This window comes from Hemiscyllium ocellatum (genome assembly GCF_020745735.1).
Source record: "Hemiscyllium ocellatum isolate sHemOce1 chromosome 27 unlocalized genomic scaffold, sHemOce1.pat.X.cur. SUPER_27_unloc_2, whole genome shotgun sequence".
Classification (NCBI taxonomy): domain Eukaryota; kingdom Metazoa; phylum Chordata; class Chondrichthyes; order Orectolobiformes; family Hemiscylliidae; genus Hemiscyllium; species Hemiscyllium ocellatum.
The window spans coordinates 2,354,994-2,494,250 of NW_026867487.1; the positions used below are offsets into that span (position 1 = coordinate 2,354,994).

At 57.2% G+C, this 139,257-nt stretch overlaps 1 protein-coding gene across 2 annotated transcripts; it reads left to right on the top strand.

Annotated features, from left to right (window-relative positions):
* Positions 1-11,237: 11,237 nt before the first annotated feature.
* On the top strand, positions 11,238-80,026 carry LOC132807641 (zinc finger protein 664-like). Of its 2 annotated transcripts, none has more exons than XM_060821688.1 (4): positions 11,238-11,584; positions 17,975-18,061; positions 24,177-25,451; positions 76,231-80,026. In XM_060821688.1, the coding sequence occupies exon 3, from the start codon at positions 24,178-24,180 to the stop codon at positions 25,405-25,407; it is 1,230 nt and encodes a 409-aa protein (XP_060677671.1). In that variant the 5' UTR covers positions 11,238-11,584; positions 17,975-18,061; position 24,177; the 3' UTR covers positions 25,408-25,451; positions 76,231-80,026. The 2 variants fall into 2 exon arrangements, with proteins under 2 accessions (XP_060677671.1, XP_060677672.1); XM_060821689.1 differs by having other exon boundaries at positions 17,975-18,046.
* The last annotated feature ends 59,231 nt before the right edge of the window (positions 80,027-139,257 follow it).

Genomic DNA, 139,257 nt, shown 5'->3' on the forward strand with positions numbered 1-139,257 from the left:
AGGGCTCTGTTGCTGTTCAGAATCCACGTATCAACAATTACAACGTATTTCCAGGCAGGGTCCTGAAGAACGTTGTAACTGGCTGAGACTGTGGGCCAGCCTGGAATCTCTCTGATCAGGATACTTGCTTGTACTCAAGTGGTGTTCCCTAAGCTCAGGCAGATTGGTGAGGAGGTGTCCATTTCCATCAGAATACCTTGCAACTCACATGCTCCATTTTCCCATCATAAAGCCAGTTGAAGCACTTATTTGAAGTCCAGCCGAGCTGCAGTAAGCTGGTATTTTTGCCTAGTCACATCATTGATCCCACACACTAGACAGTCTGGAAGCACCTCATTAAGGGTTAAACCAAATTCACAACTTAACCTCATCACAAATCCCGATACGGACTCGTCTGGTTCTCAAACTGCTGAGTAAAAATGATAGTGTCTCAGAACTGAGGGAGGCTTGGGGTCATAATATTCCTCAACTCTGTCAATCAATGTTTGAAATGTTTTAGTATCTGGTGCCTCAGGAAAAGGGAGGCTCCTCATAACAGAAAAGGCTGTCAGGAGAATTACTTGTTGTTTTTCATTTGCCCAGTAAAAATAATGCATTTTTTCCACATAATGGGCACAGTCCCTGATGGCAGCGTGGAATGAGTCAAGTTTCCCAAACAGAGGCATGATGTAGGAAAAAAACCCCCAACTTCAAACCGACTGCTGCGAGAAAGTCTCCTCAGGATCGTGCTTTACTCTTGTCGCCACTGTGATAACTCCACAGAGACTGGCATCCCATCACCAATCAACCGTCATTTACAAATGCATTACCTTTGACAATAGCATCGCCTCTCACTGAGTCAATATTCTCGCTTTTTATCCTTTTATGTCAGCCAGATTTCCCTGACTGGGATGTTCATCTGGTCCATCAGGGAACTCGTAGTCTATGAGGTCCAGCTGGCTGACTCCTTGTTACAATTATTCCTGATGACGAGCTTATGCCCGAAACACCAACTCTCCTGCTCCACGGACGGTGCCTGACCTGCTGTGCTTTTCCAGCACCACCCTTTTTGACTCTCCCCCTCCCCTTGTGACAATCACTCAATCAGTGAGGGTGAAGGAATGTCGGGATGGTGTGGGGCTCAGAGGGGAACTTGCAGGGGGGTGGCGGTCCCATGTATTGGCTGCCCTCATCCTACATGATGGAAGCTGCCTAACTCCATAATACCAGGCATTTGGCCCATTTCCCTTAATACCTTCGCTCAACCAAAATAAAGTCTATTCAGATTAAAATGAACATCTAATCCAGCACCCAGTGCCTTTTGTAGAAGCTAGTCCCAAACATCCATTATCCTTGTGTGTCGAAGTGCTTCCTAACGTCTCTCCTGAATAGAAACAGAAATTGTTGGTGAAACTTAGCAGGTCTGACTGTATCTGCGGGGAGAAAGCAAAGATGATGTTTCAAGCCCAGTGATTCTTCATCTGAACTGCTTCTCAGACTATGCTGTGCTGGAGAGGCTAACCACGTGCTGTGTAAGAAGATTTCTACAATGTTACTCCTTCAAATTCCTCCAAATTAGGGCCCTCTCGTTCTTCATCTTTTTATGATGGGGAATGGTTTCTCCCGGCCTGCTCTGTCCCCTCGTGACTTTGAGAATATGAATATGCCATCCCCTTCTTTACCTTCTCCAGTCTCTCCCTATAACAGTCATTGGCCTTTCACACCTCAAATAAAGATGTCTTTTGGTCCATCACGTCTGTAATGGTCATCAAATGCCTCTCCATTCTCCGGCCTCGCATGCTCTGGAACTTCACACGACCTGTTAAATGACGTAAGGTTCCCTTCCAGATACCCACCACCCCGAGTGAGATATTTCTTCCTGTACCTTACCCTAAAACCGTGCCCCTCTCTTTACTAACCCCTCAACTAATGGGAATCATTCCTTCCTCACTGTGCTCATTTTGTGCAGCTCAAACAGATATTCCACCCCCCCACATACTCTGCTTGAAGGAGAACAACTCCCGGCCTATCCAGACTCCCTACACAGCTCAAACATTCCTGCCCAGGAAACTTCCTGGTGAATCTCTGCACCCTCTCCACTGCAATCCCATCCATCCCATAGTGTGGTCATCAAAACAATACAGAGCTCTCCAAATCACGGCTGATGCGATCATAGTCAACTCCACTTTCCTCCCTTTCCCCTTGGTTACCCTCCTCTCTCTCTCTCTCTCCCTCTGTCTGTCTCAGCCTTGAATAAACTTGATGACCCAGCCTCAACAGCCCTCTGTGGCAAAGAATCCCACAGGTTCGCTTCCCTAGGACAGTGAAGAAATTCCTTCCTGTCTCTGGGTGACCCCTTATTCTCAGATGATGCCACTCTGGTTCCTAGACCACCACATCCTATCTCTCTGTTTTTTATGAGTTAGCCAATTCTCTCTCCAGGCTAACGTGCTCCCTCTGACACCAGAGGCTCTTATGTTATTACCTCGCCTAACATGTGGTACCTTATAGAGTGCCTTCTAGAAATCAACATTTATAAATATCCTCTTCATTCATCCTGCATCTGATCTCCTCAAAAGAATTCCAGGAAATTTGTCAGGAATGACTTCCCCTTCATGAAACTACGCTGACTCTATGTATTTTTAAATACTCTGCTATTCCACCCTTTGTAATAGACTCCAACATTTTCCCTTCATCTCCCTCCCTTTTGAAGTAAGACCATTACAGTCACACTTTTCAAATCGTCTGGGATCATCTCCGCTGTGGATGATCCATCCCAGCCTCCTCCAGCGGTCCCCTCCATCACAGATGCCAGTCTTCAGCTGATTCCATTCACCCCACCTGATGTCAAGAAATGGTTGGTGGCATTGGAGACTGCAAAGGCTATGGTCCCTGACAACATTCCAGCAAGAGTACCGAAGGCTTGTGCTCCAGAACGTGCCGCTGCCCATAGCCAAGGTGTTCCAGTACAGTTACAACGTTGGCATCTATCTACCCCACATTGTGCCAAACTGCCCAGGTATCATCCTATACCCAAAACAAAAAAGCAGGACAAATCCAGCCCCATCAGTCTACCCTTGATCATCAGTAAAGCGATGGGAAGTATCATCGGCTGTGCTCAGCAATAACCTGCTCAGTGATGCCCAGTCTGGGTCCTGCCAGGGCCACTGAGCTCCTGACTTGCATTCCAACTTTGGAAGCAGTGGGTGTCGGGGCCAACTCTGCTGCTAGAAGTCTAACCTGGCACATTGGAAGATGGTAGTGGTTGTTGGAGATCAGTCATCTCCGCTCCAGGACATCACTGCAGGAGATGCTCAGGGTAGTGTCCTCGCCCCAACCGTCTTATGTTGCTCCAACATTGACCCTCCTCCATCAGATGGCCAGAAGTGGGGACGGTCGCTGATCACTGGACAACATTCAGCACCTTTTGCCACTTCTCAGATACTGAAGCAGTCCGTGTCCAAATGCAGCAAGATCTGGACAATACCCAGCCTTGGGCTGAGAAGGGGCAGGTAAACATTCACACCATGTAAATACCAGGCAAGGACCATTTCCAATAACATTGTCTCTTAACATCCTCCTAAGTCCCCAAAGCATGTCCCACCATCGACAAGGTACAAGTCAGGAGTGTGAGGGAATACTTGCACCTCTGACAACACTTGTGAAGCTCGGCACTGTCCAGGACAGAGGTAGCCCCTGCTGGATTGGCTCCACATTCATTCCCTCCACCACCAATGTTCAGTCACAGAAGTGTGTACCATCGATAAGATGGACTGCAGAAATTCACCAAAGGTCCTCAGACAGCACCTTCCAAACCCCCGGCCTCTTCCGTCTTGGAGGACAAGGGCAGCAGATACATGGGAAAACCAACCCCTGCAAGATAACCCCTCCAAACCACTCACCTTCCCGACTTGGAAATACATAGGACCGTTCTTTTTGTGTGGCTGCACCAGACTCTTGGAATTCCCTCCCTCACACAAAATGGCTTGCAGCGTCTCAGGGAGGCAGCTCACTTCCCCTTTTCTTGAGAATCAACTCAGGTCAGGCAATAAATATTCGCTGAGCCAATGATGCCCAGGCCCCGTGCAGGAACAGGAGCTGCGTGCTGTGAGAGCTCAGATCCTTTCCTTTTGAGACTGCAACCTGCAAATTGGACCGATAGAGCGGAGGGTGTTTTACACTTTGAAATCATGTCCTAATGTTGCCAAGCACACGTGACAGTGTTGCCTTTGGTCCCTTGTGGTGCAGTGGTTGTGTCCCTACCTGTGAGCTGGAAGGCCAGGTCTGAACTTCCACCTGTTCCAGAGGTGTCTCATAACACAGCATGCTGGAAAACTAGGTGGAGTGTTGCTTTCTGAAGCAGTAACAGGGAGGATGGAACCCGAGCATCACCAATGTCTTTTGAGTTCAGGAGATTTTGCCCGACAACAGCCCTCTGCTTGGGTTCAGTGCTCGATGTTAAAGCTCTGTGTTCAAGGGCAGCAGGTCAGAACAAACCTCCAGCACCTGCAAACAGAAAGCATCCATCGCTCTCTCCCTGCATGGGGAGGTGGGGGAACAAGATGCAAAACCTTAAAAGCCACACACGCAGATGACAAACAACATGAATTCGACTGGGGCAACACTACTATTATAGGACAAGCCAAACAGAGAACAGCCAGGGAATTCCTAGAGGCATGGCACTCATCCACAGATTCTATCAGCAAACACATTGACCTGGACCCAATATACCGACCACAGCAGCGGACAGCCGGAACTGACAACCGGAAGCGGCAGAGACAAACCACTATAAATGCCGGAGGAAACATCACAGAAGCGCTTCACAGGAGGTTCCCAAGCACTGAGGATGTCACCTAGACAGGGGACAAAACGTTTGCAACACAAATTCCCAGCTCGGCGAACAGAACCACAACAATGAGCACCCGAGCTACAAATCTTCTCCCAAACTTTGAACCTTAAAAGAATGAATTAAGAAACAAGGAAGACTCAAATTCATCTCGACGACCATCGAATCAAAAAATGACCGTCACCATTGCAAAAATAATCACAAGCATTATCAGAAATTAACTCTTCACTTGTGCTGTGGGTCTCTGATCCTCAAACCTGCTTATCCTCTCGATATTTTATCACCCATAATATACGTGTTAAACCAACTGTATTAAGCATGATTGAATCTACCCGTGTGTGTATTCGGGGTTTTGGAGTTTTATGGTGCAGAGTGGTTGATTGGGAATCCTTTCAGTGCGTGCTCTTGTTTAAGAGTAAACATGGGGTAATATTATTTATTATTTTGCTGTTGACAAAACCTGCTGTGAGTTGCTCCTGTCCCGAGTAGCAGGAGGCCAGGCAAACTGGTCATTTGGGGAGGGTCTGACTGGGGTTTTCGACATCTTGTGGTAGCCTGTGTGACTGTGGAGCACGATCGTCGGCTCACTCTACGTCGTGACCATGGACACACCCAGTAAACCAGGAAAGAATCGCAGAGGTTGGTAACCTCAAAATCAAAACAGGATTGATGCCAGAGAGATGCAGCGGGTGTGGAGAGAAAACACAGTCAACAATTGGGAAAGATGGGATAGAGGGTAAAAATGGAGCTGTGGGGGCAAGGGAGGGAAGGAGTAAGCAATAGCCCAGAGAGCAAACGAGAGAGAGTGAGAGAGAGAGAGAGAGAGAGAACATGAGAGAGCGAGAGTGAGGCAGACTAGCAGTCGAGCAGATGAAGGGATGTATAATGGTGAGCCTGGAAGGACGAAACACTGCTGATGTGAACCATCAGTGGGTGAAAACAGCCCAGGTGATGACAAGAGCTGAAAATGTGTGGCTGGAAAAGCGCAGCAGGTCCGGCAGCATCCAAGGGGCAGGAGAATCGACGTTTCGGGCATGAGCGCTTTGTCAGGAATGATTCCTGAAGAAGGGCTCATGCCCGAAACGTCGATTCTCCTGCCCCTTGGATGCTGCGCTTTTCCAGCAACACATTTTTCAGCTCTGATCTCCAGCATCTGCAGTCCTCACTTTCTCCATGTGATGACAAAGCCTAGTGAGTGGGAATGGGGGAAAAGAGGTACCAGAGAATACTGGGCAGTTTTCCTGTATTATTCATCCATAGGATGAGGGGGTCACTGGCTAGGCCAGCACTTAGTCTCCATCCCGAGGTGCCCAGAGGGCTGTTACTTCACATGTCGGCCACAGCAGGAAAGGTTGGCAGCTTCCTTCCCTAAAGAACATTGTGGCTTTTCCAACATTCGACAGTGGATTCACAGTCACCATGAGGCACTTACTTTCAGATCTTACCGAGTTCAAATTCCATTATCTGCCGTGATGGGACATGAACGCGGGTTCCCTGGAAATTACCTGGGTCTCTGGATTAACAGCCTGGTGCTCCCCTAAACACAGGAGGATACATTCAGGAAAGTGTTCACCCAATTGTCCCTGAATTACTATCATCAGCTGTATCTTTGTTCCATTTGGCTTCAGGAATTCCTGCCAGACCCCCTCCCCCCTGTTACGCTTTGGACCAATGAATCCTCTCGGTACAGGTTTGACCTGAAATGGTGTTATGACAATGATCATAAATGAAGAGTTGACCCTCTTACTCCTGGTAACAATCTCACAGATAGTCAAACCTCAGGGAGCAGTTACCCGGTGTCCACTTTGAATCTACCTGTTCGGTTTGCAATGCTGCACCGGGATTGCTTCGGTAAATTGCTGCATTCACTCAATATCATTATCGTTAACGTACATCTCTTCTCAAGAGCCTTAAACTGACTGACAGCACAGCTTTACATGACTGAGGTCGGGGACCCGGGGACCCTTAAATTCATCATCCATATCTTCCACCTTCGGGAGTTTCTTTTCAGCAATTTTGGACTGTTCTTTAGTTCAGAATGCTGCAATGTGGGGAGTGAGGGCACTGTGACCCTCCCCCAGACACTGCAATGTGGGGAGTGAGGGCACTGTGACCCTCCCCCAGACACTGCAATGTGGGGAGTGAGGGCACTGTGACCCTCCCCCAGACACTGCAATGTGGGGAGTGAGGGCACTGTGACCCTCCCCCAGACACTGCAATGTGGGGAGTGAGGGCACTGTGACCCTCCCCCAGACACTGCAATGTGGGGAGTGAGGGCACTGTGACCCTCCCCCAGACACTGCAATGTGGGGAGTGAGGGCACTGTGACCCTCCCCCAGACACTGCAATGTGGGGAGTGAGGGCACTGTGACCCTCCCCCAGACACTGCAATGTGGGGAGTGGGGAGTGAGGGCACTGTGACCCTCCCCCAGACACTGCAATGTGGGGAGTGAGGGCACTGTGACCCTCCCCCAGACACTGCAATGTGGGGAGTGAGGGCACTGTGACCCTCCCCCAGACACTGCAATGTGGGGAGTGAGGGCACTGTGACCCTCCCCCAGACACTGCAATGTGGGGAGTGAGGGCACTGTGACCCTCCCCCAGACACTGCAATGTGGGGAGTGAGGGCACTGTGACCCTCCCCCAGACACTGCAATGTGGGGAGTGAGGGCACTGTGACCCTCCCCCAGACACTGCAATGTTGAGAGTGAGGGGAGTGGGGAGTGAGGGCACTGTGACCCTCCCCCAGACACTGCAATGTTGAGAGTGAGGGGAGTGGGGAGAGAGGGCACTGTGACCCTCCCCCAGACACTGCAATGTGGGGAGTGAGGGCACTGTGACCCTCCCCCAGACACTGCAATGTGGGGAGTGAGGGGAGTGGGGAGAGAGGGCACTGTGACCCTCCCCCAGACACTGCAATGTGGGGAGTGAGGGCACTGTGACCCTCCCCCAGACACTGCAATGTGGGGAGTGGGGAGTGAGGGCACTGTGACCCTCCCCCAGACACTGCAATGTGGGGAGTGAGGGGAGTGGGGAGTGAGGGCACTGTGACCCTCCCCCAGACACTGCAATGTGGGGAGTGAGGGGAGTGGGGAGTGAGGGCACTGTGACCCTCCCCCAGACACTGCAATGTGGGGAGAGAGGGCACTGTGACCCTCCCCCAGACACTGCAATGTGGGGAGTGAGGGAACTGTGACCCTCCCCCAGACACTGCAATGTGGGGAGTGAGGGGAGTGGGGAGTGAGGGCACTGTGACCCTCCCCCAGACACTGCAATGTGGGGAGTGAGGGGAGTGGGGAGTGAGGGCACTGTGACTCTCCCCCAGACACTGCAATGTGGGGAGTGAGGGGAGTGGGGAGTGAGGGCACTGTGACCCTCCCCCAGACACTGCAGTGTGGGGAGTGAGGGGAGTGGGGAGTAAGGGCACTGTGACCCTCCCCCAGACACTGCAATGTGGGGAGTGAGGGGAGTGGTGAGTGAGGGCACTGTGACCCTCCCCCAGACACTGCAATGTGGGGAGTGAGGGGAGTGGGGAGTGAGGGCACTGTGACCCTCCCCCAGACACTGCAATGTGGGGAGTGAGGGGAGTGGGGAGTGAGGGAACTGTGACCCTCCCCCAGACACTGCAATGTGGGGAGTGGGGAGTGAGGGCACTGTGACCCTCCCCCAGACACTGCAATGTGGGGAGTGGGGAGTGAGGGCACTGTGACCCTCCCCCAGACACTGCAATGTGGGGAGTGAGGGGAGTGGGGAGTGAGGGAACTGTGACCCTCCCCCAGACACTGCAATGTGGGGAGTGAGGGGAGTGGGGAGTGAGGGAACTGTGACCCTCCCCCAGACACTGCAATGTGGGGAGTGGGGAGTGAGGGCACTGTGACCCTCCCCCAGACACTGCAATGTGGGGAGTGGGGAGTGAGGGCACTGTGACCCTCCCCCAGACACTGCAATGTGGGGAGTGAGGGGAGTGGGGAGTGAGGGCACTGTGACCCTCCCCCAGACACTGCAATGTGGGGAGTGAGGGCACTGTGACCCTCCCCCAGACACTGCAATGTGGGGAGTGAGGGGAGTGGGGAGTGAGGACACTGTGACCCTCCCCCAGACACTGCAATGTGGGGAGTGAGGGCACTGTGACCCTCCCCCAGACACTGCAATGTGGGGAGTGAGGGCACTGTGACTCTCCCCCAGACACTGCAATGTGGGGAGTGAGGGGAGTGGGGAGTGAGGACACTGTGACCCTCCCCCAGACACTGCAATGTGGGGAGTGAGGGGAGTGGGGAGTGAGGGCACTGTGACCCTCCCCCAGACACTGCAATGTGGGGAGTGAGGGGAGTGGGGAGTGAGGGAACTGTGACCCTCCCCCAGACACTGCAATGTGGGGAGTGAGGGGAGTGGGGAGTGAGGGCACTGTGACCCTCCCCCAGACACTGCAATGTGGGGAGTGGGGAGTGAGGGCACTGTGACCCTCCCCCAGACACTGCAATGTGGGGAGTGAGGGGAGTGAGGGCACTGTGACTCTCCCCCAGACACTGCAATGTGGGGAGTGGGGAGTGAGGGCACTGTGACTCTCCCCCAGACACTGCAATGTGGGGAGTGGGGAGTGAGGGCACTGTGACCCTCCCCCAGACACTGCAATGTGGGGAGTGAGGGGAGTGGGGAGTAAGGGCACTGTGACCCTCCCCCAGACACTGCAATGTGGGGAGTGAGGACACTGTGACCCTCCCCCAGACACTGCAATGTGGGGAGTGGGGAGTAAGGGCACTGTGACCCTCCCCCAGACACTGCAATGTGGGGAGTGGGGAGTAAGGGCACTGTGACCCTCCCCCAGACACTGCAATGTGGGGAGTGAGGGAACTGTGACCCTCCCCCAGACACTGCAATGTGGGGAGTGAGGGGAGTGGGGAGTGAGGGCACTGTGACCCTCCCCCAGACACTGCAATGTGGGGAGTGGGGAGTGAGGGCACTGTGACCCTCCCCCAGACACTGCAATGTGGGGAGTGAGGGGAGTGGGGAGTGAGGGCACTGTGACCCTCCCCCAGACACTGCAATGTGGGGAGTGAGGGGAGTGGGGAGTGAGGGCACTGTGACCCTCCCCCAGACACTGCAATGTGGGGAGTGGGGAGTGAGGGGAGTGGGGAGTGAGGGCACTGTGACCCTCCCCCAGACACTGCAATGTGGGGAGTGAGGGCACTGTGACCCTCCCCCAGACACTGCAATGTGGGGAGTGAGGGGAGTGGGGAGTGAGGGCACTGTGACCCTCCCCCAGACACTGCAATGTGGGGAGTGGGGAGTGAGGGGAGTGGGGAGTGAGGGAACTGTGACCCTCCCCCAGACACTGCAATGTGGGGAGTGGGGAGTGAGGACACTGTGACCCTCCCCCAGACACTGCAATGTGGGGAGTGGGGAGTAACCCTCTGACACTGACTGGAGAGACTGCGGCTGCGCACGTGATCTCCCACCCAGCCTGCTGTACGCATGCGCCCCTCGATTTTATTTTCCCACCTCCTCTTCCCTGTGCCGACGCTGTGTGCCCTCACTCTGAGAAGAAGTGGAGAGCGTGCTGACGTCATTGCGCGACTCGCTTGGCGTTGATTGGCGCGTTCCACCGACCAATAAGACAAGCCTCCTTGCCGGAGGGCCTGCCCCCATTATGATGGACATTTTATCGAACCAACTGGCTCGGCTCCAACCCATTGCGGTGGGGAGGATTCCTGCCTCCACCGTTGTTTCGCGTCCCTGCTGTAATAGGGCGATACGCGCGTGTGGGCCGGACCACTCATTGATTGACACCCCTTCCTACCAATCAACATGCAGATACCCCCCCATTGCCTCTGCATGCCGTTTGTTTCACCCACTCATGGTTGGATGCAGCCTGTGGCCCAACCTGTTGCGATTGGTCCGTTGTTGGAGTGACACCCGTCGCCGACGAATCGCTTGTCCGTCCTCCTTCCCCCATCGCATGGGCGCTCAGCCATTGGCTCGCTGCGTGACGGGGCGGGTGTCTTCCCTGAACCATTGTTGACCACTCACGTCCCCTTGATGGGCGCGCAGTCCGTCCAATGGAATCTCTCTCCCTGTCTTCATAGCCATTGGGGGACCGTGAAGGCCGTCGCCGCGGCTACCTTGACTGACGCCATTTCTAACCAATAGGGCCGCCGGCTCCACGTCGGTGGGCTGGCCCTCCCTTGACCGACGTGCGTCCCGTCCAATGGCCATCGTTTCCGTCTCTAGTGGGCGTTCCTCACTCGGCCGACGTGCGCCTCCACCAATGGACATCCCGGACGTCACTGGGAGGTCCACCGTCGGCCGTCGGTCCTCCAGCCAGTGAGCGAGCTGGGTGTGGGGAAGGGGGCGGGGATTGTGCTCCTGAGGGCTGGCTGCCTGCAGGCCCCTGGTTGCAGTCTCCCTCCTTTTGGGGAGGAGTTTAGGGCTTTGCATTGTCCCTGTTGCAAAAAAATAGAAAGGGGTAAAAAGGAGGATTGTGTAGGGGGTAGGATGCCCCTGAGGCCTGCTCTGTATTTACCTGCCTGCTCATCCCCTGGTGATGCATGTGCACCTCCTTTTTGTTGATCTTTATTTGGTTTGCATGAGCAGCCAGTAGCAGCAGGGGCACCAGGGCAGCCCCAGTGCATCAGGGAGGCCTCTTGTGGCAATATAGAAGTGGGTCCCTGCCTTCCCCTGCCCCAGCAACGAAGACCTTGGAGTGTGGGCAAAGCCAGGAGCAAGGGAAAGAGCCAGGAGCATTCCCCCCTCCTGCTCCATGTGAGTATCCCGGGCATGTGCGTGCACCTTGGACACATCTCCTCATTCCCCCCTCCTCTTTGAGCCCCCTGTCTGCTGACCCGGTGGGTGCCCAGGTGGTCAGGAGCCTGGACCGTGGACGGGGCTGGGGCTGGGGCTGGGGCTGGGGCTGTGGTGGGAGGTGTGCGGGGGTGGTTGGCGGAATTGCAGCCCTGACGTCCCCGCTGCGTGGCGGGACCAGGTACCAGTGGGTGGTGGGGTGGGTAGGCGATGATAGGCCAGACCGCTCTTGCCCCCCCGTGAAGCCTTTCCCTCGGGGACTGGTCTGCGGGGTTTCAGTTTGGGGCGGTCGGCGGTTGGAGGGGTGGTGCTCCAGTCGAACGGGAGGTCAAACTGTGCAGCAGACGAAGGGGCTGCACATCTTGGGCTTAGAAGGTCAGGGTTGTTCAAGCAGGGGTTTCCAGGGAGGAAGGGGGACCTGGTAGGGCAGGTGGAAAGGAAATGTTCCTGCTTGTCACGGGGATGGTGGTAAGGGTGCAGCAATGTGCACCTCGGATGTAATTTTCCAAATCTTCCCTAGACCCAAGGAGAGTCCCATTATGTTGCAAAATAGTGGATGTGAGTATTTATTCACGTAAAATAACTTGGGAGATAGAAAGCAGGCAATCACAGGCCAGTTGGTTTAACGTCTGTCCTGGAAACATAGAAAATAGGAGCTGGAGTAGATCATTCAGTCTTTCAAATCTGCTCCAGTATTCAGTCAGAGCATGCTCGATCATCAGATCAATCGCTGGTTTGTTCCTCCCCGCCACACACACACACACACACGGATAAATCAGGGAGAGAGGGATATAAACCCTGGGGAAACACACACACACACACACACACACACACACACGGATAAATCAGGGAGAGGGGGATATAAACCCTGGGGAAACACACACACGGACACACACACACCTTTGATTGCTGTCATTGGGAAAATGTCAAACTATTATCAAAGATACATGTGCTCCTTACTGCATGGGACTCAGAAAAGTGCATGATTATTGGGCAGGGGTGCTACAATTTTAAACCAGGAGGTCATATTGAACCAGTATTTTGGAGTTCCTTGAGGGAGTGGTGAATGGAACAGCTAACTGGATACTATCCTTTATCACAAAAGGAACTGGACATGAAAAGAAGGAATTTCTGCTTCAGTTATATGGGGCATTGGTGCGATCACATCTCCAATACGGTGCGCAGTCTTGACCTCCTTATTTAAGGAAAGATGTAAATGCATTGGAGGTGACTCACTGGTGTGAGTGAGTTGCCTTAAGAGCAAAAATTGAATGGACTGAAGCAGAACAAAGAACTTTGAATGCTGGAAATCTGAAACAAAACCAGAGATTGCCGGGGAGGCCTATCAAGTTTGATAGTATCTGTGGCGAGAGAAAAGCAAAAGTTAATGTTTTGAGCCCAGTGGCCATTGTAATGCAGTCATAGTCACATGAAACAGGCCCCTGACCCACCATGTCTATGCTGACCAACAAATACCAAACTGTATTAATCCCGTTTGCTTGCACTTGGTCAGTGGCTGACTATGCAGTGGTGTTTTAAGTGTTCATCCCGATGCTACTTAAATGTTGCCAGAGTACCTCCTTCATCACCTTCTTAGAACATAGAAAGGTACAGCACAGAACAGGCCGTTTCGCCACAGTCTTGTGCTGAGGATTAATCCTAATGTAAAATAAAATAACTTAACCTACACACCCCTCATTTCACTGCTATCCATGTGCATGTGTGGGAGTCGCTTAAATGTCTCTAATGACTCTGCTTCCAGCACCACTGGCAACGCATTCTTGGGCAGCACGTTCCATATTCCTACCACCCTCTGGGTGAAAACCTTTCTTTCTCCGATCTCCTCTGAACTGCTTACTCCGTTCCTTAAACCTGTGCATCCTGGGTCATGACCTACTCTACTGTCGCCTCTCAGACAGATTCCTGCTGCCTCTGCTCCAGGGGAAAACAAACCCAACCTTAGGCAACCTCTCCTCGCAGCAGCCTTTTCATTCCAGGCCCACCCTGGTAAGAATCTCCTCTGCACATTCGCCAGGGTAATCGCACCACGCAGTACTATTGGTGACCAGAACTGCACACAGCATTCCGTCTGTCGCCTCACCAATGGTTTATCAAGCCTTTACAAGACTTCTTTGCTCCTATATCGTATGTCTTGGCTAATGAAGGCAAACAGCCTATCTGCCACCTTCGCCACCCTGTCTATGCTGCCACCTTTATGGCCTTGTACACCAAGTTACCCTTGTTCCTCACTCCTCCCTAGGGACTACCATTCACTTTGTGTGTCTTTCCCTGATTAGACCTCCCAAAGTACATCACCTCCCACTGAGCAGGATGACATTCCGTCTGCCATCGCTCTGCCCAGTTTGCCAGCTGATCGATATCAGACTGGAGCCTGAGACCATCCTCCTGGGTATATATCACCTCTGAGCCAGGAAGCCTAGGCTTGAGCCCCCAACTGGTCCAGAGGCGGACAATGCCATCTCTGAACAGGTTGGATTAGAAAATATGCGGGGCAGGCCGGTGTTTGATCCTGAATGGTCTTCAGAAGGTGGGCAGGGAAAGGATGTTTCCTCTTGTCACTCATCCCAGAATGAGGTTTGGACAGGGTCTGGGGGGGGCGAGTATCTTTTTAAAAATTGTGGATCACCCTTACAGGGCAAACGCAGGGAGAATTCTCTTCACGGAGAGTTGTGAGACGTTGGAACACTCTCTGCCTTGGAAAGTGGTGAATGGGGATGGGGGGAATTGTTAAATATTTTAAGTCGGAGGTGGGTAGATTGTTGAGGCAAGGAATTGAACATGATTGGGAGTATTGGAATTTTGAACAGAAACAGATGATCTTATTGCCTGGCAGGGCAGGCTTAAGGAGGGCAATAGCCTTCTGCTCCTAATTTGTAAGTAACGTGCTGTAGATACAAGGGATACAGTGGAGGTACTGTATTTAGAGTTACAGATGGCCGTTTATGAGGTATTGCATCCAAGGTCAGTGTAAATTATAAACACTCATGGTGTAGGGCATAGGACGAGGAGAGGGAATAAAAGTAGGCTGTTTAATAGAAAGCAGAGAGCAGGAATAAATGGAACTTTTTTGGGTGACAGGGTGTCATGAATGTAGACGTCAGTGCTGGGACCTCAACTCTTTACTGGAAAATGGGAAACCTTCAGGAATGAGATAATAAGAATCCAGAGAAAGTGTATTCCCGTTAAGGTGAAAGGAAAGGGTGGTAGATACAGGGAATGCTGGATGACTAAAGAAATTGAGGAGAAAGTGAGGACTGCAGATGCTGGAGATCAGAGCTGAAAATGTGTTGCTTGAAAAGAGCAGCAGGTCAAGCAGCATCCAAGGAACAGGAGATTCAACATTTCGGGCATAAACCTGAAGAAGGGCTTATGCCCGAAACATCGAATCTCCTGCTCCTTGGATGCTGCCTGACCTGCTACGCTTTTCCAGCAACACATTTTCAGTAAAGAAATTGAGGGTTTGGTTAAGAAAAAGAAGGAAGCATAGACAGGATAGATCGAGTAAATCCTGAGAAGAGTATAAAGGCAGTAGGAGTATATTTAAGAGGGAAATCAGGAGGGCAAAACGAGGACATGAGATAGCTTTGGCAAATAGGGTTAAGGAGAATCCAAAAGGTTTTTGCAAATACATTAAGGACAAAAGGGTAGCTAGGGAGAGAAGAGGGCCCCCTCAAAGATCAGCAAGGCAGCCTTTGTGTGGAGCCACAGAAAATGGGGGAGATACTAAATGAATATTTTGCATCAGATGTTTACTGTGGAAAAGGATATGGAAGATATAGACTGTAGGAAAATAGATGGTGGCACCTTGCGAAATGTCCAGATTACAGAGGAGGAAGTGCTGGAGATCTTGAAACGGTTAAAGGTGGATAAATCCCCAGGACCTGATCAGGTGTACCCGAGAACTCTGTGGGAAGCTAGGGAAGTGATTGCTGGGCCTCTTGCTGAGATATTTGTATCATCGATAGTCACAGGTGAGGTGCCGGAAGACTGGAGGTTGGCGAACGTGGTGCCACTGTTTAAGAAGGGCGGTAAGGACAAGCCAGGGAACTATAGACCAGTGAGCCTGACCTCCATATTGGAGGGAATCCTGAGGGACAGGATACAATTATTTAGAAAGGCAAGGACTGATTAGGGATAGTCAACACGGCTTCGTGCGTGGGAAATCATGTCTCACAAACTTGATTGAGTTTTTTGAAGAAGTAACAAAGAAGATTGATGAGGGCAGAGCAGTAGATGTGATCTATATGGACTTCAGTAAGGCATTCGACAAGGTTCCCCATGGGAGACTGGTTAGCAAGGTTAGGTTTCATGGAATACAGGGAGAGCTATTTGGATATAGAACTGGCTCAAGGGTAAAAGACAGAGGTGGTGGAGGGTTGTTTTTCAGACTGGAGGCCTGTGACCAGTGGAGTGCCACAAGGATCGGTGCTGGGCCCTCTACTTTTTGTCATTTACATAAATGATTTGGATGCGAGCATAAGAGGTATAGTTAGTAAGTTTGCAGATGACACCAAAATTGGAGGAGTAGTGGACAGCAAAGATGGTTACCTCAGATTACAACAGGATCTGGACCAGATGGGCCAATGGGCTGAGAAGGGGCAGATGGAGTTTAATTCAGATAAATGCGAGGGGCTGTATTTTGGGAAAGCAAATCTTAGCAGGACTTATACACTTAATGGTAAGTCCTAGGAAGTGTTGCTGAAGGTTGGAGTGCAGGTTCATAGCTCCTTGAAAGTGGAGTCGCAGGTCGATAGGATAGTGAAGAAGGCATTTGATATGCTTTCCTTTATTGGTCAGTGTATTGAGTACAGGAGTCGGGAGGTCATGTTGCGGCTGTACAGAACATTGGTTAGGCCACTGTTGGAATATTGCGTGCAATTCTGATCTCCTTCCTATTGGAAAGATGTTGTGAAACTTGAAAGCGTTCAGAAAAGATTTACAAGGATGTTGCCAGGGTTGGAGGATCTGAGCTACAGGGAGAGGCTGAACAGGCTGGGGCTGTTTTCCCTGGAGCGTCGGAGGCTGAGGGGTGACCTTGTAGAAGTTTACAAAATTATGAGGGGCATGGATAGGGTAAATAGACAAAGTCTTTACCCCCTGGGGTTGGGGAGACCAGAACTAGAGGGGCATAGGTTTAGAGAGGGGAAAGATATTAAAGAGACCTAAGGGGCAACTTTTTCACGCAGAGGGTGGTATGTGTGGGGAATGAGCTGCCAGAGGAAGTGGTGGAGGTTAGTACAATTGCAACATTTAAGAGGCATTTGGATGGGCATATGAATAGGAAGAGTTTGGAGGAATATGGGCCAGGTGCTGGCAGGTGGGACTAGATTGGGTTGGGATATTTGGTCGGCATGGATGGGTTGGGTCGAAGGGTCTGTTTCCATGCTGTATATCTCTATGGCTCTGATTTATAGAAATGACGTGAATGTTTGGACTAAATGTGTGTTAGCTACATTTGCTGCTGATGACACAATGATAGGTAGGAAAATGAGGCTACAAAGACATAAAAATAGATTGTGTGGGTGGGACAGGACCTTGCAAATGGAATGTGATGAGGGGAAATGCAAAATCATCCTTTTTTTGGCAGACAGAATTTTGAAATAATTATAAATGGTGAGAGATTTAAAAGTTTTGAGATGCAGAGGGATTTAGGTGCCTGAATGCATGATTCACAGAAGGTTGGTATGGAGATACAGCAAGGAATTGGGAAAACGAGTAAGATTGTAGGATGTTACATTTCAATGTGAGGGGAATTGAATGCAAGAGTAGGGTGGTTATACTTTGGCGATACAGTGCATTGGTGAGACGAGATGGCACTGGTCACCATCCTTACGGAATGATACATAGAGGCATATAGCACGGAAACAGACGCTGCAGTCCAACCAGCCCATGTCGAACATAATCGCAAACTAGATAGGCCCACTTGCCTGCTCCTGGCCCACGTTCCTCCAAACCTTTCCAATTCACCTATCCCTATCTATCCAAATATCTTCTAAACAATGCAACTGTCTCCACATCCACCACTTTCTCTGGCCACCCTCTGTGTGAAGGGGTTAATCCTCAGGTCCCTTTTAGACTTTCCCTCCTTGCTTTCAACCTATGCCCCTCTAGTTGTGCACTTGCCCACCCCAGGGGAAAACTTTACATTATTGATATCCCTTGCGGTTTTGTAAACCTCTGTAAGGTCACCCCTCAGCCTCCGACGCTCCAGGGAAAACAGCCCCAGCCCGGTCAGCCTCTCCCTGTAGCTCAAACTCTCTATTCTCAGCAACATCCTGGGAAATCCTTTTGTGAACCTGCTCCAGTTTAATAATATCCTTCTCACAACAGGACATCCAGGACTGGACACAGTACCCCAGAAGAGGCCTCATCAACGTGACGATCCAACTCCGACACTTAAAGGTCTGAGCAATGAAGGCAAGCGTGCTAAACACCTTCTTAACCATCTTATGTGATGCAAATGTCAAAGATTTGAGTCCCTGAACCCCGAGATCGCTCTGCTACAACATTACCCAAGACCCTACTTTTAATATCTAAGCCTTGTTTTCGTCCTTCCAATATGTAATTCCTTGCAATTATCCAAATTGAACTCCCATTTGACACTCTTCAGCCCATTGACTCCATTGTTAAGGTCTCTTTGTAATCTGAGGTAACGTTCCTCACTGCTCACTTTACCACCAATCTTGGTGTGATCTGCAAACGTACTAACCATGCTTATTAAATTCCCATGTAAATAATTTACATAAATGACAGATAAAAGTGGACCAGCACCTATCCCTGTGGAACATTGCTGGTCACAGGTATCCAGTCTGAAAAACCGCCCTCCCCTGTCGCTCTCTGTTGCCTGGGCCGAGCGTGAACCCAGTAATCTACAGTTAATCTCATGGCTCATGGGGCCAAATCTCCCTATCTCCATAACTTAGTCCAGCCCCCACAACCCCTCCCTATCTCTGTAATCCCCTCTGGCCCCTAGACCCCCTCCCTCGCTCTGTCACCCACCTCCAGCCCCTACACCCCCTCCCTATCTCTGTCACCCACCTCCAGCCCCTACACCCCCTCCCTATCCCTGTAACCCCCTCCGGCCCCTACACCGCCTCCCGATCTCTGTAATCTCCTCCAGCCCTTACTTCCCCTCCCTATCTTTGTAACCCCCCTACACCCCCTCCCTATCTCTGTAACCCCCCTACACCCCCTCCCTATCTCTGTAACCCCCCTACACCCCTTCCCTATCTCTGTAACCCCCCTACACCCCCTCCCTATCTCTGTAACCCCCCCTACACCCCCTCCCTATCTCTGTAACCCCCTACACCCCCTCCCTATCTCTGTAACCCCCCTACACCCCCTCCCTATCTCTGTAACCCCCTACACCCCCTCCCTATCTCTGTAACCCCCTACACCCCCTCCCTATCTCTGTAACCCCCTACACCCCCTCCCTATCTCTGTAACCCCCCCTACACCCCCTCCCTGTCCCTGTAACCCCCTACACCCCCTCCCTATCTCTGTAACCCCCCCTACACCCCCTCCCTGTCCCTGTAACCCCCTACACCCCCTCCCTATCTCTGTAAGCCCCTACACCCCCTCCCTATCTCTGTAACCCCCCCTACACCCCTCCCTGTCCCTGTAACCCCCTATACCCCCTCCCTATCTCTGTAAGCCCCTACACCCCCTCCCTATCTCTGCAAGCCCCTCCAGCTATAATAAACCTCCCTATCTGCTTGCAGTTTTCCAAATATGGTCTGACCAGAACCTGGTACGGCCTCAGCAGTCCATCCCTGTTCTTGTATTTGAACCCTGTTGAAGTGAATGCTAATGTTGCATTTACTATCCTTAATGTTAACCTTGACAGAATCTTGAAATTAGATTTCTAAGTTCCTTTAAGCTTCAGAATATAGTCTGTGCCTTTATTCTGCCTGCCACCACATATCGCCGTACACCTTCCAGTATTATATTCCATTTGCTATTCCTTTACCCCATTCTTCCAGCCTGTCCGTCTGCCGCCTCTCAGCCTCCTCAACACTATCTTGGTGTCATCCACAGGTTTAGTAAAGATGCCCTCAGTTCCTTCATCCAGATTGTGAATGTATAATGTGAATAGTTGTGGTCCCAACACAGACCCCTCTGCAGATCTCCACATTCTGACAATGACCCCTCTCAGGTCCATGCCCCCCTACAACCCACCCTCCCATCCTGGCACTTTCCCCTGCCACCGCAGGAACTGTAAAACCTGTGCCCACACCTCCTCCCTCACCTCTATCCAAGGCCCTAAAGGAGCCTTCCACATCCATCAAAGTTTTACCTGCACAACCACTAATATCCGTTGCTCCCAATGCAGTCTCCTCTACATTGGGGAGACAGAGCGCTTTAGGGAACATCTCCGGGACACCCGCACCAATCAACCACACCGCTCTGTGGTCCAACATTTCAACTCCCCCTCCCACTCTGTCGAGGACATGGAGGTCCTGGGCCTCCTTCACCGCCGCTCCCTCACCACCAGACGCCTGGAGGAAGAACACCTCATCTTCCGTCTCGGAACACTTCAACCCCAGGGCATCAATGTGGACTTCACCAGTCTCCTCATTTCCCCTTCCCCCACCTCACCCTAGTTCCAAACGTCCAGCTCAGCACTGTCCCCATGACTTGTCCGGACTTGTCCTACCTGCCTAGCTCCTTTTCCACCTATCCACTCCACCCTCCTCCCTGACCTATCACCTCCAGGTCAGGCAGCATCCAAGGAATAGGAAATTCGACGTTTCGGGCATAAGCCCTTCATCAGGAATGAGGAGAGTGTGCCAGGCAGGTTAAGATAAAAGGTAGGGAGGAGGGACTTGGGGGAGGGGCGATGGAGATGTGATAAGTGGAAGGAGGTCAAGGTGAGGGTGATAGGCCGGAGTGGGGTGGGGGCGGAGAGGTTAGGAAGAAGATTGCAGGTTAGGAGGGCGGTGCTGAGTTCAAGGGATTTGACTGAGACAAGGTGGGGGGAGGGGGAATGAGGAAACTGGAGAAATCTGAGTTCATCCCTTGTGGCTGGAGGGTTCCCAGGCGGAAGATGAGGCGCTCCTCCTCCAACCGTCGTGTTGTTATGGTCTGACGATGGAGGAGTCCAAGGACCTGCATGTCCTCGGTGGAGTGGGAGGGAGAGTTAAAGTGTTGAGCCACGGGGTGGTTGGGTTGGTTGGTCCGGGCATCCCAGAGGTGTTCTCTGAAGCGTTCCGCAAGTAGGCGGCCCGTCTCCCCAATGTAGAGGAGGCCACATCGGGTGCAGCGGATGCAATAGATGATGTGTGTGGAGGTACAGGTGAACTTGTGGCGGATATGGAAGGATCCCTTGGGGCCTTGGAGGGAAGTGAGTGTGGAGGTGTGGGCGCAAGTTTTACATTTCCTGCGTTTGCAGGGGAAGGTGCCGGGAGTCCTTGCGGAACGCTGATGGGGGAGGGGAGGGGAGGGAAATATATCCCTGGTGATGGGGTCCGTTTGGAGGTGGCGGAAATGACGGCGGATGATACGTTGTATATGGAGGTTGGTGGGGTGGTAGATGAGAACCAGTGGGGTTCTGTCTTGGTGGCGGTTGGAGGAGCGCCCCACCCCACCAACCTCCGTATACAACGTATCATCCGATGTCATTTCCGCCACCTCCAAACGGACCCCACCACCAGGGATATATTTCCTTCCCCTTCCCTATCAGCGTTCCGCAAGGACCACTCCCTTCGTGACTCCCTCGTCAGGTCCACACCCCCCCACCAACCCAACCTCCACCCCCGGCACCTTCCCCTGCAACCGCAGGAAATGTAAAACTTGCGCCCACACCTCCACACTCACTTCCCTCCAAGGCCCCAAGGGATCCTTCCATATCCACCACAAGTTCACCTGTACCTCCACACACATCATCTATTGCATCTGCTGCACCCGATGTGGCCTCCTCTACATTGGGGAGACGGGCCGCCTACTTGCGGAACGCTTCAGAGAACACCTCTGGGATGCCCGGACCAACCAACTCAACCACCCCGTGGCTCAACACTTTAACTCTCCCTCCCACTCCACCGAGGACATGCAGGTCCTTGGACTCCTCCATCGGCAGAACATAACAACACGACGGCTGGAGGAAGAGCGCCTCATCTTCCGCCTGGGAACCCTCCAACCACAAGGGATGAACTCAGATTTCTCCAGTTTCCTCATTTCCCCTCCCCCCACCTTGTCTCAGTCAAATCCCTTGAACTCAGCACCGCCCTCCTAACCTGCAATCCTCTTCCTAACCTCTCCGCCCCCACCCCACTCCGGCCTATCACCCTCACCTTGACCTCCTTCCACCTATCACATCTCCATCGCCCCTCCCCCAAGTCCCTCCTCCCTACCTTTTATCTTAGCCTGCCTGGCACCCTCTCCTCAATTCTGATGAAGGGCTTATGCCCGAAACGTCGAATTTCCTGTTCCTTGGATGCTGCCTGACCTGCTGCGCTTTAACCAGCAACACATTTTCAGCTGTGATCTCCAGCATCTGCAGACCTCATTTTTTACCCTGTCACCTCCATCCCCTCCCCCACTCACCCATTGTACTCTATGCTCCCCTCTCCCCACCCCCACCCTCCCTCTAGCTTATCTCTCCACCCTTCAGGCTCTCTGCCTTTATTCCTGATGAAGGGCTTTTGCCCGAAACGTCGGTTTCGCTGCTCGTTGGATGCTGCCTGAACCGCTGTGCTCTTCCAGCACCACTGATCCAGAACCTAACACCATTGACTTGAATCTTACATGGCAGACTTCTGAAGAGCATTAGTGAACCAGACAGGGTTTTTGACAACTCTATGTGGCCTTTCCACCATCACTGAGATTGGATTTTCTCGGTTGAAGTTAAATTCCACCAGTTGTCGCTATTAACTGGGATAATCGCGAGCAGCCAGAGATGATTCACTCGGCTGGTCCTGGGGACGGAGGGGGCTGTCTGAGAGTCACTCAGTTGGGGACCTGGACCCCTTGGGAGTTTAGGAAAATGAGAGGTGACTGGATTGAAACGGACAAGATCCTTAGGGAAGGGGGAGAGAGTTGGACAGGGGGCGATGGGGAGAGGTTGGTCCCCCTCTTCCCCACCTCCTCGTGTGGGTGAGTCTGGCACCCAGAGGGGCATCATCTCAGAATAAGGGGGGGGTGACCCCCATTGAAGACCGAGATGGGGAGGAATTCCTTCACTCTCCGAGGGTGGGGTGGGGGGAGTGAATCTGTGGGATTCTTTACCTCAAAGAGGAGTCGGGGGGCTGGGGCATAGAGGGTATTCAAGGCTGAGACAGAGAGAGAGGGAGGGAGGGGTTTTTAATCAGGAAGGGGGGGAATGGAGGGGAAAAGGGACAGGCAGCAAAGTCAAGTGGGGGATGATCAGATCAGTCACAATCTTATTGAATGGTGGAGCAGGCTCGATGGGCTGAATGGCCTACTCCTGCCCCTCTGATGGTGTTAGTGTGGAGGGATTACCAGACTGGAAACGGAGCAAGCAGCAGTGTGCTTGGGCTGATGTGGGGGCAGTGGGGGGATGATCTGTGTCAGTAGGAAGCTCTTCAGTTGTCATTTGCTTTTCTCCCTCCAATGTTCCATCCCTCACTCTTTGCATTGTATTTTCTCTTTCTCTCTCTCTCTCTCTCTCTCTCTCTCTCTCTCTCTCTCTCTCCCCCCCCCTCTTTCTTTCTCTGTCTCCCTCCTTGTCTGTGTCTTCGTGTGTCCCTCTCTCACTCTCACTGTCTGTGTCTTTCTCTCTCTTGCTCTGTATCGTTGTCTCTCTCTCTCTCTCTCTCTGTCTCTCTGTCTGTCTTCATCTCACTCTCTCTGTCTGTGTCTTTGTCTCTCTCTCTGTCTGTGTCTTTGTGTCTCTCTGTGTCTCTCTGTCTATCTCTCTCTGTGCCTTCGTGTCTCTGTCTCTCTCTCTCTGTCTGTCTCTCTCTATCTCTATCTCTGTCTCTCTCTCTGTGTCTTCGTCTCTCTCTCTCTCTCTCTCTGTCTGTCTTCGTCTCACTCTCTCTGTGTGTCTTTATCTCTCTCCTGTCTGTGTCTTTGTGTATGTCTCTCTCTGTGTCTTTCTGTCTCTCTGTCTATCTCTCTCTGTGCCTTCGTGTCTCTGTCTCTCTCTCTCTGTCTGTCTCTCTCTATCTCTATCTCTGTCTCTCTCTCTGTGTCTTCGTCTCTCTCTCTCTCTCTCTCTGTCTGTCTTCGTCTCACTCTCTCTGTGTGTCTTTATCTCTCTCCTGTCTGTGTCTTTGTGTATGTCTCTCTCTGTGTCTTTCTGTCTCTCTGTCTATCTCTCTCTATGTGCCTTTGTGTCTTTCTCTCTCTCTCTTTCTCTTTCTCTGTCTCTATCTCTCTCTCTCTGTCTGATTGTGTGTCTGTCTGTGTCTCCCTCTCTCTCCATGTCTTTGCCTTTGTCTCTCTGTCCCCCTCTTGCTCTCGTACGCTCTCACTCTGTCTGTGTCTTCGTCTCTTTCTCTCATACTCTTTCCCCCCCACACCCCCACCGTTCCTGTCGTCCCCTCTCTGCCCCCTGTCTGTTCCTGTGAAGGATGCTGCGGACGGAGGACTTGCCGGTGGCCAGTTCTGGAGGGCCGGAGTGCGGTGACCGGAGGGAGCTGGAGAAGCTGTACATCTGCTCAGGCTGCGGCCTGGCCTTCACTCCATCGTCAGGGCAACCGGGCCACAAGTGCGCGCGGCCAGAAGCGTACCCGCAGCAGGAAGAGCAGCGCCATCGCCTCCTGTACCCGGGGCCGGAGGAGGATGAGGAGGAGGAGGAAGGTGGAGGAGGAGCTGGCTCGGTGCCTGGCCAGCCCTTTGTGTGCGGGGGCTGCGGCCTGGTGTTCTCCCGGCCCACCGAGCGGGAAGCCCACGGCTGCGGCCACCACCTGCAGCGCCCCTGTCACTTTGTCTACCCGTCTCCGCCTCCCCCGCCGCCTCTCCCCCAGCCGCTGCCCCTGCCCCGGAGGCACGGGGTGCCCGGGCCTGGCAAGCTGTACCCTTGCCTGGCCTGCGGCCGGGTCTTCGGCCGCTCGTCCAACCTGGCCCGGCACCGGCGCAGCCACACTGGGGCCCAGCCTTACCAGTGCGGCGACTGCGGCAAGCGGTTCAACTACCCGTCGGAGCTGGAGACCCACCAGCGGGTGCACACCGGCGAGCGGCCCTTCACCTGCGCCGTCTGCGGCAAGGGCTTCACCCAGTCGTCCAACCTGCTGACCCACCAGCGGGTGCACACCGGCGAGCGGCCCTTCACCTGCTCGCTGTGCGGCAAGGGCTTCACCTGCTCCTCCAAGCTGCTGACCCACCACCGGGTGCACACCGACGAGCGGCCCTTCTCCTGCCCGGTCTGCGGCAAGCGCTTCAAGAGCTCCAAGGAGCTGATGATGCACCAGCGCATCCACACCGGCGAGCGGCCCTTCCGCTGCCAGCACTGCGACAAACGCTTCACCCGCTCGTCCGACATGCTGACCCACCAGCGGGTGCACACCGACCGCCGGCCCTTCTGCTGCCCGGCCTGCGGCAAGCGCTTCAAGAGCTCCAAGGAGCTGATGCAGCACGAGCGGGTGCACACCGACGAGCGGCCCTTCCTGTGTGGCCTCTGCCCCAAGCGCTTCATGTACTCCTCCAACCTGCTGAGGCACCAGCGGATCCACCTGGAGAGGGCCGAGGCCAGGCCCCCACCTCCTCCTCCTCCTCCTCCTCCTCTCCCTGCCGCCCCGGTCCCTCTGCCAGCCCCCCGCTCGCCGCCACACCTCGATGTTCTGCTACGGCCTGACTGCTGAGGGCGGACACGCGGGACAGGCCGGCTGGAGGGAAGGCACTGACGGTAAGAGAGAGAGCCGCAGCAGGAGCCAGGGATGGGGGAGGAAGGTGGAAGAGTGGGCGTGGTGGGGGAGGGGGGGAAGATAGTGCCAGGATGTGGTCAGGGATGGTGTGAGGGAATGAGAGAGGGGAGGGGTGGCAGGAAGGAGTGAGGGAGAGAGAGATGGCGTGAGGGGAAGGCGAGAGAGAGAGATGGCGTGAGGAAAGGCAAGAGAGAGAGATGGCGTGAGGAAAGGCAAGAGAGAGAGAGAGATGGCATGAGGGAAAGAGAGAGAGAGATGGCGTGTGGGGGAAGGCGAGAGAGAGAGATGGCGTGAGGAAAGGCAAGAGAGAGAGAGATGGCGTGAGGAAAGGCAAGAGAGAGAGAGAGATGGCATGAGGGAAAGAGAGAGAGAGATGGCGTGTGGGGGAAGGCGAGAGAGAGAGATGGCGTGAGGAAAGGCAAGAGAGAGAGAGATGGCATGAGGGAAAGAGAGAGAGAGATGGCATGAGGGAAAGAGAGAGAGAGATGGCGTGAGGGGGAAGGCGAGAGAGAGAGATGGCGTGAGGAAAGGCAAGAGAGAGAGAGATGGCATGAGGGAAAGAGAGAGAGAGATGGCATGAGGGAAAGAGAGAGAGAGATGGCGTGTGGGGGAAGGCGAGAGAGAGAGAGAGAGATGGCGTGAGGGGGAAGGCGAGAGAGAGAGAGATGGCGTGAGGGGGAAGGCGAGAGAGAGAGAGATGGCGTGAGGGGGAAGGCGAGAGAGAGAGAGATGGCGTGAGGGGGAAGGCGAGAGAGAGAGAGAGAGATGGCGTGTGGGGGAAGGCGAGAGAGAGAGAGAGATGGCGTGTGGGGGAAGGCGAGAGAGAGAGAGAGAGATGGCGTGTGGGGGAAGGCGAGAGAGAGAGAGAGATGGCGTGAGGGGGAAGGCGAGAGAGAGAGAGATGGCGTGTGGGGGAAGGCGAGAGAGAGAGATGGCGTGTGGGGGAAGGCGAGAGAGAGAGAGATGGCGTGTGGGGGAAGGCGAGAGAGAGAGAGATGGCGTGTGGGGGAAGGCGAGAGAGAGAGAGATGGCGTGTGGGGGAAGGCGAGAGAGAGAGAGATGGCGTGTGGGGGAAGGCGAGAGAGAGAGAGATGGCGTGTGGGGGAAGGCGAGAGAGAGAGAGATGGCGTGTGGGGGAAGGCGAGAGAGAGAGAGATGGCGTGTGGGGGAAGGCGAGAGAGAGAGAGATGGCGTGTGGGGGAAGGCGAGAGAGAGAGAGAGAGATGGCGTGTGGGGGAAGGCGAGAGAGAGAGAGAGATGGCGTGAGGGGGAAGGCGAGAGAGAGAGAGATGGCGTGTGGGGGAAGGCGAGAGAGAGAGAGAGAGATGGCGTGTGGGGGAAGGCGAGAGAGAGAGAGAGATGGCGTGAGGGGGAAGGCGAGAGAGAGAGAGATGGCGTGTGGGGGAAGGCGAGAGAGAGAGAGATGGCGTGTGGGGGAAGGCGAGAGAGAGAGAGATGGCGTGTGGGGGAAGGCGAGAGAGAGAGAGATGGCGTGTGGGGGAAGGCGAGAGAGAGAGATGGCGTGTGGGGGAAGGCGAGAGAGAGAGAGATGGCGTGTGGGGGAAGGCGAGAGAGAGAGAGATGGCGTGTGGGGGAAGGCGAGAGAGAGAGAGATGGCGTGTGGGGGAAGGCGAGAGAGAGAGAGATGGCGTGTGGGGGAAGGCGAGAGAGAGAGAGAGATGGCGTGTGGGGGAAGGCGAGAGAGAGAGAGAGATGGCGTGTGGGGGAAGGCGAGAGAGAGAGAGATGGCGTGAGGGGGAGGGTGGAAGAGAGAGATGGCGTGTGGGGGAAGGCGAGAGAGAGATGGCGTGAGGGGGAGGGTGGAAGAGAGAGATGGCGTGTGGGGGAAGGCGAGAGAGAGATGGCGTGTGGGGGAAGGCGAAAGAGAGAGAGATGGCGTAAGGAAAGGCAAGAGAGAGAGAGAGATGGCATGAGGGAAACAGAGAGAGAGAGGTGGGTTGAGGGGGAAAGCGAGAGAGAGGGAGACCGCGTGAGGGAATGAGAGAGAGTCGGCGTGAGGGAACGAGAGAGAGAGAGAGAGAGAGACGACGTGAGGGAACGCGAGAGAGACAGAAACAGCGTGAGGGATAGGGAGAGAGAGACAGCATGAGAAAACGAGAGAGAGAGACGGCGTGAGGGATCAAGAGAGACGGCTTGACGGAACGAGAGAGAAAGAAAGATGGCGTGAGGGAACGAGAGAGAGAAAGACGGCGTGAGGGAACGAGAGAAAGAGAGAGACGGCGTGAGGGAACGAGAGAGAGAGTGAGAGAGACAACGTGAGAGAATGACAGAGATGGCATGAGAGAACGAGAGAGAGCAAGACAGCGTGAGGGAACGAGAGAGAGAGATGGCGTGAGGGAATTAAAGCGAGAGAGAGAGAGAGAGAGATGGTGTGAGGGATCGCGTGAGAGAGACGGCGTGAGGGAACAAAAGAGAGGGAGGCGGCGTGAGGGAATTAAAGCGAGAGAGAGAGAGCGAGATGGCGTGAGGGAACGAGAGAGAGAGAGCGAGACGGCGTGAGGGATAGAGAGAGAGAGAGAGTGAGAGAGAGACGGCGTGAGGGATTGCGAGAGAGAGAGAGAGACGGCGTGAGGCATCGCGTGAGGGAGAGAGAGAGACACACAGCGTGAGGGATAGAGAGAGAGAGAGAAAGAGATGGCGTGAAAGATCACGAGAGAGAGACAGTGTGAGGCATCGCGAGAGAGAGGAGACGGTGTGAGGGATCACGAGAGAGAGAGACGGCATGAGGGAACGAGAGAGAGAGAGAGAGAGAGAGTGAGAGACTGCGTGAGGGAGCGACAGAGAGACTGCGGGAGGGATCGCCCGAGAGAGAGAGAGACGGCGTGAGGCATTGTGTGAGGGAGAGAGAGAGACACGGCGTGAGGGATAGAGAGAGACGGCGTGAGGGATAGAGAGAGACGGCGTGAGGGAACGAGAGAGATCGAGAGAGCGAGACGGCGTGAGGGAGCAAGAGTGAGAGAGACGGCGTGAGGGATCGAGAGAGAGACAGCGTGAGGGAATGACAGATGGCATGAGGGAACGAGAGAGCAAGACGGCGTGAGGGAACGAGATAGAGAGAGCAAGACGGCATGAGGGAATGACAGATGGCATGAGGGATCGAGAGAGAGAGAGAGACGGCGTGAGGGAACGACGAGAGAGCGAGACGGCATGAGGGATAGAGAGAGAGAGATGGCGTGCGGGGTAGAGAGAGAGATGGAGTGAGGGATAGAGAGAGAGAGATGGCGTGCGGGGTAGAGAGCGAGAGAGACGGCGTGAGGGATCGAGAGAGAGAGAGAGAGAGAGATGGCGTGAGGGATTGCGAGAGAGAGAGAGATGGCGTGAGGGATCGTGTGAGGGATAGACCGAGACGGTATGAGGGAACGAGAGAGAGAGAAAGACGGCGTGAGGAGTATAGAGAGAGAGAGAGAGAGAGAGAGACGGTGTGAGGGAACGAGAGAAAGAGAGAGAGATGGCGTGAGGGGTAGAGAGAGAGAGAGAGATGGCGTGAGGGAGCAAGGGTGAGAGAGAGAGACGGCATGAGGGATTGCGAGGGGGAGAGAGAGATGGCGTGAGGGATAGAGAGAGAGAGATGGCGTGCGGGGTAGAGAGAGAGATGGCGTGAGGGATAGAGAGAGAGATGGCGTGCGGGGTAGAGAGAGAGATGGAGTGAGGGATAGAGTGAGAGAGACGGCGTGAGGGATCGAGAGAGAGAGAGAGAGAGATGGCGTGAGGGGTCACGTGAGGGATAGAGAGGGATCGCGTGAGGGATAGGAAGAGAGATGGCGTGAGGATTCGAGAAAGAGAGATGGCGTGAAGTAACGAGAGAGAGAGACGGCATGAGGGAATGACAGATGGCATGAGGGAACGAGAGAGAGAGAGACGGCGTGAGCGAGCAAGAGAGAGAGAGCGAGATGGCGTGATGGATCGAGAGAGCAAGAAGGCGTGAGGGATCGAGCGAGCGAGACGGCGTGAGGGAGCAAGAGTGAGACGGCGTGAGGGAGCGAGAGAGAGAGAGTGAGACGGCGTGAGGGAACGAGATAGAGAGAGCGAGACGGCGTGAGGGAACGATGAGAGAGAGTCGACATGAGGGGTCGCGAGAGAGAGAGAGAGAGATGATGTGAGGGGTAGAGAGAGAGAGAGAGACGGTGTGAGGGGTAGAGAGAGAGAGACGGCGTGAGCGAGCAAGAGAGAGAGAGCGAGACGGCGTGAGGGATCGAGCGAGCGAGACGGCGTGAGGGAACGAGAGAGCGAGATGGCGTGAGGGAGCGAGAGTGAGACGGCGTGAGGGAGCGAGAGAGAGAGAGCGAGACGGCGTGAGGGAGCGAGAGAGAGAGAGAGCGAGACGGCGTGAGGGAGCGAGAGAGAGAGAGCGAGACGGCGTGAGGGAACGAGATAGAGAGAGCGAGACGGCGTGAGGGAACGATGAGAGAGAGTCGACATGAGGGGTCGCGAGAGAGAGAGCGAGAGAGAGAGAGATGACGTGAGGGGTAGAGAGAGAGAGAGACGGCGTGAGCGAGCAAGAGAGAGAGAGCGAGACGGCGTGAGGGATCGAGAGAGCGAGACGGCGTGAGGGAGCAAGAGTGAGACGGCGTGAGGGATCGAGAGAGCGAGACAGCGTGAGGGAGCAAGAGTGAGACGGCGTGAGGGAACGAGATAGAGCGAGACGGCGTGAGGGAACGAGAGAGAGAGAGAGACGGCATGAGGGAACGAGAGAGAGAGAGAGAGACGGCGTGAGGGAACGAGAGAGAGAGAGAGACGGCGTGAGGGAACGAGAGAGAGAGAGAGAGAGACGGCGTGAGGGAACGAGAGAGAGAGAGAGAGAGAGAGATGGCGTGAGGGAACGAGAGAGAGAGAGAGAGATGGCGTGAGGGAACGAGAGAGAGAGAGAGAGAGAGACAGCGTGAGGGAACGAGAGAGAGAGAGAGACGGCGTGAGGGAACGAGAGAGAGAGAGAGACGGCGTGAGGGAACGAGAGAGAGAGAGACGGCGTGAGGGAACGAGAGAGAGAGAGACGGCTTGAGGGAACGAGAGAGAGAGAGAGAGAGAGAGACGGCGTGAGGGAACGAGAGAGAGAGAGAGAGACGGCTTGAGGGAACGAGAGAGAGAGAGAGGACGTGAGGGAACGAGAGAGAGAGAGACGGCGTGAGGGAACGAGAGAGAGAGAGAGATGGCGTGAGGGAACAAGGGAGAAAGAGAGAGAGACGGCGTGAGGGAACGAGAGAGAGAGAGAGAGAGACGGCTTGACGGAACGAGAGAGAAAGAAAGATGGCGTGAGGGAACGAGAGAGAGAAAGACGGCGTGAGGGAACGAGAGAAAGAGAGAGACGGCGTGAGGGAACGAGAGAGAGAGTGAGAGAGACAACGTGAGAGAATGACAGAGATGGCATGAGAGAACGAGAGAGAGCAAGACAGCGTGAGGGAACGAGAGAGAGAGATGGCGTGAGGGAATTAAAGCGAGAGAGAGAGAGAGAGAGATGGTGTGAGGGATCGCGTGAGAGAGACGGCGTGAGGGAACAAAAGAGAGGGAGGCGGCGTGAGGGAATTAAAGCGAGAGAGAGAGAGCGAGATGGCGTGAGGGAACGAGAGAGAGAGAGCGAGACGGCGTGAGGGATAGAGAGAGAGAGAGAGTGAGAGAGAGACGACGTGAGGGATTGCGAGAGAGAGAGAGAGACGGCGTGAGGCATCGCGTGAGGGAGAGAGAGAGACACACAGCGTGAGGGATAGAGAGAGAGAGAGAAAGAGATGGCGTGAAAGATCACGAGAGAGAGACAGTGTGAGGCATCGCGAGAGAGAGGAGACGGTGTGAGGGATCACGAGAGAGAGAGACGGCATGAGGGAACGAGAGAGAGAGAGAGAGAGAGAGTGAGAGACTGCGTGAGGGAGCGACAGAGAGACTGCGGGAGGGATCGCCCGAGAGAGAGAGAGACGGCGTGAGGCATTGTGTGAGGGAGAGAGAGAGACACGGCGTGAGGGATAGAGAGAGACGGCGTGAGGGATAGAGAGAGACGGCGTGAGGGAACGAGAGAGATCGAGAGAGCGAGACGGCGTGAGGGAGCAAGAGTGAGAGAGACGGCGTGAGGGATCGAGAGAGAGACAGCGTGAGGGAATGACAGATGGCATGAGGGAACGAGAGAGCAAGACGGCGTGAGGGAACGAGATAGAGAGAGCAAGACGGCATGAGGGAATGACAGATGGCATGAGGGATCGAGAGAGAGAGAGAGACGGCGTGAGGGAACGACGAGAGAGCGAGACGGCATGAGGGATAGAGAGAGAGAGATGGCGTGCGGGGTAGAGAGAGAGATGGAGTGAGGGATAGAGAGAGAGAGATGGCGTGCGGGGTAGAGAGCGAGAGAGACGGCGTGAGGGATCGAGAGAGAGAGAGAGAGAGAGATGGCGTGAGGGATTGCGAGAGAGAGAGAGATGGCGTGAGGGATCGTGTGAGGGATAGACCGAGACGGTATGAGGGAACGAGAGAGAGAGAAAGACGGCGTGAGGAGTAGAGAGAGAGAGAGAGAGAGAGAGACGGTGTGAGGGAACGAGAGAAAGAGAGAGAGATGGCGTGAGGGGTAGAGAGAGAGAGAGAGATGGCGTGAGGGAGCAAGGGTGAGAGAGAGAGACGGCATGAGGGATTGCGAGGGGGAGAGAGAGATGGCGTGAGGGATAGAGAGAGAGAGATGGCGTGCGGGGTAGAGAGAGAGATGGCGTGAGGGATAGAGAGAGAGATGGCGTGCGGGGTAGAGAGAGAGATGGAGTGAGGGATAGAGTGAGAGAGACGGCGTGAGGGATCGAGAGAGAGAGAGAGAGAGATGGCGTGAGGGGTCACGTGAGGGATAGAGAGGGATCGCGTGAGGGATAGGAAGAGAGATGGCGTGAGGATTCGAGAAAGAGAGATGGCGTGAAGTAACGAGAGAGAGAGACGGCATGAGGGAATGACAGATGGCATGAGGGAACGAGAGAGAGAGAGACGGCGTGAGCGAGCAAGAGAGAGAGAGCGAGATGGCGTGATGGATCGAGAGAGCAAGAAGGCGTGAGGGATCGAGCGAGCGAGACGGCGTGAGGGAGCAAGAGTGAGACGGCGTGAGGGAGCGAGAGAGAGAGAGTGAGACGGCGTGAGGGAACGAGATAGAGAGAGCGAGACGGCGTGAGGGAACGATGAGAGAGAGTCGACATGAGGGGTCGCGAGAGAGAGAGAGAGAGATGATGTGAGGGGTAGAGAGAGAGAGAGAGACGGTGTGAGGGGTAGAGAGAGAGAGACGGCGTGAGCGAGCAAGAGAGAGAGAGCGAGACGGCGTGAGGGATCGAGCGAGCGAGACGGCGTGAGGGAACGAGAGAGCGAGATGGCGTGAGGGAGCGAGAGTGAGACGGCGTGAGGGAGCGAGAGAGAGAGAGCGAGACGGCGTGAGGGAGCGAGAGAGAGAGAGAGCGAGACGGCGTGAGGGAGCGAGAGAGAGAGAGCGAGACGGCGTGAGGGAACGAGATAGAGAGAGCGAGACGGCGTGAGGGAACGATGAGAGAGAGTCGACATGAGGGGTCGCGAGAGAGAGAGCGAGAGAGAGAGAGATGACGTGAGGGGTAGAGAGAGAGAGAGACGGCGTGAGCGAGCAAGAGAGAGAGAGCGAGACGGCGTGAGGGATCGAGAGAGCGAGACGGCGTGAGGGAGCAAGAGTGAGACGGCGTGAGGGATCGAGAGAGCGAGACAGCGTGAGGGAGCAAGAGTGAGACGGCGTGAGGGAACGAGATAGAGCGAGACGGCGTGAGGGAACGAGAGAGAGAGAGAGACGGCATGAGGGAACGAGAGAGAGAGAGAGAGACGGCGTGAGGGAACGAGAGAGAGAGAGAGACGGCGTGAGGGAACGAGAGAGAGAGAGAGAGAGACGGCGTGAGGGAACGAGAGAGAGAGAGAGAGAGAGAGATGGCGTGAGGGAACGAGAGAGAGAGAGAGAGATGGCGTGAGGGAACGAGAGAGAGAGAGAGAGAGAGACAGCGTGAGGGAACGAGAGAGAGAGAGAGACGGCGTGAGGGAACGAGAGAGAGAGAGAGACGGCGTGAGGGAACGAGAGAGAGAGAGACGGCGTGAGGGAACGAGAGAGAGAGAGACGGCTTGAGGGAACGAGAGAGAGAGAGAGAGAGAGAGACGGCGTGAGGGAACGAGAGAGAGAGAGAGAGACGGCTTGAGGGAACGAGAGAGAGAGAGAGGACGTGAGGGAACGAGAGAGAGAGAGACGGCGTGAGGGAACGAGAGAGAGAGAGAGATGGCGTGAGGGAACAAGGGAGAAAGAGAGAGAGACGGCGTGAGGGAACGAGAGAGAGAGAGAGAGAGACGGCGTGAGGGAACGAGAGAGAGAGAGAGACGGCGTGAGGGAACGAGAGAGAGAGAGAGAGATGGCGTGAGGGAACGAGAGAGAGAGAGAGACGGCGTGAGGCAACGAGAGAGAGACGGCGTGAGGGAACGAGAGAGAGAGAGGACGTGAGGGATTGCGAGAGAGAGAGACGGCGTGAGGCATCGCGTGAGGGAGAGAGAGAGAGAGATGGCATGAGAGATCGCGAGAGCGAGACAGTGTGAGGCATCGCGAGAGAGAGGAGACGGTGTGAGGGATCACGAGAGAGAGAGAGAGAGACGGCGTGAGGGAACGAGAGAGACTGCGGGAGTGATTGCCGCGAGAGAGAGAGAGAGACGGCATGAGGCATCGCGTGAGGGAGAGAGAGAGAGAGACACGGCGTGAGGGAACAAGAGAGCACGACGGCGTGAGGGAACAAGAGAGCGCGACGGCGTGAGGGAGCGAGAGAGAGAGAGACGGCGTGAGGGAGCGAGAGAGAGAGATGGCGTGAGGGAACGAGCGAGCGAGACGGCGTGAGGGAGCAAGAGTGAGAGAGACGGTGTGAGGGAGCGAGAGAGAGAGAGAGAGACGGCGTGAGGGCACGAGAGAGAGAGCGAGACGGCGTGAGGGAACGACGAGAGAGAGTCGACATGAGGGGTCGCGACAGAGAGAGACGACATGAGGGATCATGAGAGAGAGAGCGACAGTGTGAGGGAACGACAGAGAAATGGCGTGAGGGAACGAGAGAGAGAGACTGCGGGAGGGATCACGAGAGAGAGAGACACGGCGTGAGGGATAGAGAGAGATGGCGTGAAGTAACGAGGGAGAGACGGCATGAGGGAATGATAGATGGCATGAGGGGACAAGAGAGAGAGCGAGATGGCGTGAGGGAATGAGAGAGACGGTGTGAGGGACCGAGAGAGAGAGAGAGACGGCGTGAGGGGTAGAGAGAGAGAGATGGCGTGAGGGAGCAAGGGCGAGAGAGAGAGAGACGGCGTGAGGGATTGCGAGGGAGAGAGAGAGATGGCGTGAGGGATTGCGAGAGAGAGAGCGAGACGGCGTGAGGGAACGAGAGAGAGAGAGAGACGGCGTGAGGGGTAGAGAGAGACGGTGTGAGGGAACGAGAGAAAGAGAGAGACGGCGTGAGGGGTAGAGAGAGAGAGAGATGGCGTGAGGGAGCAAGGGTGAGAGAGAGAGACGACGTGAGGGATTGCGAGGGAGAGAGAGAGATGGCGTGAGGGATAGAGAGAGAGATGGTATGTGGGGTAGAGAGCGAGAGAGACGGCGTGAGGGATTGCGAGAGAGAGAGAGAGAGACGGTGTGAGGGAGCAAGAGAGAGAGAGCAAGACGGCATGAGGGATCGAGAGAGCGAGACGGCGTGAGGGACCGAGAGAGCGAGACGGCGTGAGGGACCGAGAGAGCGAGACGGCGTGAGGGAATGAGAGAGAGAGAGAGACGGCGTGAGGGAACGAGAGAGAGAGAGAGAGAGACGGCGTGAGGGAACGAGAGAGAGAGAGAGAGAGAGATGGCGTGAGGGAACGAGAGAGAGAGAGAGAGATGGCGTGAGGGAACGAGAGAGAGAGAGAGAGACAGCGTGAGGGAACGAGAGAGAGAGAGAGACGGCGTGAGGGAACGAGAGAGAGAGAGAGACGGCGTGAGGGAACGAGAGAGAGAGAGACGGCGTGAGGGAACGAGAGAGAGAGAGACGGCTTGAGGGAACGAGAGAGAGAGAGAGACGGCGTGAGGGAACGAGAGAGAGAGAGAGAGACGGCTTGAGGGAACGAGAGAGAGAGAGATGGTGTGAGGCAACGAGAGAGAGAGAGAGGACGTGAGGGAACGAGAGAGAGAGAGACGGCGTGAGGGAACGAGAGAGAGAGAGAGATGGCGTGAGGGAACAAGGGAGAAAGAGAGAGAGACGGCGTGAGGGAACGAGAGAGAGAGAGAGAGAGACGGCGTGAGGGAACGAGAGAGAGAGAGAGACGGCGTGAGGGAACGAGAGAGAGAGAGAGAGAGACGGCGTGAGGGAACGAGAGAGAGAGAGAGAGAGAGATGGCGTGAGGGAACGAGAGAGAGAGAGAGACGGCGTGAGGCAACGAGAGAGAGACGGCGTGAGGGAACGAGAGAGAGAGAGGACGTGAGGGATTGCGAGAGAGAGAGACGGCGTGAGGCATCGCGTGAGGGAGAGAGAGAGAGAGATGGCATGAGAGATCGCGAGAGCGAGACAGTGTGAGGCATCGCGAGAGAGAGGAGACGGTGTGAGGGATCACGAGAGAGAGAGAGAGAGACGGCGTGAGGGAACGAGAGAGACTGCGGGAGTGATTGCCGCGAGAGAGAGAGAGAGACGGCATGAGGCATCGCGTGAGGGAGAGAGAGAGAGAGACACGGCGTGAGGGAACAAGAGAGCACGACGGCGTGAGGGAACAAGAGAGCGCGACGGCGTGAGGGAGCGAGAGAGAGAGAGACGGCGTGAGGGAGCGAGAGAGAGAGATGGCGTGAGGGAACGAGCGAGCGAGACGGCGTGAGGGAGCAAGAGTGAGAGAGACGGTGTGAGGGAGCGAGAGAGAGAGAGAGAGACGGCGTGAGGGCACGAGAGAGAGAGCGAGACGGCGTGAGGGAACGACGAGAGAGAGTCGACATGAGGGGTCGCGACAGAGAGAGACGACATGAGGGATCATGAGAGAGAGAGCGACAGTGTGAGGGAACGACAGAGAAATGGCGTGAGGGAACGAGAGAGAGAGACTGCGGGAGGGATCACGAGAGAGAGAGACACGGCGTGAGGGATAGAGAGAGATGGCGTGAAGTAACGAGGGAGAGACGGCATGAGGGAATGATAGATGGCATGAGGGGACAAGAGAGAGAGCGAGATGGCGTGAGGGAATGAGAGAGACGGTGTGAGGGACCGAGAGAGAGAGAGACGGCGTGAGGGGTAGAGAGAGAGAGATGGCGTGAGGGAGCAAGGGCGAGAGAGAGAGAGACGGCGTGAGGGATTGCGAGGGAGAGAGAGAGATGGCGTGAGGGATTGCGAGAGAGAGAGATGGTGTGAGGGATAGAGAGAGATGGCGTGAGGGAACGAGAGAGAGAGCGAGACGGCGTGAGGGAACGAGAGAGAGAGAGAGACGGCGTGAGGGGTAGAGAGAGACGGTGTGAGGGAACGAGAGAAAGAGAGAGACGGCGTGAGGGGTAGAGAGAGAGAGAGATGGCGTGAGGGAGCAAGGGTGAGAGAGAGAGACGACGTGAGGGATTGCGAGGGAGAGAGAGAGATGGCGTGAGGGATAGAGAGAGAGATGGTATGTGGGGTAGAGAGCGAGAGAGACGGCGTGAGGGATTGCGAGAGAGAGAGAGAGAGACGGTGTGAGGGAGCAAGAGAGAGAGAGCAAGACGGCATGAGGGATCGAGAGAGCGAGACGGCGTGAGGGACCGAGAGAGCGAGACGGCGTGAGGGACCGAGAGAGCGAGACGGCGTGAGGGAATGAGAGAGCGAGACGGCGTGAGGGAGCAAGAGAGAGAGCGAGACGGCGTGAGGGAACGAGAGAGCGAGACGGCGTGAGGGAGCAAGAGAGAGAGCGAGAGAGACGGCGTGAGGGAACGAGAGAGAGAGAGAGAGAGACGGCGTGAGGGAACGAGAGAGAGAGAGAGAGACGGCTTGAGGGAACGAGAGAGAGAGAGAGAGACGGTGTGAGGCAACGAGAGAGAGAGAGAGGACGTGAGGGAACGAGAGAGAGAGAGAGATGGCGTGAGGGAACAAGAGAGAGAGAGAGAGACGGCGTGAGGGAACGAGAGAGAGAGAGAGAGACGGCGTGAGGGAACGAGAGAGAGAGAGAGAGAGACGGCGTGAGGGAACGAGAGAGAGAGAGAGAGAGAGAGACGGCGTGAGGCAACGAGAGAGAGAGAGACGGCGTGAGGCAACGAGAGAGAGAGAGAGGACGTGAGGGATTGCGAGAGAGAGAGACGGCGTGAGGCATCGCGTGAGGGAGAGAGAGAGAGAGATGGCGTGAGAGATCGCGAGAGCGAGACAGTGTGAGGCATCGCGAGAGAGAGGAGACGGTGTGAGGGATCACGAGAGAGAGAGAGAGAGAGACGGCGTGAGGGAACGAGAGAGACTGCGGGAGTGATTGCCGCGAGAGAGAGAGAGAGACGGCATGAGGCATCGCGTGAGGGAGAGAGAGAGAGAGACACGGCGTGAGGGAACAAGAGAGCGCGACGGCGTGAGGGAGCGAGAGAGAGAGAGACGGCGTGAGGGAGCGAGAGAGAGAGATGGCGTGAGGGAACGAGCGAGCGGAACGGCGTGAGGGAGCAAGAGTGAGAGAGACGGTGTGAGGGAGCGAGAGAGAGAGAGCGAGACGGCGTGAGGGAGCGAGAGAGAGAGAGCGAGACGGCGTGAGGGCATGAGAGAGAGAGCGAGACGGCGTGAGGGAACGACGAGAGAGAGTCGACGTGAGGGGTCGCGACAGAGAGAGACGACATGAGGGATCACGAGAGAGAGAGAGACAGTGTGAGGGAACGACAGAGAAATGGCGTGAGGGAACGAGAGAGAGAGACTGCGGGAGGGATCACGAGAGAGAGAGACACGGCGTGAGGGATAGAGAGAGATGGCGTGAAGTAACGAGGGAGAGACGGCATGAGGGAATGATAGATGGCATGCGGGGACAAGAGAGAGAGCAAGATGGCGTGAGGGAATGAGAGAGACGGTGTGAGGGACCGAGAGAGAGACGGCGTGAGGGGTAGAGAGAGAGAGATGGTGTGAGGGAGCAAGGGCGAGAGAGAGAGAGACGGCGTGAGGGATTGCGAGGGAGAGAGAGAGATGGCGTGAGGGATTGCGAGAGAGAGAGAGAGATGGTGTGAGGGATAGAGAGAGATGGCGTGAGGGAACGAGAGAGAGAGAGACGGCGTGAGGGGTAGAGAGAGACGGTGTGAGGGAACGAGAGAAAGAGAGAGACGGCGTGAGGGATTGCGAGAGAGAGAGCGAGACGGCGTGAGGGAACGAGAGAGAGAGAGAGACGGCGTGAGGGGTAGAGAGAGACGGTGTGAGGGAACGAGAGAAAGAGAGAGACGGCGTGAGGGGTAGAGAGAGAGAGAGATGGCGTGAGGGAGCAAGGGTGAGAGAGAGAGACGACGTGAGGGATTGCGAGGGAGAGAGAGAGATGGCGTGAGGGATAGAGAGAGAGATGGTATGTGGGGTAGAGAGCGAGAGAGACGGCGTGAGGGATTGCGAGAGAGAGAGAGAGAGACGGTGTGAGGGAGCGAGAGAGAGAGCAAGACGGCATGAGGGACCGAGAGAGTGAGACGGCGTGAGGGACCGAGAGAGCGAGACGGCGTGAGGGACCGAGAGAGCGAGACGGCGTGAGGGAATGAGAGAGCGAGATGGCGTGAGGGAGCAAGAGAGAGAGCGAGACGGCGTGAGGGAACGAGAGAGCGAGACGGTGTGAGGGAGCAAGAGAGAGAGCGAGAGAGACGGCGTGAGGGAACGAGAGAGAGAGAAAGAGACGGCGTGTGGGAACGAGAGAGAGCAAGACGGCATGAGGGAGCGAGAGAGAGAGAGAGACGGCGTGAGGGAACGAGAGAGAGAGAGAGAGGGAGACGGTGTGAAGGAACGAGAGAGAGAGAGAGACGGCGTGAGAGAACGAGAGAGAGAGACGGCGTGAGGGAACGAGAGAGAGAGAGAGAGACGGCGTGAAGGAACGAGAGAGAGAGAGAGATGGCGTGAGGGAACGAGAGAGAGAGAGACGGCGTGAGGGAACGAGAGAGAGAGAGAGATGGCGTGAGGGAACGAGAGCGAGAGACGGCGTGAGGGAACGAGAGAGAGAGAGAGAGACGGCGTGAGGGAACGAGAGAGAGAGAGAGAGAGAGACGGCGTGAGGGAACGAGAGAGAGAGAGAGAGAGAGACGGCGTGAGGCAACGAGAGAGAGAGAGACGGCATGAGGGAACGAGAGAGAGAGGACGTGAGGGATTGCGAGAGAGAGAGACGGCGTGAGGCATCGCGTGAGGGAGAGAGAGAGAGAGATGGCATGAGAGATCGCGAGAGCGAGACAGTGTGAGGCATCGCGAGTGAGAGGAGACGGTGTGAGGGATCACGAGAGAGAGAGAGACGGCGTGAGGGAACGAGAGAGACTGCGGGAGTGATTGCCGCGAGAGAGAGAGAGAGAGAGACGGCATGAGGCATCGCGTGAGGGAGAGAGAGAGAGAGACACGGCGTGAACGAACAAGAGAGCGTGACGGCGTGAGGGAGCGAGAGAGAGAGATGGCGTGAGGGAACGAGCGAGCGAGACGGCGTGAGGGAGCAAGAGTGAGAGAGACGGTGTGAGGGAGCGAGAGAGAGAGAGCGAGACGGTGTGAGGGCACGAGAGAGAGAGCGAGAGACGGCGTGAGGGAACGAGAGAGAGAGAGATGGCGTGAGGGAACGAGCGAGCGAGACGGCGTGAGGGAGCAAGAGTGAGAGAGACGGTGTGAGGGAGCGAGAGAGAGAGAGCGAGACGGCGTGAGGGCACGAGAGAGAGAGCGAGACGGCGTGAGGGAACGACGAGAGAGAGTCGACGTGAGGGGTCGCGACAGAGAGAGACGACGTGAGGGATCACGAGAGAGAGAGAGACGGTGTGAGGGAACGACAGAGAAATGGCGTGAGGGAACGAGAGAGAGAGAGACTGCGGGAGGGATCACGAGAGAGAGAGACACGGCGTGAGGGATCGAGAGAGCGAGACGGCGTGAGGGATCGAGAGAGCGAGACGACGTGAGGGACCGAGAGAGCGAGACGGCGTGAGGGACCCGAGAGAGCGAGACGGCGTGAGGGACCGAGAGAGCGAGACGGCGTGAGGGAATGAGAGAGCGAGACGGCGTGAGGGAGCAAGAGAGAGAGAGCGAGACGGCGTGAGGGAACGAGAGAGCGAGACGGCGTGAGGGAACGAGAGAGCGAGACGGCGTGAGGGAGCAAGAGAGAGAGCGAGATGGCGTGATGGAACGAGAGAGCGAGAGAGACGGCGTGAGGGAACGAGAGCGAGACGGCGTGAGAGAACGAGAGAGAGAGAGAGAGAGAGACGGCGTGAGGGAACGAGAGAGAGAGAGACGGCGTCAGGGAACGAGAGAGAGAGGGCGAGAAAGAGACGGCGTGTGGGAACGAGAGAGAGCAAGACGGCGTAAGGGAAGGAGAGAGAGAGAGAGGGAGACGGCGTGAAGGAACGAGAGAGAGAGAGAGAGACGGCGTGAGGGAACGAGAGAGAGAGAGAGAGAGAGACGGTGTGAGGGAACGAGAGAGAGAGAGAGAGAGATGGCGTGAGGGAACGAGAGAGAGAGAGAGAGAGAGAGAGACGGCGTGAGGGAACGAGAGAGAGAGAGAGAGAGATGGCGTGAGGGAACGAGAGAGAGAGAGAGAGAGAGAGAGACGGCGTGAGGGAACGAGAGAGAGAGAGACGGCGTGAGGGAACGAGAGAGAGAGAGAGAGAGACGGCGTGAGGGAACGAGAGAGAGAGACGGCGTGAGGGAACGAGAGAGAGAGAGAGAGACGGCGTGGGGGAACGAGAGAGAGAGAGAGAGAGAGATGGCGTGAGGGAACGAGAGAGAGAGAGAGAGAGAGACGGCGTGAGGGAACGAGAGAGAGAGAGAGAGAGACGGCGTGAGGGAACGAGAGAGAGAGAGAGAAAGAGAGACGGAGTGAGGGAACGAGAGAGAGAGAGACGGCGTGTGGGAACGAGAGAGAGAGAGAGACGGCGTGAGGGAACGAGAGAGAGAGAGAGACGGCGTGAGGGAACGAGAGAGAGAGAGAGAGAGACGGCGTGAGGGAACGAGAGAGAGAGAGAGGGAGACGGCGTGAAGGAACGAGAGAGAGAGAGAGAGACGGCGTGAGGGAACGAGAGAGAGAGAGAGAGAGACGGCGTGAAGGAACGAGAGAGAGACGGCGTGAGGGAACGAGAGAGAGAGAGAGAGAGAGACGGCGTGAGGGAACGAGAGAGAGAGAGAGAGAGATGGCGTGAGGGAACGAGAGAGAGAGAGAGAGAGATGGCGTGAGGGAACGAGAGAGAGAGAGAGAGAGAGATGGCGTGAGGGAACGAGAGAGAGAGAGAGAGACGGCGTGAGGGAACGAGAGAGAGAGAGACGGCGTGAGGGAACGAGAGAGAGAGAGAGACGGCGTGAGGGAACGAGAGAGAGAGACGGCGTGAGGGAACGAGAGAGAGAGAGAGAGAGAGACGGCGTGAGGGAACGAGAGAGAGAGAGAGAGAGAGACGGCGTGAGAGAACGAGAGAGAGAGAGAGAAAGAGAGACGGAGTGAGGGAACGAGAGAGAGAGAGACGGCGTGTGGGAACGAGAGAGAGAGAGAGACGGCGTGAGGGAACGAGAGAGAGAGAGAGATGGCGTGAGGGAACGAGAGAGAGAGAGAGAGACGGCGTGAGGGAACGAGAGAGAGAGAGAGGGAGACGGCGTGAAGGAACGAGAGAGAGAGAGAGAGACGGCGTGAGGGAACGAGAGAGAGAGAGAGAGAGAGACGGCGTGAAGGAACGAGAGAGAGAGAGAGAGAGACGGCGTGAGGGAACGAGAGAGAGAGAGAGAGAGAGACGGCGTGAGGGAACGAGAGAGAGAGAGAGAGAGAGACGGCGTGAGGGAACGAGAGAGAGAGAGAGAGAGAGAGACGGCGTGAGGGAACGAGAGAGAGAGAGACGGCGTGAGGGAACGAGAGAGAGAGAGAGAGAGACGGCGTGAGGGAACGAGAGAGAGAGACGGCGTGAGGGAACGAGAGAGAGAGAGAGACGGCGTGAGGGAACGAGAGAGAGAGAGAGAGACGGCGTGAGGGAACGAGAGAGAGAGAGAGAGAGATGGCGTGAGGGAACGAGAGAGAGAGAGAGAGAGAGACGGCGTGAGGGAACGAGAGAGAGAGAGAGAGAGACGGCGTGAGGGAACGAGAGAGAGAGAGAGAGAGAGAGACGGAGTGAGGGAACGAGAGAGAGAGAGACGGCGTGTGGGAACGAGAGAGAGAGAGAGACGGCGTGAGGGAACGAGAGAGTGAGAGAGATGGCGTGAGGGAACGTGAGAGAGAGAGAGAGACGGCGTGAGGGAACGAGAGAGAGAGAGAGAGACGGCGTGAGGGAACGAGAGAGAGAGAGAGACGGCGTGAGGGAACGAGAGAGAGAGAGAGAGACGGCGTGAGGGAACGAGAGAGAGAGAGACGGCGTGAGGGAACGAGAGAGAGAGAGAGACGGCGTGAGGGAACGAGAGAGACGGCGTGAGGGACCGAGAGAGAGAGAGAGAGAGACGGCGTGAGGGAACGAGAGAGAGAGAGAGACGGCGTGAAGGAACGAGAGAGAGAGAGAGAGAGATGGCGTGAGGGAACGAGAGAGAGAGAGAGAGACGGCGTGAGGGAACGAGAGAGAGAGAGAGAGACGGCGTGAGGGAACGTGAGAGAGAGAGAGAGACGGCGTGAGGGAACGAGAGAGAGAGACGGCGTGAGGGAACGAGAGAGAGAGAGAGAGACGGCGTGAGGGAACGAGAGAGAGAGAGAGAGAGACGGCGTGAGGGAACGAGAGAGAGAGAGAGATGGCGTGAGGGAGAGAGAGAGAGAGAGAGAACGTGAGGGATTGCGAGAGAGAGAGACGGCGTGAGGCATCGCGTGAGGGAGAGAGAGAGAGAGAGATGGCGTGAGAGATCGCGAGAGCGAGACAGTGTGAGGCATCGCGAGAGAGAGGAGACAGTGTGAGGGATCACGAGAGAGAGAGAGACAGACGGCGTGAGGGAACGAGAGAGACTGCGGGAGTGATTGCCGCGAGAGAGAGAGAGAGACGGCATGAGGCATCGCGTGAGGGAGAGAGAGAGAGAGACACGGCGTGAGGGAGCAAGAGAGCGCGATGGCGTGAGGGAGCGAGAGAGAGAGACGGCGTGAGGGAGCGAGAGAGAGAGATGGCGTGAGGGAACGAGCGAGCGAGACGGCGTGAGGGAGCGGGAGCGAGAGAGAGAGAGCGAGACGGCGTGAGGGCACGAGAGAGAGAGCGAGACGGCGTGAGGGAACGACGAGAGAGAGTCGACGTGAGGGGTCGCGACAGAGAGAGACGACGTGAGGGATCATGAGAGAGAGAGCGACAGTGTGAGGGAACGACAGAGAAATGGCGTGAGGGAACGAGAGAGAGAGACTGCGGGAGGGATCACGAGAGAGAGAGACACGGCGTGAGGGATAGAGAGAGATGGCGTGAAGTAACGAGGGAGAGACGGCATGAGGGAATGATAGATGGCATGAGGGGACAAGAGAGAGAGCAAGATGGCGTGAGGGAATGAGAGAGACGGTGTGAGGGACCGAGAGAGAGAGAGAGACGGCGTGAGGGGTAGAGAGAGAGAGATGGTGTGAGGGGGCAAGGGCGAGAGAGAGAGACGGCGTGAGGGATTGCGAGGGAGAGAGAGAGATGGCGTGAGGGATTGCGAGAGAGAGAGATGGTGTGAGGGATAGAGAGAGATGGCGTGAGGGAACGAGAGAGAGAGCGAGACGGCGTGAGGGAACGAGAGAGAGAGAGAGACGGCGTGAGGGGTAGAGAGAGAGACGGTGTGAGGGAACGAGAGAAAGAGAGAGACGGCGTGAGGGGTAGAGAGAGAGAGAGAGAGATGGCGTGAGGGAGCAAGGGTGAGAGAGAGACGACGTGAGGGATTGCGAGGGAGAGAGAGAGATGGCATGAGGGATCGAGAGAGACGACGTGAGGGATTGCGAGAGAGAGAGAGAGAGATGGCGTGAGGGATCGTGTGAGGGATAGAGAGAGATGGCGTGAGAGAACGAGAGAGTGAGCGAGACGGCGTGAGGGAACGAGAGAGAGAGCGAGACGGCGTGAGGGGTAGAGAGAGAGAGAGACGGTGTGAGGGAGCAAGAGAGAGAGAGCAAGACGGCATGAGGGAGCGAGAGAGCGAGACGGCGTGAGGGACCGAGAGAGCGAGACGGCGTGAGGGAATGAGAGAGCGAGACGGCGTGAGGGAGCAAGAGAGAGAGCGAGACGGCGTGAGGGAGCAAGAGAGAGAGCGAGACGGCGTGAGGGAACGAGAGAGCGAGACGGCGTGAGGGAATGAGAGAGCGAGACGGCGTGAGGGAATGAGAGAGAGAGAGACGGCGTGAGGGAACGAGAGAGAGAGAGACGGCGTGAGGGAACGAGAGAGAGAGAGAGATGGCGTGAGGGAATGAGAGAGAGAGACGGCGTGAGGGAACGAGAGAGAGAGACGGCGTGAGGGAACGAGAGAGAGAGGACGTGAGGGATTGCGAGAGAGAGAGACGGCGTGAGGCATCGCGTGAGGGAGAGAGAGAGAGAGATGGCATGAGAGATCGCGAGAGCGAGACAGTGTGAGGCATCGCGAGAGAGAGGAGACGGTGTGAGGGATCACGAGAGAGAGAGAGAGAGACGGCGTGAGGGAACGAGAGAGACTGCGGGAGTGATTGCCGCGAGAGAGAGAGAGAGACGGCATGAGGCATCGCGTGAGGGAGAGAGAGAGAGAGACACGGCGTGAGGGAACAAGAGAGCACGACGGCGTGAGGGAACAAGAGAGCGCGACGGCGTGAGGGAGCGAGAGAGAGAGAGAGAGAGAGACGGTGTGAGGGAACGAGAGAGAGAGAGAGAGAGATGGCGTGAGGGAACGAGAGAGAGAGAGAGAGACGGCGTGAGGGAACGAGAGAGAGAGAGAGAGAGAGAGAGACGGCGTGAGGGAACGAGAGAGAGAGAGACGGCGTGAGGGAACGAGAGAGAGAGAGAGAGAGACGGCGTGAGGGAACGAGAGAGAGAGACGGCGTGAGGGAACGAGAGAGAGAGAGAGAGACGGCGTGAGGGAACGAGAGAGAGAGAGAGACGGCGTGAGGGAACGAGAGAGAGAGAGAGAGAGAGATGGCGTGAGGGAACGAGAGAGAGAGAGAGAGAGAGACGGCGTGAGGGAACGAGAGAGAGAGAGAGAGAGAGACGGCGTGAGGGAACGAGAGAGAGAGAGAGAGAGACGGCGTGAGGGAACGAGAGAGAGAGAGAGAAAGAGAGACGGAGTGAGGGAACGAGAGAGAGAGAGACGGCGTGTGGGAACGAGAGAGAGAGAGAGACGGCGTGAGGGAACGAGAGAGAGAGAGAGACGGCGTGAGGGAACGAGAGAGAGAGAGAGAGAGACGGCGTGAGGGAACGAGAGAGAGAGAGAGGGAGACGGCGTGAAGGAACGAGAGAGAGAGAGAGAGACGGCGTGAGGGAACGAGAGAGAGAGAGAGAGAGACGGCGTGAAGGAACGAGAGAGAGAGAGAGAGACGGCGTGAGGGAACGAGAGAGAGAGAGAGAGAGAGAGACGGCGTGAGGGAACGAGAGAGAGAGAGAGAGAGAGACGGCGTGAGGGAACGAGAGAGAGAGAGAGAGAGAGATGGCGTGAGGGAACGAGAGAGAGAGAGAGAGAGAGATGGCGTGAGGGAACGAGAGAGAGAGAGAGACGGCGTGAGGGAACGAGAGAGAGAGAGAGAGACGGCGTGAGGGAACGAGAGAGAGAGACGGCGTGAGGGAACGAGAGAGAGAGAGAGAGACGGCGTGAGGGAACGAGAGAGAGAGAGAGATGGCGTGAGGGAACGAGAGAGAGAGAGAGAGAGAGACGGCGTGAGGGAACGAGAGAGAGAGAGAGAGAGACGGCGTGAGGGAACGAGAGAGAGAGAGAGAAAGAGAGACGGAGTGAGGGAACGAGAGAGAGAGAGACGGCGTGTGGGAACGAGAGAGAGAGAGATGGCGTGAGGGAACGAGAGAGAGAGAGAGATGGCGTGAGGGAACGAGAGAGAGAGAGAGAGACGGCGTGAGGGAACGAGAGAGAGAGAGAGGGAGACGGCGTGAAGGAACGAGAGAGAGAGAGAGAGACGGCGTGAGGGAACGAGAGAGAGAGAGACGGCGTGAAGGAACGAGAGAGAGAGAGAGAGAGAGACGGCGTGAGGGAACGAGAGAGAGAGAGAGAGAGAGACGGCGTGAGGGAACGAGAGAGAGAGAGAGAGAGAGAGACGGCGTGAGGGAACGAGAGAGAGAGAGAGAGAGAGAGATGGCGTGAGGGAACGAGAGAGAGAGAGAGAGACGGCGTGAGGGAACGAGAGAGAGAGAGACGGCGTGAGGGAACGAGAGAGAGAGAGAGAGAGACGGCGTGAGGGAACGAGAGAGAGAGACGGCGTGAGGGAACGAGAGAGAGAGAGAGAGACGGCGTGAGGGAACGAGAGAGAGAGAGAGAGAGATGGCGTGAGGGAACGAGAGAGAGAGAGAGAGAGAGAGACGGCGTGAGGGAACGAGAGAGAGAGAGAGAGAGACGGCGTGAGGGAACGAGAGAGAGAGAGAGAGAGAGACGGCGTGAGGGAACGAGAGAGAGAGAGACGGCGTGTGGGAACGAGAGAGAGAGAGAGACGGCGTGAGGGAACGAGAGAGTGAGAGAGATGGCGTGAGGGAACGAGAGAGAGAGAGAGAGACGGCGTGAGGGAACGAGAGAGAGAGAGAGAGACGGCGTGAGGGAACGAGAGAGAGAGAGAGACGGCGTGAGGGAACGAGAGAGAGAGAGAGAGACGGCGTGAGGGAACGAGAGAGAGAGAGAGAGAGAGAGACGGCGTGAGGGAACGAGAGAGAGAGAGAGACGGCGTGAGGGAACGAGAGAGACGGCGTGAGGGACCGAGAGAGAGAGAGAGAGAGACGGCGTGAGGGAACGAGAGAGAGAGAGAGACGGCGTGAAGGAACGAGAGAGAGAGAGAGAGAGATGGCGTGAGGGAACGAGAGAGAGAGAGAGAGACGGCGTGAGGGAACGAGAGAGAGAGAGAGAGACGGCGTGAGGGAACGTGAGAGAGAGAGAGAGACGGCGTGAGGGAACGAGAGAGAGAGAGAGAGAGACGGCGTGAGGGAACGAGAGAGAGAGAGGTGGACGGCGTGAGGGAACGAGAGAGAGAGAGAGAGAGACGGCGTGAGGGAACGAGAGAGAGAGAGAGATGGCGTGAGGGAACGAGAGAGAGAGAGAGAACGTGAGGGATTGCGAGAGAGAGAGACGGCGTGAGGCATCGCGTGAGGGAGAGAGAGAGAGAGAGATGGCGTGAGAGATCGCGAGAGCGAGACAGTGTGAGGCATCGCGAGAGAGAGGAGACGGTGTGAGGGATCACGAGAGAGAGAGAGAGAGACAGACGGCGTGAGGGAACGAGAGAGACTGCGGGAGTGATTGCCGCGAGAGAGAGAGAGAGAGAGACGGCATGAGGCATCGCGTGAGGGAGAGAGAGAGAGAGACACGGCGTGAGGGAGCAAGAGAGCGCGATGGCGTGAGGGAACGAGCGAGCGAGACGGCGTGAGGGAGCGGGAGCGAGAGAGAGAGAGCGAGACGGCGTGAGGGCACGAGAGAGAGAGCGAGACGGCGTGAGGGAACGACGAGAGAGAGTCGACGTGAGGGGTCGCGACAGAGAGAGACGACGTGAGGGATCATGAGAGAGAGAGCGACAGTGTGAGGGAACGACAGAGAAATGGCGTGAGGGAACGAGAGAGAGAGACTGCGGGAGGGATCACGAGAGAGAGAGACACGGCGTGAGGGATAGAGAGAGATGGCGTGAAGTAACGAAGGAGAGACGGCATGAGGGAATGATAGATGGCATGAGGGGACAAGAGAGAGAGCAAGATGGCGTGAGGGAATGAGAGAGACGGTGTGAGGGACCGAGAGAGAGAGAGAGACGGCGTGAGGGGTAGAGAGAGAGAGATGGTGTGAGGGAGCAAGGGCGAGAGAGAGAGACGGCGTGAGGGATTGCGAGGGAGAGAGAGAGATGGCGTGAGGGATTGCGAGAGAGAGAGATGGTGTGAGGGATAGAGAGAGATGGCGTGAGGGAACGAGAGAGAGAGCGAGACGGCGTGAGGGAACGAGAGAGAGAGAGAGACGGCGTGAGGGGTAGAGAGAGAGACGGTGTGAGGGAACGAGAGAAAGAGAGAGACGGCGTGAGGGGTAGAGAGAGAGAGAGAGAGATGGCGTGAGGGAGCAAGGGTGAGAGAGAGACGACGTGAGGGATTGCGAGGGAGAGAGAGAGATGGCATGAGGGATCGAGAGAGACGACGTGAGGGATTGCGAGAGAGAGAGAGAGAGATGGCGTGAGGGATCGTGTGAGGGATAGAGAGAGATGGCGTGAGAGAACGAGAGAGTGAGCGAGACGGCGTGAGGGAACGAGAGAGAGAGCGAGACGGCGTGAGGGGGAGAGAGAGAGAGACGGTGTGAGGGAGCAAGAGAGAGAGAGCAAGACGGCATGAGGGATCGAGAGAGCGAGACGGCGTGAGGGACCGAGAGAGCGAGACGGCGTGAGGGAATGAGAGAGCGAGACGGCGTGAGGGAGCAAGAGAGAGAGCGAGACGGCGTGAGGGAACGAGAGAGCGAGACGGCGTGAGGGAATGAGAGAGAGAGACGGCGTGAGGGAACGAGAGAGAGAGAGAGACGGCGTGAGGGAACGAGAGAGAGAGAGACGGCGTGAGGGAACGAGAGAGAGAGAGAGATGGCGTGAGGGAATGAGAGAGAGAGACGGCGTGAGGGAACGAGAGAGAGAGACGGCGTGAGGGAACGAGAGAGAGAGAGACGGCATGAGGGAACGAGAGAGAGAGGACGTGAGGGATTGCGAGAGAGAGAGACGGCGTGAGGCATCGCGTGAGGGAGAGAGAGAGAGAGATGGCATGAGAGATCGCGAGAGCGAGACAGTGTGAGGCATCGCGAGAGAGAGGAGACGGTGTGAGGGATCACGAGAGAGAGAGAGAGAGAGACGGCATGAGGGAACGAGAGAGAGAGAGACGGCGTGAGGGAACGAGAGAGACTGCGGGAGTGATTGCCGCGAGAGAGAGAGAGAGACGGCATGAGGCATCGCGTGAGGGAGAGAGAGAGAGACACGGCGTGAGGGAACAAGAGAGCACGACGGCGTGAGGGAGCGAGAGAGAGAGATGGCGTGAGGGAACGAGCGAGCGAGACGGCGTGAGGGAGCAAGAGTGAGAGAGACGGTGTGAGGGAGCGAGAGAGAGAGAGAGAGACGGCGTGAGGGAGCGAGAGAGAGAGAGCGAGACGGCGTGAGGGCACGAGAGAGAGAGCGAGACGGCGTGAGGGAACGACGAGAGAGAGTCGACGTGAGGGGTCGCGACAGAGAGAGATGACGTGAGGGATCACGAGAGAGACAGAGACGGTGTGAGGGAACGACAGAGAAATGGCGTGAGGGAACGGGAGAGAGAGAGACTGCGGGAGGGATCACGAGAGAGAGAGACACGGCGTGAGGGATAGAGAGAGATGGCGTGAAGTAACGAGGGAGCGACGGCATGAGGGAATGATAGATGGCATGAGGGGACGAGAGGGAGCGAGATGGCGTGAGGGAATGAGAGAGAGAGAGAGAGAGACGACGTGAGGGGTAGAGAGAGAGAGAGAGATGGTGTGAGGGAGTAAGGGTGAGAGAGAGATGGTGTGAGGAATTGCGAGGGAAAGAGAGCGATGGCGTGAGGGATCGAGAGAGAGAGATGGCGTGAGGGGTAGAGAGAGAGATGGCGTGAGGGATAGAGAGAGAGATGGCGTGAGGGGTAGAGAGAGAGATGGCGTGAGGGGTAGAGAGCGAGAGAGATAGCGTGAGGGATCGAGAGAGAGAGACGATGTGAGGGATTGCGAGAGAGAGAGAGAGATCGCATGAGGGATAGAGAGAGAGATGGCGTGAGGATTCGAGAAAGAGAGATGGCGTGAAGTAACGAGAGAGAGAGAGAGAGAGAGAGACGGCATGAGGGAACGAGAGAGTGAGCGAGACGGCGTGAGGGGCAGAGAGAGCGAGACGGCGTGAGGGACCCGAGAGAGCGAGACGGCGTGAGGGAGCAAGAGTGACAGAGACGGCGTGAGGGAGTGAGAGAGAGCGAGCGAGACGGCGTGAGGGAGCGAGAGAGAGAGCGAGACGGCGTGAGGGACCCGAGAGAGCGAGACGGCGTGAGGGAGCAAGAGTGAGAGAGACGGCGTGAGGGAGTGAGAGAGAGCGAGCGAGACGGCGTGAGGGAGCGAGAGAGAGAGCGAGACAGCGTGAGGGACCGCGAGAGCGAGACGGCGTGAGGGACCCGAGAGAGCGAGACGGCGTGAGGGAGCAAGAGTGAGAGAGACGGCGTGAGGGATCGAGAGAGAGAGACGGCGTGAGGGAGCAAGAGTGACAGAGACGGCGTGAGGGAGTGAGAGAGAGCGAGCGAGACGGCGTGAGGGAGCGAGAGAGAGAGCGAGCGAGGCGGCGTGAGGGAGCGAGAGAGAGAGCGAGACGGCGTGAGGGAACGAGGTAGAGAGAGTCGACGTGAGGGGTCGCGAGAGAGAGAGCGAGACGGCGTGAGGGAACGAGATAGAGCGAGACGGCGTGAGGGAACGAGGTAGAGAGAGCGAGACGGCGTGAGGGAACGACGAGAGAGAGTCGACGTGAGGGGTCGCGAGAGAGAGAGACGGCGTGAGGCATCGCGTGAGAGAGAGAGACACAGCATGAGGGATAGAGAGAGAGAGATGGTGTGAGGGATCGCGAGAGAGAGGAGACGATGTGAGGGATCACGAGAGAGAGAGACTGCAGGAGGGATCGCGAGAGAGAGACACGGCGTGAGGGATGGAGAGAGATGGCGTGAAGTGACGAGGGAGAGACGGCATGAGGGAATGATAGATGGCATGAGGGACGAGAAAGAGAGCAAGATGGCGTGAGGGAATGAGAGAGACGGTGTGAGGGAACGAGAGAGAGCGAGACGGCGTGAGGGAATGAGGTAGAGAGAGTCGACGTGAGGGGTCGCGAGAGAGAGAGCGAGACGGCGTGAGGGTACGAGGTAGAGAGAGCGAGACGGCGTGAGGGAACGAGGTAGAGAGAGCGAGACGGCATGAGGGGTAGAGAGAGAGAGAGACGGCGTGAGGGATTGCGAGGGATGGAGAGAGATGGCGTGAAGTAACGAGGGAGAGACGGCGTGAGGGAATGATAGATGGCATGAGGGGACAAGAGAGAGAGCGAGATGGCGTGAGGGAACGAGAGAGAGAGAGAGAGATGGCGTGAGGGAATGAGAGAGATGGTGTGAGGGAAAGAGAGAGAGAGAGAGAGATGGCGTGAGGGTGCAAGGGTGAGAGAGAGAGCGATGGCGTACGGGGTAGAGAGCGAGAGAGACGACGTGAGGGATTGCGAGAGAGAGAGACACAGCATGAGGGATAGAGAGAGAGAGATGGTGTGAGGGATCACGAGAGAGAGAGAGAGAGACGGTGTGAGGGAACGACAGAGAGAAATGGCGTGAGGGAACGAGGGAGAGACGGCATGAGGGAATGACAGATGGCATGAGGGGACGAGAGAGAGAGCGAGATGGCGTGAGGGAATGAGAGAGAGAGACGGCGTGTGGGGTAGAGAGAGAGAGAGAGAGATGGCATGAGGGAGTAAGGGTGAGAGAGAGACGGTGTGAGGGATTGCGAGGGAAAGAGAGCGATGGCGTGAGGGATAGAGAGAGAGATGGCGTGAGGGATCGAGAGAGAGAGATGGCGTGAGGGGTAGAGAGCGAGAGAGATGGCGTGAGGGATCGAGAGAGATGGCGTGAGGGATAGAGAGAGAGATGGCGTGAAGTAACGAGGGAGAGACGGCATGAGGGAATGATAGATGGCATGAGGGGACAAGAGAGAGCGAGATGGCGTGAGGGAATGAGAGAGATGGTGTGAGGGAAAGAGAGAGAGAGAGAGAGACGGCGTGAGGGGTAGAGAGAGAGAGAGAGAGATGGCGTGAGGGAGCAAGGGTGAGAGAGAGACGACGTGAGGGATTGCGAGGGAGAGAGAGAGATGGCATGAGGGATCGAGAGAGACGACGTGAGGGATTGCGAGAGAGAGAGAGAGAGATGGCGTGAGGGATCGTGTGAGGGATAGAGAGAGATGGCGTGAGAGAACGAGAGAGTGAGCGAGACGGCGTGAGGGAACGAGAGAGAGAGCGAGACGGCGTGAGGGGTAGAGAGAGAGAGAGAGACGGTGTGAGGGAGCAAGAGAGAGAGAGTGAGCGAGACGGCGTGATGGATCGAGAGAGCGAGACGGCGTGATGGATCGAGAGAGCGAGACGGCGTGATGGAGCGAGAGAGAGAGCGAGACGGCGTGAGGGAACGAGGTAGAGAGAGTCGACGTGAGGGGTCGCGAGAGAGAGAGCAAGACGGCGTGAGGGAACGAGATAGAGAGCGAGACGGCGTGAGGGAACGAGATAGAGAGAGCGAGACGGCGTGAGGGAACGATGAGAGAGAGCGAGACGGCGTGAGGGAACGACGAGAGAGAGTCGACGTGAGGGGTCGCGAGAGAGAGAGAGAGAGAGATGGTGTGAGGGAACGACAGAGAGAAATGGCGTGAGGGAACGGGAGAGAGAGACTGCGGGAGGGATCGCGAGAGAGTGGCATGAGGGATGGAGAGAGATGGCGTGAAGTGACGAGGGAGAGACGGCATGAGGGAATGATAGATGGCATGAGGGACGAGAGAGAGCGAGATGGTGTGAGGGAACGAGAGAGAGAGCGAGATGGCGTGAGGGTACGAGAGAGAGAGAGAGAGAGACGGCGTGAGGGGTAGAGAGAGAGAGACGGTGTGAGCGAGCAAGAGAGAGTGAGCGAGACGGCGTGATGGATCGAGAGAGCAAGACGGCGTGAGGGACCGAGAGAGCGAGACGGCATGAGGGAAACGAGAGAGCGAGACGGCGTGAGGGAACGAGAGAGCGAGACGGCGTGAGGGCGCAAGAGAGAGAGAGACGGCGTGAGGGAGCGAGAGAGAGAGAGAGCGAGACGGCGTGAGGGAACGACGAGAGGGAGTCGACTTGAGGGGTCGCAACAGAGAGAGACGACGTGAGGGATCACGAGAGAGAGAGAGACGGTGTGAGGGAACGACAGAGAGAAATGGCGTGAGGGAACGAGAGAGAGAGAGACTGTGGGAGGGATCGCGAGAGAGAGAGACACGGCGTGAGGGATCGAGAGAGAGAGATGGCGTGAAGTAACGAGAGAGAGAGACGGCATGAGGGAATGACAGATGGCATGAGGGAATGAGAGAGAGAGCGAGACGGCGTGAGGGAACAGAGAGAGAGAGAGAGACAGCGTGAGGGAATGACAGATGGCATGAGGGAATGAGAGAGACGGTGTGAGGGAACGAGAGAGAGACGGCATGAGGGGTAGAGAGAGAGAGAGAGATGGCATGAGGGAGCAAGGGTGAGACAGAGACGGCGTGAGGAATTGCGAGGGAAAGAGAGAGAGATGGCGTGAGGATTCGAGAAAGAGAGATGACGTGAAGTTACGAGAGAGAGAGCGAGACGGCGTGAGGGGACGAGACAGAGAGCGAGACGGTGTGAGGGAACGAGAGAGAGAGAGACGGCGTGAGGGGTAGAGAGAGAGAGACGGTGTGAGCGAGCAAGAGAGAGAGTGAGCGAGACTGCGTGATTGATCGAGAGAGCGAGACGGCGTGAGGGATCGATAGAGCGAGACGGCGTGAGGGAGCAAGAGTGAGAGAGACGGCGTGAGGGAGCGAGAGAGAGAGCGAGCGACACGGCGTGAGGGAGCGAGAGAGAGAGAGAGAGATGGCGTGAGGGATCGTGTGAGGGATAGAGAGAGATGGCGTGAGAGAACGAGAGAGTGAGCGAGACGGCGTGAGGGAACGAGAGAGAGAGCGAGACGGCGTGAGGGGTAGAGAGAGAGAGAGAGACGGTGTGAGGGAGCAAGAGAGAGAGAGTGAGCGAGACGGCGTGATGGATCGAGAGAGCGAGACGGCGTGATGGATCGAGAGAGCGAGACGGCGTGATGGAGCGAGAGAGAGAGCGAGACGGCGTGAGGGAACGAGGTAGAGAGAGTCGACGTGAGGGGTCGCGAGAGAGAGAGCAAGACGGCGTGAGGGAACGAGATAGAGAGCGAGACGGCGTGAGGGAACGAGATAGAGAGAGCGAGACGGCGTGAGGGAACGATGAGAGAGAGCGAGACGGCGTGAGGGAACGACGAGAGAGAGTCGACGTGAGGGGTCGCGAGAGAGAGAGAGAGAGAGATGGTGTGAGGGAACGACAGAGAGAAATGGCGTGAGGGAACGGGAGAGAGAGACTGCGGGAGGGATCGCGAGAGAGTGGCATGAGGGATGGAGAGAGATGGCGTGAAGTGACGAGGGAGAGACGGCATGAGGGAATGATAGATGGCATGAGGGACGAGAGAGAGCGAGATGGTGTGAGGGAACGAGAGAGAGAGCGAGATGGCGTGAGGGTACGAGAGAGAGAGAGAGAGAGACGGCGTGAGGGGTAGAGAGAGAGAGACGGTGTGAGCGAGCAAGAGAGAGTGAGCGAGACGGCGTGATGGATCGAGAGAGCAAGACGGCGTGAGGGACCGAGAGAGCGAGACGGCATGAGGGAAACGAGAGAGCGAGACGGCGTGAGGGAACGAGAGAGCGAGACGGCGTGAGGGCGCAAGAGAGAGAGAGACGGCGTGAGGGAGCGAGAGAGAGAGAGAGCGAGACGGCGTGAGGGAACGACGAGAGGGAGTCGACTTGAGGGGTCGCAACAGAGAGAGACGACGTGAGGGATCACGAGAGAGAGAGAGACGGTGTGAGGGAACGACAGAGAGAAATGGCGTGAGGGAACGAGAGAGAGAGAGACTGTGGGAGGGATCGCGAGAGAGAGAGACACGGCGTGAGGGATCGAGAGAGAGAGATGGCGTGAAGTAACGAGAGAGAGAGACGGCATGAGGGAATGACAGATGGCATGAGGGAATGAGAGAGAGAGCGAGACGGCGTGAGGGAACAGAGAGAGAGAGAGAGACAGCGTGAGGGAATGACAGATGGCATGAGGGAATGAGAGAGACGGTGTGAGGGAACGAGAGAGAGACGGCATGAGGGGTAGAGAGAGAGAGAGAGATGGCATGAGGGAGCAAGGGTGAGACAGAGACGGCGTGAGGAATTGCGAGGGAAAGAGAGAGAGATGGCGTGAGGATTCGAGAAAGAGAGATGACGTGAAGTTACGAGAGAGAGAGCGAGACGGCGTGAGGGGACGAGACAGAGAGCGAGACGGTGTGAGGGAACGAGAGAGAGAGAGACGGCGTGAGGGGTAGAGAGAGAGAGACGGTGTGAGCGAGCAAGAGAGAGAGTGAGCGAGACTGCGTGATTGATCGAGAGAGCGAGACGGCGTGAGGGAGCAAGAGTGAGAGAGACGGCGTGAGGGAGCGAGAGAGAGAGCGAGCGACACGGCGTGAGGGAGCGAGAGAGAGAGAGCGAGACGGCGTGAGGGAGCGAGGTAGAGAGAGTCGACTTGAGGGGTCGCGAACGAGAGAGAGCGAGACGGTGTGAGGGAACGAGAGAGAGACGGAGTGAGGGAATGACAGCGAGAAAGAGAGAGAGAGATGGCGAGAGGGAATGTGAGAGAGAGAGAGAGACGGCGTGAGGGATCGCGAGAGAGAGAGATGGCATGAGGGATCAAATGAGACGGCATGAGGGAACGAGAGAGCGAGACTGCGTGAAGTAACGACTGATGGCATGATGGAACGAGAGAGACAGCGTGAGGGAACGAGAGAGAGACGGTGTGAGGGAATGAGAAAGAGACGATGTGAGGGATTGAGAGAGAGAGACAATGTGAGGCATCGCGAGAGAAGAGAGGAGACGGTGTGAGGGATTACGAGAGAGAGAGAGACGGCGTGAGGGAGCAAGAGAGAGATGGCGTGAGGGAAAGACAGATGGCATGAGGGAACGAGAGGGCGTGAGGGAACGAGAGAGAGCGAGAGGGCGTGAGGGAACGACGAGAGAGCGAGACGGCGTGAGGGATCGAGCGAGCGAGACGGCGTGAGGGAGTGAGAGACACGGCGTGAGGGAACGAGAGAGAGAGAGAGACGGCGTGAGGGATCGAGAGAGAGATGGCGTGAGGGAGCAAGAGAGAGAGATGGCGTTAGGGAATGACAGATGGCATGAGGAAATGAGAGAGAGAGAGAGCGAGAGGGCGTGAGGGAACGAGAGAGGCGGCGTGAGGGAACGAGAGAGAGCGAGACGGCGTGAGGGAACGAGAGAGCGAGACGGCGTGAGGGAACGACGAGAGAGAGAGTCGACGTGAGGGGTCGCGAGAGAGAGACGGCGTGAGGCATCGCGTGAGAGAGAGAGAGACACACAGCATGAGGGATAGAGAGAGAGAGATGGCATGAGGGATCGCGAGAGAGAGGCAGTGTGAGGCATCGCAAGAGAGAGAGGAGACGATGTGAGGGATCACGAGAGAGAGAGAGAGAGACGGTGTGAGGGAACGACAGAGAGAAATGGCGTGAGGGAACGAGAGAGAGAGACTGCGGGAGGGATCGCGAGAGAGAGACACGGCATGAGGGATGGAGAGAGATGGCGTGAAGTAATGAGAGAGAGAGACGGCATGAGGGAATGACAGATGGCATGAGGGGACAAGAGAGAGAGCGAGATGGCGTGAGGGAATGAGAGAGAGAGACGGCGTGAGGGGTAGAGAGAGAGAGAGAGACGGCGTGAGGGAGCAAGGGAGAGAGAGAGAGACGGCGTGAGGGATCGAGAGAGAGATGGCGTGAGGGATAGAGAGAGAGAGAGAGATGGCGTCCGGGATAGAGAGAGAGAGAGATGGCGTCCGGGGTAGAGAGCGAGAGAGACGGCGTGAGGGATCGAGAGAGAGAGACGACGTGAGGGATTGCGAGAGATGGCGTGAGGGATCGCGTGAGGGATAGAGAGAGAGATGGCGTGAGGATTCGAGAGAGAGAAATAGCGTGAAGTAACGAGAGAGAGAGACGGCATGAGGGAATGGCAGATGGCATGAGGGAACGAGAGAGAGAGCGAGACGGCGTGAGGGAACAAGAGAGAGAGACGGCGTGAGGGGTAGAGAGAGAGAGAGATGGCGTGAGGGATAGAGAGAGAGATAGCGTGAGGGAACGAGAGAGAGAAATAGCGGGAGGGAACGAGAGATAGAGAGACGGCGTAAGGGATTGAGAGAGAGAGACGGCGTGAGGGAGCAAGGGCGAGAGAGACGGCGTGAGGGAACGAAAGAGAGAGCGAGACGGCGTGAGGGAACGACAGAGAGAGTGACGGCATGAGAAGTAGAGAGAGAGTGAGACGGCATGAGGGATCGAGCGAGAGAGAGCGAGACGGCGTGAGGGAACGAGAGAACGAGACGGCGTGCGGGAGCAAGTGTGAGAGAGACGGTGTGAGGGAGCGAGAGAGAGAGAAAGAGATGACGTGAGGGATCGAGAGAGAGACGGCGTGAAGTAACGAGAGAGACAGCGTGAGGGAATGACAGATGGCATGAGGGAAAGAGAGAGAGATAGCGAGACGGCGTGAGGGATCGAGAGAGAGATGGCGTGAGGGAGCAAGAGAGAGAGATGGCGTTAGGGAATGACAGATGGCATGAGGAAACGAGAGAGAGAGAGCGTGAGGGCGTGAGGGAATGAGAGAGGCGGCGTGAGGGAACGAGAGAGGGCGCGAGGGAACGAGAGAGGGCGCGAGGGCGTGAGGGGACGACGAGAGCGCGAGACGGCGTGAGGGAATGAGAGAGCGAGACGGCGTGAGGTAACGAGACAGAGAGAGCGAGACGGCGTGAGGGAACGACGAGAGAGAGAGAGTTGACGTGAGGGGTCGCGAGAGAGAGAGACGATGTGAGGGATTGCAAGAGAGAGACGGCGTGAGGCATCGCGTGAGAGAGAGAGAGAGACATGAGGGATAGAGAGAGAGAGATGGCGTGAGGGATCGCGAGAGAGAGAGGAGACGATGTGAGGGATCACGAGAGAGAGAGAGAGACGGTGTGAGGGATCGACAGAGAGAAATGGCGTGAGGGATCGCGAGAGAGAGAGAGAGAGATGGCATGCGGGATCGAGAGAGAGACGGCGTGAGGGAGAGAGAGAGATGGCGTGAAGGAGAGAGAGAGAGATGGCGTGAGGGATAGAGAGAGAGAGATGGCGTGAGGGATCGCGTGAGAGAGAGACACAGCATGAGGGATAGAGAGAGAGAGATGGCGTGAGGGATCGCGAGAGAGAGGCAGTGTGAGGCATCGCGAGAGAGAGGAAACGGTGTGAGGGATCACCAGAGAGAGAGAGACGGTGTGAGGGAACGTCAGAGAGAAATGGCGTAAGGGAACGAGAGAGAGAGAGACTGCGGGAGGGATCGAGAGAGAGAGATGGCGTGAAGTAACGAGAGGGAGAGAGACGGCATGAGGGAATGACAGATGGCATGAGGGGACAAGAGAGAGAGCAAGATGGCTTGAGGGAATGAGAGAGATGGTGTGAGGGAACGAGAGAGAGACGGCGTGAGGGGTAGAGAGAGAGAGAGAGAGACGGCATGAGGGATCGAGAGAGAGAGAGAGACGGCGTGAGGGATTGCGAGAGAGAGAGAGAGATGGCGTGAGGGATAGAGAGAGAGAGATGGCGTGAGAGATCGAGAGAGAGATGGCGTGAGGGATCGAGAGAGAGATGGCGTGAGGGATAGAGAGAGAGAGAGATGGCGTCAGGGATAGAGAGAGAGAGATGGCGTCCGGGGTAGAGAGCGAGAGAGACGGCGTGAGGGATCGAGAGAGAGACGACGTGAGGGATTGCGATTGGGAGAGAGATGGCGTGAGGGATAGAGAGAGAGATGGCGTGAGGATTCGAGAGAGAGAAATAGCGTGAAGTAACGAGAGAGAGAGACGGCATGAGGGAATGACACATGGCATTAGGGAACGAGAGAGAGAGCGAGACAGCATGAGGGAACGAGAGAGAGAGAGAGAGAGACGGCGTGAGGGGTAGAGAGAGAGATGGCGTGAGGATTCGAGAGAGAGAAATAGCGTGAAGTAACGAGAGAGAGAGAGACGGCATGAGGGAATGACAGATGGTATTAGGGAACGAGAGAGAGAGTGAGACGGCGTGAGGGAACAAGAGAGAGAGAGAGAGACGGCGTGAGGGATAAAGAGAGAGAAATAGCATGAGGGAACGAGAGAGAAAGAGACTTCGTGAGGGATAGAGAGACGGCGTAAGGGATTGAGAGAGAGAGACGGCGTGAGGGAGCAAGGGAGAGAGAGACGGCGTGAAGTAACGAGAGAGAGAGAGACGGCATGAGGGAATGACTGATGGCATGAGGGAACGAGAGAGAGAGCGAGACGGCGTGAGGGAACGACAGAGAGAGTGACGGCATGAGAAGTAGAGAGAGAGCGAGACGGCGTGAGGGATCGAGCGAGAGAGAGCGAGACGGCGTGAGGGAATGAGAGAACGAGACGGCGTGCGGGAGCAAGAGTGAGAGAGACGGTGTGAGGGAGCGAGAGAGAGAGAAAGAGATGACGTGAGGGATCGAGAGAGAGACGGCGTGAAGTAACGAGAGAGACAGCGTGAGGGAATGACAGATGGCATGAGGGAAAGAGAGAGAGAGCGGGATGGCGTGAGGGAACGACGAGAGAGAGAGAGTCGACGTGAGGTATCGTGAGAGGAGAGGGTGTGAGGGATCACGAGAGAGAGAGATGGCGTGAGGGAACGAGAGAGAGATGGCGTGAGGGAACGAGAGAGAGAGATGGCGTGAGGGAGCAAGGGAGGGAGAGACGGTGTGAAGTAAAGAGAGAGAGAGACGGCATGAGGGAATGACAGATGGCATGAGGGAACGAGAGAGAGCGAGATGGCGTGAGGGAACGAGAGAGAGGGAGAGAGACGGAGTGAGGGAACGAGAGAGAGGGAGAGAGACGGAATGAGGGAATGAGGGAGAGAGAGACGGCGTGAGGGAACGAGGGAGAGAGAAATGGCATGAGGGAACGAGGGAGAGAGAGAAATGGCATGAGGGAACAAGGGAGAGAGAGAGATGGCGTGAGGGAACGAGGGAGAGAGATGGCATGAAGGAACGAGAGAGAGCGAGATGGCGTGAGGGAACGAGAGAGAGCGAGGCGGCGTGACGGAGTGAGATAGAGAGAACGAGATGGCGTGAGGGAACGGCGAGAGAGAGACAGTGTGAGGCATCGCGAGAGAGAGAGGAGACGGTGTGAGGGATCACGAGCGAGAGAGAGAGAGACGGTGTGAGGGAACGAGGGAGAGAGAGAGACGGTGTGAGGGAACGAGGGAGAGAGACGTGTGAGGCATCGCGAGAGAGAGAGGAGACGGTGTGAGGGATCACGAGAGAGAGAGAGAGAGACGGTGTGAGGGAACGAGGGAGAGAGACGTGTGAGGCATCGCGAGAGAGAGAGGAGACGGTGTGAGGGATCACGAGCGAGAGAGATGGCGTGAGGGAACGAGAAAGAGAGAGACGGCGTGAGGGAGCAAGGGAGAGAGAGACGGCATGAAGTAACGAGAGAGAGAGAGACGGCATGAGGGAATGACAGATGGCATGAGGGAACGAGAGAGAGAGCAAGACGGCGTGAGGGAACGACAGAGAGAGTGAGACGGCATGCGGGAACGAGAGAGAGAGTGAGACGGCATGAGGGAACGAGAGAGACAGCGTGAGGGAACGAGAGAGAGAGAGAGAGACGGCGTGAGGGGTAGAGAGAGAGAGACGGTGTGAGGGAGCAAGAGTGAGAGAGACGGCGTGAGGGAACGAGATAGAGAGAGCGAGACGGCGTGAGGGAACGACGAGAGAGAGAGACGACGCGAGGGATTGCGAGAGAGAGACGGCGTGAGGCATCGCGTGAGAGAGAGAGAGACACACAGCATGAGGGATAGAGAGAGAGAGGTAGCGTGAGGGATCGCGAGAGAGAGGCAGTGTGAGGCATCGCGAGAGAGCGAGGAGACTATGTGAGGGATCACCAGAGAGAGAGATAGACGGTGTGAGGGAACGACAGAGAGAAATGGCGTGAGGGAACGAGAGAGAGAGAGACTGCGGGAGGGATCGCGAGAGAGAGAGAGAGACACAGCGTGAGGGATCGAGAGAGAGAGACAGCGTGAGGGAGCAAGGGAGAGAGACGGCGTGAGGGAGGGAGAGAGAGAGATGGCGTGAGGGAACGAGAGAGAGACACGGCGTGAGGGAGCAAGGGAGAGAGAGAGACGGCGTGAAGTAATGAGAGAGAGAGACGGCATGAGAGAATGACAGGTGGCATGAGGGAACGAGAGAGAGAGCGAGATGCGTGAGGGAACGAGAGAGAGAGACTGCGGGAGGGATTGCGAGAGAGAGAGACACGGCGTGAGGGATCGAGAGAGAGACGACGTGAGGGATTGCGAGAGAGAGAGAGAGATGGCGTGAGGGATAGAGAGAGAGAGATGGCGTGAGGATTCGAGAGAGAGAGATGGCGTGAAGTAACGAGAGAGAGATGGCATGAGGGAATGACAGATGGCATGAGGGAACGAGAGAGAGTGAGACGACATGTGGGAACGAGAGAGACGGCGTGAGGGAACGACGAGAGAGCGAGACGGCGTGAGGGATCGAGAGAGCGAGACGGCATGAGGGAACGAGAGAGAGAGAGAGAGAGAGAGACGGCGTGAGGGAGCAAGAGAGAGATGGCGTGAGGGAGCAAGAGAGAGATGGCGTGAGGGAGCAAGGGAGAGAGAGACGGCGTGAAGTAACGAGAGAGAGAGACGGCATGAGGGAATGACAGATGGCATGAGGGAACGAGAGAGAGCGTGAGGGCGTGAGGGAACGACGAGAGAGCGAGACGGCGTGAGGGATCGAGCGAGCGAGACGGCGTGAGGGAACGAGAGACACGGCGTGAGGGAACGAGAGAGAGAGAGACGGCGTGAGGGATTGAGAGAGAGATGGCGTGAGGGAGCAAGAGAGAGAGATGGCGTTAGGGAATGACAGATGGCATGAGGAAACGAGAGAGAGAGAGCGAGAGGGCGTGAGGGAACGAGAGAGAGCGAGACGGCGTGAGGGAACGAGAGACACGGCGTGAGGGAACGAGAGAGAGCGAGACGGCGTGAGGGAACGAGAGAGTGAGACGGCGTGAGGGAACGAGAGAGCGAGACAGCGTGAGGGAGCAAGAGAGAGAGAGCGAGACGGCGTGAGGGAACGAGAGAGTGAGACGGCGTGAGGGAACGAGAGAGAGAGAGCGAGACGGCGTGAGGGAACGACGAGAGAGAGAGAGTCGACGTGAGGGATTGCAAGAGAGAGACGGCGTGAGGCATTGCGTGAGAGAGAGAGAGAGAGACACACAGCATGAGGGATAGAGAGAGAGAGTTGGCATGAGGGATCGCGAGAGAGGCAGTGTGAGGCATCGCGAGAGAGAGAGGAGACGATGTGAGGGAACGACAGAGAGAAATGGCGTGAGGGAACGAGAGAGAGAGAAACTGCGGGAGGGATCGCGAGAGAGAGACACGGTGTGAGGGATCGAGAGAGAGAGATGGCGTGAAGTAATGAGAGAGAGAGACGGCATGAGGGAATGACAGATGGCATGAGGGGACAAGAGAGAGAGCGAGATGGCGTGAGGGAATGAGAGAGATGGTGTGAGGGAACGAGAGAGAGAGAGACGGCGTGAGGGGTAGAGAGAGAGAGACGGCATGAGGGATCGAGAGAGAGACGGCGTGAGGGAGCAAGGGAGAGAGAGAGAGAGAGACGGCGTGAGGGGTAGAGAGAGAGAGAGAGATGGCATGAGGGATCGAGAGAGAGACGGCGTGAGGGATCGAGAGAGAGATGGCGTGAGGGATAGAGAGAGAGAGATGGCGTCCGGGTAGAGAGCGAGAGAGACGGCGTGAGGGATCAAGAGAGAGACGACGTGAGGGATTGCGATTGGGAGAGAGATGGCGTGAGGGATAGAGAGAGAGATGGCGTGAGGATTAGAGAGAGAGAAATAGCGTGAAGTAACGAGAGAGAGAGACGGCATGAGGGAATGACAGATGGTATTAGGGAACGAGAGAGAGAGCGAAACGGCGTGAGGGAACAAGAGAGAGAGAGAGAGAGAGAGACGGCGTGAGGGATAGAGAGAGAGAGAGACGGCGTGAGGGATAGAGAGAGAGAGAGACGGCGTGAGGGATAGAGAGAGAAATAGCGTGAGGGAACGAGAGAGAGAGAGACTTCGTGAGGGATAGAGAGACGGCGTAAGGGATCGAGAGAGAGAGACGGCGTGAGGGAGCAAGGGAGAGAGAGACGGCGTGAGGGAATGACAGATGGCATGAGGGAACGAGAGAGAGAGTGACGGCATGAGAAGTAGAGAGAGAGCGAGACGGCGTGAGGGAACGAGAGAACGAGACGGCGTGCAGGAGCAAGAGTGAGAGAGACGGTGTGAGGGAGCAAGAGAGAGAGAGAGAGAAAGAGATGACGTGAGGGATCGAGAGAGAGACGGCGTGAGGGAATGACAGATGGCATGAGGGAAAGAGAGAGAGAGAGCGAGACGGCGTGAGGGAACGAGAGAGAGAGAGCGAGACGGCGTGAGGGATCGAGAGAGATAGAGCGGGACGACGGCGTGAGGGAACAACGAGAGAGAGAGAGTCGACGTGAGGTATCGCGAGAGAGAGACTGTGTGAGGCATCGTGAGAGAGAGAGGAGAGGGTGTGAGGGATCACGAGAGAGAGAGATGGCGTGAGGGAACGAGAGAGAGAGAGATAGCGTGAGGGAGCAAGGGAGAGAGAGACGGTGTGAAGTAAAGAGAGAGAGACGGCATGAGGGAATGACAGATGGCATGAGGGAACGAGAGAGAGCGAGACGGCGTGAGGGAACGAGAGAGAGAGCGAGACGGCGTGAGGGAACGAGAGAGAGAGCGAGACAGCGTGAGGGAACGAGAGAGAGAGCGAGACGGCGTGAGGGAACGAGAGAGAGCGAGACGGCGTGAGGGAACGAGAGAGAGAGCGAGACAGCGTGAGGGAACGAGAGAGAGAGCGAGAGGGCGTGAGGGAACGAGAGAGAGAGCGAGACAGCGTGAGGGAACGAGAGAGAGAGCGAGACGGCGTGAGGGAACGAGAGAGAGCGAGACGGCGTGAGGGAACGAGAGAGAGAGCGAGACAGCGTGAGGGAACGAGAGAGAGAGCGAGACGGCGTGAGGGATCGAGAGAGATAGAGCGGGACGACGGCGTGAGGGAACAACGAGAGAGAGAGAGTCGACGTGAGGTATCGCGAGAGAGAGACTGTGTGAGGCATCGTGAGAGAGAGAGGAGAGGGTGTGAGGGATCACGAGAGAGAGAGATGGCGTGAGGGAACGAGAGAGAGAGAGATAGCGTGAGGGAGCAAGGGAGAGAGAGACGGTGTGAAGTAAAGAGAGAGAGACGGCATGAGGGAATGACAGATGGCATGAGGGAACGAGAGAGAGCGAGACGGCGTGAGGGAACGAGAGAGAGAGCGAGACGGCGTGAGGGAACGAGAGAGAGAGCGAGACGGCGTGAGGGAACGAGAGAGAGCGAGACGGCGTGAGGGAACGAGAGAGAGAGCGAGACAGCGTGAGGGAACGAGAGAGAGAGCGAGAGGGCGTGAGGGAACGAGAGAGAGAGCGAGACGGCGTGAGGGAACGAGAGAGAGAGCGAGACGGCGTGAGGGAACGAGAGAGAGAGCGAGACGGCGTGAGGGAACGAGAGAGAGCGAGACGGCGTGAGGGAACGAGAGAGAGAGCGAGACAGCGTGAGGGAACGAGAGAGAGAGCGAGACGGCGTGAGGGAACGAGAGAGAGAGCGAGACGGCGTGAGGGATCGAGAGAGAGAGCGAGACGGCGTGAGGGAACGAGAGAGAGCGAGACGGCGTGAGGGAACGAGAGAGAGAGCGAGACGGCGTGAGGGAACGAGAGAGAGAGCGAGAGGGCGTGAGGGAACGAGCGAGAGTGAGACGGTGTGACGGAATGAGATAGAGTGAGACGGCGTGAGGGAACGACAAGAGAGCGAGACGGCGTGAGGGAACGACGAGAGAGAGAGAGACGACGTGAGGCATCGTGAGAGAGAGAGGAGAGGGTGTGAGGGACCACGAGAGAGAGAGATGGCGTGAGGGAACGAGAGAGAGATGACTTGAGGGAACGAGAGAGAGAGATGGCGTGAGGGAGCAAGGGAGAGAGAGAGACGGTGTGAAGTAACGAGAGAGAGAGACGGCATGAGGGAATGACAGATGGCATGAGGGGATAAGAGAGAGAGCGAGACGGCGTGAGGGAACGAGAGAGAGAGCGAGACGGCGTGAGGGAACGAGAGAGAGCGAGACGGCGTGAGGGAACGAGAGAGAGAGCGAGACGGCGTGAGGGAACGAGAGAGAGAGCGAGACAGCGTGAGGGAACGAGAGAGAGAGCGAGAGGGCGTGAGGGAACGAGCGAGAGTGAGACGGTGTGACGGAATGAGATAGAGTGAGACGGCGTGAGGGAACGACAAGAGAGCGAGACGGCGTGAGGGAACGACGAGAGAGAGAGAGACGACGTGAGGCATCGTGAGAGAGAGAGGAGAGGGTGTGAGGGACCACGAGAGAGAGAGATGGCGTGAGGGAACGAGAGAGAGATGGCGTGAGGGAACGAGAGAGAGATGACTTGAGGGAACGAGAGAGAGAGATGGCGTGAGGGAGCAAGGGAGAGAGAGAGACGGTATGAAGTAACGAGAGAGAGAGACGGCATGAGGGAATGACAGATGGCATGAGGGGATAAGAGAGAGAGCAAGACGGCGTGAGGGAACGAGAGAGAGAGCGAGACGGCGTGAGGGAACGAGAGAGAGAGCGAGACAGCGTGAGGGAACGAGAGAGAGAGCGAGACAGCGTGAGGGAACGAGCGAGAGTGAGACGGTGTGACGGAATGAGATAGAGTGAGACGGCGTGAGGGAACGACAAGAGAGCGAGACGGCGTGAGGGAACGACGAGAGAGAGAGAGACGACGTGAGGCATCGTGAGAGAGAGAGGAGAGGGTGTGAGGGACCACGAGAGAGAGAGATGGCGTGAGGGAACGAGAGAGAGATGGCGTGAGGGAACGAGAGAGAGATGACTTGAGGGAACGAGAGAGAGAGATGGCGTGAGGGAGCAAGGGAGAGAGAGAGACGGTATGAAGTAACGAGAGAGAGAGACGGCATGAGGGAATGACAGATGGCATGAGGGGATAAGAGAGAGAGCGAGACGGCGTGAGGGAACGAGAGAGAGAGCGAGACGGCGTGAGGGAATGAGAGAGAGAGAGACGGCGTGAGGGGTAGAGAGAGATGGCGTGAGGGATCGAGGGAGAGGGAGATGGCGTGAGGGAACGAGGGAGAGAGAGAGACAGTGTGAGGGAACGAGGGAGACGGCGTGAGGGAATGACAGATGGCATGAGGGAATGAGAGAGAGCGAGACGGCGTGAGAGAACGAGAGAGAGCGAGGCGGCGTGACGGAGTGAGATGGAACGAGACGGCATGAGGGAACGGCGAGAGAGAGACAGTGTGAGGCATCGCGAGAGAGAGAGGAGACGGTGTGAGGGATCACGAGTGAGAGAAATGGCGTGAGGGAACGAGAGAGAGAGACGGCGTGAGGGAGCAAGGGAGAGAGAGATGGCATGAAGTAACGAGAGAGAGTGAGACGGCATGAGGGAACGAGAGAGACAGTGTGAGGGAACGAGAAAGAGAGAGAGACGGCGTGAGGGGTAGAGAGAGACGGCGTGAGGGAACGAGATAGAGAGAGCGAGACGGCGTGAGGGAACGAGATAGAGAGAGGGAGACGGCGTGAGGGAACGACGAGAGAGCGAGACGGCGTGAGGGAACGACGAGAGAGAGATGACGTGAGGGGTTGTGAGAGAGAGACGGCGTGAGGCATCGCGTGAGAGAGAGAGAGACACACAGCATGCGGGATAGAGAGAGACGGCGTGAGGGAACGAGAGAGAGAGAGAGACTGTGGGAGGGATCGCGAGAGAGAGACACGGCGTGAGGGATCAAGAGAGAGAGATGGCGTGAAGTAATGAGAGAGAGACGGCATGAGGGAATGACAGATGGCATGAGGGGACAAGAGAGAGAGCGAGATGGCGTGAGGGAATGAGAGAGATGGTGTGAGGGAAAGAGAGAGAGAGAGAGACGGCGTGAGGGGTAGAGAGAGAGAGACGGCATGAGGGATCGAGAGAGAGACGGCGTGAGGGGTAGAGAGAGAGAGAGACGGCGTGAGGGAGCAAGGGAGAGAGAGAGATGGCGTGAGGGATCGAGAGAGATGGCGTCAGGGATAGAGAGAGAGAGATGGCGTCAGGGATAGAGCGAGAGAGACGGCGTGAGGGATCGAGAGACGACGTGAGGGATTGCGATAGGGAGAGAGATGGCGTGAGGGATAGAGAGAGAGATGGCGTGAGGATTCGAGAGAGAGAAATGGCGTGAAGTAACGAGAGAGAGAGAGACGGCATGAGGGAATGACACATGGCATTAGGGAACGAGAGAGAGCGAGACAGCATGAGGGAACGAGAGAGAGAGAGAGAGAGACGGCGTGAGGGGTAGAGAGAGAGAGACACGGCGTGAGGGAACGAGAGAGTCAAATAGCGTGAGGGCACGAGAGAGAGAGACTTCGTGAGGGATAGAGAGAGACGACGTGAGGCATCGTGAGAGAGAGAGGAGAGGGTGTGAGGGATCACGAGAGAGAGAGATGGCGTGAGGGAACGAGAGAGAGATGGCGTGAGGGAGCAAGGGAGAGAGAGATGGCATGAAGTAACGAGAGAGAGAGATACGGCATGAGGGAATGACAGATGGCATGAGGGAACGAGAGAGAGAGCGAGACGGCGTGAGGGAACGAGAGAGAGTGAGACGGCGTGAGGGAACGAGAGAGACAGCGTGAGGGAACGAGAGAGAGAGAGAGAGACGGCGTGAGGGGTAGAGAGAGAGACGGTGTGAGGGAGCAAGAGTGAGAGCGAGACGGCGTGAGGGAACGACGAGAGAGAGAGAGACGATGTGAGGGGTCGCGTGAGAGAGAGAGAGAGACACAGCATGAGGGATAGAGAGAGAGAGGTGGCGTGAGGGATCGTGAGAGAGAGGCAGTGTGAGGCATCGCGAGAGAGAGAGGAGACGATGTGAGAGATCACGAGAGAGAGAGAGAGATGGTGTGAGGGAACGACAGAGAAATGGCGTGAGGGAACGAGAGAGAGAGAGACACGGCGTGAGGGATCGCAAGAGAGAGAGAGAGACACACAGCATGCGGGATAGAGAGAGAGAGATGGCGTGAGGGATCGCGAGAGAGAGGCAGTGTGAGGCATCGCGAGAGAGAGAGAGGAGACGATGTGAGAGATCACGAGAGAGAGAGAGAGAGATGGTGTGAGGGAACGACAGAGAGAAATGGCGTGAGGGAACGAGAGAGAGAGAGAGAGACTGCGGGAGGGATCGCGAGAGAGAGAGACACGGCATGAGGGATAGAGAGAGAGAGATGGCGTGAAGTAATGAGAGAGAGAGACGGCATGAGGGAATGACAGATGGCATGAGGGGACAAGAGAGAGAGCGAGATGGTGTGAGGGAATGAGAGAGAGAGACGGCGTGTGGGGTAGAGAGAGAGAGAGAGAGAGAGATGGCATGAGGGATCGAGAGAGAGATGGCGTGAGGGAGCAAGGGAGAGAGAGAGAGACGGCGTGAGGGAGAGAGAGAGATGGCGTGAGGGATCGAGAGAGAGATGGCATGAGGGATAGAGAGAGAGAGATGGCGTCAGGGATAGAGAGAGAGAGATGGCGTCCGGGGTAGAGAGCGAGAGAGATGGCGTGAGGGATCGAGAGAGAGATGGCGTGAGGATTCGAGAGAGAGAGACGGCATGAGGGAATGACAGATCGCATAGGGAACGAGAGAGAGAGCGAGACGGCGTGAGGGAATGAGAGAGAGAGAGAGAGACGTCGTGAGGGATAGAGAGACGGCGTGAGGGAGCAAGGGAGAGAGAGACGGCATGAAGTAACGATAGAGACGGCGTGAGGGAATGAGAGAGAGAGAGAGAAAGACGGCGTGAGGGAACGAGAGAGAGAGAGAGAAAGACGGCGTGAGGGAACGAGAGAGAGAGAGAGAGACGGCGTGAAGTAATGAGAGAGAGAGAGAGACGGCGTGAGGGAATGACAGATGGCATGAGGGAACGAGAGAGAGAGAGAGCGAGACGGCGTGAGGGAACGAGAGAGACGGCGTGAGGGAACGACAGAGAGAGTGACGGCATGAGAAGTAGAGAGAGAGCGAGACGGCGTGAGGGATCGAGCGAGACGGCGTGAGGGAACGAGAGAGCGAGACAGCGTGCGGAAGCAAGAGTGAGAGAGACGTTGTGAGGGAGCGAGAGAGAGAGAAAGAGATGACGTGAGGGATCGAGAGAGAGACGGCGTGAGGGAATGACAGATGGCATGAGGGAACGAGAGAGAGAGCGAGACGGCGTGAGGGAACGAGAGAGAGCGAGACGGCGTGAGGGAACAAGAGAGTGAGAGAGAGAGACAGCGTGAGGGGGAGAGAGAGAGAGAGAGAGAGACGGTGTGAAGTAACGAGAGAGAGAGACGGCATGAGGGAATGACAGATGGCGTGAGGGAACGAGAGAGAGCGAGACAGCGTGAGGGAACGACGAGACAGAGAGAGACAACGTGAGGGATTGCGAGAGAGAGACGGCGTGAGGCATCGCGTGAGAGAGGCACACACACAGCGTGAGGGATAGAGAGAGAGACAGTGTGAGGCATCGCGAGAGAAGAGAGGAGACGGTGTGAGGGATCATGAGAGAGAGAAATAGCGTGAGTGAACAAGAGAGAGATGGTGTGAGGGAATGACAGATGGCATGAGGGAACAAGGGACAGCGTGACGGCGTGAGGGAACGGGAGAGAGAGCGAGACAGCGTGAGGGAACGAGAGTGAGTGAGGCGGCGTGAGTGAACGGGAGAGCGAGACGGCGTGAGGGAACGAGAGAGAGAGAGAGACGGCGTGGGGGAGCAAGAGTGAGAGAGAGACGGCGTGAGGGAGCAAGAGAGAGAGATGGCGTGAGGGAACGAGAGAGAGAGAGACAGCGTGAGGCATCGCGTGAGAGAGACAGTGTGAGGCATCACCAGAGAGAGAGGAGACGGTGTGAGGGATCATGAGAGAGAGAAATGGCGTGAGGGAACGAGAGAGAGAGAGAGACGGCGTGAGGGAGCAAGGGAGAGAGAGAGACGGCGTGAGGGAATGACAGATGGCATGAGGGAATGAGAGAGAGAGTGAGATGGCGTGAGGGAACGAGAGAGAGAGCGAGACAGCGTGAGGGAATGAGAGAGAGAGAGAGAGACGGCGTGAGGGAACGAGAGAGAGATCGTGTGAGGGAATGACAGATGGCATGAGGGAACGAGTGAGAGCGAGACGGCATGAGGGAACGAGAGAGAGAGCGAGATGGCGTGAGGGAATGAGAGAGGAGACGGCGTGAGGGAACGAGAGAGAGTGAGACGGCGTGAGGGAACAGGAAAGCGAGCGAGGCGGCGTGAGGGAACGAGAGAGAGAGAGGGATCGAGAGAGAAAGAGAGAGACGGCGTGAGGGATACAGAGACGGCGTGAGGGAGCGAGAGAGAAACTGCGTGAGGGATCGAGAGAGAGAGAGACTGCGGGAGGGATTGCGAGAGAGAGAGAGAGACGGCGTGAGGCATCGCGTGAGGGAGAGAGAGAGAAACACAGCGTGAGGGATCGAGAGAGCGATGGCATGAGGGAATGACAGATGGCATGAGGGGACAAGAGAGAGAGCAAGACAGCGTGAGGGAACGAGAGAGAGAGCGAGACGGTGTGAGGGAACGAGAGTGAGAGCGAGACGGCATGAGGGAACAAGAGAGAGAAAGACAGCGTGAGGGAACGAGAGAGAGAGCGAGACGGCGTGAAGTAACGAGAGAGAGACGGCATGAGGGAATGACAGATGGCATGAGGGACGAGAGAGAGCGAGATGGCGTGAGGGAATGAGAGAGACGGCGTGAGGGATCACGTGAGAGAAACAGCATGCGGGCTCGTGAGAGAGAGACGGCATGAGGGAACAAGAGAGAGATAGAGAGATGGCGTGAGGGAACGAGAGAGAGAGAGACACGGCATGAGGGAACGAGAGTGAGAGAGAGAGAGAGAGACGGCGTGAGGGATCGCGAGAGAGAGAGAGATGGCGAGAGGGATTGAGAGAGAGAGAGAGAGAGGCGGCATGAGGGATCGAGAGAAAGAGAGAGACGGCGTGAGGGAATGACTGAGAGACAGTGTGAGAGAGCCTGCGTGAGAGTGACTGTGAGATGGCGTGACTGAGAGACAGCGTGAGAGAGGCTGCGTAAGTGTGAGTGTGAGATGGCGTGACAAAGAGTGTGAGAGAGGCTGAGTGAGAGTGAGTGTGAGATAGCGTGACTGAGAGACAGTGTGAGAGAGGCTGAGTGAGAGTGAGTGTGAGATAGCGTGACTGAGAGACAGTGTGAGAGAGGCTGCGTGAGTGTGAGATAGCGTGACTGAGAGACAGTGTGAGAGAGGCTGCGTGTGTGTGAGTGTGAGATAGCGTGACTGAGAGACAGTGTGAGAGAGGCTGCGTGTGTGTGAGTGTGAGATAGCGTGACTGAGACAGTGTGAGAGAGGCTGCGTGAGTGTGAGTGTGAGATAGCATGACTGAGAGACAGTGTGAGAGAGGCTGCGTGAGTGTGAGATGGCGTGACTGAGAGACAGTGTGAGAGAGGCTGCCTGAGTGTGAGATAGCGTGACTGAGAGACAGTGTGAGAGAGGCTGCGTGAGTGTGAGATGGCGTGACTGAGAGACAGTGTGAGAGAGGCTGCGTGAGTGTGTGTGTGAGATAGCGTGACTGAGACAGTGTGAGAGAGCCTGCCTGAGTGTGAGTGTGCGATGGCGTGACTGAAGCAGTGTGAGAGAGCCTGCCTGAGTGTGAGTGTGAGATGGCGTGACTGAGAGACAGTGTGAGAGAGGCTGCGTGGGTGTGAGTGTGAGATAGCGTGACTGAGAGACAGTGTGAGAGAGGCTGCGTGGGTGTGAGTGTGAGATAGCGTGACTGAGACAGTGTGAGAGAGCCTGCATGAGTGTGAGATGGCGTGACTGAGACAGTGTGAGAGAGCCTGCGTGAGTGTGAGTGTGCGATGGCGTGACTGAAACAGTGTGAGAGAGGCTGCGTGAGTGTGAGATAGCGTGACTGAGAGACAGTGTGAGAGAGCCTGCCTGAGTGTGAGTGTGAGATGGCGTGACTGAGAGACAGTGTGAGAGAGGCTGCGTGCGTGTGAGTGTGAGATGGCGTGACTGAGAGACAGTGTGAGAGAGGCTGCGTGCGTGTGAGTGTGAGATAGCGTGACTGAGAGACAGTGTGAGAGAGCCTGCGTGAGTGTGAGATAGCGTGACTGAGAGACAGTGTGAGAGAGCCTGCCTGAGTGTGAATGTGAGATGGCGTGACTGAGAGACAGTGTGAGAGAGCCTGCGTGAGTGTGAGATAGCGTGACTGAGAGACAGTGTGAGAGAGCCTGCGTGAGTGTGAGTGTGCGATGGCGTGACTGAAACAGTGTGAGAGAGGCTGCGTGAGTGTGAGATAGCGTGACTGAGAGACAGTGTGAGAGAGCCTGCGTGAGTGTGAGTGTGCGATGGCGTGACTGAAACAGTGTGAGAGAGGCTGCGTGAGTGTGAGATAGCGTGACTGAGAGACAGTGTGAGAGAGCCTGCCTGAGTGTGAGTGTGAGATGGCGTGCCTGAGAGACAGTGTGAGAGAGCATGCGTGGGTGTGAGTGTGAGATGGCGTGACTGAGAGACAGTGTGAGAGAGGCTGCGTGCGTGTGAGTGTGAGATAGCGTGACTGAGAGACAGTGTGAGAGAGCCTGCGTGAGTGTGAGATAGCGTGACTGAGAGACAGTGTGAGAGAGCCTGCCTGAGTGTGAGTGTGAGATGGCGTGACTGAGAGACAGTGTGAGAGAGCCTGCGTGGGTGTGAGATAGCGTGACTGAGAGACAGTGTGAGAGAGCCTGCGTGAGTGTGAGATGGCGTGACTGAGAGACAGTGTGAGAGAGCCTGCGTGAGTGTGAGATGGCGTGACTGAGAGACAGTGTGAGAGAGGCTGAGTGAGTGTGAGATAGCGTGACTGAGAGTGTGAGAGAGGCTGCGTGAGTGTGAGATGGCGTGACTGAGAGACAGTGTGAGAGAGGCTGCGTGAGTGTGAGTGTGAGATGGCGTGACTGAGAGACAGTGTGAGAGAGCCTGCCTGAGTGTGAGTGTGAGATGGCGTGACTGAGAGACAGTGTGAGAGAGGCTGCGTGGGTGTGAGTGTGAGATGGCGTGACTGAGAGACAGTGTGAGAGAGCCTGCCTGAGTGTGAGATAGCTTGACTGAGAGACAGTGTGAGAGAGCCTGCGTGAGTGTGAGTGTGAGATGGCGTGACTGAGAGACAGTGTGAGAGAGCCTGCCTGAGTGTGAGTGTGAGATGGCGTGACTGAGAGACAGTGTGAGAGAGCCTGCTTGAGTGTGAGATGGCGTGACTGAGAGACAGTGTGAGAGAGCCTGCGTGGGTGTGAGTGTGAGATGGCGTGACTGAGACAGTGTGAGAGAGGCTGCTTGAGTGTGAGTGTGAGATAGCGTGACTGAGAGACAGTGTGAGAGAGCCTGCCTGAGTGTGAGTGTGAGATGGCGTGACTGAGAGACAGTGTGAGAGAGGCTGCGTGGGTGTGAGATAGCGTGACTGAGAGACAGTGTGAGAGAGCCTGCGTGAGTGTGAGATAGCGTGACTGAGAGTGTGAGAGAGGCTGCGTGAGTGTGAGTGTGAGATGGCGTGACTGAGAGACAGTGTGAGAGAGCCTGCCTGAGTGTGAGTGTGAGATGGCGTGACTGAGAGACAGTGTGAGAGAGCCTGCGTGAGTGTGAGATGGCGTGACTGAGAGAGTGTGAGAGAGCCTGCCTGAGTGTGAGTGTGAGATGGCGTGACTGAGAGACAGTGTGAGAGAGCCTGCGTGAGTGTGAGATGGCGTGACTGAGAGACAGTGTGAGAGAGGCTGAGTGAGTGTGAGATAGCGTGACTGAGAGACAGTGTGAGAGAGCCTGCGTGGGTGTGAGATAGCGTGACTGAGAGACAGTGTGAGAGAGCCTGCGTGGGTGTGAGATGGCGTGACTGAGAGACAGTGTGAGAGAGGCTGCGTGAGTGTGAGATAGCGTGACTGAGAGACAGTGTGAGAGAGGCTGAGTGAGTGTGAGATAGCGTGACTGAGAGACAGTGTGAGAGAGCCTGCGTGGGTGTGAGATGGCGTGACTGAGAGACAGTGTGAGAGAGGCTGCGTGAGTGTGAGATAGCGTGACTGAGAGACAGTGTGAGAGAGGCTGCGTGAGTGTGAGATAGCGTGACTGAGAGACAGTGTGAGACAGCCTGCGTGAGTGTGAGTGTGAGACAGTGTGAGAGAGCCTGCGTGAGTGTGAGTCTGAGATAGCGTGACTGAGAGACAGTGTGAGAGAGGCTGCGTGAGTGTGAGATAGCGTGACTGAGAGACAGTGTGAGAGAGCCTGTGTGAGTGTGAGATGGCGTGACTGAGAGACAGTGTGAGAGAGCCTGCGTGAGTGTGAGATAGCGTGACTGAGAGACAGTGTGAGAGAGGCTGCGTGAGTGTGACTGAGAGATAGCGTGACTGAGAGACAGTGTGAGAGAGGCTGCGTGAGTGTGAGATAGCGTGACTGAGAGACAGTGTGAGAGAGGCTGCGTGAGTGTGAGATAGCGTGACTGAGAGACAGTGTGAGAGAGCCTGCGTGAGTGTGACTGAGAGACAGTGTGAGAGAGCCTGCGTGAGTGTGAGTCTGAGATAGCGTGACTGAGAGACAGTGTGAGACAGCCTGTGTGAGTGTGAGATAGTGTGACTGAGAGACAGTGTGAGAGAGGCTGCGTGAGTGTGAGATAGCGTGACTGAGAGACAGTGTGAGAGAGCCTGCGTGAGTGTGAGTCTGAGATAGCGTGACTGAGAGACAGTGTGAGAGAGGCTGCGTGAGTGTGAGATAGCGTGACTGAGAGACAGTGTGAGAGAGCCTGCGTGAGTGTGAGTGTGAGATAGCGTGACTGAGAGACAGTGTGAGAGAGCCTGCGTGAGTGTGAGTCTGAGATAGCGTGACTGAGAGACAGTGTGAGAGAGGCTGCGTGAGTGTGAGATAGCGTGACTGAGAGACAGTGTGAGAGAGCCTGTGTGAGTGTGAGATGGCGTGACTGAGAGACAGTGTGAGAGAGCCTGCGTGAGTGTGAGATAGCGTGACTGAGAGACAGTGTGAGAGAGGCTGCGTGAGTGTGACTGAGAGATAGCGTGACTGAGAGACAGTGTGAGAGAGGCTGCGTGAGTGTGAGATAGCGTGACTGAGAGACAGTGTGAGAGAGGCTGCGTGAGTGTGAGATAGCGTGACTGAGAGACAGTGTGAGAGAGCCTGCGTGAGTGTGACTGAGAGACAGTGTGAGAGAGCCTGCGTGAGTGTGAGTCTGAGATAGCGTGACTGAGAGACAGTGTGAGACAGCCTGTGTGAGTGTGAGATAGTGTGACTGAGAGACAGTGTGAGAGAGGCTGCGTGAGTGTGAGATAGCGTGACTGAGAGACAGTGTGAGAGAGGCTGCGTGAGTGTGAGATAGCGTGACTGAGAGACAGTGTGAGAGAGCCTGCGTGAGTGAGTGTGAGATAGCGTGACTGAGAGTGTGAGAGAGCCTGCGTGAGTGTGAGATAGCGTGACTGAGAGAGAGTGTGAGAGAGGCTGCGTGAGTGTGAGTCTGAGATAGCATGATGGGATGAGAGTGGGAAATATGAGGTCGCAACTGTGAGGGTTAAAAAGGGGAGAGTGATTATGGGGCAAAAGAGAATGATGGAGGGAGATGGAGTGAGACAGCCAGTGACTGTGCCACTTCCCTAGCTCCCTGCGTGGAATTGGACACCGAGCATCGGGGGAATGAGGAACTTGCTCGTTCACCGCACTCTCCTTGCAATCCTGGTGCACAGGCCCTCCCCTACACCGGGTTATGGGGAGAGTAGGGAGCAGGTCATGGAGATCCAGATGTGTAACCACTCCTCCCTCCAGTGAACCAACGTGGAGCACTCACAGATGGAGCAGAGGAAGATGCACACGTCGTCGTGCCCCACTCAAAGCCTGTGTCCTCCTGCATCGGACAGTGAGGGAATGACAGATGGATTCTTCAGAACGTGCCAGTCGAAAATGAGAAGATGGTGGAAGCTGTGTACTTGCTCTCTGTCACTCGCATGTGGCTGTTGCCCTGTCTCTGGAGTATCCCAAATGGGCAGACCCGGAGATTATGGTCCTGTGATGGCGTTCCCGTGAGGGTGGGTGGTGTTACTCAGCTGTGAGAGGAGGAGATAGACGCAAATGTCCAGTCTGTGGTCACCTCAGTAAGGTGAGGAGAGAGACAGAGAGAGACAGCGTGCCAGATAGAGTTTCCAATTCCCCACCTCTCTGTTCCTTCCTGCTGGCTGCGGTCATGGTTCGAGGTTGGTTTCAGGCAACACTCAGGCCCCTCTCCTTGACAGTCAGAGAGAAAGCCATGGCTCCTCGCCATGTGGTTCCCGTGAGTTGGGCAGAGTAACCAAATCCAGGCCCAGTGCGTTTTCTGGTGAGCTTTCAGAATGCTTTCCTTTCTCAGTTAACTTCAGTGCTGTAAGGGCCCAAAGGTGGCAGTGTGCACAGTCAGGGATGGGGAGAGAGGGGATGAAGTTACGCAAATCTTCCAGGGTGCCTGGGATAGGGTTAGGACCAAGCCACATTTCCCAGGTTTTGTTCATTCAGTCGCTGCATACTGGACATTGGGACAGGGCGAGGATTGAACTGCCTTCTCTGTTCAGTCCTCGATCCTGCTCTGCTCCATTCACTGATGTGTCACTGCTTCCCAGCCCGCTCCCCCTCCAGTTCCTTCAACATCTTTGTTACCAAGACAGTTTAAATGTTGTGTCCACTTCTGGGTGCCTCGTTCTCTTTACGATGGTGAGTGCTGGCAGGGCTGAAGGCTTTCAGGACTCAGTCCTGCTGAGAGCACAGAGGATTGAGGGAGATGTTCAGTCTTTAGTGTTAAAACACAGCTCAGACACAGGCCCTTTGGACCATCCATGTGAGACTCTTACACACTGTCCTCTTCATTGCAACGTAGGTAAGGAAACTAGGAACAGGTGTAAGCCATACAGCCCTTTGAGCCTGCTCCACTGTCCACTGTGATCCTCTATCTCAACACGAAATTCCTGCTTTCTCTGCATACCTTTTAAAATCTAAACATTTCTCAATCTCTTTCTTGTATATATTTCGGTGATCTGGCATCTGCAGCCTTGTGGGGTGTCCTCTGAATAAAGAAATGTTTCCTCATCTCAGTCCTACCCCATATCCTGAAGCTGTGAACTTTAGTTCCCAGACTACCCCCTCCAGAGGAAGCATCCTCCCTGCATTCAGTCTGTCTAGCCCCTGTTAGAATTCTGTACAGGCCCAGACGAACCAACTTCTACTCCTCAGACAGTCCTGCCATCCCCAGTGCAGAACCTCCACTGCACTTAACTCAGCGGCCAGTATATTGTCTGTGATGTTATCCAAATCAATCTGTTCAGAGATGATAAAACACACCTTTCAGGAATAGCGGGGGGACTTGGAGCTGGGTTTACCTGGTTCTGAAGTAAGGGCAGGACCACTGCACCACCAGAAGCCACCCAGTATGTAGGGAGACCAAACCTGCACCTGAAATTCCTGGTGAGGGCTCACCGAGGCTCTGTTTAATCTGCAGTAAACATACACAATAGGTGCAGACAAAGGGCAGTTGGCTCCATTGATACAATCGTGGTTGATCATCGAACTCCTTAGCCTGTTCATGATTTTGTCCGTGCCCTATGATCCCCTTCACCCAAGGCGCTACATCCAACCCCTTCTAGAAATCAAGCAATGCTTTGGCCTTGACTGGTTGGTTGTGAATTCTGCACACTCCCCACTCTGGGTGAAGACATCTCTTCTCAGTCCGAAATGATTTACCCGCTTTGCTTAAATTTGACCCCTGGTATTGGACATCCCCTGACCCCTTCCCCCAAACCGGGAACGTCCTTCATGCCTTGTCTTATTCTGTTGGTATCTCTCAGGTTTCTATGCAACTCCATTCTCTAAACTCCAGTGAATATAGTCCTAACCAATTCAACCTATCCTCTTTTGTCAGCCCTGTTGTCCCAGAAATCTGTCTGGGAAAGCATTCACTGCACTCCCTCTTTAGCAAGAAGTTCTTTCCTTGAATAAGGAGAGCAAAACTGTATCCAGTGTTCCAGGTGTGGTTCCACCAAGGCCCCTGTACAATTGCAGCAAGGCATCCCTGCTCCTGTGTTATAATCCTCTTGCTATGAAGGCCAATGTTAGCTTTCCTAATCACTTGTTGAACCTACTGCCCCCTGCCTCCCTATCTCCTTTGTGCCTTTATTAGACTTTGCATCCAACATACATAATAATGTTCAGTCGCCAACTGCTTGTGTGAGTGAATCTTGCATCCTCGCTGCTCTCCGGGAAAAGACGTTGACCCTGAATTCCTGATTGGAATTATTATCTTCCGGAGCAGATTGTTTGTTTTCCTCATTCATTGGATTTGAACCCTTGTCCTCAGGACATCAGCTTGGGCCTTTGGATGACTGGATGTTCTCACTGCGTCCCCTCGAAATTCTTCACCCAGTCCAGCCTCTCATGAGCCTCATTGTGATTAATGGTGGACTCTTAAATGCCCCCAGAAAGGGTCTGGCAAACTGCCCAGAGCAATTGTGGATGTGCAGTAACTTCCAATGATCTTCCTGTGAATTAGGTTTTAGCAACCCTTCCCAACCTGCCACTGGCTCCAATCTCACTCTATCCTTTGTCTGCTACAGAGTCCTAGGCCCATGCACAGAGCCCCAAGCCAGGCCCCTAATCCCGATTCAGTACAAGTTCTAACAACCTCTCTGCCTTTCAATTCCATGTAGCTGGAATCGAAGCGGTTGTGCGTAGTTATCGAAAATTTCCGAGAGATTGAAAGCGTCTTGTCACTTTTTCTCTTCCCCACCTTCGCTCCAATGAGAGTTGTCTTCCAGGCTGTCTTTCTGACCCTCTGCCCAGAGGCCAGTGAGTGGTCCACCGTTGAAGACTTTTGAGATTGAGATTGGACCTTCAGGGCCAATGGGCGTGGGATGGTGAGCGCGATCATACGGACTTTTGTCTCCGGACTTCCCAATCCTGCTTTAATCCTTTTTGTTGTGAATCTACTGCCATGTGACAAATGAGATCGTTAATGGAAGAAGATCAAGCCTCCTGCAATCATAAAAATGAAGGAAGGGTGGGAAGAGAGGTCAAGGACTAAATTAAAATGGGGATGTGGAAAGGGGAAGTAACTCCTAACCCCTGATTGTGAAAGCTGGTGTGAATTTGGCGAGCGTGAGATTTCCTGCTATTGGTGATTTGTGTATCTCAAACATCCCCACCCCACGCCACCCCCACAACCAAATCTCTCAGTAGATCCGATACCAGTTATTGCCAACTGCATCTCCTGGGAATGATGCACCTAGATATTCAGGAGGGCTGTCTTTTACAGAGCTGAAAATGTATTGCTGGAAAAGTGCAGCAGGTCAGGCAGCATCCAAGGAGCAGGAGAATCGACGTTTCGGGCATGAGCCCTTCTTCAGAAATGAGGAAGGTGTGCCAAGCAGGCTAAGATAAAAGGTAGGGAGGAGGGACTTGGGGGGGGGGGCGATGGAAATGCGATAGGTGGAAGGAGGTTAAGGTGAGGGTGATAGGCCGGAGTGGGGTGGGGGCGGAGAGGTCGGGAAGAAGATTGCAGGTCAAGGAGGGGGGAGGGGAAATGAGGAAACTGGAGAAATCTGAGTTCATCCCTTGTGGTTGGAGGGTTCCCAGGCGGAAGATGAGGCGCTCTTCCTCCAGCCGTTGTGTTGCTATGGTCTGACGATGGAGGAGTCCAAGGACCTGCATGTCCTCGGTGGAGTGGGAGGGAGAGTTAAAGTGTTGAGCCACGGGGTGGTTGGGTTGGTTGGTCCGGGTGTCCCAGAGGGGTTCTCTGAAACATTCCGCAAGTAAGCGGCCTGTCTCCCCAATATAGAGGAGGCCACATCGGGTGCAGCGGATGCAGTAAATGATGTGTGTGGAGGTGCAGGTGAATTTGTGACGGATATGGAAGGATCCCTTGGGGCCTTGGAGGGAAGTGAGGGAGGAGGTGTGGGCGCAAGTTTTGCATTTCTTGTGGTTGCAGGGGAAGATGCCGGGAGTGGAGGTTGGGTTGGTGGGGGGTGTGGACCTGACGGAGTCGCGGAGGGAGTGGTCTTTTCGGAACGCTGATAGGGGAGGGGAAGGAAATCTATCCTTGGTGGTGGGGTCCGTTTGGAGGTGGTGGATTTTACAGTGACACATTTGTAAGGAGAAAGCTCTCTGTCTCTACTGCAGCTCCTGGAAAATTTTCTCAACTGTCGCTGAAAATCGCCCTTCAGCTGACTTCACTCTAGGAGAGTAGGAACCAGCCACTGTCTTTCCTGTGTTAACAGCAGGGTGGGAACTGAAAGGATGACTTCATTTTGGACTGCAACATGCTTCCGAGACGCACTGGAATGGCGATGGGCGCTATGTGAATGAAAGCTATTTTTTCCTTTCTCAGTATATATTTATTGTACATTGACAATTCCCTCTTCCCCCATGTATGTCCCCACGTTAATGCAATAAACTGTGAATCGATCCAATGCATTATTCGCCATATCATCCTGATGTAACCTGCGGCTGTGTCGAATTTATTGGTGTTTGTGAATTTATTGCTGTTTGTGCTGTATGTGAGACTTCTTCCAGCTGCCCTTGCATCTCTGTTGACCAATATCTTCCTGATCCCGGACCGTGCGCGATGGCCGAGCCAGCAACATCCATAAAAGAATCATGTTAGAAACAAAAGCATCTGGATTTTGTCATCTCCAAGTGACAGTTTGCTGCTGTGACCCGATGTCAGAAACAGGAGTTGTTCTGCAATTCGATAGGATTAAAGATGATCTGCCATTCTCACATCTACTCTCCCGCCTTTTCCCTGGAAAACTTCAAACCCGGACTATTCGAGACGGATGTGTTCTCCTGTAAACATACAGGCAGCCAGCAGATAATTTGATTTTCTTTTTTCCTCATTTCCACATGACTGCCTAACTGCGGAACTGCTTACATTTCGAGGAGAAAGGGAGGACTGCAGATGCTGGAGATCTGTTGCTGGAAAAGGTGATATTCCCCCAGTACCCGTGTTGTGTCTCTGCAAGCAGACGATTCGATGCAGACCAGTGATACTCTTTTTCTGGGTCTTGTTATCGATAAATGTCGGAGTTTCCAAAAAAAGTGGTATACTCTGCAAGATGAGTGGGCACAGTCGCGGAGGGTCAGTGCCGAGGGAGTGGGCACTGTTGGAGGGTCAGTGCCGAGGGAGTGGGCGCTGTCGGACGATCGGTGCTGAGGGAGTGGGAGGGGGAGAGCTGAGGGAGCGTGCACTGTCAGAGGGCCAATGCTGAGGAAGAGGGCGCAATCGGAGGGTCAGTGATGAGGGAGTGTGCACTGTCGGGGGGTCAGAGCTGAGGGAGTGAGCACTGTCGGAGGGTCAGTGCTGAGGGAGTGGGCACTGTCGGAGGGTCAGTGCTGAGGGAGTGGGCACTGTCGGGGGGTCAGAGCTGAGGGAGTGGGCACTGTCGGAGGGTCAGTGCTGAGGGCGGGGTCGCTGTGGGAGGGTCAATGCTGAAGGAGTGGGCGCTGTCGGAGGGTCAGAGCTGAGGGAGTGGGCACTGTCGGTGGGTCAGTGCTGAGGGAGCGGGTGCTGTCGGAGGGTCAGTGCTGAAGAAGTGGGCACTCTCGGAGGGTCAATGCTGAGGGAGTGGGCACTGTCGGTGGGTCAGGGCTGAGGGAGTGGGCTCTGTGGGAGGGTCAGTGCTGAGGGAGTGGGCACTGTCGGTGGGTCAGGGCTGAGGGAGTGGGTTCTGTGGGAGGGTCAGAGCTGAGGGAGCGGGCACTGACAGATAGTGCTGAAGGAGTGGGCACTGTCGGAGGATCATTGCTGAGGGAGTGGGCGCTGTTGGAGGGTCAGTGCTGAGGGAGTGGGCACTGTTGGAGGGTCAGTGCTGAGGGAGTGGGCACTGTTGGAGGGTCAGTGCTGAGGGAGCGGGTGCTGTTGGAGGGTCAGTGCTGAGGGAGTGGGCACTGTCGGAGGGTCAATGCTGAGGGAGTGGGCACTGTCGGAGGGTCAGTGCTGTGGGAGTGGGCACTGTCGGAGGGTCAGTGATGAGGGAGCGCACATTGTCGGAGGGCCAGTGCTGAGGGAGTGGGCACTGTCGGAAGGTCAGTGATGATGCAGCAGGTACTGTCGGTGGGTCAAGGCTGAGAGAGTGGGCACTGTCGGAGGGTCAGTGCTGAGGGCGGGGGCGCTGTGGGAGGGTCAGTGCTGAGGGAGTGGGTGCTGTGGAATGGCAGGTGCTGAGGGAGTGGGCACTGTTGGAGGGTCAGTGCTGAGGGAGCGGGTGCTGTTGGAGGGTCAGTGCTGAGGGAGTGGGCACTGTCGGAGGGTCAATGCTGAGGGAGTGGGCACTGTCGGAGGGTCAGTGCTGAGGGAGTGGGCACTGTCGGAGGGTCAGTGCTGTGGGAGTGGGCACTGTCGGAGGGTCAGTGCTGAGGGAGCGGGCACGGATGGAGGGTCAATGCTGAGGGTGTCGGCACTGTCGGTGGGTCAGTGCTGAGGGAGTGAGCCCTGTCAGAGGGTCAGTGCTGAGGGAGCGGGCGCTGTCGGTAGGTCAGTGCTGAGGGAGTGGGCCCTGTCGGAGGGTCAGTGCTGTGGGAGTGGGCTCTGTGGGAGGGTCAGAGCTGAGGGTGCGGGCACTGTCGGAGGGTCAGTGCAGTGGGAGTGGGCACTGTCGGAGGGTCAGTGCTGAGGGAGTGCCGCACTGTCGGGGGGGTCAGTGCCGAGGGAGTGCGTCGCTGTTGGAGGGTCAGTGCTGAGGGAGCGGGCACTGTCGGAGGGTCAGTGCTGTGGGAGCGGGCACGGACAGAAGGTCAGTGCTGAGGGAGTGGGCACTGTCGGAGGGTCAGCGCTGAGGGAGCGGAAACTGTTGGAGGGTCAGAGCTGAGGGAGCGGGCACTGTCGGAGGGTCAGCGCTGAGGGAGCGGAAACTGTTGGAGGGTCAGAGCTGAGGGAGCGGGCACGGACAGAAGGTCAGTGCTGAGGGAGTGGGCACTGTCAGAGGATCAGTGCTGTGGGCGCGCTGCACTGTTGGAGGGTCAGTGCTGAGGGAGTGGGTGCTGTCAGAGGATCAGTGCTGTGGGCGCGCTGCACTGTTGGAGGGTCAGTGCTGAGAGGGTGAGCTCTGTAGGAGGGTCAGAGCTGAGGGTGCGGGCACTGTCGGAGGGTCAGTGATGAGGGAGCGCGCACTGTCGGAGGGTCAGGTCTGAGGGAATTCGCGCTGTTGGAGGGTCAGTGCTGAGGGAGTGGGCACTGGCGGAGGGTCAGTACTGAGGGAGTCGGCACTGTCGGAGGGTCAGTGCTGAGGGAGGGCGCGCTGTGGGAGGGTCAGTGCTGAGGGAGCGGGCGCTGTGGGATGGTCAGTGCTGAGGGAGTGGGCACTGTTGGAGGGTCAGTGCTGAGGGAGTGGGCACTGTCGGAGGGGTCAGTACTGAGGGAGTGGGCACTGTGGGAAGTTCAGAGCTGAGGGAGCGGGCACTGACAGAGGGTCAGTGCTGAAGGAGTGGGCACCCTGTAGGAGCGTCAATGCTGAGTGAGTGAGCACTGTCGGAGGGTCAGTGCTGAGGGAGCACTGCACTGTCAGAGGGTCAGTACTGAGGGAGCGGGCACTGTCGGAGGGTCAGCGCTGAGGGAGCGGAAACTGTTGGAGGGTCAGAGCTGAGGGAGCGGGCACTGTCGGAGGGTCAGCGCTGAGGGAGCGGAAACTGTTGGAGGGTCAGAGCTGAGGGAGCGGGCACGGACAGAAGGTCAGTGCTGAGGGAGTGGGCACTGTCAGAGGATCAGTGCTGTGGGCGCGCTGCACTGTTGGAGGGTCAGTGCTGAGGGAGTGGGTGCTGTCAGAGGGTGAGTGCTGAGGGAGCGGGCACTGTCGTTAGTTCAGTACTGAGGGAGCGGGCAAGGTAGGAGGGTCAATGCTGAGGGAGTGGGCACTGTCGGAGGGTCAGTGCTGAGAGAGTGGGTTCTGTGTGAGGGTCAGTGATGAGGGAGCACGCACTGTCGGAGGGCCAGTGCTGAGGGAGAGGGCGCTGTCGAAGGGTCAGTGCTGAGGGCGGGCACGCTGTGGGAGGGTCAGTGCTGAGGGAGTGGGTGCTTTGGGATGGTCAGTGTTGAGGGAGTGGGCACTGTTGGAGGGTCAGCACTGAGGGTGTGGGCGCTGTCGGAGGATCAGTGCTGAGGGAGTGGGCGCTGTGGGATGGTCAGTGCTGAGGGAGTGGGCACTGTCGGGGGGTCAGTGCTGAGGAAGCGGGCACAGTCGGAGGGTCAGCACTGAGGGTGTGGGCACTGTCGGAGGATCAGCGCTGAGGGAGTGGGCACTGTCAGAACGTGAGTGCGGAGGGAGTGGGCACTGTCGGGGGGGTCAGTGCTGAGGAAGCGGGCACTCTCGGAGGGTCAATGCTGAGGGATTGGGCACTGTTGGAGGGTCAGTGCTGAGGGTGTGGGCTCTGTGGGAGGGTCAGAGCTGAGGGAGCGGGCACTGACAGATAGTCAGTGCTGAAGGAGTGGGCACTGTCGGAGGATCAATGCTGAGGGAGTGGGCACTGTCGGAGGGTCAGTGCTGAGGGAGTGGGTTCTGTGGGAGGGTCAGAGCTGAGGGAGCGGGCACTGACAGATAGTGCTGAAGGAGTGGGCACAGTCGGAGGATCAATGCTGAGGGAGTGGGCACAGTCGGAGGGTCAGTGCTGAGGGAGTGGGCACTGTGGGAGGGTCAATGCTGAGTGAGTGGGCACTGTCGTAGGGTCTGTGCTGAGGGAGTGGGCTCTGTTGGAGGGTCAGTGCTGAGGGAGTGGGCACTGTCGGGGGGGTCAGTGCTGAGGGAGCGGGAACGGTTGGAGGGTCAATGCTGAGGGAGTCGGCACTGTCGAAGGGTCAGTGCTGAGGGAGTGGGGACTGTGGGAGGGTCAGAGCTGAGGGAGCGGGCACAGACAGAGGGTCAATGCTGAAGGAGTGGGCACTGTCGGAGGGTTAGTACTGAGGGAGTGGGCACTGTCGGAGGCTCAATGCTGAGGGAGCACTGCAGTGTCGTAGGGTCAGTGCTGAGGGAGCGGGCACTGTCGGAGGGTCAGTGCTGAGGGAGCCGTCACTGTTGGAATGTCAGTGCTGAGTGAGTGGGCGAGCTGTGGGAGGGTCAATGCTGAGGGAGTGGGCACTATCGGAGGGTCAGTGCTGAGAGTGAGCTCTGTTGGAGGGTCAGTGCTGAGGGAGTGGGCACTGTCGGAGGGGTCAGTACTGAGGGAGTGGGCACTGTGGGAGGTTCAGAGCTGAGGGAGCGGTCACTGACAGAGGGTCAGTGCTGAAGGAGTGGGCACCCTGTAGGAGCGTCAATGCTGAGGGAGTGAGCACTGTCGGAGGGTCAGTGCTGAGGGAGCACTGCACTGTCGGAGGGTCAGAGCTGAGGGAGCGGGCACGGACAGAAGGTCAGTGCTGAGGGAGTGGGCACTGTCAGAGGATCAGTGCTGTGGGCGCGCTGCACTGTTGGAGGGTCAGTGCTGAGGGAGTGGGCGCTGTCAGAGGGTGAGTGCTGAGGGAGCGGGCACTGTCGTTAGGTCAGTACTGAGGGAGCAGGCACTGTCGGAGGGTCAGTGCTGAGGGAGAGGGCACTGTCAGAGGGTCAGTGCTATGGGAGTGCTGCGCTGTTGGAGGGTCAGTGCTGAGGGAGCGGGCACTGTCGGAGGGTCAGTGCTGTGGGAGTGGGCACTGTCGGAGGGTCAGTGCTGAGGGTGTGGGTGCTGTCGGTAGGTCAGTACTGAGTGAGCGGGCACTGTCGAAGGGTCAGTGCTGAGGGAGTGGGCACTGTCAGAGGGTCAGTGCTGTGGGAGCGCTGCACTGTTGGAGGGTCAGTGCTGAGGGAGTGGGCGCTGTCAGAGGGTCAGTGCTGAGGGAGTGGGCACTGTCGGCTGGTCTGTACTGAGGGAGCGGGCACTGTCTGTAGGTCAGTACTGAGGGAGCGGGCACTGTCAGAGTGTCAGTGCTGTGGGAGTGCTGCACTGTTGGAGGGTCAGTATTGAGGGAGTGGGCACTGTCGGAGGGTCAGTGCTGTGGGAGCATGCAGTTGTTGGAGGGTCAGTGCTGAGGGAGTGTACACTGTCGGAGGGTCAGTGCTGAGGGAGAGGGCATGGTAGGAGGGTCAATGCTGAGGGAGTGGGCACTGTCGGAGGGTCAGTGCTGAGAGAGTGGGTTCTGTGTGAGGGTCAGTGATGAGGGAGCACGCACTGTCGGAGGGCCAGTGCTGAGGGAGAGGGCGCTGTCGGAGGGTCAGTGCTGAGGGCGGGCACGCTGTGGGAGGGTCAGTGCTGAGGGAGTGGGTGCTGTGGGATGGTCAGTGTTGAGGGAGTGGGCACTGTTGGAGGGTCAGCACTGAGGGTGTGGGCGCTGTCGGAGGATCAGTGCTGAGGGAGTGGGTGCTGTGGGATGGTCAGTGCTGAGGGAGTGGGCACTGTCGGGGGGTCAGTGCTGAGGAAGCGGGCACGATCGGAGGGTCAGTACTGAGGGAGTGGGCACTGTGGGAGGTTCAGAGCTGAGGGAGCGGGCACTGACAGAGGGTCAGTGCTGAAGGAGTGGGCACCCTGTAGGAACGTCAATGCTGAGTGAGTGAGCACTGTCGGAGGGTCAGTGCTGAGGGAGCACTGCACTGTCAGAGGGTCAGTACTGAGGTAGCGGGCACTGTCGGAGGGTCAGAGCTGAGGGAGCGGGCACGGACAGAAGGTCAGTGCTGAGGGAGTGGGCACTGTCAGAGGATCAGTGCTGTGGGCGCGCTGCACTGTTGGAGGGTCAGTGCTGAGGGAGTGGGCGCTGTCAGAGGGTGAGTGCTGAGGGAGCGGGCACTGTCGTTAGGTCAGTACTGAGGGAGCAGGCACTGTCGGAGGGTCAGTGCTGAGGGAGAGGGCACTGTCAGAGGGTCAGTGCTATGGGAGTGCTGCGCTGTTGGAGGGTCAGTGCTGAGGGAGCGGGCACTGTCGGAGGGTCAGTGCTGTGGGAGCGCTGCACTGTTGGAGGGTCAGTGCTGAGGGAGTGGGCGCTGTCAGAGGGTCAGTGCTGAGGGAGTGGGCACTGTCAGTTGGTCTGTACTGAGGGAGCGGGCACTGTCTGTAGGTCAGTACTGAGGGAGCGGGCACTGTCAGAGTGTCAGTGCTGTGGGAGTGCTGCACTGTTGGAGGGTCAGTATTGAGGGAGTGGACACTGTCGGAGGGTCAGTGCTGTGGGAGCATGCAGTTGTTGGAGGGTCAGTGCTGAGGGAGTGTACACTGTCGGAGGGTCAGTGCTGAGGGAGCGGGCATGGTAGGAGGGTCAATGCTGAGGGAGTGGGCACTGTCGGAGGGTCAGTGCTGAGAGAGTGGGTTCTGTGTGAGGGTCAGTGATGAGGGAGCACGCACTGTCGGAGGGCCAGTGCTGAGGGAGAGGGCGCTGTCGGAGGGTCAGTGCTGAGGGCGGGCACGCTGTGGGAGGGTCAGTGCTGAGGGAGTGGGTGCTGTGGGATGGTCAGTGTTGAGGGAGTGGGCACTGTTGGAGGGTCAGCACTGAGGGTGTGGGCGCTGTCGGAGGATCAGTGCTGAGGGAGTGGGCACTGTGGGAGGTTCAGAGCTGAGGGAGCGGGCACTGACAGAGGGTCAGTGCTGAAGGAGTGGGCACCCTGTAGGAGCGTCAATGCTGAGTGAGTGAGCACTGTCGGAGGGTCAGTGCTGAGGGAGCACTGCACTGTCAGAGGGTCAGTACTGAGGGAGCGGGCACTGTCAGAGGGTCAGTGCTGAGGGAGCGGTCACTGTTGGAGGGTCAGTGCTGAGGGAGCGGGCACTGTCGGAGGGTCAGAGCTGAGGGAGCGGGCACGGACAGAAGGTCAGTGCTGAGGGAGTGGGCACTGTCAGAGGATCAGTGCTGTGCGCGCGCTGCACTGTTGGAGGGTCAGTGCTGAGGGAGAGGGCACTGTCAGAGGATCAGTGCTGTGGGCGCGCTGCACTGTTGGAGGGTCAGTGCTGAGGGAGCCGTCACTGTTGGAATGTCAGTGCTGAGTGAGTGGGCGAGCTGTGGGAGGGTCAATGCTGAGGGAGTGGGCACTATCGGAGGGTCAGTGCTGAGAGTGAGCTCTGTTGGAGGGTCAGTGCTGAGGGAGTGGGCACTGTCGGAGGGGTCAGTACTGAGGGAGTGGGCACTGTGGGAGGTTCAGAGCTGAGGGAGCGGGCACTGACAGAGGGTCAGTGCTGAAGGAGTGGGCACCCTGTAGGAGCGTCAATGCTGAGTGAGTGAGCACTGTCGGAGGGTCAGTGCTGAGGGTGTGGGCTCTGTGGGAGGGTCAGAGCTGAGGGAGCGGGCACTGACAGATAGTCAGTGCTGAAGGAGTGGGCACTGTCGGAGGATCAATGCTGAGGGAGTGGGCACTGTCGGAGGGTCAGTGCTGAGGGAGTGGGCACTGTCGGAGGGTCAGTGCTGAGGGAGTGGGTTCTGTGGGAGGGTCAATGCTGAGTGAGTGGGCACTGTCGTAGGGTCTGTGCTGAGGGAGTGGGCTCTGTTGGAGGGTCAGTGCTGAGGGAGTGGGCACTGTCGGGGGGGTCAGTGCTGAGGGAGCGGGAACGGTTGGAGGGTCAATGCTGAGGGAGTCGGCACTGTCGAAGGTTCAGTGCTGAGGGAGTGGGGACTGTGGGAGGGTCAGAGCTGAGGGAGCGGGCACAGACAGAGGGTCAATGCTGAAGGAGTGGGCACTGACAGATAGTGCTGAAGGAGTGGGCACTGTGGGAGGGTCAATGCTGAGTGAGTGGGCACTGTCGTAGGGTCTGTGCTGAGGGAGTGGGCTCTGTTGGAGGGTCAGTGCTGAGGGAGTGGGCACTGTCGGGGGGGTCAGTGCTGAGGGAGCGGGAACGGTTGGAGGGTCAATGCTGAGGGAGTCGGCACTGTCGAAGGTTCAGTGCTGAGGGAGTGGGGACTGTGGGAGGGTCAGAGCTGAGGGAGCGGGCACAGACAGAGGGTCAATGCTGAAGGAGTGGGCACTGTCGGAGGGTTAGTACTGAGGGGGTGGGCACTGTCGGAGGCTCAATGCTGAGGGAGCACTGCAGTGTCGGAGGGTCAGTGCTGAGGGAGCGGGCACTGTCGGAGGGTCAGTGCTGAGGGAGCCGTCACTGTTGGAATGTCAGTGCTGAGTGAGTGGGCGAGCTGTGGGAGGGTCAATGCTGAGGGAGTGGGCACTATCGGAGGGTCAGTGCTGAGAGTGAGCTCTGTTGGAGGGTCAGTGCTGAGGGAGTGGGCACTGTCGGAGGGGTCAGTACTGAGGGAGTGGGCACTGTGGGAGGTTCAGAGCTGAGGGAGCGGGCACTGACAGAGGGTCAGTGCTGAAGGAGTGGGCACCCTGTAGGAGCGTCAATGCTGAGTGAGTGAGCACTGTCGGAGGGTCAGTGCTGAGGGAGCACTGCACTGTCAGAGGGTCAGTACTGAGGTAGCGGGCACTGTCGGAGGGTCAGAGCTGAGGGAGCGGGCACGGACAGAAGGTCAGTGCTGAGGGAGTGGGCACTGTCAGAGGATCAGTGCTGTGGGCGCGCTGCACTGTTGGAGGGTCAGTGCTGAGGGAGTGGGCGCTGTCAGAGGGTGAGTGCTGAGGGAGCGGGCACTGTCGTTAGGTCAGTACTGAGGGAGCAGGCACTGTCGGAGGGTCAGTGCTGAGGGAGAGGGCACTGTCAGAGGGTCAGTGCTATGGGAGTGCTGCGCTGTTGGAGGGTCAGTGCTGAGGGAGCGGGCACTGTCGGAGGGTCAGTGCTGTGGGAGTGGGCACTGTCGGAGGGTCAGTGCTGAGGGTGTGGGTGCTGTCGGTAGGTCAGTACTGAGTGAGCGGGCACTGTCGAAGGGTCAGTGCTGAGGGAGTGGGCACTGTCAGAGGGTCAGTGCTGTGGGAGCGCTGCACTGTTGGAGGGTCAGTGCTGAGGGAGTGGGCGCTGTCAGAGGGTCAGTGCTGAGGGAGTGGGCACTGTCGGTTGGTATGTACTGAGGGAGCGGGCACTGTCTGTAGGTCAGTACTGAGGGAGCGGGCACTGTCAGAGTGTCAGTGCTGTGGGAGTGCTGCACTGTTGGAGGGTCAGTATTGAGGGAGTGGGCACTGTCGGAGGGTCAGTGCTGTGGGAGCGTGCAGTTGTTGGAGGGTCAGTGCTGAGGGAGTGTACACTGTCGGAGGGTCAGTGCTGAGGGAGCGGGCATGGTAGGAGGGTCAATGCTGAGGGAGTGGGAACTGTCGGAGGGTCAGTGCTGAGAGAGTGGGTTCTGTGTGAGGGTCAGTGATGAGGGAGCACGCACTGTCGGAGGGCCAGTGCTGAGGGAGTGGGCACTGTCAGAGGATCAGTGCTGTGGGCGCGCTGCACTGTTGGAGGGTCAGTGCTGAGGGAGTGGGCGCTGTCAGAGGGTGAGTGCTGAGGGAGCGGGCGCTGTCGGTACGTCAGTACTGAGGGAGCAGGCACTGTCGGAGGGTCAGTGCTGAGGGAGTGGGAACTGTCGGAGGGTCAGTGCTGAGAGAGTGGGTTCTGTGTGAGGGTCAGTGATGAGGGAGCACGCACTGTCGGAGGGCCAGTGCTGAGGGAGAGGGCGCTGTCGGAGGGTCAGTGCTGAGGGCGGGCACGCTGTGGGAGGGTCAGTGCTGAGGGAGTGGGCACTGTTGGAGGGTCAGCACTGAGGGTGTGGGCGCTGTCGGAGGATCAGCGCTGAGGGAGTGGGCACTGTCGGAAGGTCAGTGCTGAGGGAGTGGGCACTGTCGGGGGGTCAGTGCTGAGGAAGCGGGCACTCTCGGAGGGTCAATGCTGAGGGAGTGGGCACTGTCGGAGGGTCAGAGCTGAGGGAGGGCGCGCTGTGGGAGGGTCAGTGCTGAGGGAGTGGGCGGTGTGGGATGGTCAGTACTGAGGGAGTGGGCACTGTTGGAGGGTCAGTGCTGAGGGAGTGGGCACTGTCGGAGGGGTCAGTACTGAGGGAGTGGGCACTGTGGGAGGTTCAGAGCTGAGGGAGCGGGCACTGACAGAGGGTCAGTGCTGAAGGAGTGGGCACCCTGTAGGAGCGTCAATGCTGAGTGAGTGAGCACAGTCGGAGGGTCAGTGCTGAGGGAGCACTGCACTGTCAGAGGGTCAGTACTGAGGGAGCGGGCACTGTCGGAGGGTCAGTGCTGAGGGAGCGGTCACTGTCGGAGGGTCAGCGCTGAGGGAGCGGAAACTGTTGGAGGGTCAGAGCTGAGGGAGCGGGCACGGACAGAAGGTCAGTGCTGAGGGAGTGGGCACTGTCAGAGGATCAGTGCTGTGGGCGCGCTGCACTGTTGGAGGGTCAGTGCTGAGGGAGTGGGCGCTGTCAGAGGGTGAGTGCTGAGGGAGCGGGCGCTGTCGGTACGTCAGTACTGAGGGAGCAGGCACTGTCGGAGGGTCAGTGCTGAGGGAGAGGGCACTGTCAGAGGGTCAGTGCTATGGGAGTGCTGCGCTGTTGGAGGGTCAGTGCTGAGGGAGCTGGCACTGTCGGAGGGTCAGTGCTGTGGGAGTGGGCACTGTCGGAGGGTCAGTGCTGAGGGTGTGGGTGCTGTCGGTAGGTCAGTACTGAGTGAGCGGGCACTGTCGAAGGGTCAGTGCTGAGGGAGTGGGCACTGTCAGAGGGTCAGTGCTGTGGGAGCGCTGCACTGTTGGAGGGTCAGTGCTGAGGGAGTGGGCGCTGTCAGAGGGTCAGTGCTGAGGGAGTGGGCACTGTCGGTTGGTCTGTACTGAGGGAGCGGGCACTGTCAGAGTGTCAGTGCTGTGGGAGTGCTGCACTGTTGGAGGGTCAGTATTGAGGGAGTGGGCACTGTCGGAGGGTCAGTGCTGTGGGAGCGTGCAGTTGTTGGAGGGTCAGTGCTGAGGGAGTGTACACTGTCGGAGGGTCAGTGCTGAGGGAGCGGGCACGGTAGGAGGGTCAATGCTGAGGGAGTGGGCACTGTCGGAGAATCAGTGCTGAGAGAGTGGGTTCTGTGTGAGGGTAAGTGATGAGGGAGCACGCACTGTCGGAGGGTCAGTGCTGAGGGAGTGGGTGCTGTGGGATGGTCAGTGTTGAAGGAGTGGGCACTGTTGGAGGGTCAGCACTGAGGGTGTGGGCGCTGTCGGAGGATCAGTGCTGAGGGAGTGGGCGATGTGGGATGGTCAGTGCTGAGGGAGTGGGCACTGTCGGGGGGTCAGTGCTGAGGAAGCGGGCACGGTCGGAGGGTCAGCACTGAGGGTGTGGGCACTGTCGGAGGATCAGTGCTGAGGGAGTGGGCACTGTCGGGGGGTCAGTGCAGAGGGAGCGGGAACGGTTGGAGGGTCAATGCTGAGGGAGTCGGCACTGTCGAAGGGTCAGTGCTGAGGGAGTGGGCACAGTCGGTGGGTCAGTGCTGAGGAAGCGGACACGGACGGAGGGTCAGTGCTGTGGGAGCGCTGCACTGTTGGAGGGTCAGTGCTGAGGGAGCGGGCACTGTTGGAAGGTCAGTGCTGAGAAAGCGGGCACTGTTGGAGGGCAGCACTCAGGGTGTGGGCACTGTCGGTGGATCAGTGCTGAGGGAGTGGGCACTGTCGGAAGGTCAGTGCTGAGGGAGCGGGCACTGTCGGAGGGTCAGTGCTGAGGGAGCACTGCATTGTTGGAGGGTCAGTGCTGAGGGAGTGGGCACTGTCAGAGGGTCAGTGCTGTGGGAGCGGGCACTGACAGATAGTGCTGAAGGAGTGGGCACTGTCGGTGGATCAACGCTGAGGGAGTGGGCACTGTCGGAGGGTCAGTGCTGAGGGAGCGGACACTGACAGAGGGTCAGTGCTGAACGAGTGGGCACTGTCGGAGCGTCAATGCTGAGTGAGTGGGCACTGTCGTAGGGTCTGTGCTGAGGGAGTGGGCTCTGTTGGAGGGTCAGTGCTGAGGGAGCGGGTGCTTTCGAGGGGTCTGTACTGAGAGAGTGGGCACTGTCGGAGGGTCAGTGCTGAGGGAGCACTGCACTGTCAGAGGATCAGTACTGAGGGAGCGGGCACTGTCGGAGGGTCAGCGCTGAGGGAGGGGAAACTGTTGTAGGATCAGTGCTGTGGGAGTGGGCGCTGTCGGTAGGTCAGTACTGAGGGGGCTGGCACTGTCGGAGGGTCAGGGCTGAGGGAGTGGGCGTTGTCAGAGGGTCAGTGCTGAGGGAGCGGGCGCTGTCGATAGCTCAGTACTGAGGGAGAGGGCGCTGTCGGGGGGTCAGTGCTGAGGGAGTGGGCACTGTCGGAGGGGTCAGTACTGAGGGCGTGGGCACTGTCGGACGGTCAGTGCTGAGGGAGCGGGAACGGTTGGAGGGTCAGCGCTGAGGGAGCGGACACTGTTGGAGGGTCAGTGCTGAGGGAGTGGGCACTGTCGGAGGGTCAGTGCTGAGGGAGCGGGAACGGTTGGAGGGTCAATGCTGAGTGAGTCGGCACTATTGGAGGGTCAGTGCTGAGGGAGTGGGCACTGTCGGAGGGTCAGTGCTGAGGGAGTGAGCTCTGTGGGAGGGTCAGAGCTGAGGGAGCGGGCATGGACAGAGGGTCAGTGCTGAAGGAGTGGGCACTGTCAGAGGGTCAATTCTGAGGTAGTGGGCGCTGTCAGAGGGTCAGTGCTGTGGGAGCGGGCGCTGTCAGAGGGTCAGTCCTGTGGGAGTGGGCACTGTCGGAGTGTCAGTCCTGTGGGAGTGGGCACTGTCGGAGTGTCAGTGCTGTGAGAGTGCTGCACTGTTGGAGGGTCAGTGCTGAGGGAGCGGGCACTGTCGGAGTGTCAGTGCTGTGGGAGAGGGGACTGTCGGAGGGTCAGTGCTGAGGGTGCGGGCACTGTTGGAGGGTCAATGCTGAGGGAGTGGGCACTGTCGGAGTGTCAGTGCTATGGGAGTGCTGCACTGTTGAAGGGTCAGTGCTGAGGGAGTGGGCACTGTCGGAGGGTCAGTGCTGAGGGAGTGGGCCCTGTCGGAGGGTCAGTGCTGAGGGCGCGGGTGCTGTCAGTAGGCCAGTACTGAGGGAGCGGGCACTGTCGAAGGGTCAGTGCCGAGGGAGCGGGCGCTGTCGGTAGGTCAGTACTGAGGGACCAGGCACTGTTAGAGGGTCAGTGCTGTGGGAGTGCTGCACTGTCGGAGGGTCAGTACTGAGGGAGTGGGCACTGTCGGAGGGTCAGTGCTGAGGGAGTGCTGCACTGTTGGAGGGTCAGTGCTGTGGGAGCAGGCACTGTCGAGGGTCAGTGCTGAGGGGGGGCACACTGCGGGAGGGTCAGCGCTGAGGGAGTGGGCGCTGTGGGATGGTCAGTGCTGAGGGAGTGGGCACTGTCAGGGGGTCAGTGCTGAGGAAGCGGGCACGGTCGGAGGGTCAGTGCTGTGGGAGCGCTGCACTGTTGGAGGGTTAGTGCTGAGGGAGCGGGCACTGTCGAGGGTCAGTGCTGAGGGAGCGGGCACTGTCGGAGGGTCAGCGCTGATGGGGAGGGCACTGTCAGAGAGTCAGTGCTGAGGGAGTGGGCTCTGTGGGAGGATCAGTGCTGAGGGTGCGGGCTCTGTTGGAGGGTCAGTGATGAGGGAGCGCACCCTGTCGGAGGGTCATTGCTAAGGGAGAGGGCGCTGTTGGAGGGTCAATGCAGTGGGAATGCTGCACTGTTGGAGGGTCAGTACTGAGGGAGAGGGCGCTGTCGGAGGGTCAGTGCTGAGGGAGCGGGCACTGTTGGAGGGTCAGTGTTGAGGGAGCGCTGCACTGTTGGAGGGTCAGTGCTGAGCAAGTGGGCGCTGTCAGAGGGTCAGTGCTGATGGAGCGGGCGCTTTCGGGGGGTCTGCACTGAGAGAGTGGGCACTGTCGGAGGGTCAGTGCTGAGGGAGCATTGCACTGTCAGAGGATCAGTACTGAGGGAGCGGGCACTGTCGGAGGGTCAGCGCTGAGGGAGGGGAAACTGTTGGAGGATCAGTGATGAGGGAGCGGGCGTTGTCGGTAGGTCAGTACTGAGGGGGCTGGTACTGTCGGAGGGTCAGTGCTGTGGGAGTGGGCGTTGTCAGAGGGTCAGTGCTGAGGGAGCGGGCGCTGTCGATAGCTCAGAACTGAGGGAGAGGGCGCTGTCGGGGGGTCAGTGCTGAGGGAGCGGGCACTGTTGGAGGGTCAGTGCTGAGGGAGCGCTGCACTGTTGGAGGGTCAGTGCTGAGGGAGCGGGCACGGTTGGAGGGTCAATGCTGAGGGAGTGCTGCACTGTTGTAGGGTCAGTGCTGAGGGAGTGCTGCACTGTTGTAGGGTCAGTGCTAAGGGAGCGGGCACTTTCGGACGGTCAGCGCTGTGGGAGCGGGCACTGTCGAGGGTCAGCGCTGAGGGGGAGGGCACTGTCGGAGAGTCAGTGCTGAGGGAGTGAGCTCTGTGGGAGGATCAGTGCTGAGGGTGTGGGCTCTGTTGGAGGGTCAGTGATGAGGGAGCGCACCCTGTTGGAGGGTCATTGCTGAGGGAGAGGGCGCTGTTGGAGGGTCAGTGCTGAGGGAGCGGGCGAAGTCGGATGTTCAGTGCTGAGGGAATGGGCACTGTCGGAGGGTCAGTGCTGAAGGAGTGGGCACTGTCGGGGGGTCAGTGCTGAAGGACTGGGCACTTTTGGAGGGTCAGTGCTGAGAGAGCGGGCGAAGTCGGATGTTCAGTGCTGAGGGGGTGAGCTCTGTGGGAGGGTCAGTGCTGAGGGAGAGGGCGCTTTGGGCGGGTCAGTGCTGAGGGAGTGGGCACTGTCGGAGGGTCAGTGCTGAGGGAGAGGGCGCTTTGGGCGGGTCAGTGCTGAGGGAGTGGGCGCTTTGGGCGGGTCAGTGCTGAGGGAGTGGGCACTGTCGGAGGGTCAGTGCTGAGGGAGTGGGCGCTGTGGGATGGTCAGTACTGAGGGAGTGGGCACTGTTGGAGGGTCAGTGCTGAGGGAGTGGGCACTGTCGGAGGGGTCAGTACTGAGGGAGTGGGCACTGTGGGAGGTTCAGAGCTGAGGGAGCGGGCACTGACAGAGGGTCAGTGCTGAAGGAGTGGGCACCCTGTAGGAGCGTCAATGCTGAGTGAGTGAGCACTGTCGGAGGGTCAGTGCTGAGGGAGCACTGCACTGTCAGAGGGTCAGTACTGAGGGAGCGGGCACTGTCGGAGGGTCAGTGCTGAGGGAGCGGTCACTGTCGGAGGGTCAGCGCTGAGGGAGCGGAAACTGTTGGAGGGTCAGAGCTGAGGGAGCGGGCACGGACAGAAGGTCAGTGCTGAGGGAGTGGGCACTGTCAGAGGATCAGTGCTGTGGGCACGCTGCACTGTTGGAGGGTCAGTGCTGAGGGAGTGGGCGCTGTCAGAGGGTCAGTGCTGAGGGTGTGGGTGCTGTCGGTAGGTCAGTACTGAGTGAGCGGGCACTGTCGAAGGGTCAGTGCTGAGGGAGTGGGCACTGTCAGAGGGTCAGTGCTGTGGGAGCGCTGCACTGTTGGAGGGTCAGTGCTGAGGGAGTGGGCGCTGTCAGAGGGTCAGTGCTGAGGGAGTGGGCACTGTCGGTTGGTCTGTACTGAGGGAGCGGGCACTGTCAGAGTGTCAGTGCTGTGGGAGTGCTGCACTGTTGGAGGGTCAGTATTGAGGGAGTGGGCACTGTCGGAGGGTCAGTGCTGTGGGAGCGTGCAGTTGTTGGAGGGTCAGTGCTGAGGGAGTGTACACTGTCGGAGGGTCAGTGCTGAGGGAGCGGGCACGGTAGGAGGGTCAATGCTGAGGGAGTGGGCACTGTCGGAGAATCAGTGCTGAGAGAGTGGGTTCTGTGTGAGGGTCAGTGATGAGGGAGCACGCACTGTCGGAGGGCCAGTGCTGAGGGAGAGGGCGCTGTCGGAGGGTCAGTGCTGAGGGCGGGCACGCTGTGGGATGGTCAGTGTTGAAGGAGTGGGCACTGTTGGAGGGTCAGCACTGAGGGTGTGGGCGCTGTCGGAGGATCAGTGGTGAGGGAGTGGGCGCTGTGGGATGGTCAGTGCTGAGGGAGTGGGCACTGTCGGGGGGTCAGTGCTGAGGAAGCGGGCACGGTCGGAGGGTCAGCACTGAGGGTGTGGGCACTGTCGGAGGATCAGTGCTGAGGGAGTGGGCACTGTCGGGGGGTCAGTGCAGAGGGAGCGGGAACGGTTGGAGGGTCAATGCTGAGGGAGTCGGCACTGTCGAAGGGTCAGTGCTGAGGGAGTGGGCACAGTCGGGGGGTCAGTGCTGAGGAAGCGGGCACGGACGGAGGGTCAGTGCTGTGGGAGCGCTGCACTGTTGGAGGGTCAGTGCTGAGGGAGCGGGCACTGTTGGAAGGTCAGTGCTGAGAAAGCGGGCACTGTTGGAGGGCAGCACTCAGGGTGTGGGCACTGTCGGTGGATCAGTGCTGAGGGAGTGGGCACTGTCGGAAGGTCAGTGCTGAGGGAGCGGGCACTGTCGGAGGGTCAGTGCTGAGGGAGCGCTGCACTGTTGGAGGGTCAGTGCTGAGGGAGTGGGCACTGTCAGAGGGTCAGTGCTGTGGGAGCGGGCACTGACAGATAGTGCTGAAGGAGTGGGCACTGTCGGTGGATCAATGCTGAGGGAGTGGGCACTGTCGGAGGGTCAGTGCTGAGGGAGCGGACACTGACAGAGGGTCAGTGCTGAACGAGTGGGCACTGTCGGAGCGTCAATGCTGAGTGAGTGGGCACTGTCGTAGGGTCTGTGCTGAGGGAGTGGGCTCTGTTGGAGGGTCAGTGCTGAGGGAGCGGGTGCTTTCGAGGGGTCTGTACTGAGAGAGTGGGCACTGTCGGAGGGTCAGTGCTGAGGGAGCACTGCACTGTCAGAGGATCAGTACTGAGGGAGCGGGCACTGTCGGAGGGTCAGCGCTGAGGGAGGGGAAACTGTTGTAGGATCAGTGCTGTGGGAGTGGGCGCTGTCGGTAGGTCAGTACTGAGGGGGCTGGCACTGTCGGAGGGTCAGGGCTGAGGGAGTGGGCGTTGTCAGAGGGTCAGTGCTGAGGGAGCGGGCGCTGTCGATAGCTCAGTACTGAGGGAGAGGGCGCTGTCGGGGGGTCAGTGCTGAGGGAGTGGGCACTGTCGGAGGGGTCAGTACTGAGGGCGTGGGCACTGTCGGACGGTCAGTGCTGAGGGAGCACTGCACTGCCAGAGCGTCAGTACTGAGGGAGCGGGCACTGTCGGAGGGTCAGCGCTGAGGGAGCGGACACTGTTGGAGGGTCAGTGCTGAGGGAGTGGGCACTGTCGGAGGGTCAGTGCTGAGGGAGCGGGAACGGTTGGAGGGTCAATGCTGAGTGAGTCGGCTCTATTGGAGGGTCAGTGCTGAGGGAGTGGGCACTGTCGGAGGGTCAGTGCTGAGGGAGTGAGCTCTGTGGGAGGGTCAGAGCTGAGGGAGCGGGCATGGACAGAGGGTCAGTGCTGAAGGAGTGGGCACTGTCAGAGGGTCAATTCTGAGGGAGTGGGCGCTGTCAGAGGGTCAGTGCTGTGGGAGCGGGCGCTGTCAGAGGGTCAGTCCTGTGGGAGTGGGCACTGTCGGAGTGTTAGTCCTGTGGGAGTGGGCACTGTCGGAGTGTCAGTGCTGTGAGAGTGCTGCACTGTTGGAGGGTCAGTGCTGAGGGAGCGGGCACTGTCGGAGTGTCAGTGCTGTGGGAGAAGGGACTGTCGGAGGGTCAGTGCTGAGGGTGCGGGCACTGTTGGAGGGTCAATGCTGAGGGAGTGGGCACTGTCGGAGTGTCAGTGCTATGGGAGTGCTGCACTGTTGAAGGGTCAGTGCTGAGGGAGTGGGCACTGTCGGAGGGTCAGTGCTGAGGGAGTGGGCCCTGTCGGAGGGTCAGTGCTGAGGGCGCGGGTGCTGTCAGTAGGCCAGTACTGAGGGAGCGGGCACTGTCGAAGGGTCAGTGCCGAGGGAGCGGGCGCTGTCGGTAGGTCAGTACTGAGGGACCAGGCACTGTTAGAGGGTCAGTGCTGTGGGAGTGCTGCACTGTCGGAGGGTCAGTACTGAGGGAGTGGGCACTGTCGGAGGGTCAGTGCTGAGGGAGTGCTGCACTGTTGGAGGGTCAGTGCTGTGGGAGCAGGCACTGTCGAGGGTCAGTGCTGAGGGCGGGCACACTGCGGGAGGGTCAGTGCTGAGGGAGTGGGCACTGTCAGGGGGTCAGTGCTGAGGAAGCGGGCACGGTCGGAGGGTCAGTGCTGTGGGAGCGCTGCACTGTTGGAGGGTTAGTGCTGAGGGAGCGGGCACTGTCGAGGGTCAGTGCTGAGGGAGCGGGCACTGTCGGAGGGTCAGCGCTGATGGGGAGGGCACTGTCGGAGAGTCAGTGCTGAGGGAGTGGGCTCTGTGGGAGGATCAGTGCTGAGGGTGCGGGCTCTGTTGGAGGGTCAGTGATGAGGGAGCGCACCCTGTCGGAGGGTCATTGCTAAGGGAGAGGGCGCTGTTGGAGGGTCAATGCAGTGGGAATGCTGCACTGTTGGAGGGTCAGTACTGAGGGAGAGGGCGCTGTCGGAGGGTCAGTGCTGAGGGAGCGGGCACTGTTGGAGGGTCAGTGTTGAGGGAGCGCTGCACTGTTGGAGGGTCAGTGCTGAGCAAGTGGGCGCTGTCAGAGGGTCAGTGCTGATGGAGCGGGCGCTTTCGGGGGGTCTGCACTGAGAGAGTGGGCACTGTCGGAGGGTCAGTGCTGAGGGAGCATTGCACTGTCAGAGGATCAGTACTGAGGGAGCGGGCACTGTCGGAGGGTCAGCGCTGAGGGAGGGGAAACTGTTGGAGGATCAGTGATGAGGGAGCGGGCGTTGTCGGTAGGTCAGTACTGAGGGGGCTGGTACTGTCGGAGGGTCAGTGCTGTGGGAGTGGGCGTTGTCAGAGGGTCAGTGCTGAGGGAGCGGGCGCTGTCGATAGCTCAGTACTGAGGGAGAGGGCGCTGTCGGGGGGTCAGTGCTGAGGGAGCGGGCACTGTTGGAGGGTCAGTGCTGAGGGAGCGCTGCACTGTTGGAGGGTCAGTGCTGAGGGAGCGGGCACGGTTGGAGGGTCAATGCTGAGGGAGTGCTGCACTGTTGTAGGGTCAGTGCTGAGGGAGTGCTGCACTGTTGTAGGGTCAGTGCTAAGGGAGCGGGCACTTTCGGACGGTCAGCGCTGTGGGAGCGGGCACTGTCGAGGGTCAGCGCTGAGGGGGAGGGCACTGTCGGAGAGTCAGTGCTGAGGGAGTGAGCTCTGTGGGAGGATCAGTGCTGAGGGTGTGGGCTCTGTTGGAGGGTCAGTGATGAGGGAGTGCACCCTGTTGGAGGGTCATTGCTGAGGGAGAGGGCGCTGTTGGAGGGTCAGTGCTGAGGGAGCGGGCGAAGTCGGATGTTCAGTGCTGAGGGAATGGGCACTGTCGGAGGGTCAGTGCTGAAGGAGTGGGCACTGTCGGGGGGTCAGTGCTGAAGGACTGGGCACTTTTGGAGGGTCAGTGCTGAGAGAGCGGGCGAAGTCGGATGTTCAGTGCTGAGGGGGTGAGCTCTGTGGGAGGGTCAGTGCTGAGGGAGAGGGCGCTTTGGGCGGGTCAGTGCTGAGGGAGTGGGCACTGTCGGAGGGTCAGTGCTGAGGGAGAGGGCGCTTTGGGCGGGTCAGTGCTGAGGGAGTGGGCGCTTTGGGCGGGTCAGTGCTGAGGGAGTGGGCACTGTCGGAGGGTCAGTGCTGAGGGAGTGGGTGCTGTGGGATGGTCAGTACTGAGGGAGTGGGCACTGTTGGAGGGTCAGTGCTGAGGGAGTGGGCACTGTCGGAGGGGTCAGTACTGAGGGAGTGGGCACTGTGGGAGGTTCAGAGCTGAGGGAGCGGGCACTGACAGAGGGTCAGTGCTGAAGGAGTGGGCACCCTGTAGGAGCGTCAATGCTGAGTGAGTGAGCACTGTCGGAGGGTCAGTGCTGAGGGAGCACTGCACTGTCAGAGGGTCAGTACTGAGGGAGCGGGCACTGTCGGAGGGTCAGTGCTGAGGGAGTGGTCACTGTCGGAGGGTCAGCGCTGAGGGAGCGGAAACTGTTGGAGGGTCAGAGCTGAGGGAGTGGGCACTGTCGGAAGGTCAGTGCTGAGGGAGCGGGCACTGTCGGAGGGTCAGTGCTGAGGGAGCGCTGCACTGTTGGAGGGTCAGTGCTGAGGGAGTGGGCACTGTCAGAGGGTCAGTGCTGTGGGAGCGGGCACTGACAGATAGTGCTGAAGGAGTGGGCACTGTCGGTGGATCAATGCTGAGGGAGTGGGCACTGTCGGAGGGTCAGTGCTGAGGGAGCGGACACTGACAGAGGGTCAGTGCTGAACGAGTGGGCACTGTCGGAGCGTCAATGCTGAGTGAGTGGGCACTGTCGTAGGGTCTGTGCTGAGGGAGTGGGCTCTGTTGGAGGGTCAGTGCTGAGGGAGCGGGTGCTTTCGAGGGGTCTGTACTGAGAGAGTGGGCACTGTCGGAGGGTCAGTGCTGAGGGAGCACTGCACTGTCAGAGGATCAGTACTGAGGGAGCGGGCACTGTCGGAGGGTCAGCGCTGAGGGAGGGGAAACTGTTGTAGGATCAGTGCTGTGGGAGTGGGCGCTGTCGGTAGGTCAGTACTGAGGGGGCTGGCACTGTCGGAGGGTCAGGGCTGAGGGAGTGGGCGTTGTCAGAGGGTCAGTGCTGAGGGAGCGGGCGCTGTCGATAGCTCAGTACTGAGGGAGAGGGCGCTGTCGGGGGGTCAGTGCTGAGGGAGTGGGCACTGTCGGAGGGGTCAGTACTGAGGGCGTGGGCACTGTCGGACGGTCAGTGCTGAGGGAGCACTGCACTGCCAGAGCGTCAGTACTGAGGGAGCGGGCACTGTCGGAGGGTCAGCGCTGAGGGAGCGGACACTGTTGGAGGGTCAGTGCTGAGGGAGTGGGCACTGTCGGAGGGTCAGTGCTGAGGGAGCGGGAACGGTTGGAGGGTCAATGCTGAGTGAGTCGGCACTATTGGAGGGTCAGTGCTGAGGGAGTGGGCACTGTTGGAGGGTCAGTGCTGAGGGAGTGAGCTCTGTGGGAGGGTCAGAGCTGAGGGAGCGGGCATGGACAGAGGGTCAGTGCTGAAGGAGTGGGCACTGTCAGAGGGTCAATTCTGAGGGAGTGGGCGCTGTCAGAGGGTCAGTGCTGTGGGAGCGGGCGCTGTCAGAGGGTCAGTCCTGTGGGAGTGGGCACTGTCGGAGTGTTAGTCCTGTGGGAGTGGGCACTGTCGGAGTGTCAGTGCTGTGAGAGTGCTGCACTGTTGGAGGGTCAGTGCTGAGGGAGCGGGCACTGTCGGAGTGTCAGTGCTGTGGGAGAAGGGACTGTCGGAGGGTCAGTGCTGAGGGTGCGGGCACTGTTGGAGGGTCAATGCTGAGGGAGTGGGCACTGTCGGAGTGTCAGTGCTATGGGAGTGCTGCACTGTTGAAGGGTCAGTGCTGAGGGAGTGGGCACTGTCGGAGGGTCAGTGCTGAGGGAGTGGGCCCTGTCGGAGGGTCAGTGCTGAGGGCGCGGGTGCTGTCAGTAGGCCAGTACTGAGGGAGCGGGCACTGTCGAAGGGTCAGTGCCGAGGGAGCGGGCGCTGTCGGTAGGTCAGTACTGAGGGACCAGGCACTGTTAGAGGGTCAGTGCTGTGGGAGTGCTGCACTGTCGGAGGGTCAGTACTGAGGGAGTGGGCACTGTCGGAGGGTCAGTGCTGAGGGAGTGCTGCACTGTTGGAGGGTCAGTGCTGTGGGAGCAGGCACTGTCGAGGGTCAGTGCTGAGGGTGGGCACACTGCGGGAGGGTCAGTGCTGAGGGAGTGGGCACTGTCAGGGGGTCAGTGCTGAGGAAGCGGGCACGGTCGGAGGGTCAGTGCTGTGGGAGCGCTGCACTGTTGGAGGGTTAGTGCTGAGGGAGCGGGCACTGTCGAGGGTCAGTGCTGAGGGAGCGGGCACTGTCGGAGGGTCAGCGCTGATGGGGAGGGCACTGTCGGAGAGTCAGTGCTGAGGGAGTGGGCTCTGTGGGAGGATCAGTGCTGAGGGTGCGGGCTCTGTTGGAGGGTCAGTGATGAGGGAGCGCACCCTGTCGGAGGGTCATTGCTAAGGGAGAGGGCGCTGTTGGAGGGTCAATGCAGTGGGAATGCTGCACTGTTGGAGGGTCAGTACTGAGGGAGAGGGCGCTGTCGGAGGGTCAGTGCTGAGGGCGGGCACGCTGTGGGAGGGTCAGTGCTGAGGGAGTGGGTGCTGTGGGATGGTCAGTGTTGAAGGAGTGGGCACTGTTGGAGGGTCAGCACTGAGGGTGTGGGCGCTGTCGGAGGATCAGTGGTGAGGGAGTGGGCGCTGTGGGATGGTCAGTGCTGAGGGAGTGGGCACTGTCGGGGGGTCAGTACTGAGGAAGCGGGCACGGTCGGAGGGTCAGCACTGAGGGTGTGGGCACTGTCGGAGGATTAGTGCTGAGGGAGTGGGCACTGTCGGGGGGTCAGTGCAGAGGGAGCGGGAACGGTTGGAGGGTCAATGCTGAGGGAGTCGGCACTGTCGAAGGGTCAGTGCTGAGGGAGTGGGCACAGTCGGGGGGTCAGTGCTGAGGAAGCGGGCACGGACGGAGGGTCAGTGCTGTGGGAGCGCTGCACTGTTGGAGGGTCAGTGCTGAGGGAGCGGGCACTGTTGGAAGGTCAGTGCTGAGAAAGCGGGCACTGTTGGAGGGCAGCACTCAGGGTGTGGGCACTGTCGGTGGATCAGTGCTGAGGGAGTGGGCACTGTCGGAAGGTCAGTGCTGAGGGAGCGGGCACTGTCGGAGGGTCAGTGCTGAGGGAGCGCTGCACTGTTGGAGGGTCAGTGCTGAGGGAGTGGGCACTGTCAGAGGGTCAGTGCTGTGGGAGCGGGCACTGACAGATAGTGCTGAAGGAGTGGGCACTGTCGGTGGATCAATGCTGAGGGAGTGGGCACTGTCGGAGGGTCAGTGCTGAGGGAGCGGACACTGACAGAGGGTCAGTGCTGAACGAGTGGGCACTGTCGGAGCGTCAATGCTGAGTGAGTGGGCACTGTCGTAGGGTCTGTGCTGAGGGAGTGGGCTCTGTTGGAGGGTCAGTGCTGAGGGAGCGGGTGCTTTCGAGGGGTCTGTACTGAGAGAGTGGGCACTGTCGGAGGGTCAGTGCTGAGGGAGCACTGCACTGTCAGAGGATCAGTACTGAGGGAGCGGGCACTGTCGGAGGGTCAGCGCTGAGGGAGGGGAAACTGTTGTAGGATCAGTGCTGTGGGAGTGGGCGCTGTCGGTAGGTCAGTACTGAGGGGGCTGGCACTGTCGGAGGGTCAGGGCTGAGGGAGTGGGCGTTGTCAGAGGGTCAGTGCTGAGGGAGCGGGCGCTGTCGATAGCTCAGTACTGAGGGAGAGGGCGCTGTCGGGGGGTCAGTGCTGAGGGAGTGGGCACTGTCGGAGGGGTCAGTACTGAGGGCGTGGGCACTGTCGGACGGTCAGTGCTGAGGGAGCACTGCACTGCCAGAGCGTCAGTACTGAGGGAGCGGGCACTGTCGGAGGGTCAGCGCTGAGGGAGCGGACACTGTTGGAGGGTCAGTGCTGAGGGAGTGGGCACTGTCGGAGGGTCAGTGCTGAGGGAGCGGGAACGGTTGGAGGGTCAATGCTGAGTGAGTCGGCACTATTGGAGGGTCAGTGCTGAGGGAGTGGGCACTGTTGGAGGGTCAGTGCTGAGGGAGTGAGCTCTGTGGGAGGGTCAGAGCTGAGGGAGCGGGCATGGACAGAGGGTCAGTGCTGAAGGAGTGGGCACTGTCAGAGGGTCAATTCTGAGGGAGTGGGCGCTGTCAGAGGGTCAGTGCTGTGGGAGCGGGCGCTGTCAGAGGGTCAGTCCTGTGGGAGTGGGCACTGTCGGAGTGTTAGTCCTGTGGGAGTGGGCACTGTCGGAGTGTCAGTGCTGTGAGAGTGCTGCACTGTTGGAGGGTCAGTGCTGAGGGAGCGGGCACTGTCGGAGTGTCAGTGCTGTGGGAGAAGGGACTGTCGGAGGGTCAGTGCTGAGGGTGCGGGCACTGTTGGAGGGTCAATGCTGAGGGAGTGGGCACTGTCGGAGTGTCAGTGCTATGGGAGTGCTGCACTGTTGAAGGGTCAGTGCTGAGGGAGTGGGCACTGTCGGAGGGTCAGTGCTGAGGGAGTGGGCCCTGTCGGAGGGTCAGTGCTGAGGGCGCGGGTGCTGTCAGTAGGCCAGTACTGAGGGAGCGGGCACTGTCGAAGGGTCAGTGCCGAGGGAGCGGGCGCTGTCGGTAGGTCAGTACTGAGGGACCAGGCACTGTTAGAGGGTCAGTGCTGTGGGAGTGCTGCACTGTCGGAGGGTCAGTACTGAGGGAGTGGGCACTGTCGGAGGGTCAGTGCTGAGGGAGTGCTGCACTGTTGGAGGGTCAGTGCTGTGGGAGCAGGCACTGTCGAGGGTCAGTGCTGAGGGTGGGCACACTGCGGGAGGGTCAGTGCTGAGGGAGTGGGCACTGTCAGGGGGTCAGTGCTGAGGAAGCGGGCACGGTCGGAGGGTCAGTGCTGTGGGAGCGCTGCACTGTTGGAGGGTTAGTGCTGAGGGAGCGGGCACTGTCGAGGGTCAGTGCTGAGGGAGCGGGCACTGTCGGAGGGTCAGCGCTGATGGGGAGGGCACTGTCGGAGAGTCAGTGCTGAGGGAGTGGGCTCTGTGGGAGGATCAGTGCTGAGGGTGCGGGCTCTGTTGGAGGGTCAGTGATGAGGGAGCGCACCCTGTCGGAGGGTCATTGCTAAGGGAGAGGGCGCTGTTGGAGGGTCAATGCAGTGGGAATGCTGCACTGTTGGAGGGTCAGTACTGAGGGAGAGGGCGCTGTCGGAGGGTCAGTGCTGAGGGAGCGGGCACTGTTGGAGGGTCAGTGTTGAGGGAGCGCTGCACTGTTGGAGGGTCAGTGCTGAGCAAGTGGGCGCTGTCAGAGGGTCAGTGCTGATGGAGCGGGCGCTTTCGGGGGGTCTGCACTGAGAGAGTGGGCACTGTCGGAGGGTCAGTGCTGAGGGAGCATTGCACTGTCAGAGGATCAGTACTGAGGGAGCGGGCACTGTCGGAGGGTCAGTGCTGAGGGAGTGAGCTCTGTGGGAGGATCAGTGCTGAGGGTGTGGGCTCTGTTGGAGGGTCAGTGATGAGGGAGCGCACCCTGTTGGAGGGTCATTGCTGAGGGAGAGGGCGCTGTTGGAGGGTCAGTGCTGAGGGAGCGGGCGAAGTCGGATGTTCAGTGCTGAGGGAATGGGCACTGTCGGAGGGTCAGTGCTGAAGGAGTGGGCACTGTCGGGGGGTCAGTGCTGAAGGACTGGGCACTTTTGGAGGGTCAGTGCTGAGAGAGCGGGCGAAGTCGGATGTTTAGTGCTGAGGGGGTGAGCTCTGTGGGAGGGTCAGTGCTGAGGGAGAGGGCGCTTTGGGCGGGTCAGTGCTGAGGGAGTGGGCACTGTCGGAGGGTCAGTGCTGAGGGAGAGGGCGCTTTGGGCGGGTCAGTGCTGAGGGAGTGGGCACTGTCGGAGGGTCAGTGCTGAGGGAGAGGGCGCTTTGGGCGGGTCAGTGCTGAGGGAGTGGGCACTGTCGGAGGGTCAGTGCTGAGGGACCGGTGCTGTTGGAGGGTCAGTGCTGAGGAAGCGGGCACTGTTGGAGGGTTAGTGCTGAGGGAGCGGGCACCGTCGGAGGATCAGTGCTGAGGGAGTGGGCACTGTCGGTGGGTCAATGCTGAGGAAGCTCCACACTGTCAGAGGGTCAGTGCTGAGGGAGTGGGTACTGTCAGAGGGTCAGTGCTGTGGGAGCTCCGCACTGTCGGAGGGTCAGTGCTGAGGGAGCGCTGCACTGTTGGAGGGTCCGTGCTGAGGGAGCGGGCACGGTTGGAGGGTCAATGCTGAGGGAGTGGGCATTGTCGGAGGGTCAGTGCTGAGGGAGCGGATCTGTGGGAGGGTCAGGTCTGAGGGTGCGGGCACTGTCGGAGGGTCAGTGCTGAGGGAGTGCTGCACTGTTGTAGGGTCAGTGCTAAGGGAGCGGGCACTTTCGGACGGTCAGCGCTGTGGGAGTGGGCACTGTCGAGGGTCAGCGCTGAGGGAGCGGGCACTGTCGGAGGGTCAGCGCTGAGGGGGAGGGCACTGTCGGAGAGTCAGTGCTGAGGGAGCGGGCACTGTCGGAGTGTCAGCGCTGAGGGGGAGGGCACTGTCGGAGAGTCAGTGCTGAGGGAGCGCACCCTGTTGGAGGGTCATTGCTGAGGGAGAGGGCGCTGTTGGAGGGTCAGTGCTGAGGGAGCGGGCGAAGTCGGATGTTCAGTGCTGAGGGAGTGGGCACTGTCGGAGGGTCAGTGCTGAAGGAGTGGGCACTGTCGGGGGGTCAGTGCTGAAGGACTGGGCACTTTTGGAGGGTCAGTGCTGAGAGAGCGGGCGAAGTCGGATGTTCAGTGCTGAGGGGGTGAGCTCTGTGCGAGGGTCAGTGCTGAGGGAGAGGGCGCTTTGGGCGGGTCAGTGCTGAGGGAGTGGGCACTGTCGGAGGGTCAGTGCTGAGGGAGAGGGCGCTTTGGGCGGGTCAGTGCTGAGGGAGTGGGCGCTTTGGGCGGGTCAGTGCTGAGGGAGTGGGCACTGTCGGAGGGTCAGTGCTGAGGGAGAGGGCGCTTTGGGCGGGTCAATGCTGAGGGAGTGGGCACTGTCGGAGGGTCAGTGCTGAGGGACCGGTGCTGTTGGAGGGTCAGTGCTGAGGAAGCGGGCACTGTTGGAGGGTTAGTGCTGAGGGAGCGGGCACCGTCGGAGGATCAGTGCTGAGGGAGTGGGCACTGTCGGTGGGTCAATGCTGAGGAAGCTCCACACTGTCAGAGGGTCAGTGCTGAGGGAGTGGGCACTGTCGGAGGGTCAGTGCTGAGGGAGTGGGCCCTGTCGGAGGGTCAGTGCTGAGGGCGCGGGTGCTGTCAGTAGGCCAGTACTGAGGGAGCGGGCACTGTCGAAGGGTCAGTGCCGAGGGAGCGGGCGCTGTCGGTAGGTCAGTACTGAGGGACCAGGCACTGTTAGAGGGTCAGTGCTGTGGGAGTGCTGCACTGTCGGAGGGTCAGTACTGAGGGAGTGGGCACTGTCGGAGGGTCAGTGCTGAGGGAGTGCTGCACTGTTGGAGGGTCAGTGCTGTGGGAGCAGGCACTGTCGAGGGTCAGTGCTGAGGGCGGGCACACTGCGGGAGGGTCAGCGCTGAGGGAGTGGGCGCTGTGGGATGGTCAGTGCTGAGGGAGTGGGCACTGTCAGGGGGTCAGTGCTGAGGAAGCGGGCACGGTCGGAGGGTCAGTGCTGTGGGAGCGCTGCACTGTTGGAGGGTTAGTGCTGAGGGAGCGGGCACTGTCGAGGGTCAGTGCTGAGGGAGCGGGCACTGTCGGAGGGTCAGCGCTGATGGGGAGGGCACTGTCAGAGAGTCAGTGCTGAGGGAGTGGGCTCTGTGGGAGGATCAGTGCTGAGGGTGCGGGCTCTGTTGGAGGGTCAGTGATGAGGGAGCGCACCCTGTCGGAGGGTCATTGCTAAGGGAGAGGGCGCTGTTGGAGGGTCAATGCAGTGGGAATGCTGCACTGTTGGAGGGTCAGTACTGAGGGAGAGGGCGCTGTCGGAGGGTCAGTGCTGAGGGAGCGGGCACTGTTGGAGGGTCAGTGTTGAGGGAGCGCTGCACTGTTGGAGGGTCAGTGCTGAGCAAGTGGGCGCTGTCAGAGGGTCAGTGCTGATGGAGCGGGCGCTTTCGGGGGGTCTGCACTGAGAGAGTGGGCACTGTCGGAGGGTCAGTGCTGAGGGAGCATTGCACTGTCAGAGGATCAGTACTGAGGGAGCGGGCACTGTCGGAGGGTCAGCGCTGAGGGAGGGGAAACTGTTGGAGGATCAGTGATGAGGAAGCGGGCGTTGTCGGTAGGTCAGTACTGAGGGGGCTGGTACTGTCGGAAGGTCAGTGCTGTGGGAGTGGGCGTTGTCAGAGGGTCAGTGCTGAGGGAGCGGGCGCTGTCGATAGCTCAGTACTGAGGGAGAGGGCGCTGTCGGGGGGTCAGTGCTGAGGGAGCGGGCACTGTTGGAGGGTCAGTGCTGAGGGAGCGCTGCACTGTTGGAGGGTCAGTGCTGAGGGAGCGGGCACGGTTGGAGGGTCAATGCTGAGGGAGTGCTGCACTGTTGTAGGGTCAGTGCTGAGGGAGTGCTGCACTGTTGTAGGGTCAGTGCTAAGGGAGCGGGCACTTTCGGACGGTCAGCGCTGTGGGAGCGGGCACTGTCGAGGGTCAGCGCTGAGGGGGAGGGCACTGTCGGAGAGTCAGTGCTGAGGGAGTGAGCTCTGTGGGAGGATCAGTGCTGAGGGTGTGGGCTCTGTTGGAGGGTCAGTGATGAGGGAGTGCACCCTGTTGGAGGGTCATTGCTGAGGGAGAGGGCGCTGTTGGAGGGTCAGTGCTGAGGGAGCGGGCGAAGTCGGATGTTCAGTGCTGAGGGAATGGGCACTGTCGGAGGGTCAGTGCTGAAGGAGTGGGCACTGTCGGGGGGTCAGTGCTGAAGGACTGGGCACTTTTGGAGGGTCAGTGCTGAGAGAGCGGGCGAAGTCGGATGTTCAGTGCTGAGGGGGTGAGCTCTGTGGGAGGGTCAGTGCTGAGGGAGAGGGCGCTTTGGGCGGGTCAGTGCTGAGGGAGTGGGCACTGTCGGAGGGTCAGTGCTGAGGGAGAGGGCGCTTTGGGCGGGTCAGTGCTGAGGGAGTGGGCGCTTTGGGCGGGTCAGTGCTGAGGGAGTGGGCACTGTCGGAGGGTCAGTGCTGAGGGAGTGGGTGCTGTGGGATGGTCAGTACTGAGGGAGTGGGCACTGTTGGAGGGTCAGTGCTGAGGGAGTGGGCACTGTCGGAGGGGTCAGTACTGAGGGAGTGGGCACTGTGGGAGGTTCAGAGCTGAGGGAGCGGGCACTGACAGAGGGTCAGTGCTGAAGGAGTGGGCACCCTGTAGGAGCGTCAATGCTGAGTGAGTGAGCACTGTCGGAGGGTCAGTGCTGAGGGAGCACTGCACTGTCAGAGGGTCAGTACTGAGGGAGCGGGCACTGTCGGAGGGTCAGTGCTGAGGGAGTGGTCACTGTCGGAGGGTCAGCGCTGAGGGAGCGGAAACTGTTGGAGGGTCAGAGCTGAGGGAGCGGGCACGGACAGAAGGTCAGTGCTGAGGGAGTGGGCACTGTCAGAGGATCAGTGCTGTGGGCACGCTGCACTGTTGGAGGGTCAGTGCTGAGGGAGTGGGCGCTGTCAGAGGGTGAGTGCTGAGGGAGCGGGCGCTGTCGGTACGTCAGTACTGAGGGAGCAGGCACTGTCGGAGGGTCAGTGCTGAGGGAGAGGGCACTGTCAGAGGGTCAGTGCTATGGGAGTGCTGCGCTGTTGGAGGGTCAGTGCTGAGGGAGCTGGCACTGTCGGAGGGTCAGTGCTGTGGGAGTGGGCACTGTCGGAGGGTCAGTGCTGAGGGTGTGGGTGCTGTCGGTAGGTCAGTACTGAGTGAGCGGGCACTGTCGAAGGGTCAGTGCTGAGGGAGTGGGCACTGTCAGAGGGTCAGTGCTGTGGGAGCGCTGCACTGTTGGAGGGTCAGTGCTGAGGGAGTGGGCGCTGTCGGAGGGTCAGTGCTGAGGGAGTGGGCACTGTCGGTTGGTCTGTACTGAGGGAGCGGGCACTGTCAGAGTGTCAGTGCTGTGGGAGTGCTGCACTGTTGGAGGGTCAGTATTGAGGGAGTGGGCACTGTCGGAGGGTCAGTGCTGTGGGAGCGTGCAGTTGTTGGAGGGTCAGTGCTGAGGGAGTGTACACTGTCGGAGGGTCAGTGCTGAGGGAGCGGGCACGGTAGGAGGGTCAATGCTGAGGGAGTGGGCACTGTCGGAGAATCAGTGCTGAGAGAGTGGGTTCTGTGTGAGGGTCAGTGATGAGGGAGCACGCACTGTCGGAGGGCCAGTGCTGAGGGAGAGGGCGCTGTCGGAGGGTCAGTGCTGAGGGCGGGCACGCTGTGGGAGGGTCAGTGCTGAGGGAGTGGGTGCTGTGGGATGGTCAGTGTTGAAGGAGTGGGCACTGTTGGAGGGTCAGCACTGAGGGTGTGGGCGCTGTCGGAGGATCAGTGCTGAGGGAGTGGGCGCTGTGGGATGGTCAGTGCTGAGGGAGTGGGCACTGTCGGGGGGTCAGTGCTGAGGAAGCGGGCACGGTCGGAGGGTCAGCACTGAGGGTGTGGGCACTGTCGGAGGATCAGTGCTGAGGGAGTGGGCACTGTCGGGGGGTCAGTGCAGAGGGAGCGGGAACGGTTGGAGGGTCAATGCTGAGGGAGTCGGCACTGTCGAAGGGTCAGTGCTGAGGGAGTGGGCACAGTCGGGGGGTCAGTGCTGAGGAAGCGGGCACGGACGGAGGGTCAGTGCTGTGGGAGCGCTGCACTGTTGGAGGGTCAGTGCTGAGGGAGCGGGCACTGTTGGAAGGTCAGTGCTGAGAAAGCGGGCACTGTTGGAGGGCAGCACTCAGGGTGTGGGCACTGTCGGTGGATCAGTGCTGAGGGAGTGGGCACTGTCGGAAGGTCAGTGCTGAGGGAGCGGGCACTGTCGGAGGGTCAGTGCTGAGGGAGCGCTGCACTGTTGGAGGGTCAGTGCTGAGGGAGTGGGCACTGTCAAAGGGTCAGTGCTGTGGGAGCGGGCACTGACAGATAGTGCTGAAGGAGTGGGCACTGTCGGTGGATCAATGCTGAGGGAGTGGGCACTGTCGGAGGGTCAGTGCTGAGGGAGCGGACACTGACAGAGGGTCAGTGCTGAACGAGTGGGCACTGTCGGAGCGTCAATGCTGAGTGAGTGGGCACTGTCGTAGGGTCTGTGCTGAGGGAGTGGGCTCTGTTGGAGGGTCAGTGCTGAGGGAGCGGGTGCTTTCGAGGGGTCTGTACTGAGAGAGTGGGCACTGTCGGAGGGTCAGTGCTGAGGGAGCACTGCACTGTCAGAGGATCAGTACTGAGGGAGCGGGCACTGTCGGAGGGTCAGCGCTGAGGGAGGGGAAACTGTTGTAGGATCAGTGCTGTGGGAGTGGGCGCTGTCGGTAGGTCAGTACTGAGGGGGCTGGCACTGTCGGAGGGTCAGGGCTGAGGGAGTGGGCGTTGTCAGAGGGTCAGTGCTGAGGGAGCGGGCGCTGTCGATAGCTCAGTACTGAGGGAGAGGGCGCTGTCGGGGGGTCAGTGCTGAGGGAGTGGGCACTGTCGGAGGGGTCAGTACTGAGGGCGTGGGCACTGTCGGACGGTCAGTGCTGAGGGAGCACTGCACTGCCAGAGCGTCAGTACTGAGGGAGCGGGCACTGTCGGAGGGTCAGCGCTGAGGGAGCGGACACTGTTGGAGGGTCAGTGCTGAGGGAGTGGGCACTGTCGGAGGGTCAGTGCTGAGGGAGCGGGAACGGTTGGAGGGTCAATGCTGAGTGAGTCGGCACTATTGGAGGGTCAGTGCTGAGGGAGTGGGCACTGTCGGAGGGTCAGTGCTGAGGGAGTGAGCTCTGTGGGAGGGTCAGAGCTGAGGGAGCGGGCATGGACAGAGGGTCAGTGCTGAAGGAGTGGGCACTGTCAGAGGGTCAATTCTGAGGGAGTGGGCGCTGTCAGAGGGTCAGTCCTGTGGGAGTGGGCACTGTCGGAGTGTTAGTCCTGTGGGAGTGGGCACTGTCGGAGTGTCAGTGCTGTGAGAGTGCTGCACTGTTGGAGGGTCAGTGCTGAGGGAGCGGGCACTGTCGGAGTGTCAGTGCTGTGGGAGAAGGGACTGTCGGAGGGTCAGTGCTGAGGGTGCGGGCACTGTTGGAGGGTCAATGCTGAGGGAGTGGGCACTGTCGGAGTGTCAGTGCTATGGGAGTGCTGCACTGTTGAAGGGTCAGTGCTGAGGGAGTGGGCACTGTCGGAGGGTCAGTGCTGAGGGAGTGGGCCCTGTCGGAGGGTCAGTGCTGAGGGCGCGGGTGCTGTCAGTAGGCCAGTACTGAGGGAGCGGGCACTGTCGAAGGGTCAGTGCCTAGGGAGCGGGCGCTGTCGGTAGGTCAGTACTGAGGGACCAGGCACTGTTAGAGGGTCAGTGCTGTGGGAGTGCTGCACTGTCGGAGGGTCAGTACTGAGGGAGTGGGCACTGTCGGAGGGTCAGTGCTGAGGGAGTGCTGCACTGTTGGAGGGTCAGTGCTGTGGGAGCAGGCACTGTCGAGGGTCAGTGCTGAGGGCGGGCACACTGCGGGAGGGTCAGCGCTGAGGGAGTGGGCGCTGTGGGATGGTCAGTGCTGAGGGAGTGGGCACTGTCGGAGGGTCAGTGCTGAGGGAGCGGGAATGGTTGGAGGGTCAATGCTGAGTGAGTCGGCACTATTGGAGGGTCAGTGCTGAGGGAGTGGGCACTGTCGGAGGGTCAGTGCTGAGGGAGTGAGCTCTGTGGGAGGGTCAGAGCTGAGGGAGCGGGCATGGACAGAGGGTCAGTGCTGAAGGAGTGGGCACTGTCAGAGGGTCAATTCTGAGGGAGTGGGCGCTGTCAGAGGGTCAGTGCTGTGGGAGCGGGCGCTGTCAGAGGGTCAGTCCTGTGGGAGTGGGCACTGTCGGAGTGTTAGTCCTGTGGGAGTGGGCACTGTCGGAGTGTCAGTGCTGTGAGAGTGCTGCACTGTTGGAGGGTCAGTGCTGAGGGAGCGGGCACTGTCGGAGTGTCAGTGCTGTGGGAGAAGGGACTGTCGGAGGGTCAGTGCTGAGGGTGCGGGCACTGTTGGAGGGTCAATGCTGAGGGAGCGCACCCTGTCGGAGGGTCATTGCTAAGGGAGAGGGCGCTGTTGGAGGGTCAATGCAGTGGGAATGCTGCACTGTTGGAGGGTCAGTACTGAGGGAGAGGGCGCTGTCGGAGGGTCAGTGCTGAGGGAGCGGGCACTGTTGGAGGGTCAGTGTTGAGGGAGCGCTGCACTGTTGGAGGGTCAGTGCTGAGCAAGTGGGCGCTGTCAGAGGGTCAGTGCTGATGGAGCGGGCGCTTTCGGGGGGTCTGCACTGAGAGAGTGGGCACTGTCGGAGGGTCAGTGCTGAGGGAGCATTGCACTGTCAGAGGATCAGTACTGAGGGAGCGGGCACTGTCGGAGGGTCAGCGCTGAGGGAGGGGAAACTGTTGGAGGATCAGTGATGAGGGAGCGGGCGTTGTCGCTAGGTCAGTACTGAGGGGGCTGGTACTGTCGGAGGGTCAGTGCTGTGGGAGTGGGCGTTGTCAGAGGGTCAGTGCTGAGGGAGCGGGCGCTGTCGATAGCTCAGTACTGAGGGAGAGGGCGCTGTCGGGGGGTCAGTGCTGAGGGAGCGGGCACTGTTGGAGGGTCAGTGCTGAGGGAGCGCTGCACTGTTGGAGGGTCAGTGCTGAGGGAGCGGGCACGGTTGGAGGGTCAATGCTGAGGGAGTGCTGCACTGTTGTAGGGTCAGTGCTGAGGGAGTGCTGCACTGTTGTAGGGTCAGTGCTAAGGGAGCGGGCACTTTCGGACGGTCAGCGCTGTGGGAGCGGGCACTGTCGAGGGTCAGCGCTGAGGGGGAGGGCACTGTCGGAGAGTCAGTGCTGAGGGAGTGAGCTCTGTGGGAGGATCAGTGCTGAGGGTGTGGGCTCTGTTGGAGGGTCAGTGATGAGGGAGCGCACCCTGTTGGAGGGTCATTGCTGAGGGAGAGGGCGCTGTTGGAGGGTCAGTGCTGAGGGAGCGGGCGAAGTCGGATGTTCAGTGCTGAGGGAATGGGCACTGTCGGAGGGTCAGTGCTGAAGGAGTGGGCACTGTCGGGGGGTCAGTGCTGAAGGACTGGGCACTTTTGGAGGGTCAGTGCTGAGAGAGCGGGCGAAGTCGGATGTTCAGTGCTGAGGGGGTGAGCTCTGTGGGAGGGTCAGTGCTGAGGGAGAGGGCGCTTTGGGCGGGTCAGTGCTGAGGGAGTGGGCACTGTCGGAGGGTCAGTGCTGAGGGAGAGGGCGCTTTGGGCGGGTCAGTGCTGAGGGAGTGGGCACTGTCGGAGGGTCAGTGCTGAGGGAGAGGGCGCTTTGGGCGGGTCAGTGCTGAGGGAGTGGGCACTGTCGGAGGGTCAGTGCTGAGGGACCGGTGCTGTTGGAGGGTCAGTGCTGAGGAAGCGGGCACTGTTGGAGGGTTAGTGCTGAGGGAGCGGGCACCGTCGGAGGATCAGTGCTGAGGGAGTGGGCACTGTCGGTGGGTCAATGCTGAGGAAGCTCCACACTGTCAGAGGGTCAGTGCTGAGGGAGTGGGTACTGTCAGAGGGTCAGTGCTGTGGGAGCTCCGCACTGTCGGAGGGTCAGTGCTGAGGGAGCGCTGCACTGTTGGAGGGTCCGTGCTGAGGGAGCGGGCACGGTTGGAGGGTCAATGCTGAGGGAGTGGGCATTGTCGGAGGGTCAGTGCTGAGGGAGCGGATCTGTGGGAGGGTCAGGTCTGAGGGTGCGGGCACTGTCGGAGGGTCAGTGCTGAGGGAGTGCTGCACTGTTGTAGGGTCAGTGCTAAGGGAGCGGGCACTTTCGGACGGTCAGCGCTGTGGGAGTGGGCACTGTCGAGGGTCAGCGCTGAGGGAGCGGGCACTGTCGGAGGGTCAGCGCTGAGGGGGAGGGCACTGTCGGAGAGTCAGTGCTGAGGGAGCGGGCACTGTCGGAGGGTCAGCGCTGAGGGGGAGGGCACTGTCGGAGAGTCAGTGCTGAGGGAGCGCACCCTGTTGGAGGGTCATTGCTGAGGGAGAGGGCGCTGTTGGAGGGTCAGTGCTGAGGGAGCGGGCGAAGTCGGATGTTCAGTGCTGAGGGAGTGGGCACTGTCGGAGGGTCAGTGCTGAAGGAGTGGGCACTGTCGGGGGTCAGTGCTGAAGGACTGGGCACTTTTGGAGGGTCAGTGCTGAGAGAGCGGGCGAAGTCGGATGTTCAGTGCTGAGGGGGTGAGCTCTGTGCGAGGGTCAGTGCTGAGGGAGAGGGCGCTTTGGGCGGGTCAGTGCTGAGGGAGTGGGCACTGTCGGAGGGTCAGTGCTGAGGGAGAGGGCGCTTTGGGCGGGTCAGTGCTGAGGGAGTGGGCGCTTTGGGCGGGTCAGTGCTGAGGGAGTGGGCACTGTCGGAGGGTCAGTGCTGAGGGAGAGGGCGCTTTGGGCGGGTCAGTGCTGAGGGAGTGGGCACTGTCGGAGGGTCAGTGCTGAGGGACCGGTGCTGTTGGAGGGTCAGTGCTGAGGAAGCGGGCACTGTTGGAGGGTTAGTGCTGAGGGAGCGGGCACCGTCGGAGGATCAGTGCTGAGGGAGTGGGCACTGTCGGTGGGTCAATGCTGAGGAAGCTCCACACTGTCAGAGGGTCAGTGCTGAGGGAGTGGGTACTGTCAGAGAGTCAGTGCTGTGGGAGCTCCGCACTGTCGGAGGGTCAGTGCTGAGTGAGTGCTGCACTGTCGGAGGGTCAGTGCTGAGTGAGTGCTGCACTGTCGGAGGGTCAGTGCTGAGGGAGCTCCGCACTGTCGGAGGGTCAGTGCTGAGGGAGAGGGCACTGTCAGAGGGTCAGTGCTGCAGGAGCTCCGCACTGTCGGAGGGTCAGCGCTGAGTGAGTGCCGCACTGTCGGAGGGTCAGTGCTGAGGGAGTGGGCACTGTCGGAGGGTCAGCGCTGAGTGAGTGCCGCACTGTCGGAGGGTCAGTGCTGAGGGAGTGGGCACTGTCGGAGGGTCAGTGCTGAGGGAGTGCCACACTGTCGGAGGGTCAATGCTGAGGGAGTGGGCACTGTCGGAGTGTCAGTGCTGAGGGAGTGGGCACTGTCGGAGGGTCAGTGCTGAGGGAGCGCCGCACTGTCAGAGGGTCAGTACTGAGGGAGCACCACACTGTCGGAGGGTCAGTGCTGAGGGAGTGCCGCACTGTCGGAGGGTCAGTACTGAGGGAGTGCCGCACTGTCGGAGTGTCAGTGCTGAGGGAGTGGGCGCTGTCGGAGGGTCAGTGCTGAGGGAACACCGCACTGTCGGAGGGTCAGTGCTGAGGGAGCGCCGCACTGTCAGAGGGTCTTTACTGAGGGAGCACCACACTGTCAGAGGGTCAGTGCTGAGGGAGCGGGCGCTTTCGGGGGGTCAGTACTGAGAGAGCGGGCACTGTCGGAGGGTCAGCGCTGAGGGAGGGGAAACTGTTGGAGGATCAGTGCTGAGGGAGCGGGCGCTGTCGATAGCTCAGTAATGAGGGAGAGGGCGCTGTCGGGGGGTCAGTGCTGAGGGAGTGGGCACTGTCGGAGGGGTCAGTACTGAGGGCGTGGGCACTGTCGGAGGGTCAGTGCTGAGAGAGTCGGCACTGTCGGAGGGTCAGTGCTATGGGAGTGCTGCACTGTTGAAGGGTCAGTGCTGAGGGAGTGGGCGCTGTGGGATGGTCAGTGCTGAGGGAGTGGGCACTGTCAGGGGGTCAGTGCTGAGGAAGCGGGCATGGTCGGAGGGTCAGTGCTGTGGGAGCGCTGCACTGTTGGAGGGTTAGTGCTGAGGGAGCGGGCACTGTCGAGGGTCAGTGCTGAGGGAGCGGGCACTGTCGGAGGGTCAGCGCTGATGGGGAGGGCACTGTCGGAGAGTCAGTGCTGAGGGAGTGGGCTCTGTGGGAGGATCAGTGCTGAGGGTGCGGGCTCTGTTGGAGGGTCAGTGATGAGGGAGCGCACCCTGTCGGAGGGTCATTGCTAAGGGAGAGGGCGCTGTTGGAGGGTCAATGCAGTGGGAATGCTGCACTGTTGGAGGGTCAGTACTGAGGGAGAGGGCGCTGTCGGAGGGTCAGTGCTGAGGGAGCGGGCACTGTTGGAGGGTCAGTGTTGAGGGAGCGCTGCACTGTTGGAGGGTCAGTGCTGAGCAAGTGGGCGCTGTCAGAGGGTCAGTGCTGATGGAGCGGGCGCTTTCGGGGGGTCTGCACTGAGAGAGTGGGCACTGTCGGAGGGTCAGTGCTGAGGGAGCACTGCACTGTCAGAGGATCAGTACTGAGGGAGCGGGCACTGTCGGAGGGTCAGCGCTGAGGGAGGGGAAACTGTTGGAGGATCAGTGATGAGGGAGCGGGCGTTGTCGGTAGGTCAGTACTGAGGGGGCTGGTACTGTCGGAGGGTCAGTGCTGTGGGAGTGGGCGTTGTCAGAGGGTCAGTGCTGAGGGAGCGGGCACTGTCGATAGCTCAGTACTGAGGGAGAGGGCGCTGTCGGGGGGTCAGTGCTGAGGGAGCGGGCACTGTTGGAGGGTCAGTGCTGAGGGAGCGCTGCACTGTTGGAGGGTCAGTGCTGAGGGAGCGGGCACGGTTGGAGGGTCAATGCTGAGGGAGTGCTGCACTGTTGTAGGGTCAGTGCTGAGGGAGTGCTGCACTGTTGTAGGGTCAGTGCTAAGGGAGCGGGCACTTTCGGACGGTCAGCGCTGTGGGAGCGGGCACTGTCGAGGGTCAGCGCTGAGGGGGAGGTCACTGTCGGAGAGTCAGTGCTGAGGGAGTGAGCTCTGTGGGAGGATCAGTGCTGAGGGTGTGGGCTCTGTTGGAGGGTCAGTGATGAGGGAGCGCACCCTGTTGGAGGGTCATTGCTGAGGGAGAGGGCGCTGTTGGAGGGTCAGTGCTGAGGGAGCGGGCGAAGTCGGATGTTCAGTGCTGAGGGAATGGGCACTGTCGGAGGGTCAGTGCTGAAGGAGTGGGCACTGTCGGGGGGTCAGTGCTGAAGGACTGGGCACTTTTGGAGGGTCAGTGCTGAGAGAGCGGGCGAAGTCGGATGTTCAGTGCTGAGGGGGTGAGCTCTGTGGGAGGGTCAGTGCTGAGGGAGAGGGCGCTTTGGGCGGGTCAGTGCTGAGGGAGTGGGCACTGTCGGAGGGTCAGTGCTGAGGGAGAGGGCGCTTTGGGCGGGTCAGTGCTGAGGGAGTGGGCGCTTTGGGCGGGTCAGTGCTGAGGGAGTGGGCACTGTCGGAGGGTCAGTGCTGAGGGAGAGGGCGCTTTGGGCGGGTCAGTGCTGAGGGAGTGGGCACTGTCGGAGGGTCAGTGCTGAGGGACCGGTGCTGTTGGAGGGTCAGTGCTGAGGAAGCGGGCACTGTTGGAGGGTTAGTGCTGAGGGAGCGGGCACCGTCGGAGGATCAGTGCTGAGGGAGTGGGCACTGTCGGTGGGTCAATGCTGAGGAAGCTCCACACTGTCAGAGGGTCAGTGCTGAGGGAGTGGGTACTGTCAGAGGGTCAGTGCTGTGGGAGCTCCGCACTGTCGGAGGGTCAGTGCTGAGGGAGCGCTGCACTGTTGGAGGGTCCGTGCTGAGGGAGCGGGCACGGTTGGAGGGTCAATGCTGAGGGAGTGGGCATTGTCGGAGGGTCAGTGCTGAGGGAGCGGATCTGTGGGAGGGTCAGGTCTGAGGGTGCGGGCACTGTCGGAGGGTCAGTGCTGAGGGAGTGCTGCACTGTTGTAGGGTCAGTGCTAAGGGAGCGGGCACTTTCGGACGGTCAGCGCTGTGGGAGTGGGCACTGTCGAGGGTCAGCGCTGAGGGAGCGGGCACTGTCGGAGGGTCAGCGCTGAGGGGGAGGGCACTGTCGGAGAGTCAGTGCTGAGGGAGTGAGCTCTGTGGGAGGATCAGTGCTGAGGGTGCGGGCTCTGTTGGAGGGTCAGTGATGAGGGAGCGCACCCTGTTGGAGGGTCATTGCTGAGGGAGAGGGCGCTGTTGGAGGGTCAGTGCTGAGGGAGCGGGCGAAGTCGGATGTTCAGTGCTGAGGGAGTGGGCACTGTCGGGGGGTCAGTGCTGAAGGACTGGGCACTTTTGGAGGGTCAGTGCTGAGAGAGCGGGCGAAGTCGGATGTTCAGTGCTGAGGGGGTGAGCTCTGTGGGAGGGTCAGTGCTGAGGGAGAGGGCGCTTTGGGCGGGTCAGTGCTGAGGGAGTGGGCACTGTCGGAGGGTCAGTGCTGAGGGAGAGGGCGCTTTGGGCGGGTCAGTGCTGAGGGAGTGGGCGCTTTGGGCGGGTCAGTGCTGAGGGAGTGGGCACTGTCGGAGGGTCAGTGCTGAGGGAGAGGGCGCTTTGGGCGGGTCAGTGCTGAGGGAGTGGGCACTGTCGGAGGGTCAGTGCTGAGGGACCGGTGCTGTTGGAGGGTCAGTGCTGAGGAAGCGGGCACTGTTGGAGGGTTAGTGCTGAGGGAGCGGGCACCGTCGGAGGATCAGTGCTGAGGGAGTGGGCACTGTCGGTGGGTCAATGCTGAGGAAGCTCCACACTGTCAGAGGGTCAGTGCTGAGGGAGTGGGTACTGTCAGAGGGTCAGTGCTGTGGGAGCTCCGCACTGTCGGAGGGTCAGTGCTGAGTGAGTGCTGCACTGTCGGAGGGTCAGTGCAGAGTGAGTGCTGCACTGTCGGAGGGTCAGTGCTGAGGGAGCTCCGCACTGTCGGAGGGTCAGTGCTGAGGGAGAGGGCACTGTCAGAGGGTCAGTGCTGCAGGAGCTCCGCACTGTCGGAGGGTCAGCGCTGAGTGAGTGCCGCACTGTCGGAGGGTCAGTGCTGAGGGAGTGGGCACTGTCGGAGGGTCAGCGCTGAGTGAGTGCCGCACTGTCGGAGGGTCAGTGCTGAGGGAGTGGGCACTGTCGGAGGGTCAGTGCTGAGGGAGTGCCACACTGTCGGAGGGTCAATGCTGAGGGAGTGGGCACTGTCGGAGTGTCAGTGCTGAGGGAGTGGGCACTGTCGGAGGGTCAGTGCTGAGGGAGCGCCGCACTGTCAGAGGGTCAGTACTGAGGGAGCACCACACTGTCGGAGGGTCAGTGCTGAGGGAGTGCCGCACTGTCGGAGGGTCAGTACTGAGGGAGTGCCGCACTGTCGGAGTGTCAGTGCTGAGGGAGTGGGCGCTGTCGGAGGGTCAGTGCTGAGGGAACACCGCACTGTCGGAGGGTCAGTGCTGAGGGAGCGCCGCACTGTCAGAGGGTCTTTACTGAGGGAGCACCACACTGTCAGAGGGTCAGTGCTGAGGGAGCGGGCGCTTTCGGGGGGTCAGTACTGAGAGAGCGGGCACTGTCGGAGGGTCAGCGCTGAGGGAGGGGAAACTGTTGGAGGATCAGTGCTGAGGGAGCGGGCGCTGTCGATAGCTCAGTAATGAGGGAGAGGGCGCTGTCGGGGGGTCAGTGCTGAGGGAGTGGGCACTGTCGGAGGGGTCAGTACTGAGGGCGTGGGCACTGTCGGAGGGTCAGTGCTGAGGGAGCACTGCACTGCCAGAGCGTCAGTACTGAGGGAGCGGGCACCGTCGGAGGGTCAGCGCTGAGGGAGCGGACACTGTCGGAGGGTCAATGCTGAGAGAGTCGGCACTGTCGGAGGGTCAGTGCTATGGGAGTGCTGCACTGTTGAAGGGTCAGTGCTGAGGGAGTGGGCACTGTCGGAGGCTCAGTGCTGAGGGAGTGGGCCCTGTCGGAGGGTCAGTGCTGAGGGCGCGGGCGCTGTCAGTAGGCCAGTACTGAGGGAGCGGGCACTGTCGAAGGGTCAGTGCTGAGGGAGTGGGCGCTGTCGGTAGGTCAGTACTGAGGGACCAGGCACTGTTAGAGGGTCAGTGCTGTGGGAGTGCTGCACTGTCGGAGGGTCAGTACTGAGGGAGTGGGCACTGTCGGAGGGTCAGTGCTGAGGGAGTGCTGCACTGTTGGAGGGTCAGTGCTGTGGGAGCAGGCACTGTCAAGGGTCAGTGCTGAGGGCGGGCACGCTGCGGGAGGGTCAGCGCTGAGGGAGTGGGCGCTGTGGGATGGTCTGTGTTGAGGGAGTGGGCACTGTTGGAGGGTCAGCACTGAGGGTGTGGGCGCTGTTGGAGGATCAGCGCTGAGGGAGTGGACGCTGTGGGATGGTCAGTGCTGAGGGAGTGGGCACTGTTGGGGGGTCAGTGCTGAGGAAGCGGGCACGGTCGGTGGGTCAGCACTGAGGGTGTGGGCACTGTCGGAGGATCAGCGCTGAGGGAGTGGGCACTGTCGGAAGGTCAGTGCTGAGGGAGTGGGCACTGTCGGAGGATCAGTGCTGAGGGAGTGGGTACTGTCAGAGGGTCAGTGCTGTGGGAGCTCCGCACTGTCGGAGGGTCAGTGCTGAGTGAGTGCTGCACTGTCGGAGGGTCAGTGCAGAGTGAGTGCTGCACTGTCGGAGGGTCAGTGCTGAGGGAGCTCCGCACTGTCGGAGGGTCAGTGCTGAGGGAGAGGGCACTGTCAGAGGGTCAGTGCTGCAGGAGCTCCGCACTGTCGGAGGGTCAGCGCTGAGTGAGTGCCGCACTGTCGGAGGGTCAGTGCTGAGGGAGTGGGCACTGTCGGAGGGTCAGCGCTGAGTGAGTGCCGCACTGTCGGAGGGTCAGTGCTGAGGGAGTGGGCACTGTCGGAGGGTCAGTGCTGAGGGAGTGCCACACTGTCGGAGGGTCAATGCTGAGGGAGTGGGCACTGTCGGAGTGTCAGTGCTGAGGGAGTGGGCACTGTCGGAGGGTCAGTGCTGAGGGAGCGCCGCACTGTCAGAGGGTCAGTACTGAGGGAGCACCACACTGTCGGAAGGTCAGTGCTGAGGGAGTGCCGCACTGTCGGAGGGTCAGTACTGAGGGAGTGCCGCACTGTCGGAGTGTCAGTGCTGAGGGAGTGGGCGCTGTCGGAGGGTCAGTGCTGAGGGAACACCGCACTGTCGGAGGGTCAGTGCTGAGGGAGCGCCGCACTGTCAGAGGGTCTTTACTGAGGGAGCACCACACTGTCAGAGGGTCAGTGCTGAGGGAGCGGGCGCTTTCGGGGGGTCAGTACTGAGAGAGCGGGCACTGTCGGAGGGTCAGCGCTGAGGGAGGGGAAACTGTTGGAGGATCAGTGCTGAGGGAGCGGGCGCTGTCGATAGCTCAGTAATGAGGGAGAGGGCGCTGTCGGGGGGTCAGTGCTGAGGGAGTGGGCACTGTCGGAGGGGTCAGTACTGAGGGCGTGGGCACTGTCGGAGGGTCAGTGCTGAGGGAGCACTGCACTGCCAGAGCGTCAGTACTGAGGGAGCGGGCACCGTCGGAGGGTCAGCGCTGAGGGAGCGGACACTGTCGGAGGGTCAATGCTGAGAGAGTCGGCACTGTCGGAGGGTCAGTGCTATGGGAGTGCTGCACTGTTGAAGGGTCAGTGCTGAGGGAGTGGGCACTGTCGGAGGCTCAGTGCTGAGGGAGTGGGCCCTGTCGGAGGGTCAGTGCTGAGGGCGCGGGCGCTGTCAGTAGGCCAGTACTGAGGGAGCGGGCACTGTCGAAGGGTCAGTGCTGAGGGAGTGGGCGCTGTCGGTAGGTCAGTACTGAGGGACCAGGCACTGTTAGAGGGTCAGTGCTGTGGGAGTGCTGCACTGTCGGAGGGTCAGTGCTGAGGGCGGGCACGCTGCGGGAGGGTCAGCGCTGAGGGAGTGGGCGCTGTGGGATGGTCTGTGTTGAGGGAGTGGGCACTGTTGGAGGGTCAGCACTGAGGGTGTGGGCGCTGTTGGAGGATCAGCGCTGAGGGAGTGGACGCTGTGGGATGGTCAGTGCTGAGGGAGTGGGCACTGTTGGGGGGTCAGTGCTGAGGAAGCGGGCACGGTCGGTGGGTCAGCACTGAGGGTGTGGGCACTGTCGGAGGATCAGCGCTGAGGGAGTGGGCACTGTCGGAAGGTCAGTGCTGAGGGAGTGGGCACTGTCGGAGGGTCAGTGCTGAGGGAGTGCTGCACTGTTGGAGGGTCAGTGCTGAGGGAGCGGGCACTGTCGGAGGGTCAGCGCTGAGGGAGCGGACACTGTCGGAGGGTCAGTGCTGAGGGAGTGGGCACTGTCGGAGGGTCAGTGCTGAGGGAGCGGGAACGGTTGGAGGGTCAATGCTGAGAGAGTCGGCACTATCGGAGGGTCTGTGCTGAGGGAGTGGGCACTGTCGGAGGGTCAGTGCTGAGGGAGTGAGCTCTGTGGGAGGGTCAGAGCTGAGGGAGCGGGCATGGACAGAGGGTCAGTGCTGAAGGAGTGGGCACTGTCAGAGGGTCAATTCTGAGGGAGTGGGCGCTGTCAGGGGGTCAGTGCTGTGGGAGCGGGTGCTGTCAGAGGATCAGTGCTGTGGGAGTGCTGCTCTGTTGGAGGGTCAGTGCTGTGGGAGAGGGCAATGTCGGAGGGTCAGTGCTGAGGGAGCGGGCACTGTCGGAGTGTCAGTGCTGTGGGACTGCTGCACTGTTGGAGGGTCAGTGCTGAGGGAGCGGGCACTGTCGGAGTGTCAGTGCTGTGGGAGAGGGGACTGTCGGAGGGTCAGTGCTGAGGGTGCGGGCACTGTTGGAGGGTCAATGCTGAGGGAGTGGGCACTGTCGGAGTGTCAGTGCTATGGGAGTGCTGCACTGTTGAAGGGTCAGTGCTGAGGGAGCAGGCACTGTCTTAGGGTCAGTGCTGAGGGCGCGGGCACTGTTGGAGGGTCAATGCTGAGGGAGTGGGCACTGTCGGAGTGTCAGTGCTATGGGAGTGCTGCACTGTTGAAGGGTCAGTGCTGAGGGAGTGGGCACTGTCGGAGGGTCAGTGCTGAGGGAGTGGGCCCTGTCGGAGGGTCAGTGCTGAGGGCGCGGGCGCTGTCAGTAGGCCAGTACTGAGGGAGCGGGCACTGTCGAAGGGTCAGTGCTGAGGGAGCGGGCGCTGTCGGTAGGTCAGTACTGAGGGACCAGGCACTGTTAGAGGGTCAGTGCTGTGGGAGTGCTGCACTGTCGGAGGGTCAGTACTGAGGGAGTGGGCACTGTCGGAGGGTCAGTGCTGAGGGAGTGCTGCACTGTTGGAGGGTCACTGCTGAGGTAGCGGGCACTGTCGGAGGGTCAGTGCTGTGGGAGTGCTGCACTGTTGAGGGTCAGTGCTGAGGGAGCGGGCACTGTCGGAGGGTCAGCACTGATGGGGAGGGCACTGTCGGAGAGTCAGTGCTGAGGGAGTGGGCTCTGTGGGAGGATCAGTGCTGAGGGTGCGGGCACTGTTGGAGGGTCAGTGATGAGGGAGCGCACCCTGTCGGAGGGTCATTGCTAAGGGAGAGGGCGCTGTTGGAGGGTCAATGCTGTGGGAATGCTGCACTGTTGGAGGGTCAGTACTGAGGGAGAGGGCGCTGTCGGAGGGTCAGTGCTGAGGGAGCGGGCACTGTTGGAGGGTCAGTGTTGAGGGAGCGCCGCACTGTTGGAGGGTCAGTATTGAGGGAGCACCACACTGTTGGAGGGTCAGTGTTGAGGGAGTGGGCGCTGTCGGAGGGTCAGTGCTGAGGGAGCGCTGCACTGTCGGAGGGTCTTTACTGAGGGAGCACCACACTGTCGGAGGGTCAGTGCTGAGGGAGTGGGCGCTGTCGGAGGGTTAGTGCTGAGGGAGTGGGCGCTGTCGGAGGGTCAGCGCTGAGGGAAGACCGCACTGTCGGAGGGTCAGTGCTGAGGGAGCGCCGCACTGTTGGAGGGTCAGTATTGAGGGAGCACCACACTGTCGGAGGGTCAGTGTTGACGGAGTGGGTGCTGTTGGAGGGTCAGTGCTGTGGGAACACCGCACTGTCAGAGGGTCAGTGCTGCACTTATCAGTAGGTAGTTAAAGTGGTTACGAACTCACATGTGTGACTTGATTTGGAGGTGCCGGTGTTGGACTGGGGTGGACAAAGTTACAAATCACACAACACCAGGTTATAGTCCAACAGGTTTAATTGGAAGCACACTAGCTTTCAGAGCGACGTTCCTTCATCAGCCCTTCACTATCAACTGATGAAGGAGCGTCGCTCCGAAAGCGAGTGTGCTTCCAATTAAACCTGTTGGACTATAACCTGGTGTTGTGTGATTTTGTAACTGTGTGATACTTGGCATTATTTCCCATGGCATAGGGTTTAAGAGCAAGGAAGTAATGCTGCAAATGTATAAAACCCCCAACACATTCTCAAAATGTACACCCCAGTCCAACACCAGCATCTCCAAATCCTGACACACTCTCAGGCGGTGTAGTCAAGATTGTAACAACACAATTCTTAAAAAGGTATCCCCCAAATTCACCTCTTATCTTCCATCAACCACTGAAAACAGTTGTGTTCTGGCCACTGATCTAAGTTGTGAAGCACTCTGCTCAAACCTGCACTTAACCACTTCTGGTCATTCACTCTCCTTTTCTTGGAGTCAGCATGAATCACCAAACTCAAACATTCATCTATCTCCCTCTGTTGGACAATCACTGTATCACTCACACTTGTCTGCCATGCCTTTATTTATTTCTGTTTATTCGGGTCCCAATGAATCACTGAACTCAAACATTCATCTGTCATTCATCTATCTTCCTGTATGAGACATTTTCTGTAACACTTGGATTCAGCTACAAGGCAGACTGAAATAAGACCCTGAGATGTTGGAGTAGGGATGTTTCCCAGGGTCAACAGCTTAGTGTTCAGTTTCCACGTTCCCTTACCCGCCCACTGCTCGTCCTGTAGGTGACAGTCAGCCAGCAGGAGGCAGTGGTCAGAGAAGAACACCGGCTTGACGTTGGTGGTTCTGACTGAGAGCGTTCGGGACACAAACAGGTAATCTATCCTTGAGCGGATAGACCCGTCTGCCCGTGACCAGGTGCATCTACGCTGCGCTCCGTTTGCAGGGGTGCTGAAGACGTTGTGCAGCTTGGCATCTTTGACCGTTTCCATCAGGGCTCTGGATGTGGCGTCCAGTTTACTGTCACCCCCACCGGATCGTCTATCTGCATCAATGATACAGTTGAAGTCTCTGGCCAGAATGACCAGCCTGGACGTAGCCAGCAACGGTGGAAGCTGCTGCAGGACGGCCAACCGTTCACTCTTACCCGCTGGGGCGTACACGTTGATTAGTCTCACGGTAGCGTTTCTGTATTTAACATCCGCGACAAGGAGGCGCCCCCCACCACCTCCTTAACCTCAGAGATGGTGAAGTTGCCTCCCCACAACAGGATACCCAGGCCTGAGGAGCGGTTATCGTTGCCTCCCGACCACACTGACGGCCCATGGGCCCACAAGCTCGACCATCTCCTGTAGCTGCTGAGGTGCGGTATCCCACACTCCTGCAGAAACAGGACATTGGCTTTGACGTTGGCCAGGAAGGCCAGCATTGAAACACATCGCGCAGCAGATTTTATGCTGCGCACATTAATACTGGCAATTTTAATCCCCATTTCTTTTAACAAGTTGTGAGGTTACCTGTGTCCAATTGCCGCTGGTCCTGCCTCTCTGGAGTAGCTTTTTGCATCCCCATGCAGAACACGAACTGCTGGACCCTCGCTGGGCTGAGGTAGCTGTCCAGCTCCTCACTTGGCCCATTTGCCCGCTCCGGTGTCATCGGACCGGGACCAGGGTCCATGCTGTCTGCTTCTATATCTGACAGTGGGGCTGTCAGAGGGTCGCTGCTCCCAGTGACCTGGAAGCTGTGTGGCGGTGGGGCCCTCCTGGCTTTCACCTGGTGGCGGGTGGTAGCTTCCCATTGCCTCAGGAGGTTCGTCCCTTGGTTGGCAGTTGCTGCTCTCCTTTCTCCCTGAAGTGCTCTGCCTCTTCTTTTGGTGACGACCCTCCTTACGTCTGTCCTCACCCTCCGAAGAACTGTCCGTGTCTTCCCCATGCAGCTGCCTTTTCCCCTTTTTCTGGGAGGTTTTGGCAGCCGGGTGGGTTTTCCTCCTCTTGTTTTGCACCAGGATCCGTTCCTCTGCCTCCTTTCCCTTTTCCTCCTCCTCCGCCTTTCCTGTTGGAGCTTTGCTCGGCAGCTGTCCCTCTTCAGTAGCTGTCGTCTGATCTGCTCCGGCCTGTCCTTCTTTTTGCGTGCCCCCAGACACTGTTGCCTTGCTGGTTTTGTGGCCCACCCCCAGCCATCTGTGCATAGGTGGCGGCCCCCACATCTTGGGCAGGCCTTGTACACGTGGCCCGCCTCCCCACACAGATTGCAGTTTTTTGCCTCCTTGCATTCTTTGGTCAGGTGGCCCTCCTTCTTGCAGTTTCGACAGATCATGACCTTGCAGTCCGCTGCCATGTGGCCTGATCTCCCGCAGGTTTGGCACACTTTCGGCTGCCCTGCATAAGTCAAGTACCCTCTGCTCCCTCCGATAGCAAAGTTGGAGGGTGGGTGGAGGATGTTCCTACTAGCATCAAACCTCAGGGTTACCTTGACCTGTCGTTTGCTGGTCCAGATCCCGAAAGGGTCAACCACGTCAGTGCTTTCTCCCTCAACCTGCACATATCTCCTCAGGAACGTCAGGACATCAGTTGCTGGAACATAGGGGTTGTACATGTGGATCGTAACAACCCGACTCCTCTGTGCAGGAAGCACACACAACGGGACTGCCGACAAGATGGAGAACAGCGGCTCCCCCCCTTTTCCTTGAAGACCTTCAGGAGCTGCTCGCATTGCTTCACGCTCCTGAAGGTGACGTAAAAACAACCTCCCACAGGGAAATCCTTCAGGCAGTACACATCCGCTGTGGCGAACCCACAGCACTCCAGCAAAATCTTCTTGACGAACACCGTCCGATCGACCAGTGTGTGCTCCTCCACCTTCTTGACCCTGACTGTGTTGCGAATGCCCTGGCCCGGGGCGTGGGCAGCTGTTGAGGCCATAGCTCTGAGGTTAGCTGGTCCCAAAATTGCTGTTAGGCTGAAGCCAGCATGAAGATCCACCAGTAGCAGGTCAGCACAACCAAACGATCCTCCTCGGATGCTATGTGCTCTGCTGCGCTTATCCAACACCACACTCTCGACTCTGATCTCCAGCATCTGCAGTTCCCACTTTGTTCTAGTAATCGGATTTTCTATTTTCTGTTCTTGGTGTTTCATTCTGTAATTTTGGAAATAAATTTTGTTAGTTTAAAACTTTGGCAGTCAACCCAGCTAATTTACACGAGGAATATCCACTGTATACCGAGCTAAACAAATAGCAAAGTTATGGCCTGGGCTACCTGCTTAAAGAGGTTTTGAGGGGTCTGGCCTAGTCCATAACAGACTGGGGGCTGTTTGTGAGGTTTAGCTAGCGAGTGGAAGGTGTTAGTGTCTTTTAGTTTGGGTGTTGGTTTGGTTGGTTTAAACAGTGAGGAGAAAGTGAGGACTGCAGATGCTGGAGATTGGAGCTGAAAATGTGTTGCTGGAAAAGCTGCAGCAGGTCAGGCAGCATCCAAGGAGCAGGAGAATCGACATTTCGGGCATGAGCACTTCTTCAGGAAGGTTTAAACAGTGCTCAGATAGCAATGGTTCTTTCAGTAACCAAGGAGTTTCTGAAGGTGGAAGGAGCGCCCTTGAAGGTTTTACAAAAGGCAAATAAGACCAAGCTGCAGGAATTAATCGACAAGCTGGAATCCAAGTTACCTACTAATGTGCGGAAAGATGAGATGATTGCAGCTTTGGCTAACATTTAAATTTGCGGGAAACCCCATCAGGATCTGTAGAGATACGAAACGTCAATTGCATATGAAGAAGCTTCAGTGAGAAGCAGAAATGAAACAGTTTGATTGATGATTAAAATCGGTGGAAAACGAAGGGCTTTAGCAGAAGAGAAAGGAAAAGAGAGAAAGTTTGAACTTCAGAAATTGACACTTTAAAAGGAAAGTCAGCATAAGAGGCTGGAGATAAAGGCTGAAGGTAGGCTTGGTGAGGATGAGCAAGCCCCTGGTAGTCAGAAGCCGAGTGAGAAACTGTTTAAGTACGTTCAAGCATTGCCTACATTTGATGAGAAGGCTGTGGAAACCTTTTTCAACTCATTTGAAAATGTGGTTAAAGAAATGGAGTGGCCAATGACCATGTGGGTTTTGCCGATCCAAACCAACTTGTAGCTAGGGCTGGCGAGGTATTCGCATCTCTGTCAGATGTGTGTTTAGGAGTTTGAGTAGGAGTTTGTTGAAAAAAGCCATCTTAAGTGCATATGAGCTTGTACCAGAAGCCGATAGACAATGTATCAGGAATCCAAGGAGGGACCCTGCTCAAACCAATATTAAGTATGAAAGGATCAAACAAAGTAATTTTGATAGGTGTTGATAAGAGCTTTAAAAATAGAATAAACTTACGATGCCCTTACAGAGACAATTATTTTGGAGAAATTCAAAAATTCACTGCCTGACATAGTGTGAACTCATGTGGAACAACAGGAAGTTAAAATGACAAGGATAGCAGCTGAAGTGGCGGACGATTACGAGCTGGTCCATAAACCACGGTTTGGCTTCCCGAATCAATTTCAATCCATGGGGGTAGAGGTTGGGGCAAAGAGAAATCCTTATGTGGAAAGGAAAGGTAGATCTCAGTGAAGATCATAAAGAGAACTTACCACAGGGCAAAAAGGAAACCCTTAAAGGGGACAAAGAAGGTAAAAAGCTCTGATGGTTTCATTGCTATAAAGTTGGCCACATGAAACCACAGTGCTGGTGGGCTTGGAGAAAGGACAGGAAAGCTAGACATGGGAAAGCAGGATAAGCCGAGAAGTTTTCTTGGAGGGGTAACTGAAAGCTAGAAAGCTGCATCAGAGGTTGGTTAAGGAGGAAGTGCCAGATGTGCTTAAAAAATATACCTGCAAGGGTAAAGTTTATTCACATAAGCCAGGAGTAGCAGGGAAAGAGGTTTCAAATATTAAGGGACACAGGATCCCCTCAATCTGTGATGCTGAAAGATTGAGGAAATATGTACTCCAGAGGGACTATTGCCAGAAAAAGTACAGGTAACAGGAATTCATGGTGAGAGAAAAAGTGCTCAATTATGTAAAGTGAGATTAGAGTGTTCAGAGAAGAGTGGAGAATTTGTGGTAGGAGCACTGGATAAAATCTCAGCTCCAGGAATACAACTTGTCCTTGCGAATGATGTAGTTGATTCACTGGTAGCGTGCTGCCTACAGTAGTTGAAAAGCAAGTACAGATTCAAGCAACTGAAGCAATTCAGGAGTGTTATTTGGGAATCCTCCCTAAATATGTATTAACGAGGCCACAGAGTTGAAGGAGAGGAAATCAAAGGGTACAGATAAGGAAGCTGAAGTAACGTTAGCAGACACTGTATTCAATCAGTTAGTTGGGCCAAACCAAAAGCAAATAAATGATCATGCAAATATCTTTACCTCTGCAAAACTCATTGAGTTGCAGCAGAAAGATGAAAATTTAAAACAGTTATATCAAAAGGCATATACAGAAAAAGCATTTGAATGTATCCCTGTGTGTTATTAGCTGAAAAATGATGTCTTAATGAGGAAATGGAGACCATCAGATATTCAAGCAGATGAGAAATGGGCACAGATTCATCAAATTGTATTGCCAATGGGGTATAGAAAGGAGGTATTGCAAGTGGCACATAAATTACCACTTCGAGGTCATTTAGGAGTGAGGAAAACACAGGCTAAAATACAAAGGCATTTTTATTGGCCTGGACTACACAAGGATGTAGTTGAATTTTGCCAGACGTGTCATCCAGACAATCAGGCATGTCAGCTCATCGGAAGATTTCCAGAGGCCATTCCATTATGCATCGCAGCTAAAAGGATTGTAGAGGAATTACTCAAACTTTTTACTAGATACGGATTACCAATAGAGGCACAGTCAGGTCAAGGGTCAAACTTCACATCCAAACTATTCAAGTAAGTTATGGACAGCTTAGACATAAAGCAATTCAAATCTACTGCGTACCATCCAGAATCGCAGGAAGTTGAAGAAAGATGGCATCAAACACTAAAGACAATGTTGAGGGCTTAGAGTCAGGATTATCCAGATGATCGGAGTTCTGTCTGTATTTTTTTGCGATCAGAGATGTACCAAATGAATTGACCAAATTCAGTCCATTTGAATTAGCTTTTGGGCATGAAGTAAGAGACCATTAAATTTGATCAAAGAGAAATTAGTAAGTCAGAATTTAGAGACCACACATTTGGATTATTTTAAAGAACGAGTAAATAGAGCTGGGGAGTTGGCTAGACAGCATTTAAAAGTATCTCAAAATGTGATGAAACAGGAAGCAGATAGGAAATCAAAAATTTGCAATTTTGCCATCGGGGATAAAGTATTGTGTTACTTCCAGTAATAGGTGAACGTTTAAAAGCGAGGACCTTATCAAATCAAAAGGAAATTGAGTGAGGTGAACTACTTGATAAGGACTCGGGACAGGAAGAAATCTCACGGAGTGTGTTATGTGAATATGCTCAATAGATATTTTGATAAGGAAGGAAAACAAGAGGAGAAGGTGTTAATGATTACGGCACAGAAGGAGGAACCAAGTTCAGAGGATTCTGAATTGACATTCCTCAAATCAAATTGGACAATGAGGAAGTTGTCAAAAATTGGGATAAATTATTGGGTTATCTTCCTGAGAAAAATTGAAATGACCTGAAAGAGTTATTCCTATCAAATGGGGAGATATGTGGAAATAAACTGAGAAGTACTAATCGAATTGTGCATGACGTAGAGGTAGGAGATGCTGTTCTGGTGAAGCAACATCCTTATCGGCATATCCCTGTAAAGGTGGCACACGCTAAGAAGGAGATAGAGCGCATGCTTTAAGATGGCATAATCGAAGTGAGTTACAGTGACTGGAGCTCACCCGTAGTCATGGTGCCAACGCCAGATGGTACCCAATGGTGATGTACGGACTATCGCAAACCCAACGCAGTTACAAAAACTGATGCATATCTAATTCTGCAGTTGGAAGACTGTGTTGAAAAGGTGGGAAAAGCAACTTACATTTCTAAGTTGGACTTAGATTACCCAACTGTGCTGTGTACATTGATGACCTGGTGATTTTTAGTCACACATGGAAGGAACATTTACAGCAAACAGCATTTATTGGACTTGTTTGATTGACTTCGGAAGGGAAGCTTGGTGGTAAACTTAGCTAAAAGTGAATTTGCCAAAGCCTAAGTCACCATCCTGGGCCATGTTATTGGACACAGACAAATGGCCTCACAGAATGTTATCGGGGAATTTCCCATACCTTTGATAAAAAGAGCTGTACTACAGTTCCTGGGTCTGAGTGGATTTTATCAAAAGTTTGTTAAGCAGTGTGGCAGCTCCACTCACTGAATTACTAAAGAAAGGCAGTGGACAGTGGACTCTCAGAAGGAATTTGACAGTTTGAAAGCTGTATTAACCACTGGCCTGGTATGAGCCATATCTGATTATACAAAGCTTTTCAAAGTGGCTATCGATGCCAGTGATGTGGGTGTTGCTGCTGTGCTCCTGCAGGAAGACGACGAGAGGATAGAAAGACCTATCGGGTTTTTCTTCAGGAAATTGAATGTTTACCAACAAAAATATTCAGCAGTTGAGAAAGAGACTTTAAGCTTGGTGTTGGCACTACAAAACTGCCATGATTATATTATCAGCAACACATCTGAGACAATCCTGGACACTGATCATAATCCATTGAAGTTTGTGGATAAATTTAAGGATAAAAATGCCAGACTGTTTAAATGCTACAGTGCTACAAGAGAATGTACAACCTGGTCAGGGGTTGGTGAATAAGAGAGTACCAGATCTATTTCAAGAATTGACCTGTGTGGGTACCAGAAGGAGTCAGTAAAGAAATTAAAATTTTAAGGGATACAGGAGCAAGTCAGTCTTTGATGGTGAGAGATGAGGAGGTATGTACTTTGAAGGAGTATGCCCAGAATATGTGGTGAGAAGAGCAGTGCTGTATTCTGTAAGATGAGGTTGGAGAGTCTGCTGAAAAGTGGTGAAGTGGTGGTAGCAGTAATAGAGAGGATGGGGAAGAGGGTTGATGGGGATGTAGGAGGATGAGAATGAGGTAGGATAGGGATGCATGAGAAATGGGATGATGGAGGATGGGGATGAGGGAGGATGGGAAACAGGGAGGATAAGGATGAGGGAGGATGGGAAAGCGGGAGGATAAAGATGAGGGAGAATGGGGATGAGGAAGGATGGGGATGTGGGAGGATGTAGTTGAGGTAGGATGGGAAAGAGGGAGGATAAGAATGAGGAAGAATGGTGACGTGGGAGGATGGGGATGAGGGAGGATGGGGATGAGGGAGGATGGGGATGAGGGAGGATGGGGATGTGAGAGGATGGGGATGTGGGAGGATGGGGATAAGGGAGAATGTGTATTGCGGTAAGTGTAACAATATGGCTCCAGTTTTATCCTCCACCACCTGGCTTTCTAAAATATAGCATTTATTCGCAAACTCTAACATTCTTTTAAACATGTTTTGTTATTTTCTGTAGCTGATGATGATATTTTAATTATCTATGTGTACGAATCCCTATGAGTCTTTGCACCATCAGTATTTCTAAATTATCACCTTTTTCAAAGTATTCAGGCCAACCCGTTCTGGCTCTGAAGTGGATGACCCACACACTTGCCAGCATTGGAGTTTATTTGCCACAGTTTGGTCTATTCACTGAATCTACTATTATTTCTTGCTAATTTGATGCTTCCTGATGTTTTATTTACAAGGCTGCTTATCTTTCTGTGCAAAGCATATTTGGATCTGGTGTTTTTGATCCCATTATTAAAATCGCCGATTACCATCGTGGGGTCACATATACTGGGAGGAGGTGGTGGCGATCACACTGCACTTGTATTTTTATATTTTTATTTGTTTGTGGGATGTGATCATCATTTGCTAGGCTGGCATTTAGTGCCCATTCCTAATTGCCCTGGGGTCAAGGATGGCAGATTTCCATCACTAAAGGACAGGAATGAACCACATTGATTTTTACAATGGACAGAGGTTACATGATCGCCATTGTTTTTTTTATTGTAGATTTTTAATCATTTCAAATTTCACCATGTCCCATGGTGGGATTGGACCCCATGTCCTGGATTTCTGGATTACTAGCCCAGTGACATTACCAGTATACCTCCCCTGATAAAATGCACAAATCCAGTGTAATGTTTTGGGGTCATATAATCCCATTTCCCATGGCAGACAACCCAAAGAAATATCTGGAATCAAAACCTGATCTAATGATGACTATGTAACCACTGTGGATCCTCAGAAGAAAATCCATCTGGTTGACAAATGACCTTTGGGGAAAAAAAATTGCTATTTTCCATGACAGATAATCATGAGGGAATTCCCATCATCTGACCTTGTCTTGGAGACACAGTATTGAGATGGACGGTCCAGTTGGTTTTGGTCAGTGGTAACTCCAAGACATTAATAGTAGGGGATTCAATAATGATAATGAGATTGGATGTGAGGGGTCTCCTTTGTTGGAAATGGTCATTGCCTGGCACTTGTGTGAAGTTCCTTCCTACTTCGCGACCCAAGAGAGAATATGGTTCAGGTCTTGCTATGTAAGGACACGGACTGCTGCAATGTATGAGTCGTTGTGAATGGCTGTTATACATTGTGCAATTAACTGAAAACATTACCACTTCTTTCCTAACTATGGAGTAAAGGCCATTCTTAAAGATGGTTGGGCTTGGGACACTATTATGAGGAACTGCAGCTGTGAGATCCTGGAACCAAAGTCATTCACATCACACAGCAACAGTCAATTTCTTTTGTGCTAGTCATGACCTAAAGTGTATTTCTGCATCATCCCCTCAATCTGTGGAAAGCACCACACTGGTTTCTGCTGTGCTTGTATACAGTTTCCTCGATATCTGTACAGTCCCACAATACAACTATGGTTCTGTGGAACGTCCTTACTCTGTGTATAGTTCCACACATAACTATGTTTCTATGTGTTGGTCTATGGACTAGTGACCAGTTATCGATGACAAAAGCCTTTTGCCTACCAACAACTGTGTCATCAGTTTTCTGGGAACTGAACCTTTTGGGGTGGAAACACATCAAAGAGAGAAGTTGTTTGATCTCCATGGGAGTTGATTCTCTGGTCTCTGCAGTTCAAACCTATTTTAAATATGAAAATCTGTTCCTCTTTCCTTCAGCGGTTGTTGTAAGCTGTGAGTTTTAACTGAAACGTCAGAGCCCTTTTCTCAGTGAACCATGCAGTTTGTGTCTCTTGCAAAACAGTGGAAACTTTTGCAGAAATATGATTGAAAAGCAACATTCTGACTGGTATAATAATCACAAGGATCACCTCAGCAATCTGTTAATAGGAATCACTGAAATGTCTCCAGGTTTTCCTATGTCTGAAACCTATTTTTCCCTGTCTGTTTTTCTGACTGTGAGTTTAAGGAGGAGTTTATAAGGGGATTGGAGTTTTAGTTTAATGTGTTATACACAGATGTTTATCTGTAGCTACAATCTTTCTGACTTCTTGGTCAGGACAAACACTTGGTCCATGCTTTCTGTCTACTTGGATCTGTGAATCAGATGAAATAGGAAATTCAGTGTATTTATTTTAACATTTGGAACTTTGTGCTAACTCCAGGAGAGGGCTTGATATCCACTACACACTCGCGTGAATCCTGAAAGTATAGTCCCATTGTCTAACTGTGTTTCTGTTGACTTCTCCCATTTTGAATGGGGTCTGACATTGTAACTGTGTTTCTGTAGAGTCCCCTCACTTTGTGTACAATTATGCTGTCACTGATATGCTGAAGTATCCCTCACTCTGTGTGCAGTCCCACATTGTAAATGTTTCTCCATAGTTCATTTACTCTGTGCACAGTCAGCACTGTAACCATGTTTTTGTACTTCGCTCACACTGTACAATCTTGCAACTGTGTTTCTGTTCAGCTTTCTCACTCAGCATACAGTTCCATACGAGGAATTTCTGGAGCATTCTTTCAACCTGTACAAAGTCCACCCTGTAACTGTGCTTCTGCACAGTGTCCTCAATTTGTGTACAGTCCCCATACTGTCACTGTGTTTCTGTAATGTTCCCTCAATCTGTGTACTGTCTCCCACGATAAATGTGTGTTTGTGTTGTTCCCTCAGTCCGTGTACAGTCAGACACTAATTGTGCTAATACATTTTTCTGAGAACCTTCTTTACGTAAACTAAAAATCTTGAACTTAACAGACATAGAACAAAGAACAGAACATAGAACAATACAGCACAGAACAGGCCCTTCGGCCCACGATGTTGTGCCGAACATTTGTCCTACCTTAAACACCTATCTATGTAACTATCCAATTGCCGCTTAAAGGTCACCAATGATTCTGACTCTGCCACTCCCACAGGTAGCGCATTCCATGCCCCCACCACTCTCTGGGTAAAGAACCTATCCCTGACATCCCCCCTATACATTCCACCCTTCACCTTAAATTTCTGTCCCCTACAGTTCCAGACGATAAAATTCTCTGTGCAATAGTCCAATTTCCTCTCTGTACCTTCCTCGTGGACATGTCTCACAGGAGAATCTGAATGTTCATTGCAGGCTCTGTCCATTCTGATGTGAGGTGAAAACCATGATGTTAGAGGTCTTTTGCAATGAGTTTCAGTTCTGCCAGTCTGTCACCTTTCAGTAAATATATACCTGTTTGTTGGAGCAAAGAATAAAATCAGAATTTGATTTTCATATCAGTATCAATGAACCTATTCCTTTTAGTAACCAAGTCCCTCTGGGAGGTCCCCCTGCTCAGATTAAACCTGACTGTGATCTCTGAGAGGAAGTGGAAGGAGAAGAAACTAATCTTGATGTTATCACTGAGTTTCGGACATCTGTTACATATTAATCATAAACAATCATTGTGCTGCTAGAAAGCGGGAGCAGTTCCTTGAGAGGTTTATGAAGCTTTCAATCTATCTTCAGTCTTAAAAATACAAATCACATCAACTTTTTGCTCGTTCTCTGACCCTGTTCCCTTTACTTGAATTTATAAACATATATTTGTTGTAGTGTATTCTTATCATTTCTGTAACTCCTTCAGAAATCTAACAGAAACATGTCAACCAAAAATATCACAAAGTGCAGTCAGCAAGGAATAAAAAAATGAAACTCTTAACCAACCAGATTGCATTCTTTGAAGAAGTACCAGAAAGTATCGACAAGATTAATGTACTCGATGTAATACATTTGGAGTTACAAAAGGTCTGTGAGATGACATGAAATTGCAAAGACCAAATGGTGTAAATCGAAGGACAACAACAGAATAGAAAACAAGTTGACTACAAAACAAAACCACGAATAGTGGCTAAAGGATGTTACTCAGATTGACAAAAGCTGGGAAGTGATATTCTACAAGGAACGGTGCTAGGAACACTGTTGTTCACCATTTACAGAAACAACTCGAACTTAGGATTTGAAGAATATTTTGTTACTTCTGATCGTGTAATATGCTAATCAGACACAGCACACATCATCAAAGGAAGTGATGCTGCATCACATGACCTTGCTGTTGCTTCCACAACTTTGGGTAAAATGTTGATAGCACAGTCAGAGATTGGAAATAATTGTGGGTTTCAGAGTTAACACTGAATCTACAGTTCCCTCGAATAGATTTCTGCCTGTAACTCATTCCTGGCTATCTGTTACTCTGTAAGTAAACCACCTAGAACCCCTCAATTGGATTTTTGTCATTGTATACAGAAACCACCACAAAATAAAAATGTTGAGCTTGTGTAAAACACTGAGAGCACACACACACAGACACACACACACTCACTTTCACCCTTACAGCCAACAATGAGGCTGTTCAATGGTGTGCTTGTCTATATTGTTGGGGAAGTAGGGTACAACATTTAGGGAGTCTTGCTGTGATGATACAGGCATTTAGTGAGACAACAGCCAACATGTGTGTGAGACTGAGTGCATGTAAGTGTGTGTGTTGAGAGTGTGAGTGGGGTTGTGTTTGAGAGTGTGTGTGTGTGAGATATAGAGTCAGTGTGTGAGAGAGAGTGAGTCAGTATGTGAGAAAAAGACATAGAGTGAGTGTGAGAGAGATAGAGCAAGTGAGTGTGTGACTGTGCGCGAGAGACGTTGTGAGTGTGAGTGTGAGTGGATATATGTGTTCTGAAGTTGAAAACATGTACTGTACCTTTAAGAAAACACTCTATCAAAGGGACCTTTTCATGTGAAAATTTGCCAAGAATGTTTGGAAAGACAAAGGAAGGACATTCTTTTAGAAATAGCAAACAGGTTAGAGTTGGGTGTAACCAAGGACGAAAGTAAAGCTGAAATTGTAATGGAGTTGGTCAAGCATTGAGGGGTATCAGAGAAACAGACAAGT

Bases quoted from the DNA above. Each gene is read 5' to 3' on its own strand.
- LOC132807641 (XM_060821688.1), top strand. From the start codon at position 24,178: ATGCTGCGGACGGAGGACTTGCCGGTGGCCAGTTCTGGAGGGCCGGAG.